The sequence below is a fragment of the Amia ocellicauda genome, chromosome 10 (genome assembly GCF_036373705.1).
Source record: "Amia ocellicauda isolate fAmiCal2 chromosome 10, fAmiCal2.hap1, whole genome shotgun sequence".
In the NCBI taxonomy this organism is placed as follows: Eukaryota; Metazoa; Chordata; class Actinopteri; order Amiiformes; family Amiidae; genus Amia; species Amia ocellicauda.
Window position 1 is genome coordinate 6552911 of NC_089859.1, and position 121896 is coordinate 6674806.

The window sequence follows — 121896 nt, forward strand, 5'->3', positions numbered from 1 at the left end:
GTGCAGATTACATGAAGTAGATACCTCCTTGTTAATTTCCAGGGTCATGCAGTGCACTTTTCTTTTGTACTACAAAAGAGACCCCACTGTGCTCACCATGAGCTCGAAAAGATTAGTGGGAGTGGAAACAGTACGTCGTGAAATGTATTATCCGACTTATCAACTTATTGCCATTCATTTAACAGCCCGACTGCTATTTTTATAGAAGAGGATTATTAGAGTCATCTTCATAGGGGTTGAATGTCTTTTTAATGAGAGGTAAATTATACTGTATGATAGAAGATACCAGTATCTCAAATTGGCACCGACGGGAGGCGGTGAAGTCAATGAGATATTTATTTTCCAAGTTAGTATTAACAAAAAAGAAAATCATAAAAGGCCACAGTATCCAGTCTAATGAATAACAGGTCATTTTGAGTGTCTGCTTTGTAATCCTGAGGTGAATTATAAGTTTGAGATACCAGAAACTGTCATTTTGTGGGAAGTAATTTTTTTGTGTTGGAGAGATTCTTTAATTCAAGGTTACTATGAGGTAATTTTCAATAATCACATTATCCAGGACATTGTCAGCGTGAGCCAGAGTTAATCATACTATCCCATTAAACCTTAGCAGCATATTTTTGGGAGGAAAACAGAGAAGTCATTGGTCCACCATGCCACCTGGTAATATACATGTATTGCAAATATCTATTATAATTTCTTAGTCTTTTATGATTCTTTCACCTTATATGTCTGGTTCAGAATTAATGCACTCCAGCACAGTGAACATTTGCTAAAATTGCACTTGCAACATCCCTTTATTACCCTGTCCCAGAGTTGTACTGACTGTAGCCATAGCTATAGAAAATATATTAGTCACTGGTGGTTGTCTCTTGACACTCGTTTAAAGTGTTAAAAACCAACAATCTGGAGTGTTACAATTAGCACCTAATTTCATACCTCCACTATCCGTGTATGGGTTTCTTTCAGAGCATGCCATGTGTTTGTGTACACACTAGATAATTCTAAAATGCGTCTGTGTGCGTGTACAGCAGACTGCAGATCTATTCATAACCTCGCTGAAGCCAAACTCAAAGCTGACGTAGCAGGAGACTGTAGGTGTTGGCTCAGTATATTTCCAAATAAATAAAAAGGTAATAATGGAAGCATGAGTAATGAACAATACACTTAAAGTATCAATAGCATATCTATCACAAAGAGTTAGATAATATATAAATAGTATGTTCAACAGACTTAGTGAAGGTAGGCAGCCTGTTTTGGGATGGGGATCAAAGAGTGGGAGTGAGACTTCACACCCATGTGTGACACAGAGGGAATTGAATTGACTACAGACAATCATCACAGTAAAATAAGTTCAGCCTGCTAACTTCTGAACAACAACTACAATTATTACGGTTAATAACGAAACAGTTAATGGTCCCACTGGAATCACTGGGACAGCTAGTTCTTTGGCACGTCCTGTTCTGCTAGCAGTTGGCAATAGGCAAAACTTAAAGGCTATTTTTTTTAGTTTTGCTTTGTTTTAGTTTTTTTCTATCATATAAAATGTGTTCCAACTCTTAAATGGTCAGTTTGAGACATTTGTGTGTTGAACCAAAACAAATGTGTAACAGTATCCCCTGACACTGGCATTTTAACAGCCCTGATTTGGCTGTATACCCTGACTTCATTAAAGGCAAAACTGAACTGCCAAGAAGTCAATGAAATCGTCAGAATGGCAGTTGACTTACAGCCACCTCCCATAATGCCATCGATTCCAGGTGAACATGTGGTGTGACTGGTTGGACAAGCACGGTGAAAAGAACGACAAACGGCAGCATTTTAGTCGTTTCTGTCAAAGCAGCAGCGGGGGCAGATATTTGACCTTGTGCTGAACATTGATGGAAGTTAATATTGTAGAACAACTTGGGGCATAAAAACCTACGGCTCATGAGCTGTCACGTTCTGCCCACCTGTGCACATTTACATGATCATGTCTGGCCTTTCTGTACCAGCAGAAAAGGTGTCATTTTCTTCAAAGGTGAGAAGTGTATATCTCTTTGAGGTGAAATTTAATAGAAGTATATCTCTTGTACCAAAAACTCTTAATATCTCTCTTTGACATGCTTTTTTCTGTTTGTTGCCTTTCCTGTTGGTGCTTTGGATAATAGTGATAATTGCTCTGTAAGTCTTGCATACATAAGCTTGGCAGGTCATCAGTGTATTAGAAATTAGAAAGGTCTCCAAGTTATTGCTATTTTAAGTCATTGGGATATTTTAAAAATAGTAATTTCCTGGAAACATTGGCTTGTGTGCTATGTGGAAGGTTGAGCAGAGTTTATGTACGGTTAACAGAAACTCGTGTAAGATTTCAGTATTGGCTGGAACTCTTAGTGTTTCAAAAAGACATTTGGATGCCTAAAGGGACAGAAGAAGGTGCCTCCTAATAAGAAATTACTGTAACCTGGATCTGATAACCACAGATGGTAGTATTTCTTAACATTTGTGAGCAACAAGGGGCAAGATACATAAAGGAATTGTCAGGCTTCGCGTCCTGTGAGCAGCTGCAGAAACGGGTACATATAATGCCAGTGGGTGGGCAGCTCTGGCATTACATTTCTCCATTTCGCAACGGGGCACTGGGGGGAATATTCCATTGTTTGCAGTTTTGTCTCTGTTCCTAGTGTTTTGTCATGCATTGGTGTTCTGTGTGTGTATGTGTAGATATTTATATATATATTTATATTTATATACATATGTTTTCAGGGAAAGAATTACCAAAAAAATCCAACATATTTTAATAGTTTTTAATTTCTTGAGATGGCAAACACTATAGCAGGTTTTCAGCTACATCCCCTGTTTTTAAACAATAAACATTTATTGAGACTAATTAATTGTATTGCCTATCCAGAAGGTCTGGGGGAGTGTTTCAGTAAGGCACAGTATGAGATCTAAAATACATAAAGTGGGTGTTTGTGTTGGTATTAAAGTGGGTTTTTGTAGTTTATATGGAACCTGCTGTATAACTTACACTACTGAATAAATATTTTTGGCGAGTCGAAAATGGCTGTATAACTTACACTACTGAATATATATTTTTGGTGTGTAAAAAATGTTCTTTCCATATTCATAATTATGGTTTGCTTTTGTTTGTCTTTCGCAATGTTTGGCTGGTTTACACAATAAAAGTAATTGTATTGTTTATAGAATATGGTGATGAGTTGTAGTTATTAAAACGAATTGTTATTGAAAATCAATACATAAGTTCAATATGTATTTTAGAACTGAACATGTATTAATTGATATCAAGTATACTTGTTTTCTTGTTTGTTTGATGAAAATAAATACAAATAAAATGCCTAAATCAGCAAAACATACATATATTTATGCATTTGTTGAGCCTCTCAAAAAATGCAGGATATAACAATATTGTTTAATTGTGTTTTTATTGTTTACTTGTTTTAGCTTAGCAATGCATTTTCAGTATTATGTTAAAAAAATGCACTATATACATACAAAAACAATCTAAATGCATTGAACATTTTGTTATTTTGTTTGAGCTGAAACAAACTTCATGACTCGATTTTTCAATATGTGCTAATGAGAGAATTGGCAGCGTGGTTTCAGCTTTGAAATAACTATGATTTGTCATATTTGTGTGTATTTATTCATATACATTTTTGCTAAAATGTGAGCAGTGAATTCTGAGAAACAATAATTCACCAAAAAGGTACTTTAAAGTATTAAACATCTATATATGTATGTATGTGTCAGAGTGTATAAATAAATATAAGAATCAACAACAGTGTTCTAGAGAATAAAGAAAATTTATTTCTAGATTTGCATGCCATAGAAAATACAAAAAAAGACCCAAATTCCTAAAGCAATTCAGCATTCAAAGTATAAATACCCTTGATTTATTTACTGGCTGTTTCAGAACATCACTTCATCAGACATTGTATTAAAGCCCAAGTCAAATTTGTCAAAGGACATGAGCCGCTACACAGCTTCTTAAAGTCATATTAAATTAATGACATCTATTGTCCTGCATTACTAAATCCAAACCAAAATGAATTCCAGTTAAACCAGTCTTGCAAAAAATATCAGCAGCTGTCCAATCCATATAAACAGGCTTTAATCTTGGCAGTAAAATGACAAAGTTGGCACATGTGATATGTAACACCCAGAATAAGAATATTACATTTTTTTAAGTGACAAGCAGTATCATTCAGTGAGATTAACAACGAAAATATGATACAGATATAAACAAATGTAAACCATGGTAGCATGCCTAATAAAAAAGAAAAAAAGTTATCAATATTATAGTACACCAGTTTCAAGCAATTTAGGAATGTGATTATATACATGACTGCTGTTGTTGTTGGCAGACTCTCAAATAACTTTACATTAATGTGAAATATCAATATGATATATTTATATATTCACTATTGTGTAAACCTTACTTAGCTATGAAATACAAGACTATTATTCTGACACTTATGTGTTAATGACTTTGGTGTGATTCAGCTCATAGCTGTGATACATTACTTTGAAAACAGCTTTAACCAAACATTGTGTTCTGTGTCGTCAGAAACAATCTATGTTAATTATGCTGTAAAAACAAGACCTGTTCATTTTTACAAAAGTTTCCAGTCAGGTTAAACATTTCCCATCCTTTGTGTAAAAAGAAGCTGTTTTCAGAAGCGATGTGTATACGAGCATTGCTCTCAGTATGGTTTTATTAAAGTGTATGAAGTGAAATCAAGAGTCATTTCTGTCAGACAAAAAATATTTCTCAGTATTTCTGCAGTAAGCACATCATTTAAAGTATTCACAGTGTTTCTTGAAAGCGCTTATGTTCAAGAATAAAAAACCATTCCACGCATTTACATTTTTTGAAAGCAGAAAATTCACAAGTGAAAGAAACGTTTGCAACCTTCATTGAATAATGTGTGGCAAAGAGAAATGGAATACCAAATAAACCTACCTTGACAAAATGTAAAAATGGTGAAGAATAATAAAGGTTCTCTTATCCTCACTCATCAGTAACTCTTTGGTACAACATTTTTACTTACTTCACCAAATGTACCTTCATTTCCCACTTTAGATTATCATGTTGTTACTAGCATCACTGCAGGTATTATATCCACATAATAACAACAACCTAAAACTTTAACATATATGAATCGCCTGGCCGCTTTTCCTGCAATTGTCAGTAGGGGGCAGGGGTTTTCTGTGCCTCTGCAAAGTTTCCTATGTTTTGGAAATGCTACACTAATTCAGTAGGTTGCTTGTTTCTAATGTATCGGCTGCAAGGCGTTTACATGTAATATGTTCATTGTGAACATTATGTTTCTAACAAAAACAAAGCCTAACAAAGAAACCATACAAACAAACAAAAACAGTAGACTGTAAAACTAAATGAATGAAATTAAAATTAAACAGGGTATGAAAACTGAAATGTTTTCTAAAAAGTGATTTGACTGGACAATAACCTGTTTCTGCACATTTGATATAATGCTGCATTGGCTATGTGTTTTTATTTAGTTAGTCAAGTTCCATTCTAATAATTCAATTGAGTTCTTCATTATAAAAATAAATATGTTTCTGTTATTTTACTTCTGGGCTGGGAATGAAATTTCTGCAAAAAGATAAATAAAAAGGGCATTTTCCCACAGAATCGTCCCATTTACAATCATTTATAAACATGCACATGTACATCTTGATCCTTATCATGAAACTGGCTCGAAATGCTGTCTACGAATTATCATGATTATTTATATATTTTAGAGGAGTAATAATTTCTTTTGGACAGGCATTTGTTTTTTCAGAGCCCTGTCCAGGCAGTTGTGTCTTGGTCTGGCATGCTCTGCGATTGTTCTCTTTTTAAATTGTTTTTGCAGATTGTCAGTGATGCCAATAGTTACACTGCTAACATTGTTGCAGGCATTCCTATAATGCAATTTAGTATTATATTCAAAAATAAGTATTTGTTTCTTTTACATTTCTAGGGCCTTAAACATTTCTAAATAGTTTTTATGTACATATTTATAGCATCAGGACATCTCCCCCAAAGTGATTAAATTAGTTTGGAATAACATTCTTCCTTTAACACCTGTTACCTACGGACAGTTATAATTTCCTGTCTATTTAGTTTTTCAGAATTAGACATACCAGGCTTGTGAATAATACCAGTCTGGTTTTGTGAAAATAAGCACAATTTAGATTTGTTTTATCAAATTCATTGAAAGATTACTTCAATATCAGAAATGCCGTACAGTGTAAACCTCTGTATTTGAACCATAACCTGTACAGTATTGTTTGACTGATTGTTTTTTTAATGTGATGCCCTCTTGGTGTCCTCAGGATTCACCAGGAGGGATTCTAATTAAGTTGGGTTCCTTATTTATTGATGAAGGTGCCCTAGCACAATACCCCTGTGCAAGAGATAGAAAAATATGACCCTTGCTGAGCGCATGTCGGCTGTCCTTGACCAGCCTCTGACAAAAGCATCGCACTTCCCAGGACTCTGAGACTCTGTGTCAAGGTGGCTGACCTTGATTATGCACTGTATGAACACTTTTTCTTATTTATTTTCCCCAGCACTCTGAATCCTCCTGCTGGGAGTCTGCACATTATTTTTCAAGTAAGCCTGCAGGAGACCTGGTGTTTGAAGTCACTGATAAATCAGTACAAAATGATAACACTAGTAAGAAAGAGTGTCATACTTTAATTGCCACAACTTAATATGCCTGTAAAATAACAACAAAAAACTAATTGAAAATTGACTTTTTGGTGACATGGTTTTGTACGGTCTGCATCTTGATCGCACAGATGGGGTGATCGGGCCGTTTGAAACTCGTGACCTTCATATCTGGTCACCATAAAAAGTACGAAACAAGTTCATAAAACACCTTTAAAAGACTAAAATAACCTTTATATAATTAATGCAGCATAATGCACAGTTCATATAAGCAATGTTAATGAATTGGTAACCATCATTTTACACAACCATTGTAAATTGTAGGAAACATAAGATGTACTGTCTACCAAACCTTACTGAACTTTTTCCTTCCTTTATTAGATCCAAAGTGGGATTCTTGGTGCTTCTCCTATGCCATAGTCACTGGTGGTCAGTACTTGGGGATCAGATATACTGATAAAGCTGTATTTTGTTTACTAGCGACACTTGCTCTCTAAGTTATGGCAATTAAGGAATGATATCTGTCATGATGCCTTATTAGTACTGCCAACTGGTGACTGGTTTAGCGGTGACTTGACCAGGTCTGGTCCGGGCTGGAGCTGCGTCAGAAACAGCAGGCAGAACGCCAGCTCGTGGTGAGGGTTCAATGCATGTGTCTATTTGCTTAAATTTTATCTCTGTATCTTTATACATCCGACTCTATCAGCCACTAATAGTGAAAACCAAAACGTAAAGATACATCAGACTGATGAAGGCAATGAATATGATATTTCTTTAGTATAAAATAATAGTATACATACTGAGTGTGTCTGTTTTGCTTTGTTTTGCTTTCACGTTATTGATTGATTTCATGTTTTAAAATGTCAGCTCCACTCAAAATAATTTTTACACGTACAAGTTCATTATTCAGGGGAAATACTAAGATATTAAAGTGAACTAAGCACAGATGAGATTTGGTCAGATTCACAGATCTGAGAGAAGCTGGGGTTTCTGTTATGGAATGTAATTCACAGGTTTCCCTTGACATTTGCTCAAATCTCAGCTTTGTCATGGCAAACGTGATGTGTTTTTGTTGTTGTTGTTGTTGTTGAATATATTCTCATTGCCTATCGAGTCTTCTGGTCCCAGACACTCCAGTCGTTCAAGGCAACTTGACAACAACAACACATGCACCTGCCCTTCCAATATTGAGAGGCACCTCCTGCAGTGACAAAGGCATTGAAAGGGTTAATACCTCACAGGCACATCAAGATTACCTAAGCACTGCTCAAGCCTGCCAATCAGACACCCCATATACACACCACCAGCCATATAAGACTGAGCTTCTCCTTAATTTAGTTGTAGCTTTGGTGTTGAGGATGCATTGGTGCTTTGTTTTAGTTTGTATCTGGCTGTTCTGTTTAATTTAAGACCTTTAGTTTTAACTGCCCAAAGTTATTTTATTTTATTTCAAAATTTTACTTTAATTTCAGGTTTTTGTACTTGATTAGAAGTACTAAATAGAGGTCCCTGGGATGTCTCAGACCCCCTGGGGCCATGATATGTTATATACACACACACAAAGATAGATTGACAGTACCTGTGTTTAAGTTATATAAGTTATTAAGTTGTATCAATAGGTTTTGAAAGATTACCTCAGTCCACTCGTTGTTCTGGGCATCATAGGATTCAACGCTGTTTAAATAGGTTTGCCCATCATAACCCCCAACTGCGTACAGTTTGTCTCCCAACAGGCACACTCCCACTGCGTCTCTGGGGACACTTAGGGGTGCAACAGTGGTCCATGTGTCTGTTTTGGGGTCATACCTGCAACAATGGTTGATAAAACCGTTATGAACATTGGGAGAATTCAGTTAAGAGACATGTTAGCATGAGAGATGTTTAATAAAATGCATTAATATAAAGATCAATTAAAGTGAACTGTCATCATAGATTTGAAACTAGTACAAATATGATGAAATACTAGGACTATGGATTTAAATTTTGTTTTCAATAAATGGTGGAGCAGCAATATACAGAGAGTGGACTAAATGTCAAAATGTCTCAAATCAAGATCTCACCTGACAAAATAAATATCTTTGCAGCTCATAGGAAAGGCAAACAATTATAGATTTTATACCATCATTAAAGTACAAAGAGCTGGAGGATTAATCATTTTTATATTCATCATCTGTATATATGAGGAATAATTATATTTTCATCTCATTAATACATTCTTCTTCTTTGCCACAAGATGGCATCTGAAACCACAAATGCCTTCTGCCCATTCTCTTATGTGAATCAGATTTCTCCCAGGAGAGGGCATGCTTGCAGAGCTTTATAGCTACAGATACACATGTAGCAGCAGAAGCTAATGATGATGCCATATGTACACCAGAGTAATCAAGACATAAAAGGTAATATTGGATTGCCAGTATGCTGTACTTGTATCTGGAAATACACTTTTATGCTTAAATATATATGGTTCAAATACAATCGATATTTATGTAGCTGTAATTCTGAGAAGGGAATGCAGTGGGCACCTTCTAAGGCTAGATAATCTATTTACAATTCCTAGATAAAGATTGTGAAAGTTGTATCACATTTAATTTGGATATGGACGTAGTGTGTGTAAAATACAGAAAGGGTGATAGTTGCCCTAATAAACCCCTGGAGTATTCGCTGAAAAACCTCAACACAGCAGGTTGGGGAATTGCATTTGCATCCTACTGATGTATTGGAATGATGCATCATTTACATTGACTTTTTTTCCTTCTTCTGTGGATCGGTGGAGTGTTTATTTTAGATTTCTCTTCAACGATCACTGGGTGGCAGAAACATTACAGATAAAACAGGTTGGAGACAGGTCAATACGCCAAGGAGAGAGTTATTACAACCAAGTTTGTTTTTGTTGTTGTGTTGGATGGTTGCTCAATTGACTGCACTTTGTTAGGAAGAGGATCTTTGGGGACTTTTTTGTTTCTTGTGATCATTGTTTTGTTTGTTAACAATAATCACGCCTAGTTGAAAGGCAATTAAATACTTACGTGTGGTTTTGGGATTGGGGTTGATACTTGATGTATTGTCCTTTTGTTTTCTGATGTGATCCTATTCGTTGAGCTAATAGGATGTGCTTTCTGAGTTTCCTACATTGTATGTGTGATGGGCCTGTTTATATTTGATTACACCTGGGATTCTAACTTTAAAGCTGGAATTAAAGCGCATATAGACTGAGTTATTGTTTGTGTTCAGTTCCCTACAACAGTTATTAAAAGAAGTGCAGAAATAGATGTCGCTTTAGGAAAAAAATGAAACACTGTCAGGGGAGTAATGGCGTCTTCCAAGAAAGAAAAGAAGGGCAGAAATGCAAATCAGTAATACAATTATGAGTATGCAGTCTGGGGGTTTGCAGTGTAAAACTCCACTGGTTGAATAAAGTGGCAGCCAGACTGGGAATTACCTTTCCACACAGTCAGAGAGTCGGGAGCAGTGGTTTGAAGCCGGAGCATCGTGGCCTCCGACCGCATACAGAAACCCGTTGTAGGTGGCCACCCCCACCCCTCCCCTTCGCTTTGTCATGGGTGCACACATGCTCCACTTGTTGGTGTGAGGGTCGAAGCACTCCATCGACCTCAGGCAGGAGCTGCCGTCGCGCCCCCCGACCGCAAACAACCTGGAAGAACGACAAGACGAAGAACGCAATGACTATTTGAAATTATAAAGACGTCCTGCCTGTTTTTCTATGATCATCCTTGGTTTGGTTGTGTTACAAAATAAGGGTGAGACATGGAAATTAATAGTACTGCATTTTCCCATACATCTGTGTTGAATTTCATCATGTCAGTACATTAAAATGTGTTATAATCTAAATTGGTTTAAAAATAGCATTCCCCTTGCACTGCACACTACTCCTATTTTCTTTAGGCTGTTCTTAGTCCGTGGCAATGGCTAGTGATCACCCTTTACTGTCCTCTCCAGAGTGTCCATTTGTGATCTTCTAGGTGAGTAGAATCGCCAAAATATCGCCCCTAGCCAGTAGCAGTGTCTTCAAATTCACACTTATTCATACAGCTGCTTGCATGTATAACCAGTGGGCAACTACTACTACTACTACTACATTTGTATTCAAACATAAAAAATACTTGCTACTGACCATAACCACATATATTTTGCAATCCATACATAATGTCTAACAATAGACAATAAAATAATAGTTATAATATGACTACTACTACACATAATAATAATATAACCATTTGACATCATTGATGTGTTCAGTTTATTATAATGAGCAGCACTTCTTAATGAATATGAATAACACAGTAATAACATGAATAGTCAGGTACAGTATAGGTTTGGGGTTATGGTTTATACATCAGAATATACTTAGTGGAAGTGCATGAGGCAGTCATATATTATTTCTGTGGGATATTCCCACATGAACTCATTTTAATTGGTGCCCATTATTGTAAAGTGTTACAGTGTGCTTATTATATTCCAAATATTGATGCTTCAATGAGATAAGCTTAATCAAGGAAGTATACATTTAAAAATACATTTAACCTTTACAATGGTCCTATCTCAGATACATTTCCCATGTACTTTGAAGTTAAATGTTTTAAATTATTTAAGCATATGGCTACATTTGAAGCCTTTAAATTAGCCAGAAACCCTATTCTCTATCATGTTATTTGTTATTGTTAAGTACAGCGCTTTTCATACGCCAACATCAATGGTGTCTTTTTAAAGCATCTTTTATCTCGGTGGTCTCATCCAGGCACGGTTTATTGCTGACCCGTGTGAAATGCATTCCCAGAGGACAGCAAGGGAAGTCTGAAAAGAGGAAACATCTTGCACGTGGACCTATCATGACCTGGAAGCAAAAAGCTTTAAGAGTTGTCAGTCGATGAAGATATCCTTTAAACCCCAGAGCCTCTTCTCAAACAAACGCAAACTCTTCTCAGTCGTGAGACAAAATAAACAGCACTCTTCCCATCTGTTTCTGGGACAACAATGGACACGGACCTTTCAAAGTCATTTTCAACCCAGACATCTGATGCCTGCTGTTCTCTTAGCCCATTTCCTTTTACGAAGAGGATTCTACTAGAAAAGCAATGGATGTGGCACTTAATTTGAAAGCTACAAGTGAGAGGCCACAATAGCACCGACAACAAGAATTGAGATTGTAAACCCAAGGCAGCTGATGCTATCAAGTTTGGGGCTTAGGTTAAAAGAGACTCGGGGCCCTGCCATGAAATTGAGACTACTTTTGTGGTCCTGCCAAGTAATATCTCTGGTTCAATTTGTGATATAAATAAATAATCTGAAGACACAGTGCACAAGGCCCTTGCAATCATGGCCCGGGTTTCTTACTCGTGTCGGTTCTCCACACTCTGATCCTCAGTTCTATTGATCTTGTTTCACTATACTTATTTTTCTCACTAACAGCTATGCTGGCAATTAAAGCCAAAACTCTTGAACTCAAGGTTTCACACTTTTTTTCTGAGCCTTAATTTTCAATAGTGAACACCAGCACTACAATCACATAATTTCAAGATGAAAGATTTAGCCACACTGGAATGCAAAAAAATAAATTAAAAAAAACACTTCCCAGTATCTTTTTCTAGAAACAGCATTGACAGCAATTGGTAGAAATGCGCTGCTCCTGCAAATTAATGTTGCATTTAAGTCTACCTAATATGCAAAAGCTAATACTGATTAATAATTGTAATTTCTTGTTAGACCCTGCACACATATATGCTATTTAACCTTAGATTCATTATTCTGAATGAATACAGTCTTTCCTAATAGGAATTCTCATTTAAATTTGGAGCAATATATATATAAATATATATCCACTCACTTTTTCATTAAAAAAACTGGTAATACAGCAGTACATTATATCAATACCCAGTTCACATTCACAAAACAACCCGACTGCCTGCAAACCACACAAGTACCGACAAATTATATTGCCAGCTTGAGTTAATATCTAGCTAACTCTTTGGGCCGGTGTTTATAATTTAGATGTGGTACATCTATCTTGGTAACATTTACACAAAACCCATTACAAACTGGTGGAAGGGCTCCGAATCCTTTTCTCCAGCCAGTCTGCTCACTTACTTGCCGTTCAGTGCCGTAACTCCCACAGTGCTTCTTGGCGTTGACATGCTAGCGACATAATTCCACTGTCGCGCCTGGGGATCCCACCTCTCCACAGTGTTCAGGTAACTCCATCCATCATGCCCTCCAACGGCATACATTGGTCCTTCAAGAACAGCAAGTCCTGAACAGAATATAACCCAGACAGTGTTGTTGTTGTGTCTTGTACAGGGGATTGCCTATTCCGGCACAAAGAAGTCGATCCACTGGCCCAGGAGCTCAAAATAGTTTTAATTACACAAACAAAACGAGGCGCCACACTAGCATATTTCACATGCATCTCTTTCATCATTACATCCTGCAAACAAAGATAAATATAGGGACTGTCTGATACTAGCATGGTCTGTTAAAATAGGAAGGCTGTTTTTTTCAAAACCAACCATAGCACAAAAGTACTTAATGGGTAATGTGTTTATCTAGTGTGACTGCTCTTTCGTAAACAGCACCGTATAAGATTTCACATTTGAACTGTCATTTGTGGGTGATTTGTACTTCTGTTTCCACAAAAATGCATTTGGGCTGCAAATGGATTACAGTGTTACAGTATTAATTAGCAGTTTGTATATATTATTGAATATATATTATTGAATATTATGGTATATGGTGAAATAAGTTCCACAAGCATGCATTATATATATATCTGTCTGAAATCCTACCAGATTTGAATGTATTCTAAAGAAGTCGGATACAATTAAACACCACCTGATATTCATTAAATAAATAGAGGACCAGACTGTACCGCAACTCATCCAAATATCAAAAGGATTCTGGAGGCTGAGGCGGTCCCCAGACCCCGAACTATTACAGCACGCCTCCTGAATTACAGGAAAATATATTAAAAATGCAAAGGGCCTCCCTGTAATGCCTGTTGCTGTACTGAAAACAGGTTCCTTCTGTTTTATGGATGTGCTGTCAAAATCTGTCACAGGATGGCAACACCAACATCAGAGGAATGGAAATAAGCTATAGAGAAGTGCTGGGCTTTCCTATATCTTGCTAGTAAGTGTGGCTCATTGTTGAGAAGCGTAATTTGGAAACGAAGTCACAATGCCATCATGCACCTCAAAATAACAGAAAGCAGCAGAAACTTAATAATTCATATTGATTGTGCATGCTTCCAGCGAGAATAAGAACATCTCCTTATGCAATAAATATAGCGATTTACAATCAAATTTACAAGCAATTGTTGCATGGATACAGTGCAGCATGTCTCATTTGACCAGCATTCAATCAACCCAGAGTTTCTTTAGCTGCTATTCTCTCTCCAGGCGTAAGTATACCTGAACATTAATTAAGACTCTTCTGCCACATTGCCACACTGAAAAGTGCCTTCTGTGCAAGCAAAATAGAGTTTTATATTCAAAGATCATATAGCTTCACCATCCTAGCAAACAGATTGAGATTTATTAAAGCGCTATATTTAGGCTGGGAATTTATAAAGGCACAGTTTAACACGTCTGCATCCTTCCTCTCAATGAAAAATCTAAATTCAGCATCTGGCACGGTTCTTATTAAAGAAGTCAGATACAGAGCAAATGAAAGCTAAGAGTCCAGAACGATACCAAAGTTTTCCAGTCATATGGATGGTAACACTGAGATAATTTCCACAGTAATTCTGAAGGGTAAAGATTTTGTTAATCTGCATTTAGAGCCGATTAATAAACGGTTATTACTTTGTGAACTACTAATGTAATTCCCTGCAAAAATTTGCAAATTAAGAGCATTATGCACCGGTAATCTTGATGTTCTTGTATTGTAAATGGATTAGATAAACTGGAAATAGGAATAATTCATCTTTGTTATTAAAACAAAAGTCATCCTGAGGCAAGCATCCTGTTTCCGTATTGATTGTATAATTTAAGTATAATTTCCTAGAGACATTACATTTTCTCCTTCAGTAAGAAACAAATTATATTCAAAGTCACAATAATCACAATAAGTAACTCATATGATACATGTTTTAATTAAACAGGATCATCTGCTCTATCATGCATCTTTGCTTGGAAACCGACATAATCACCTACAGTATGCCTGCTCCGACTCCAAAAAAACAGCAATGGCGGAAGTCATCAGAGTGGAAGACTATAAAACTCAACATGCAGAATACAAAGTATTTCCTTTTTTCATTGTATACATTGTAGCCACATAAAGAGCTATTCAACCAGGCCTGAACTCTCTGATAATGCTCTTCACTGTTATCTTTCAATGGAAAAACATACCTAACCCATGCCTGTGTGTTGACATCGGTGGCATTGTGGTCCAGACTTTGGTGACTGGATTGTAACATTCCACCATGTTTGATGTCTTCAGACCATCTCTGCCTCCAACCACATAAAGCTTGTTGTCAATCACAGATACCCCAAACTGTAGCCTTCTGCCATTCATGGTGCCAACTTGAATCCAAGTATTTGTACGGAGGTCATATTTTTCAATTGTTGTGGCACCTGTGGAACAAAGAAGAGAGAGGTTAAACCTCAATGCTAGTGTCTAGTGGCTAGTGTTTGTGCTGATGAGAAATGCCTCTGTATAGTTTGAAAACTCATCTACATTTTTAAGTTTTACATTTGACAAAATGCATGAACTCATTATTATTCACAATGTTGAACTAAACATTAACTACTGGCAGGTTCAATACGGTGAAGCAAAAAGCATGACTTGCAGATAAATGAAGAAGCTGAGCTCTAAAACAAACTGGTTTAAACAATGAGGCGGCCTCTTTAATAAAATAGGCCATGTCAATTTCAATTTCACATTCAATTTCCCAAATGATTTCACCTTATAAACATACTGTCTTTCATTCTTTTGTCCAACAGAGTTTAAGTAGCAAAATATATGAGTCTCTATCATCCTTGAAATGTCTCTTTTCATAAAAAGGCTTATACTTTAAAATATTATTTTGTAGACCAGGGAATAGCTCTTTCAAACATTATTGGAACGGGAATGTCACCACCAGCAAGTTTTCTCCTTTATAATTTCTTGGCAGATGGTAAATTTCTGCCTTTTCCAGAACTTTTTTTTCCTAGGTTTGTAATGCCTCATGTTTCATTTATGTCATGTACTGTAACTCAGTTCACCAAGTGTGATATACAGAATATCTTAAGTGAATGTGTGACTATGGAAGTGAAAATTGTTTTGGTTGAAAGTAATTAGCTCATTTGGATGACATTTAGAAGGAATAGGGCTGCAATGAATTGTTCCATTAAGTTTTCTTCCTATCAGAAAAATATACATGGGAAAGCAGAGACCACATTATTATACAGAATTATTTCCATATATATGGTAGGAGGCTAGACATATATTTGAAAAAAAGGTAGAAAAGTAATGAATATAAAACTACATACATATACTGTATATTAGTCTGCCCTGAGAGCGGGGGGGGTTCCCATTTGGGGGCCCCCCCTCAGCCCGGGGCCCCAGGCAATTGCCTAGGATGCCTACCCCCTTGCAACGCCCCTGATTGTATAAGAGATGTCATCGTGTGCTGCACAAACTGCACAAAATCCCATCTCGTGTCACAAGAAGAGACACCTTTCAAATGACTCATTAACGTCTTATCAATCACACATATTAGGATTAGACACACAAATATCTTTACAGTGATTAAAAAGATTAAAGCAACCCCCCCTCCCCATCCATAAATGGTTTGCTCCAGGATTTGCTGTAACTGACCTACAGTAGCTGAGCTATGTTGATTTTTTGTGCTATTTAAACATTACAAAACTATTTATTAACAACAAATATGCATCCTGGGAAACTCGCTAGCACTGAAGTGTCCTTAACTACTGATCGTTCTCTGAACAGGATGACATGTATACACAAGATTAGAGGTACAGGAATGTTTAGAAATGCTGCCCTGTGATTGGCTGGTTTGTCAAATCATATAAAGCTATAAATACTTTTTGCTGAGCTTACCTTTAGTGGCATCCATGCCTCCTACTGCATACAGTGCGCCTACAGTAGACTTCCTTGGCTTGGTTCTTGGACTTTGTAGCATTGGTCTTCGCTCTGGCAACAGATGGTATTTCATGGCCTCCATAAGAAGCTTCTGACATTCCAGATCATCAGCAAACATCTTATTGTTTTCCAGGTCAGCAAGAAGCTAAAATGTATAATAATAATAATAATAATAATAATAATAATAATATGTGTTATAATAACAAAATATGGGTTAGTTTTTATGTACTCTGTATTTAAATGTGAAAGCTCTGCACTTCAATTTCATTTGTTCAGGCTTATTTAAATCGAAGGAAACATAGCTGTTCCTTAAAGATATGTTACAGGCAGCGGAGGGAGAGGTGTTATGGCAATGCATATTCAATAGTGTGTGATTTACACCATATTTGTCCATGGGTGTCAAGTGGTATGGTGCAATGTGAGGCATTATCTATGCAGTACAAAGTCTTATGAGGAGATTTATTAGTTTAATCATTTTTACCTTTTTAGAAATTATAAGGTCAAAAATATTGAAACCACGTAACCCCAGATAGCTCTTGGATGAGAGAGTCCTTCGCCACCCCACCACATGCTCAAAACTTGAAGACTGAGAAAAAACACCTTTTCATGCAATGTTATAAGTGTGGAGGGAAAATCCCACATGCATGAAACACGCTATTACTGCATCTATCAAGACCTTCAGAAGATTGAATTTCATTATCACCCACATTCAAGTCTCGGAGGCTTCAGGCAGCACAATTGAACTAGCAGCCTTGTGAGGGATATTGTGATCCACCCACAACCTGAATAACATTTGAGTCAGGAGCATGTTGAACTCTGTTATTGCATCTATCTGTTAGGCAAAACATTGTCTGTTTTATTAGTGAAGCATGCTGGCGTGCAGAGTTAAGCTCCATATGATGCACATGCACCAGTCTTCAGCTCGTGTGATATGAATCAAAATCAGCTGAGGTTTGGCTTGGCTCTTATGACGCTACTCCCAATGGGAACACGTTGAAAGCTATTTGAAACCATCCACTTCTTTTCCACTCTGTCTCACAGAGATATGAAAGTGGATTGTATTGAGTTTGACAGTAATATTTTGCATTTCTTTCGGCAAAGAAATCTCTCTACTTCAACTTCATTATTGAAGATGGGGACAGCGCAAATGATCCAGACTACATCAAATCAGATATATTGTTCACGGAAGGTGGAATAATTCCATCGTTAAAGTGATTAAGGAAAATTAATAAAAATCCTGAGGCATTTGTTCTAGACTGCCAATAGAAGTGACTCGTCCATCTTGTTGACCATAGAAGTAATGACAGAACAAATGTAGCCAAAAAAAATATCAAATGGCTTAGCTTGCCTACTACTGAAAATTTAAATCTGTAAGAAGTGTGTTATTGTAACAGCAGAAATGAATACGCAAATTGGATTTTAGCAACATAAAATTAGTGAAATCATGTTTAAGTCAGCTTTATAGGACTCGAACCTGGTGGTGGGTGACTAGTAATTGTCGTTATGATATTAAAAGCAAGATAATACACGCTACAAACTAATTACAGGAGATGCAGTCTCAGCTTTTACAGGTTTATATTTATTATTAATTTTCTGCTTTCACCAGCAAAACAGAATATCTTTAAAATGAACAAGATAAGTATTAAAGTTTGCACCAGTTGGTTTCAGAATAATTTTCTCGTATGGAAGCAAGAAACTGAGACTTGTTTCTTCTATTAATATTCTCTGTGCAATCCTTATTAAGTGTGATGTGTTTTACAGAATGTTATTTTTTTCTGCTGAACTGTGCAGTGCACACTAATGCAGTGCGATGTCTACAAAATAATACTAAATTTAAACCATTAATCGTAAATTATAGTTTATGTCATCAAATTAATTAGCTAAAACTTGTAAAGTGTAAATGTAGCCTACAGCAGTATTAATCCACTACAAATAGAATCTGTTGTTGCTGAAATAGTTGAAGAAAGAAAAATTGGTTACACTTTATATTAGCTTGTATATTGATCATGATTTATCATTTATAATAAAGTTTTGAAACAAAATAGTGTTCTGGCAGGCTCCCAGAACACAATTTTCTTTTAATTTTTACTTTTTAGATACATTATAAATGATATATTATAAAGGTTTGTTGATCATTTAGAAATAGTTCCTAACTGTTTTATAAAGTATTTACTAATCATTTATTAATGACAATGTAATATAAAGTGTTGCTGAAAAACCTGACCAAAGTTAAAGGGGGTAATTAAGAATGTAGTTATTGAAATGTATAAAGCCTTTCCCTCATATTTTAAACAATATTAATATCCCAGCATCCTAAATAACAGAAACAGACAAAAGCATTTTGTTTAAAGGTGTTTTAAAACATTTAGCTGTCTGACAACAGGGAAAAACACAGCACTTAAATAGACATATCATTCAATTTGTGGATTTGTTGAAGGTATTGAAGATGTTCAAAAAAATAAAAAAATAAAAATACTGTAGATGTTCTTAATATATGATTATTATTATATTAGTGGTCTTTGATTGGTTGGCCTCAACATTTCCCCCCTAAATGAAGCAGACTCTGATGCAGGGCTCACCTGCGGAGGCAGAAGAGGCAGTCTGATGTACGAGAGCAGGAGCCCCAGGTCCTGCTGTCGACTCTGCACATCGTGTCTCACCCACATCATCAGAGCCTGGAATATAGTCTCCTCATCCGGCACATTAATGTCATCACTTGCCAATAGCTTCACAATCTCGGCACTAGGGAGGAGGAGGAACTCCTGGTTTTGAATAACCTCTAGGAAGTGTTCCTGCAACACAAGAGGGGAAAAAAAATGTTTTCATTAATTAAGACATTATTTTGACACATCAATCCAATCATGTATAAAACGAAGGGGGAGAAAAAACCTCTCCGAACACACTGGCCTGAATCCAAATGAGGCTAGACTTTCTCCCTCCTAGGGGACATAAGACTAATGTTTTGTATGAAAGGGAGATTCTAGCAGGGAAACTAAGCTGCCATTTGTTTATGGGTTTGGGTTTTAGTTCTGGTTCCCTGTACTGAGCTGTGGTCGGCAAAGGCACAATTCAGTACCTAAAGTGGACATGATGCTAATTCAATGTCAAATAATAATATAAAAAATGGGATCTATCTCTTGCAAATATATTTAGTTTTTCCTGAGATTCAAGAACATCATCACATTTGACTTTTACATTGTGCAAACAAGTGCAATGCAAATAATAAAAAACAACACAATACAAAACACTCTAAATATTCCAATAGACTCTCTATGTTCAATAAGGAACATCTGACTGTCCAACCCAGCATAAGAGAAACAGGTGACATTCATGCTTCTAACTAAATTATAAAACATTATTCAATGTGTTGAGTATTTTCTTATGGAAGTGTATTTGGTTCTCTTTTTGTATTCTGCTTCCACCAGGAATCAAACGGTTTTGAAACTGAGCTTTTGGTTTTAAAGATTTGCTTTGCTATATACGCAATAATAAATGGCACAGCCATTAGGTGGACTTTACCCTTGTTCCCTTCACTTGTGCAGTGATTTATTGCAGAGGATGGATCTTCGTGATGCATGTAATTCATTTAAGATCAAACGCTGGCGCATGCTAACTCACAACTAAGAAATACACGTGTATTATTGATCACTTCAATCTGTACCAAATTACAGTGTTGCTGCTGAATCTATCATGATCTCAGCCTTTCGGGGCTTTGCAAAGGAACATCTTAATGAATTACGTTCCATACATTGATCTAATGGGGTTTCACTTAAACAATGTCTAATCCAAACAACCACATAATTTTAAGACACCCTTACAAATTCATCGGTAAGACTTCATAATAAGTACCCCTTATCAGACATTAACTAATGTCAGTTAACATGAACAAACCAGTAACTAATGCATCAACAAGTCATGAAAAGTAATTTGGTAATGGTAACTACTGAATTATCGACTGCATGAATACATTACATGTATTGGTTTATCTTTCTTCATGTCTGAATATTTGGGAGCAGTAACTAACGTGAACAAATGACTTTGTTAACATGAATAAACACGACTCATTTCAAGGGTGGCATATTTAGATGTTTGTTAATCGTAAGAGTTGTCAGAATAGTCACCAGATTTTCCACGACGAATGTAGTGATCTTACGAAATAACATGAAATACCTTTGTTAACATAAAGGAAAAAAAATGATATTTTTACTAAACATAATCAGGGCTTATTCATGTTAAATAATTAATTATATTTAATGACTTGTTGATGCATTAGTTACTAGTTTGATCATGTTAACTAACATATTAGTTAATGTCTGATAAGGGGTACTTGTAAAGTGTTACCAATTCATCAATTAGCATAAAACGTGCAACACATAACAATTAATGGAAGTCCATCTGTTTTCCTGTTCTGTTTCTCACAATTTACATTAATAAAAAGTTATAAGATGTAAACTCAATCCCTTAAATCAGTATTCCCCATTTTCACCTTTTAAAAAATACTGATTATGGATAATTTGAACATATGCACAATGTAAAGAAAAGTTCTATTCCCAAGGATAAGGTTACAAACCAATCTAAATTAAAATGGATCGCACATGGCATGAAGCCCAGCCCAGAGTATTGCTTGTTTAACCAAAGGTGGATTCATTCTGCATTTAAACACAGAATCTCTTTAAAATGAAGATCCAGAAATTTAAATACAGAATGCATCCTGCGCCCATGTTCGACCATATCAAGGTGCTGCATCTAATGGATTCATGCATTTCTATATTGAAATGAAAGCTTTCATATAAAAAAGGAAAATGTATTTGCACAGTCAAGCTGCCATAACATCGGAAATAGGTGACAGTATAGAGATAAAGGATAGAAATGAGAAAGGCAGACCTCTTCAGCTCATTACCAAAAAAGGGAAATGAAATGGAAAATAGAATAAACAGAAGGAATCGAAATGGTTGAGACCAAAGGTTTGCATGCGAATTGCAGAGTCTGTTGCCCGCACTTGAATAGTCTGCAGGCCAATGCTCTCGCTACGTGCTAGGACTAGGCTGTGACCTCTGCTAATAAGTATCCTCTCATTCTCTCTTGAAAACAGGAAAAACACTTCCAGGGATACATCTAAAAATAAAATACAATAAAAACAAATGACATAGAAAGAAGTGTGATGCTTTCAAATGAACCAAGTTATATGACTCAATTTATATCACTGTATTATCATTTTAAGAGACCTTTTTTGTGTTGAAATCAATTTATACATTTATACAACATTTATAGGGTTGTTTTTTCCCAATTCGATTATATTATTTTCATACCATTTCCCTCATACCATTTCCTGCTAAGACGTTATGTACATATTACAAAAATTAAAAGGATCATGAATACAATTCCATTATTATTAGACCAACTGGAACATACTTGTGTCAGTGTAGTAGTAGTGCAGTGATTATTTTATTAAATGCATGGAGCGAACAGAACAGTTTGGGTTAGATAATCAGCCTGTCCATGCTTGGAAAATGAGGAACGGGCTGTTAGGATGGTTTTGATCCTAATTGTGGGGGGGGGTGGTAACATTTTTCAAAATAGCAAGTTTAATCTGAATACAGTAGATACTGGGACAGGAAATTGTTAAGCTTCTGCATTCGTGATTGAAGTCACTGAACAGGAAGTTTCCCTGTTTGTGTCCTCTGATTGGATTAACCTTTAAACTGTTGATGGCCACTGTTATCCAATGTAAACAGCCCGACCAGATGTCCTTTAAGAGATAGCAGCTGTGTCCTTTGTTTTTTCCTCACGTTTAGTTCTGTGTCATCTTTCAAATCAGTGCTTGCATGCAGCATGACAGCTCTGCTTGTTTCCTTGTTCTTTTGCATGGCACTGAGCTTTTGCAACCCCTTGTAAGTGTGTCTGGAAACTGATCATATAATCTCTCTATCTGAATACAAAAAAGGTCACCGTGCTTAACACCTTTTTCTAAAGGTCAATTAGAAAATTTAAAAAAATTGAATTCTGAAAAGCGTTGATTCAGCAAACAATCGTATTTATCACTTATCTGTCACTGGGCACAGCAGTTTCAGTTTGGAGGCTTATTTACAGTAACTGTCTTGAATATGTTTATTAATAAGCAGTCTATTATAATTTGATTCAAAAGCGGGTTGAGATCCAATCCCGATCTTGTGTTATTTTCAGCCTGTTTTATGGGTCAGGACACACAAACCAGGACAAATGTGTTTAAACTGAAGCCTGACCTCAATGAAGAGGGAATGAAGTAAGAGTACGGTGTGAGCAAAGAATGAGTGACTGACAGTCCATCGGCCCACATGAATATCAGCAAGAATACAAATTACTGTATTTATGATTCATATTTTAGAACTGTTTTAATTCATTCAAACTACATGCACATTACTTCCTTGTACATTTGCATAGCCTGATACTCTGATCTCTAGTTCATTATTAAGTCGAGGAATACTAATTGTCCTCGCAAGTACTTCTGTTAGAGAATATAACTAACGGTAATGGTAACGGTTAATGGTAATGGTCCACATTCATTACTTTGTTTGTTTTTGGCAAATATTGGGTTTAATCAGTTGAAGTTTAAAGACAAATTCTCTGACAAACACACTGGTGTGAAACTAAAATTAAGCCTCCTTCAATAACAAAGGATAATTTCATGTTCTATGTAAAATACCAATTAGGCAAAATGTCAGAAATTGAATATTGTTGAAGTTTGTTAGAGCAAGTAAGCTTGTTATATTTAGTCCTCAATTTGATAGTTCACAAAAGTACTTTTACGATTGTGTCACAAATTTGAAGATAATGATTTTCATGATAATAATAATCTGATTTAAAAATCTGCATTTGTTTAGACCTCAGTGAGGAGAGAATGGAAATTAAAGTAAGAATAGGGTCTGCGCATAATAAATCACTCCTCTATTGGCATGTATTGACTTTTACCATTGTGTAACTGTGAGCCACATTCAGTAGATCCATGCATCCCTGCGCATCCGCGAACGAGCGAATCCCCAAGCAGTTAGAGGGATGCAGTTGCTTCATGAGAAAGTTGCAGCACACGTCAATCACTTGGGAGAGCTGCAGGAGACAGGCCGCGGCCAGGAGGCTCTCGATGGTCTCTTCCTTCAGCTCCAGGACACCTAGATATTCAAGCCGAAAGAGAAATATTGGTGTGGCTTTTACAAAATACGTATTAAGACACACAGTTAGCTTTCACAATGACAGAGTTCACTGACCAAGCGAGAAGTGCGAATTTCATTTTAAAAATGCCATTTAAAACGCGCTGAGCAATGTTTTATCTGGAGGCCATATCTACTGTTTCACAAGAAAATATCTTTCTAAATGAGATTTTCTGTTTCCTGAGAAGACATGAGTTTAGTTGGATGCATACTCCTCGAGAACAGACATTCTACATGCATATGAGGTCCAAGGCACAACCATTTTTTAAAGACAAAAGACTTCACAAATATTTACTTGAGAAAAATATTATTTCTAAAGATCTAGGTTGGGAATGATGACTATCAATGAACTATATGAACAGAATATTCAGTCAAGTTCTTCAAATCAGATTTGGTATCTGGACAGGAGATACGGAGAGCATTTAAGACATTCTTAAAGGTCTGTACCACAACGTGCATAGTAGCACAAACGCATCATCAAGTCATGTTGTTTTTCAAAGCTGGATGTGGGGAGATTGAATGAAGTGCACAACTGACCATTAAGCCAATTTGTATTCTCCAAATGAGAGGATGAAAGGAAAGGAAAGGAAAAATGCTACTGGGATAAAGATTGTGGAAATTAATTTGTAGCTGTACACACTCTGAAAATTAATTAGTTGTGTGCGAGTTAGAGAAGGCCCAATAAAATTAGTACCAGATTTTTTTATTATATCGCTTTGTTTATACGAGCACGATTTACTGCGCACAGTCTGTGTATTTCATGCGTGTGTTTTAATACGGTCATAGTTAAATCAGGACTTCCTCTGCACTAGTTAAAAGAGGTGACACTTATTTTAGCTACTTATGCCAATTAGACTTATGCTTTCAAATATAAAATGTTACTTCCCCTTATTGCTCAGGTTTAATTGTTTCCAGGGGTGGATGAATGTTTTATTTGGTATTTTTTCATGAGCACTCACCAGTGTACGCGTAATGAACCAAAGACTTCAGAGCATCTGGATCCACGCCCTCCATTTTAATCTCCTCCTGTTTGGCTTCACGTACGTCATTGGTGAACATCGCAGCAAAGTAATCGGACACTGCGCTCAGCACCAGCCTGCGAAACACGTTTTTTGGGAAGAAAGTTTGTTAGTTTTTTTCTGGGGACATGTTTTCAGTGCAGTCGCCAGCTGTCTTCTGTTAAAATCAATATATACTACAAATAATAATACTAAAATTAATAATAAAATACAGCATTCTTCTGCACTAAATCAATAGAGGGAGTTATGTTTGCTGTCTTGAGAATTCCCACAGATTAATGAAGCGCAGGACAGCATTCGGTTTTGTTTAGATGTTCCATGGTTTTATTATTGCTAGGGTCTGTTTCATGATTGTTTTTACTTCACAGTATCAGAGACCGTAAGGACGATGCAAAACCAGTTTTTAAAAAACAAATTACAATTTGAATAAAATGACACTGTACTGTACTGTGGTAAACACTTCATAACACAAATGTTGAAGAGCTTCAGTCATTTCAAGGTTTTTAGTGGAAGGGAAAGCAGGTGCCCCTACCAGATAGACTTTCATCATCAATATGAATTGTGATTTTCAGTGTGACTTAGAAACTGATGAGCCTGCATCTGTGAATATGAGGCCTTAAAGTGTGCTTTCAGATGTTTCTTGGCTGGAACCATGTATAATTTGGCTCAGAAAGTAAGGCAGTACTATAAGGCAAAGCCTATAATAGAGTTTGAAGCCACTTTAAAATGCAAAGTATTTAAACATGAGTCGCTACCAACATTTTTTCAAAGGATTAAGAAGCAAGAGAAGAAGAGGCCTTGTACTATTAATAATAATAATAATAATAATAATAATAATAATAATAATAATATTTATTATTATACCCTGAGGTATATCTGTGGTTCTGCATGGAAGTTTCCTCACAGGATGGTGACCAAATTCTTGAAAAAGCTTTCCTGTAAACAACATCCTGTCCTAGCTAGATCAAAATATACTCATTTCAGAGGTGTTTATTTATTTATGTAGCGTCTAAAAAAAAAAACAATAATTTTAGCTACAGAAGAAAGGTTAGTTTATCTCCTTCGGGTAAAAATGTTTGATTCTACGCTATTACATCCAACAAGTATTCATCGCTGACCTGTTGTTTTCAGACAGTAAGTGTCAGGAAAGCGGTCTATCAGTTCTGAACAGACTGGTTTAGCTAGATAAATAATAAGATATTTACAGCAGGGTAAATCTTTCCTGAAGAAAGGTTTAAAATAATACTTGTTCTTTCCCCCCAACAATAAAGGATTATAATAAGTACAAGATAGCAGGCATACACAGGAAAATGACTGTACACTTTAATTTATGAAGACAACTGTTTTGTATATGTTACAAAAGTGACTTGCTTTGATCTTTCCGCACACGGTCTCAAAGGCAACGGGCTGTCTGTTGTTTGCTCGCGCTGGCTATTTAAAACTTGGAAACCGAGGGATGAAAGATAAACGTTCGAAGAGGAAGAGAAAAGGTCAGAAGTTTCTTTTGAGTGGGTAAGCCTATCCTCAAGAGGGACGGGAGCTGGAAAGCTGAGGAATTAGTGCAATTAATTCCTCGTCTCTTTGCTCATTTCTCCAGGGGGCCGAACCGAACTGCATTTCTTGTCTCTGAACCTTCTCTTTTAGGCGCACTTCTTGTTTTAGCCTCCACTGCGCTGTCAGGCCTCCACTGTCAATGAACTATATTATGCATGCTGAATTGGAGTTATTTTTACTGTTTGTACTTGAAATAGACCAGCCAAGACTTGTCATTTCAACTCCCTTCTCTTTATGACCATTTTTGTTTCCCCAACTCATCCTTCATTGGTCAATTAGGGAATAAAATACAGGTAGGCCTATAGGCAGTTCGTACAACGCAAGTCAACCTTTTAGGAGTAGGCTTCTGATGCCTCCTCTTGAAAATGTCTCCAGTTCAATACACTTGAGGCTGCTAGCCTGAGTCCCAGCTTTGCCACTAATTCAAAGGGACAGAGAGGTCCCGGGGGGGGGTGGTCTAATTAATTGAATGCTGTCAACGGCGAGTGTTCAGGAATCTCCTGGGCTCTCCTGAAGATGTCCCAGCACTGCCCGAGTCTCTGCTCAGTATGCAGTGAGTACTGTGCTCACCTTCTGATTGACACACAAGAGCTGCAGTTAGAAAATAGAAGGTGCATCACATCCAAAGAAACTTCCAGATCCATATCCATTCTATGATACTATTATTAGAGATGGTACTCCATTCGTATTATTAAGTGGGATGGAGGGTGGAGTTGTTTCTGAACTTCTGACCTTTAGAAAATGTAGTCACAAGAAGCCTGAGAGATCTGGGCTTGCACAAAGCCAAAAGTTCCTGTGACAGAATAAACTAGAAGGGTCTCTGTGGTATGTCTGATGGAGAATCCAGCGCATTGTTTAGTAATGGCGCTCTGTACCTGTGGGCTGGGATTTTGTGGTTCCCTGCAATCAGCAGCACATCGCACAACTGCTTGTGTTGGAGGTAGTTCTCCATCTTGCGGAAGGTCTGCTCAGCATGATTCATAGCCTGGAAAAACTCATCAGAGCCGTTGGAGTTCATTCTGGAGTAGCTGGTTAGCGCTAACCTGTGGAGAACGAAAATACATTGTTTAGGCAACCTTAGAATAAGTAATTTTTTGGTATTAATTTCACTATTCATTTGTTCATTTGAGATGTGTTTTTTTTTCTCCCCTTCTTTTATTCAAGAACAGGTTGTAGATGTAATAGGCCTGCAATCACACTTCCATTCAGTTGAAGTGTATTTACTCAGATGCTTTTCTTTTCTACCTTTCCAATGATATCATTGATACATTTATAAATAAATGACTCAAGTGTAAGGCACACATTTCCTTAGTGTTTTGTGGTTTAGATTCAATCACAAATTCAACCACATGAAGTTTATTAAGGTTTCCAATACATAATTATAAACCATACCTCATCATCAGTATTCTTTCAGGATTCTGGAGTAAGGTTCACAGAAATCAATTCAGAACGGAAATGCCCAATTGATGGATTTGCCAATAAAAAATAAATAAAACCGTTTCAGAGCATCTCATAAAGGTTTTGGGAGGAATGTGCCTTTTAAGATGACTCCGTCGTCTGTTCTACAAAAAGAAGAATATACATTTGTCCAGTAATTCCAGCAAGTGAAAATGATCCGTGTATACCAGAGTACAAAAGTTGTGATATGTATCTGTAGATATCACAGTTTCCATTTGTCTTTGTTCACTTTTTTTATTTCAAGACCAGCGTTTATTTTGTGGTTTATGCAGGATAATTCAAAGAAGTCCGTTGTAGAATGTAGCACCCTGTAGAACATCAAATGTAATTAACAACTTGGAACTAAATGCGGTACTTTCCTTTTCATTCCTTTGATTTATCCTATTTGTTTATTGTTCCCCACAGTACGGAATTCAGTTTAACTGTGGCTTCGTGAAGAGAGAGGACAAAACAAAACTACTGAATTCCATTCCTGCTGTATACAATCGCTGCAATTTTCTCTCTGGTTAAGATGCACTTATTTTTGATGGACATGCGTTTTCCATTGGGATCTGGCTCTTTCAACGCCTACAATCTTTGCAGAAGTGTTAATACTGAGCTTCTCTCCCCACAGATTAGTAGATTACATGGTGTTGCACAGAATCTAAATAATCCTTCAGACTGATGGCAAATAATGCAGAGTCTTTTCTTTTCGTGTCCTTCATGGAGCAAATCTGTTTTGGAGCTTTTCAATTATTTGTCAAATCATGTAAACCGTCTACAGCATAAGACAAAGTTGTGAAAGTTGTTGAGAGGAATAATAATTAGGCAATTATCATACAAAACCAATAGTTAAAACAAAGTATTATGAGTATTGGTAGTAGTGGTGTTTGCTAGATGTAATTAATAAAATACCAGATGCAAGAGGAAAGTATTTGTATTAATTAATATATTTTGGATAAGAGATAATTACTGCACAAGGGCTCTTATTAATGGTTGCTATTTTGTTATTATTATTATTAATAATAATTAAAATAATATTTTCTCTGCATTTTTTGAATATTGGAACTAAACAATCTGAACACAATTCGAACATTCTATAAATCCATTGTAAGAAACAATTTAGCAATACAATATGGCATTATTGATCTCTAAATATTTTTAACTAATTCTATTCAATTTATTCATTTTCTATTAGCACGTGGGTCCACGTTTTGTTTTAATGTGTCCCCTTGTTTAACTATGAAACAATAGAAGTGATATCTCTGCTGTAAATGATGTGTCCTAAATCCTGCAATGGAAGAACAGCACTCCCTGACTGTCAGCCCATAATTAATTCAGTGCATTTACATTTTTCTGTCACTTTTAATTTTATTTCTGCAGTATAAAAATGGTCTCAGTGTTGTCTAAGAAATTGCTATCTCGCAGTCTTTTTTAGTTTAAAAATTATGGACAGGGAATAAATTACCATAGTAGCCAGTACAGTTCTGTACTTGGAAACACGGCCCTCAAAGCAGATTTAAAAGGGGGCCATGTTAATTATCAGCCCTGGGCATAAAGTTGTAATCATTGTGTAAACACAACCTGTATATTTGAGAGCCAGAACTGAAAATCAATAACTACTGCAAGAGTGCTACCACAGACAGGACAGAAAGCACATAAAATACATTAGTCTTTTCCATAGCCTCCCTGGAGCGTCTGCATGAAGAACAATGCAATACTCAGAGGAAACAAAGGTCCAGGGAAGCACAATTAACCAACAGAAAGCTGAAAATTGCTTGTTGTTAATTTATGAGGTAAAAGAAGCCCAAAGTTGCCAAATAATGAACATGTATATCTTGTTTCTGGTACCTTATAAATGGTTATTGGGCACATTAGCTATGCAAAGCACAACTAGTATAGCAGAAGCTGTTCTTGTGGTGCATGAACACTGTGTCAGCTTCAGACTTTCATGCGCGTGAAGAAGTCATATTTTGTGGGGTAGGTTATGTGTGGCCACCCACACCAGAAGATGATCGATGCTTTCCTTTCAGCGATGCAAAACTGTGACCTCTGCCATGCTCTCCGCACCCACTCGAAATCCAACCTCAGCACAAGCTGAAGTCAACTGGCTCTACAGCAATGTGGACTTTACATTTCAGAAACACTGCATTAGAGATGACACTGCAGGTTGTGTACTGTCCGTTCCCCATCTCTGAGCTGTGTCGGAGGGGCACCGCGCATGCCTTCATCAGAGAAGCAACATTATTATATTACTATTTACTGTGTATTCTGAATTGTTTCATGTATTTTATTTGTGTACGCACGTGAAGTCTTAAAGACTAGAAAATTGTACAGCATGTGGCTCTTGTAACTTAATTTACAAAGTCGCTGGTGTGATTGATTTTGCCTTTTGATCGTATGAGTACGTTGTTTTTTATATGAACACATGATGTGATTTTTCTGACTTAAAACAGACTTTCCTGGAAGAGCCGTCAAATTATTACGCCCAACGAGAAAATTTGCATGCAAATGTTTGCCAGTGTATTAATGCTCTGGGGTTGTTTGCTACGTGTTGCCATAGAGGCTGCTCAGTTATAATCATTACCTGATTTGATCAAAGATTTATGCACTCTCTCCTCAGACACAAGGTGGATGGTGAAAATTAAAATGTCATGCTTATGTGAATATCAATCTTTATATTTCATTTTGCTGTAATTAAAATAGCTTGTCATGCCTTTCAAAGCAAAAGGAAGAGAAGAAGAGCTGCAGCTAAAGCACGGAGGTTGAGGGTTAGGCTTTTAAGATATATGTAAGTGCACACAAGTCGTATTCCTGCACATTGTTTTCACAGAAGACTGACGTGCACCATTAAGACTGCTTGAATGTGCGGCATGTGTCTTGTAAATCGTCTACAGCATACAAATAGTCCGTGGCTGATACAAAAGTGCAACCAAGTGTTAAATAACAGAATTCGGTTATAAACTAAAGAGATGCAATCTATTCAAGAAACAGACTTGTCATGTAAAAGGACAACATAATTAAAGCACCTGGAAGATTACTGGGTTGATTACTAGGACCTGCTGATTACTGGGTTTGATTTATTATGAAGAAACAACGTTGCCTATTGAATTTCAAAGGGGGGAGGTATGAGGAATACAATATGGGCTAGGTACACACACCAAGATTAACACCAGACCTGGACTAGGTAGTGTATTCCCAGACCAGAGCTAATCAGGGCTTGCTGAAACCAGTTCTATGTTAGGTTCTAGTGCTTCTAGTGAGCAATATGGTTCTTTTAAAACATGTAGCAATTTGTTATACTTTTACATATTTTCTACATAACTCCATTGAGTTTTTTGCTTGTGTAAAGTGCACCAATCATTAATTAAATGAAAACTAAAAAAAAAAAAAATTAAACAAACAACTATTGGACTTTGAAACTCAGAAAAGTCTTTGGTGTTCATACCACTTAATTAGGTACTAACTGCTTCTCTTTACTCGGACCATTACACAGTTAATGGCAGCTCAAAGTCTGCTGAAGGCTTTTATGAGAACACATTAAAAATAATTATCAAGGCCCTGAAATACTTGTCGAAGGCTAATGAACTGCCTGAATTGGGCTGTTAATAATAAAACAAAAACTGAATCAATAACTCCTGAACGTCCAAATATTGTAGCTTTGTATACCTTTTGGAGACACTGTTTTAATGAGTATGCATAATTAGTATAAATACCTTTGTTGTGTCAGTTAAAAGCAGAATAATCCAAGGATTTACTGTAAGCCAATGTCTGATAAGGGTTTTTCTCCCTGAGGTTTGCTGAATTTCAAAGCTTTGATTGATTTATATACTTCATGCAGGCTTTTGTATCATCCTGAAAAGTTAATTGTCTCCTTGACACAGATTTAATAGCTATGTGAATGCAGTTTGATCTTTAATAGCATTAGCAGAGGTTATCAGCACTTTTTTGTGTTAGTATAGATCAGTGTAAGCAACTAGAATTCAATTAGGTCTTTGGCACTACAGATTTGCTCTTGAGTGCTGCATATGGAGCGCCCCTCTATAAATAATGCAAATGAGTTCATGGTCAATGCTCACTTATATGGTGAGATGGGTTGTTTTGTTGTAAAACACAAAACAGATAACACTATCAGGGTATCTTTAATTTAATTTGTATTTATTGCAAATTGTAATCCCAAAGTTATGTTTTAGGCAGAAACAGCATTGTCATAGAAATAAAATAATACATTCCTGGATATTATATAAAATATGATTAATAATGTAAAGCATTTAATTACCTACGAGAAAATAAAACCTCACATTGTTTATTTACCTTAAATGTGTCATAGATATAGATTGAAATTAAGTAGTTCCATATGTTCTTAAACGCACTCATTTTAACTTAACCCATAGGTTACATCATTACACAGATATAATCCCAAACCGTTTTTAACCAGTGGCATAACAGTGTGTTTCACTTCTATTGAACAGAAAAATGGGTAACTACATCTCAGATTCATGTCCAAAGTTGAGGTGAATAAAACTATTGATAAAGGGATAAAGTTGAATATCATACTGTGAGACAACAGAGATGTAAGCTTGTTTATATTTACTGTCATCTTTTTCTTTTCTTGTGTATGCTCCTGAAAAATAATATCTAATTTCATAATGCTGAATATAAATTTGCTATAACTTACTATAACTTTGCTGACTACGACCTGCACTGAATCAAAGCATTGATCCACTCACTAAATCACCATTTCAATACTTTTGTTTATTTCACTACTATTACATGCAAATCTACAGAGCTTAAGAAGGGACATGAGAGAAATACATATCATGGGAACGATTATCTCATGCGCACTATTTAGTTATTCAAGGGAATGATTTAATATTTCTATGAATGCGTGCTATGCTGACATATAAAGAACGTAGATCTCGCATATTCCAAAGAGCCAATTAAATTGTGCGCACGAGATACTAAATCATTCCCATGAGATACAAAATTGTTCCCGTGAGAAACTCAATCAATCCCACAAAATATTAGTTTTTTCTCTTATGTCCCTTCACGGGACCCGTATAAGTCTACCATCAAGCATTGTATTTTGTATTATTGTTATTGGAAATTGATGGGTTGGTTGAGATTTTGATTTGGTCCAGGCCAAAAGCTGAATTCACAATATAAGTATAAATAAATAAAAAAAAACAATACATCTCTGGAAAAAATTAAGAGACCACTCCAAGTTCAGAAATCAATGTTAATCTTAATTTTTTCCAGAGCTGTTTGTTGAGTTTTTATTCTAACTGTCACCTGTTATTACCATAAACTATGTCTCCTATTATTGCCGAGGTCCATCAAATATTTTTTAAATGACGAGCAACGGATATGGCTCTTGCACATGATTTTTATGGTTTTGAGTGTTCTGAGTACCAGGGAAAGGAGTCAACATATCCCACAGAAGAGGAAAAAAGAAAAGAAAAATGCTCCAGGGGTGCAGCAATATCATGATTGAAATTCTTTGCATGGAGTAAGTAGGTTGTAAACAGTAATGGTAAGAGATAAATCAGAGTGTATCAGTTGTAATGTTATGTAACAACAGCACTTTCTACTCCAGCTTTTAAAATAGAAATCATTCAGTGAAACAAGCCAAGCACTGCTCATCAACTAAAACGCTTTGCTCTCAGATTAAAAACTTATATTATCTGGGAAATTATGTTAGTCGTCTGAGGCTAACTGAGGATTCAATTCCCTTTGCTAGGTCAAGTTCTATTTATAACCCCTGAGTGTTTAAAAAAATCTAAATAAATACATCACTGCTTAGCTAAATATTTCGTAGGATTTAGATAGAATTTAAAAAAACTCGGCAAGAGAGGAATAATGACTGGCATTCTCTCATGTCCCCAGATATTTAACAATGAGAAAGCTTGTAATTATTCATGTGAAGCACGGGCCTGGGTTATTTGCTAATCTCTGCTGGAAAGTCCCCATGGAAAAGAAGTCAAGGAATTAGGTTGTCGCTTGTGATTGGATTTATTTTATGAGTATTACCCAAAAATCAAGGGCAGCAGCAGACTATTGCAGCAAGTGGATTCCTTGCATGAGGCAGATAAACTGACTTTTGAGCTTTATCTGAAGTAACTGCTCATGCAGCTGTCGCCACACTTCAAAAGGCAAGGGCATTCTGGGATACGTTGTGTGTAGATCATCGTGGAAAATCGGCGTATTGTTCTTTTAATAATGCAAAGCTGAGCTGCATCCACTGTTGTGTGGGGATAGTTTGGAGACTTACAGAAGCTAATAAACAGATACAACAAACATACTGTTAAACTTTGGTACCATTACTAATACAATATTTATTAACAATATTTGACTTTTGTGCACTTTTGGGGAATCCCAGTCAGAATGTGTGTCTGCTCAATCATGAATGTATACAACTGTAACACTCTGGGTTTGGTATTAAACCTGAACAATTGTTGGAAACTAATGACATAACTGTGGAAAGCTTTATAAGTTTGCTGCATAAGTTTTCCAGCTATTGTTTTTTTCAGTGATTTCCATTATTGTTGGTTTCCTCATCAGTTTCAAGGGGAAAACAATGCTATTCATGTTTATTACCACCACTCCCTCTTCTGTCTTGTGAACTAATCTAGGCCCCAAGCCCATTTCAGACCCCCCAAGGGTCCGATTAGCTTGCCAGTTCAGGTTGTCAGCTCCAGTGATGCTGTTTGAATTACTATTCGAATCCATTTGATTAGGGCATAAATGTAACGGAGGTGTTAGGTGCACTGTGTCTTTGAAGTACAGCCACACACACTGCATTCAGGAATTCAATCTGTAGTGCTCTCACAGCAGCTGATATTGAATAAAACACAGCCCATGCATTGTCTTGCCACCAGGACTCGAGAGTTGTTATGTCGTTTTCATTTTATCAATATTTTGTTGAAATAACACAGTAGAACATTTAAAATTGGTCTTTGTTTGCTTGATACAGAAACCCTAAGAGTTTAAAATGTACTTCTATAGTTTGTTAACAGACACTCTAAAGAAAGGCCTGCATTTTTATAAAAAGGTATATCTCCTATATTAGTTATGCAAAATATTAATTAATGATATATATTTTTTAAAGCCATTGCTTTTACCTTCCTTCAAAAACCAAAAGTGAGGCCTATTGCACTTCAAACATGCATACATGTGTCTTTTCTTCTGATAAGAACAAAGGACAGGAAACCATAAATATTTTAAGTCCTCATGGTTTATGAGGAAGATTATTTTGTTACTTTACAATTCCATTTGGCAGGCTGACCTTGATAACATCTATCAGGGTAAGCGGGTCAATATGGGCCTGGCGTTTCTTTGAACATAGCCATCCTCATTTTAAAACTTGAGGTGGCGAGAGACTGATGAGATCTCCCTAGTTCAGGGGGTCCACTGCTTCCTTTGGGAGTAAATGTAGTAAATGTCACTGTTTTATGTACTATGAATCATAAAATATATTCCTGCAGGCTTATATCTGTCAGTTGCAGCTGGCTAAATTGCAGAGGGTTTTATTCGACTGACTGCAGGCCAGTCCTCAAGGGCCAGCTGTGAAATTTTAATTTAAGGTCCAGATTATCAGAAAAGCCTTCATCAAAATTTAAAGAAATGTATTTCTTGCGTAACTAAATAACAGAACAGAACCTCATTCATTTTTTAAGAGAAGGGCTTTATTCAACGATGAAATACCAAAACATTTGGATTTTAACCTTTAAAATCTCTTTTTGAGTACTGTGGAATCAAATTGGTTAGGTATCTTTATTTTTTGTTTTGACAAGCACTTTAATTGGGAGTCTTTTCTCGAGTTACCTTCACCCAGAACATTGTAAACTACAGAGATCAGAAAAGGCCATTTCCATAATATGTCATTTCTATATGTTTTTATACTCAAGTGTGTTTTGTTTCTCGTTGTAAATTGTACAGTATTAACACGTACAATTGTATCTGCAACATATGGTTAGTAACTGGAAAGATTTATATAATTTACTAAGTACGTGCCTTATCTCCTGCATATGAGACATTTATTCTGCTAAACGTGTGTTTGCTTTAATCATTTTATGACTCAGAACATATTATGACATTACCATTGTCATAGAATGAAAAAAAACATCACATTAAAGTTGGATATTATTATACGAAAAAGAAAATTAAAAGCAAACAAATGGAAAGCAACCTCTCTCTTTCTGGGGACCTCCATAACTTTTCAACTCTTTTCAACTTTTTCAAGTTGCTTTGTGTCTGTGGCTTTTTTCGTTTCTGAAAAATGTAAAAATCTTTAATTATATGTTTTATTGTATTGAAATTCCAGCTGTTTCAGTGAGCTGTTGTCATTTCATTTGAGTCATATTTTTCTTTCTGTGCGCTAGAACATATGGCACAGTTGTCCAGTACATCCACGCAGTAAATCAATTTTAAATTGCTTTGTTTAAAAGTCAGATCATTTAATCATTCCTTGGGGGTGTCATTACTAAAAGAATCACAAATAACAAAAGCATTAGTGAATAATTAGCTACCGTTAGTCATTTGCATGTTTTGTAAGTTAATTCGTTTGACTTCAGGGTTTATCCATTTAGAAGCACTACACTATACAAGCTGCCCACCAATTAAGCATAAAGCACATACCTTTTTGGGAAATGTAGCATTTATATATTTCAAAAGTCCTCATGCATGTGCTTTATCCAATCTGTTGAGCACAACAGTGGGAATGGCATGACTGAAAAGCATGTTGGTTTTAAACACAAAAGCACTGACATTGTCCATTGGAATCCTATTTTACCAGGAATGCTGCTTGATTATTTTGTTAAAACCATTCTAAAGCATACTTTTACAGAGGTATGCTTCACTATAGTTTTAAGGATATCATTTTTATATTATATTATTAGGACTATACACAATACATAATGAGAAGTGTTATTTGGGCACATTCAAATTATGTATCTCTATTTTCAGTGCTGGGTTATCCTACATTGTTTATTTGTTGCAGTATATGCCCAAGTTCATATTCTTCATTTCTGCCCTGTGCCGGTGAGACAATCAGATAGATTTAGACCCACAAACAGTAACCTATTTACCCACCTACATTTTTTACAAGAAGCAATCATGTTTTTGACCTATTGAGCTGTAACTTTAGGCCCTTTTCCACCACCTACCAATACAGCCTAGAATATTTTTTTCCTGGGAAGATAATGCTTCCAGACAATGCACTAGACAAATGTTCAGTCCTATTCCATTTTATTCACTTAAGGATTCTGCTAATTGTATACCCATGGTAGAGGATCCTACCTCCTTGAACTCTATTGTCTGTTAGATTTCCTGAATTGTCAAAAGCTAGCAATTCAACTATTCATTAACAGTGCAAAGCACTCTGTTCCATGTTACTGTACGCATGCATGGAACTGGGTTTTAAATTGCCATGTTGTTTTTCTTTCATTCCAAAGAAAACGAACAAACGAATGGAGACAATTTCAAGAGAGATCCCCGAAAAATAATTTTGCTCCTGTCACTATCAATCTGTCAATCACGTTTTTATTCCTCATCCCAATCTTCCGTGAGCTCACAGAACCCAGTCGAATAATTTAATTCATTTACGGTGGCTTTAACTATCTCTATACCAAAAAAGCGTCTTCTCTTTCCCACAGAAGCAATCTGATAAATGTCCATGAAGTTAACCAGATTCATGTTTCTTACATGGAAGAACATGGCAGCCTTATTCATTGTAAAAGGATGCATCGATATGCAGTGAAATGTCATTCATGCAGAGACTGACATGGTTTTTAGCTACTAAGTTAAGATATTGTGTGTAGTGGAAGTAGTGGAAGAATAATCAGTGAATTAAATATCATGGTCATTATAGTCATATATTTTTATGGTGTGGGGGGGGTTAATTAGCTATAATCATTTCACATAATTACATTTCAGTTTTGCATATAGGTACATATTGTGCAGAGAAAGGACTTAAGAGGGGCCTATGAGTGTATCTGTAATGTCTGTAAGTCATTATTGAGGCTATACTTGACATTCAAATTGAATACCGCTCTTTCATTTGAAATGCATGTCTCTTGATCACAAGACAATCTGCAACCGTTCTAGAATCCGCTGCTTTAAATATAGAACATTAACAGTTGGATGATGGATTGACTTAACTGTAATGACTTTACCCATGAATAGTTTTAATTAGTCCTGACATTTTTAATATTCAGGGAACACACACACTGTGGAGTCTATTGCCTAGTTACAGAGCTCTTTAAATAATTTACACCTACACATCCTGCAGCTCTCCTGCTCGGTAAACAGCTCCGGATTCTTCTCCAGACATTAAGCCTGCATTCATATGGATCACTGTCCAGAATCTGATCACTGAACTCGCCAACGATGGTAACGTCAGTAGAACGAAGAACAAAAACCGCTGTGTCACAGAAACTGCATATTTAGTCAAAGATCATGATGCTTATAAAAATACCCAGTTGGATTAAATTCCCTGTGAGACTCTCCTATGCTAATAAGTGTAATTACATGGAGGTGTGTCTTAAAAATGAATTGTGCTTCACACAATTACCTAAGAGCGAGCTTTTTTTTCTGGCAGTAAGCATCTAAATAGTTCTTTCCTTCTGAGTTGTATTTTTATTTTTAAATGGTCATGGAAATATATTTGTAATGATGAATATGAAAAATAGAAGGAATAAAAGTGAATAAGAGAGCTGTCCTAAGACTTGGAGACTTGTTTCTTTATAGGTTTACCCATCACCAATAAGCAGTCAATGCACTGGAAGAGCATCTGAGGGGGAAAGTTGAAAAGGAATAAGATCAAGATGGATTAGAGCTCCTGCAGGCCTCCAAGGTAGTTTGTTGGTCTAGTCTTCTTAGAAAGAAACCCAATTAGCAAGGGAAGATTAGTGAATCCAGCTCTTCTGTGAGATTCATCTTTGTCTGCCCATTAAAATCCAATGTATTGACAGCAGACTCATTCAATCGATTATTTTCATACTTGCACCGGGATTTGCACTTGGAGTGTTGTATGGAAACTCCATTGGGATCAAAGGGATGGTTTACTATGGATATATTTATTTTTGCTCCCATCAAAATACAGGAAACATGTCCCCAAAGATGTATTATGTACTGGTATTATTACTCAGTTCAATATTGTTCAATATTGTTCTAAATTAATGAATAATGGATGCTGTTAAAAGCTTTTCACAAAGGCACAACCCCCTCCATGTATGTTTTTATTGGTATTAAAACACGAGGGTATCCTGCACATCTTTTCAAGGACTCTATTGGCATGCATTGCAGATGGTGAAGTTCCTAAAATTCCAGTTTCACATTTACGGTATATTGAAGATCATTTTGGTTTAAGATTTTAGCCATGTTCTCCCAGGGACAATGTTTTCATATAATGGGATTGGTAGTTATCATAAAATTAGAATCAGACTATTTTTTGATTTAATGTCGCCAATATGGAGTTGCCAGAGTTGGCGGCATGCCGCAACAATGCCTGCCAGTGATCGCCCCATTGTCCTCGGCCCGTGACGCATCATGGTCACCAACTGATCCGCTGCCACCACTATCTCTGCGATAGGGGGTGGGGGCGGTGATGCGTTGGTAAGCTGAGCCACATACAGGCTCAGCGGGCTCTCTGTATTTCGGAGGCAAGCTGCCTAGACCCCTGCCTCGTAGGCTCATGGGAGCAGCACCTCCGTGACACGACACTGTGTGTTGGGGCAAGAAAGGTCGCGTGGCTCCACTGACAGCGGAGGCAAGGAGACGAGCGTTGCTATGGTGGAGTTGACCCGCGGGAAGTCCACCAAGCTGGTTTCTGCCACGCCCTGGGTCCTGGCAAAGCTTCCCCTGTCCTTGGTAGGGCGGGAGCTGTTACCGGGTGGTTCCAGGTCTTTGAGTGAAGAGCGCAGGGGCCAATGGCAGCTTTGATAGAGTGACGTTTTTGATCAACAGAAGTGTACAGAAACCCCTCCCCCTTGGGCAATGCTTTTGACTTGAAAGATAACAGCACGTTACAGCATTCATGACATTTTGCTTTCAGATAAGCCTAAAATCAGAACATTTAACCCACTCTCAGCTACACAGATTAAGCCCAAACCCATAATTTCACAGTTGTTCCAGGTGCTTCTTAGAACTTAATTGCTATTACCAAGTACACTGAAAACATCCACTACAGAATTTGATGTATATCTAGCACCTCCTTATTCTTTGTTGTACTAAATGCTCGCTATTCAGCATTAGTGTATTACAATCCTGCAGCACATTTTCTATACATGATGTCAATATAACTTAACTTATTGTTTTCTACATTTTTATTACAATTACACTTTCCCATTCTTTCAGTTATGTAATATCGTAATACACAGTTTATTATGTAATGTTGTTTTTTTAATGTGATTTGCCTATGTAAGCATTAGCCAGATAAATAATAATCATTAATATCATCATCATAAAAGACAAATTAGTTGACAACAGATTCACCACAAATCAGTAATTTCCCTTGATGGTTGCAAAACTAATTATCGAGTGAAGAATTTTTTGTGCATTCCACCATACCTCAGATTCCCCAGGCTAGACTCTGTGGACAATTTGGGGTCCCCAAATGCAGTGCTGGCCTGTGCAATATAAGTCTTTGTTATGTGATGGCGGGTGAAAATGAAAGACAGTTTTGTGGAGAGAGACTTGATTAGTTCTAATCTAATAATTGTAGCCATGATAATTCCTAAGAGCTTCTCCAAGTAAAATATCCTCTGTGTAGGACCCTGGTTCGTACTCTACAGGCTGCCTGATTTAGATTTAAAATCTGTGTTGTTTAGGAGCTTTGTCCGAGATTACAAGGCTGCAGCACACATCTAATGGGTGAAATTTCTCAAAGGCTGGATTTCAGACATGAATGCTGAGTGTGCAGCTCATAATAAGGTGCTGCCAGCATTATGTCAGATACAGTTAATAGATGTTTGAGCTCGAGGTAAACACTCACTTATATCTCCTTGATTTTCTTTTTTCTAATGGAGGAAGACTTACAGCCTTTTGGATCGTGCCCACGGGTCAGTAGTACAAACAGTAGTTAGTGGGGTTGTTTAGGGAATATTGCTGAGGTCAATAGTGGAATCACCGCTCAATTTCCAGCTAATCAAATCATACATATCAGAGAGGTGGCTTCTGTTTTTCGAGAGAGAGCAGATGAGAGTGACGCACACACGGGTACGTCAACATATTCGGTCCTCAGAGCCTATATTGGATTCACAAATACTTCAACTCACACAGGTAATATATCTTCCTATTACTTTTCAGTTTGCTTCTTTTGTGATGGACACAAAGACACTGCATTCAGCTGCACAAGTGATGACAGAAAAGGAAGCGACGGTAGTAGATGTCAACATTTGTCTTCAAAAGGACTAGGTATTATGAAAGTACTAATTGGTGTCAGGCAAATCTTTTGGAAACTTAAGGAACTTGTTTTGTTTTTTCATGCTTCGAAACAGACATGTTTGATGTGATAAGAGCAGTTTACTCTCCTGGCAACAAAACAAAAGTCTTAATTGGGAAAGGTTTTTGTTAAATTCTGGGAATCATAATAATTTATGCTATGCAAACATTAATCAAAGGTCGAGGAAATAATAACTGATGCTCTAGAGTATTATGGAAACAGTACATTGTTTTTGAGTCTCTCTTTTGTTAATGATCTCCAGCACCTACAATAGTTGCTTTGACTTTCCCATCACTTTGCTGTCTTTTGTTTTTCATTTGAAAACATTTCAACTCCAAAGGCAGCTTTGTTGTTGGTTAGTTTTTCACACTGGTCTGTTCTTCTGTTTTAAGTAAAGTAATATACAAATTAAAAAGTATTGCTTAGACTGCAGCAGACTCAGTTTTAAGCCTGGGACCAGGGACAATCATTGATATAAATTCCAATATTTCGATATATGGGAGCCAAATAAATGTTCTTTAATTATAAATTTTGTGTTAAAGATTAATCAATTGTTAAATATAAAGTGAAAGCAAATGGCCAAAAATGTAAAATGTGATATTTATAACCCTTACACAAATGGATAAATGCAGTTTCTTGCATGCCATTGTCCCCAGTCAGGACTTTCCAGTAGTGAGGTGTGCTTTAATATGACATTTACAGTGATATATTAACCGAATATGCAGTGCGCCTCCCTGTTTTACTCGTTATACAACAGCTCAAATGTATCCAAGGAGAATCGTCCAATGATTAGCTACCATGCTAATTGCAGCTGTCTCCTTAATCAGCACAGTATTCAACCAATATGCATTTCATTTCCAGATTATTCTTGTACGCTCACAAGTAATTGATGTCATGCATTACTAAATAAAGGAGGACTCTACAGGATATTAAACCCTTCCCTTTGAATTGCTCTAGTCTTCTCAGATCAGTGTGAAGGATGACAGTGGAGGACTCTCTTTAACATTCGACTGCACGTGTGTTTCGCACTCTAGCTAATTTACGGTTTTCTAATTAAAAATTATGGAGTCTGCCGAGAGAGCTGTAGTGCTCTACACGCCAAAAGAAAGAAAAAAAATGAATTTATTTATCCATGGTAGTAAACAGCACCGGAAATCAGAGATGACAAACACTTTTTTCACTTGCTGTGGATTCAGCGCAAACACACTGCAGACACTTACTTTCAACAGAAGTGATGGTTTTATTTCTCTAATTACACTCGGCCTGCTTTGACTGTGACTGCTTCAATAATTGTTTAATCTATCCATATTCCTTCAAAACTAATTATGATGATATTAATAAAATCATGTGCGTAAGACCATAACTCTCAGGCCACACCGACGCTGGCTTTCAGATGTCAGAAAAGAAGGAGCACTGGCTTTGAAATGTTAAAGTTAAGTCCATAAAGGTGGCAACCCTTATTTTATATTTTTAGATCACAGTGTCAATGGATTAAGGCCTTTTTTTTTTTAATACCTCCCTGGCATCCATAGTAAAATATGGTGCAATTAAAAACTTTATTTATGTGGTCAAATCAATTTCACACCCTTTTCACTGTGTAATTTATTGTTTTATTGATTTTGTTTTCATTTAAAGAATACTACTTTCTAGGGAAGGTAATATTAAAATGTCAGCTTTTCAACATCCGTTATAACCTTCAGTTAAATGTCATAAATATATGAGCCTTTTTATGGAAAACAATAGCAACAATTATACATTTTTAAATATGCGAGAGAAAATCTGGTAGACAAACATCACAGTGGGAGTGTGGAAGTGTGTATTTTTGTCTTGGCTATATGCTGAACTGGGAGTAAAATGTTAACAGGTTTAGGTGCTGAATCTACGAACAGAAAGCACGCGTCTCTTTGAGATTTTACTATTTCTCCACGAGCTTCTTTCCAACGGCTGTCACTTGAGAATTCCTACAATATTTAAAACGTAAATATGAAGCAAACAAACACGACCAGATCGTAAAGCTGCTGTCACAGTCAGTCATGAGTCCTTGGCAGGCACAGTCCCTAAAGATGTTATTTTGGCTGCCAAGCTGTAATCATTTCTGTTTTCAGTTTATTAAGGACCAAACTGTGGTGCTGTTAGCTCTCTATGTCATTGTAAGGTTCAATAATAAATATTGCAGTGTACAGAAGGCATGTGATCCTCTGGGGAATGGGAAACGGGCAAACGTGATTGGATCATTTCTTCATCTATTGTATCTGAAGATGGGGACAATGAAGATTCGTCCAGTAGCCTGGGGTCAGCATGATAGCTTTAAGGGGTTATTCACACATACGGCTTGATGCTGAAGGAAGTGTGGTTCGGTTCATTTGGAGCTGAAACCTCTGACAGTGACGTCATCGCACCAGGATGCTTCCCAATGCAAACCTGACAGCAGTGACAGCAAGTCTGAATTGCACCTGGAATTGTGTTGAGATCTGGTGTTCTTGTAGCCTAATATTTAACAATACACTACTTTCTCTTCACATCCACAATTTTATAATTTGAGATCGCATTTTCATGTGTGAGAAATCTGCATGGTTGATGCTCTTTTTAAAAATGTACACTTTTTTTTCCTTTGGAGCTGCTATGTAATTCTAATTCTTTGCAAGTCCTTATCAAGACCGAAGTTTCATCATCCAACCAAAAGTAACTGCTGTTCTTTGAACATTGCCTCATGTTTTATGTTTTATGTTTTATGTTTAATGTCCCACAGATTCTCTTTCAACGTCTGCATGTTTGTGAGCACAGTCCCATATTGGGAATATGCCATTTACATAGCCCAGAATTCCTTTAGTATTCTGAATATCAGAGGAATATCCCACCCTCGATATTCCCAATATTCAGGGCTGCAATATTACATTTCATATTCCGATGATGCTGTTTACATTCTGGGATATCAATGGCCATGTAAACGCAGTGTATAGACATGGAAGTGGATGATTAGAAAGAGGGGTGGTTTATAAACTCTGAGTGCTGGTGTTGTGTGGTGCTGGTGCTTGCTGGTGCTTGGAAAAGGATGTGAGCAGATTGTCAGAAAGTAACTACAGTACAGTGCACATTTACATTTCTCACGGCACGAACATACCCTCAGATGAAATGCTAGTAGACATCTCATGAAGTAGCCAGCAAGTGCTTTTTCTGCTGAGATCAGCTATGTGTGTGGGCGCTTTAAAACCCAGAGTATGGCATCTAATGGGATTAAAATATTAACTGTGTCCCAAAGCTGCATTTTAAAAACAACTCACCCAAATCACTTTGTGTACATTTTCAAAGGGGAAAAAAAACAGATGCTGTCACAGCTAAATCCTAAATAAAACACAAAAAGCATTCATTCAAAAGGGGGAAAAATAATTCTCTAGCAGAATGAACCAACATGACACCACACACCTCAGCTCGGAAAATAGGAAGTTTTACTTTATTTAAGGGAGGACAAAAATATCTGAAGCTCTGTGGCACTTTCTTGTAGTATGCAGTGATTTAAAATAGAACATTTCCACCAGTACTTTGTTTAAAAATTCATCAGAAAGAAACATTATTTAGGGAAATGATCTCTGCTCATTTTTTAAAGCTTTGCAAAGTTCAAGCGGAAATCTAATGAAAATAAAAGTTCTTCTTGTTACCAGCTTGACAGCCTTTTCCCTATTGATTTTACCTAACAGATTACTTCATTCCATCCCCAGTTATTGTTTTTTGTTATTGTTTTTAGTTTTTTTTTCTCCTTGAATATTTATCTTCAGCTGTTAGTAGCTTCTTGGCTAATACAAAAAGTCTAAGACGAAAAGTCATGGCTTTCCACTTGCACATCTAATTAACTTGAAAGATGAATCTGTTCTTAATTATGGATAAAGGGATGTTCTGTTTGTGATTAGGCTGGTTTATTGTCGATTATCTGACCAGTAGATTGTAATGCCCCATTTGTATTAAAACAGCATTGAATGTTCGCTGCTGTGTGCATTATGATCACTGCTGTCCTTTGTCATTCCTACTGCCAGTGATTTCATTCAAGTGATAAAAAACAGATAGCTGTTATTAAAAGTTTTCACTACCTGCTGGTAATGGATAAGTTTTGAGGAAAACTTAATTCCAATCAGTGTGATTGTTGTGTTGGTGTTAATTGTTTGAATTGAACAATACAATAGAAATGTACAAATGTACAATAAGCACTTGTTCATAAGTTGTTATAGCCATTAAATGTTAAACTATATTGAAATAAATGCATCATCCAAAAATGGTACATTAGAGACCAATTTAATATATGACCTCATGCCAGTAGAGTAAATCATGGGTATGCATATAGACAGGTTTATAAATTAGCAATTGAAAAAAGGAAATGCCACAAATGCAAAAACCTGACCAAATGTTTAGTTATTTTAACCTTTATTATTTATCTGCTTTATTTGGCCAAGTATAAAAGCCTGCATACTGTTTCTTTGTTTTCCAAAACTGTAGTTTCTATATATGAGGCTTTGCCTGACAAATTATGCCTTCATGATTTATTATGTGAAATTTAATGGGAACACCCAGCTGGCAAAAAAATGGTGTGAAAGTATTTTGTCAGAAGCACATCTGTTTAGCAGCATGAGGGATGGTTTCCAAGGATCAATCTAAGTCTATAATTTCCATACTACACAGGACCAGAGTCATTAACAATTAAACAATAGAATAACGTTATCCTACAGCTACATGATCCCTCACGACTAAGAAATCTAATTCTGGGGTCCTATGTTTTTCACGGCACGTCGATTCAATTTTGCTGGGTGAGAAAATAGACGTCTTCAAATTCCATTGCATATCTGAGTTACTGTAATGCAACTGCAGGACGATGCATGAACGTTCGTCTGGACCTCAATATCAGGGAGCAATACTGTGGGGTGTGTTATGTAAATGTCAGGGTTGGCGGACCCCTGTCGCTGTATCTGCACCTGTGCGCTGATGAGCTGCATTAGTCATCCATAGAGAGCTGCAGCTCGGTGGTGTGGCTGTGGACAGTGTGTGGAATATGAAGCAGATTGTTTCATAGAGCACATTTACACTGTCTCTATCGCCCAACTGTTTGAGCGGTGAATAAGCTGAATAACAATTTGTGAAGTCATGTTGGGGAGGATATTAGAACATATTTGAATCGAAATAAAACAAAGCATTACATAAAACAATAAAACATAGAGAATGGGTTGATCAGAGACATGTAGGCCTTATATGAACATATTGTATTAATTAACTAAAAAAAATAGAACAGAACTTCATGCTGAAAATTCATTAAAGATTATATTTGTATTATAATGTAGAAGTTTTTTAAGGAAACGCCTATATTTTGAAATACAACATCAAATATATCTGTACACTGTATTTAAATCGTATTAAAATATGTCAGGAACTAACTGTCAAAACCAGACACACCTTTTCAAAAAATCTCAAAGACAAAAAGGTATTCAGATGAGCAATATACAGTAATTTTGTCAGCTCTTTATGACATTAATAAACTGTTTGGCACGGCTTAACCAGTGGGCATCTAAATGTACTTAAGCTAAGCAGCAAGCAAAAAAAGTAACTAATTGACCTTTCTATTACAATTTCCACACTATTCATTCCACACAGTTGAGTATTTACATACCCCCTGCTGTGCGCACATAAAACTATGGTCCAAAGAAATTAGCTTTAATAGTGAGACAATTATTATTATTATTTGGGTGGGTATAATGTAGTAGGGATTAAGGAAAGTACCTATTAAAATCAACCAAATGTTCAAGTCAGGCTTTTTAAAAGATACCATGTCCACAAAAATCACAGGTTAAGTGACTAATTATGAGTGAATATGTTTAAATTTATAAGCCCTGAATACGATCTAATCTGCAACTGCAATTTTTGGATGTTTCTAAACAGATCAATACAAACACATTTTATTGAACCAGCAGCATGTACCATATGCACAATTTAAATGCATCTATTGTACATTAAGAAACAATCAACAGCAGGACATTAATAGTATATATATATATATATATATATATATATATATTGTTCTGGTCAAGACAAATAGGTGCCATTAATTCACTACCTTATATATAAAACCCCATAATCGCACTATTAAAATAAAAAAAGGATGTGTAAAATATCAAATACTTATATATTTACTTCTACAGTATGTGTTTGAAATCAGTTGTCTGTGTTCTTTTAAAGTTAAACTCAAAGGTGTGATATTGCAAAGCTCTGTGCTAGTAGGAGCTCCGAACACCCCAGAATAGATCTGCTGATCTCCTTCTCAAGGCAGTAATTTAAAAATGAAATGAGTTTCTCCAGCATTGATGAGGACAGCGCATCATTGCACAAAGCAGAGAAAAATAGATTATTAATTCCTGTAGAAATGAGGAGAAAAAGAAACAGGGACACCTCCAGTTTTATGGTCACTGTTCTTGTTGTTCAAACCCCGAGCATTCATGCAGATGAACAAACGGCATCAGACAACCAGAGAGACCCCGATAGTAGCAGGTGATGCAGCGTTGTGCAGGGGACTATGTTTTAAACCCCACAGAGATGACACCGGAGAGAGTGTGACACTTTCTAAACTTAGCATATGCTTTTTTCCTGTTACCATGGAGATCATGTTATTCGGCTAGATTAATTTACTTCCCCAAATATTTTATTCATTCCATAGGACAATCAGTTTAGGCTACATTACAGATCTTGAATGAAGCACTAATAATGGGAAATGGAGTACAATACCAAGTTGAAAGAGGTGATCAAAGCTTAAATATAAAGCTGTTTGCACTTTGACACCATTTTAAATGTAACAGAAACCAGTTGTTCCAGTAGAATTAGTAAAGCATGCTTTATTTTTTAAGTGATGTAATTGTTAGATTCATAATAATAATAATAATAATAATAATAATAATAATAATAATAATAATAATAAAATTGCATTTGACTGTTCTATATGAAAACAATACAATGCAAGATAATTTATTGTACTTGGATCTTTCTTTGGATGCACGGTATGTTAGCTCTTGTTCTGTATGTGCATTTGAAATAAATAAATAAAACATACTCTGTTAGTATGTGTTGTACATGTGACTGATTAGTCATTACCCATGTGATTATTCTTTCTATTGTCATTCTTATTGTTATTTTACAATAAAAGAACAGACATCAGTGCTCGCCATTTTGCTGAAAATGTTTTGGAGTGTGAAAATGTAGCTACACAGCAGCGCTTGACTTTCCTGTCTCTTCTAGTTATCTCACTACCCGTAATGACACACAAACCTTTAGGATACCCTGACTGTGCTTTCTGTGTGTGGGATTATTACTTACTACAGAGATCCAGGTAAACAGGTTAAAGTTCCTCAGTCAATTTTACAAAGTGAGTAACCTAGTGCCAAACATTTATTTTTGCATCACAGATTATGAATGAAGCAGAGTTGAGGACCTTCCTGTAACAAAAACATTTAATTGGCAGGGGGAGTGGAAGTATGGACCAAAATCTCCTAATTTATTTTCTTTCCTGCTTCTCCAGAGTTAACAAAAACTTGAATTCTCTTCATCTCAAGAGTTTGAATCTAGACAACAGAGAAGTCATAAAAAATCTGGCAAAAGGCTCAGTGTAGATAAAACAAACTCCCACGTTCACTCTCTTGTGGTTTTACCTTTGTAACACGTTTTTTTTCATCTGCTATTTGATTCACATTCAAGACTCAAAATATGTTACATGCCAGAATAGACAGGGAAAGCAGGGGATGAATCTGTACTGTGAAATGCTGTGAAAATAAATATTTTAAAATGGTTCATATCGGTAAACTCCAAGCAGCAACCTTGAAAGGAACAATATTGGGGCTTAGCGCTTATAGACTCTCTGAATAATAAAATAATTGTGAACACTGACTTCTAGTGCTATCAGATGACTTTGATCTGTAATGTGTGTGTGTGCGTGAATGCATGTGTTTTTACTTATTTGTCAAGGCGGAATAATTTTCTGCCTCTATCAATGTTATGCAAATATGTGAGCTTAGTGTGAAAAGGTGACAATGACTGTTGATTTGTTTGTTTTTTACATCACAAGATAACATATCTAAGGCGTTTAAGAGAACAAATTGTTTTTGATGAGACTTGGTTATAAAATTAGCTTTTGAGTCCATATTTGCAGATAACAACACAGTTTGCTGAATTAATCTTGCCTTTCATGCTTTGATTTCTTTTTCGTATTTTTACTCTCCACTCCTGGAGAAAAATGACATGGAGAAGCAATAAAAAAAAATATCGTCAGCTTATTTCTTTCATGCTCTAAATAGACCTTTTTCCCCTTGACATAAAACAGTGCTATTTATGACCTCGTGCAGACCACATATATAGCCAAGTACAAAGGTGTGCCTGCATCCCTACACCAGAGGAAAATACGACTTGTTTAACTAATGATGTTTCAGTGCGGTTTTAAATGAAGCGTAACAATTTGCGAAGAATCTATCAGAGTGAGATTCTGAAATAAACACAGGTGCATCTCCTGAAACTGCTAAAGCCAATCTGACACGTGGCTATCCTAAGATAACATGGCCATTGTTTTTCCTCTCGATGAATCACAATACAAGAGCTCACCATTGGAAACAAAATATCTACGACCAACAAGCTACAGAACTTTAGCTGTCCACCTGTGCTGATTATGTTTGATTGCTTATGTTAACATTAACCATATTCATGTTTTTTGTGCTTGTGTGATGGGTTAAAACAAGTGTGCATTTCAAGGTCTCTTGGGGGATCATTTTCATGAAAAGCAGGCAATTAAATGTGTGTCATCCTCCCTACTGAGCACCAGCAATGCTTAACATTTCCATCCCTTTACAGATGGTGTGTCCTATGTAGAGGCCAAGCACAGACGCACATCAGTCACGCAGATAGATCATTTTTCTTAGATAAGGGGGAAACAAAGACATTTTCCATTCTCTTCCATAATCTCCTTAATTGCTGACAAAATATATGTCTCAGCGCTATAACAAGTGTAATTAAGTTTTCATTAGGAGCGAAATGGAACGAAGAAAACAACTAATGGGAAATGTCAAGAAACTGTGATCCCATTTAAATTCTGAAAGAATAAAATAGCTTATACCCAGCATTGCAAAGAATTTTAGGGACACGTGTATTAATTAAATGGAGAATCAGTAAGATGTTTGAGTCCTGTCAAGTAGCCACCATCATTACGGAGGAGAAGGTGGGGAATGGGGCGACCCAAGCACTGAGAGTCCTTTATGTATGACAAAAATGAAATGGAGAAAAAATGATGAAGTAACTCTGTGTGAAGTGATGTTTTGGTCTGGTCTGATGAACTCGACTGAAGGTTCGGGTGAACGTGAAGGGATGAAGCACTGGATTTTTCTTAATGGTTAGCCAAATATCCAAGATAGTTTAATCTCTGGTACCCTAAAGTAAAGAAAGATCTGACGTGACTGAGGTTGTGTGCGTCCTGACATTTGTTTTGTTTTTGCGTTGTGCTCTTGTGGATGTATGGGACTGAGATAGCAGGGCTGCATTCTCTAAGGCAATTCTCGTTTCTTTTCCTTTTTAAAGAGTCTTCTGCACCATCAAATCATTGCATCCCCATAGAGATAACAATCAATAATGAAAAATAAGCAGCGGCGAGAGAGGGAAAGTCTGTAGAGTGTTTCAAAAAGACATTATTTCCAAAAGCCGAGAGCAGTAAAGGTAAAAATAAAAAGCAAAACGGCAAAAGGGCATGACAGAATTGGAAAGCTAGGTTTTGAGGTTAAGGAGTATGGCTGTTGAGAGCTGGGTAATTATTTGGGAGGTGACCTCTTTAGAGTTGTTGCTTTGGAACCACCTGGTTGTGTTAAATGCGTTATGATTTGTTGGTTGTTACACGTCGTCATTATGTGTAGGTCCTTGGTTACAGAGAAACATATTGATTATGAAGAAATGTAGGGGCTTTTAAACCTCTGTGCTCCTGAAGGACACACTCTGCGTCAAGAGCTGGTGACTTAACTACAACAGCCCCTGGAACACTTAAATTGTCCCTGTGAAGGAAGAGAGACCCATTACACATAAAAGGAAATGCAGGTCAAGATCTCAATGAATTATAGATATCCCGATCATTTTAAACTGCGACAGGTGACCTTAGCAGAGTTCTTACTAGTTAGTGGCTTGGTGAATGGCTCCTACTGCAGTGAGGAGATGCAGGAGGTCAGAGAGCAATTCCTGTTTTCTAAGTGAGCAGAAGAGCCACAATGAAAATTCATGAGAACATACTAAACCATGCTTCCCTGCACCTACATAGAGAACTTATCATCGCGTAACCTCCCTGTGGCTCATTTTGAGTCGTAATTAAACACTTTTCACAAGATTCAAAGGGCACTGGTTCACTTGGAAGATGCAACTCAAGTCTTCAAACCTTTAAGAAGAAATCTATTTGAGCAAGAAGACCTCTAGACTTCTGGAGTGTAACGAAAACAAATTAAAATCTACCAAGACCCCTTTAAATTCCAATTAAGCACATTTAAACACCCACCAAACTCCTACACATACGCAAGACCACATTTTCAGGGTGATTTAAAATAGTTTGTGGAGGTTTTTACAAATTCAACATATTGTTTACACATGAATCACTGTGAGCAGTCAGTAGTTCAGTTTATAATGTGAACAGAAATAGTGATCTATATCAGTCAGTCCAGATACAAGAAAATAATCATTAAATTATTCCTGCCATTCCTATATAAAGAAAGGAAACCTTCTACTTCTTTGAAGACAAACCTCTGTTTTTTAAAAATAAACTAGCAGTAGTCCAATAGTAAGCTTTTACAGTCAGCTTTCATGCAGAACACAAATTTAAAGCTAGAGGAAGCATGTGAATAAAGGACTTTGTGAAATGGATAAAAATGTGTCGGATTTCTAGCTTGACTGGCTATTCTTAAATTCCATGTCCACGTCTGTTTGAAAAGATGTATCCTTTGCTGATATCTAGTCTTTAGCTGGGTCAGTGAAACATACAGGCTTGTAAAATTAATCCTGACCACCTGCCAGCCTTTTCACTTATTGATTCAGAAAGCATTGTAGACAGGACTTGAGTCCCTCGGAATAACAATAAAAAAACATGCTGAAGAAATGGGTAATGCGAACACAAAAAGAGTTTCTAATAAAATCACACGTTATTTGACATCTGTTTATTGGGTAATCAATGTGTTTGGAAGTACGGGGTGGTAGTAAAGTTACCATCTGCCCTACACCTGTTATTTCATTACAAAACTTCAGCTGTTCCAATGGGATCACATTTAATGTCTCCTAATGGATTTTGGACATTAATTTAATCAATTATTTTAGATGTCCAATGTACATACATACATTATGGAAATGTTGAGTCTTTAGTCCAGGGTGTATTTCAACTTTGTATTTAGATAAACTGTAGCAATAAGAAAATGCAGAAAGGCAACTCTTTGTTGTTATATATAAAATAATTGTGAATAAGTATAAGATCTGCTGTTATATATATATACAATATCCCTTCCCCCTGATGGAAAGGAGCATTAAGTTACAGATGCACCCTTTACTACACTTCGATTTGATCTATCATACTACTTACATTTCTCTATCATAGTACAGTTGTATTGATCAGGAACTGATCCAGACACAAACTTATCTACAAGCAATATCATGAAGCAGACTGTTATTTATGGATTTTATAATGGAGTGTTTTTCTCTGGTGGATTTTAAGCTGTCATTTCTGTAATACATTATAATTCCATAAAGCTCAATGTGTTTTCATATTTATGCCTTATATTTATTCATAAATGTCTTGCAACAGGGGGAAACTGAGCCGTTTTTCCACTCGAATACATGGCTCCACATATCCTATTTGTTTACCATTGTCGTAGGATACATAGAAATGTATCCCAGCAATAGAATGATAAGAGATTACTGTGTCATCGAATTAGTCTGTAAAAGCCAGATTTTATTGCCAGGAAAGATGACACACATTTGTATTTAGTTTGTCAATAAACTCCCTTCATGTACTTGTGTATGTAAAGAAAACTAGTTACAGGTAATTGTCCAATTCTCCGTACATGCGTTACAATAGTTTGACACATGAGTTTAAATCCATATATTATCAGATAAGTTTCTACGTGGTCGACAGACACTTAAGTTTATTTTCATGCTCTGCATTCATGCTCTAAAATGCCAAACAACAAATACCAACTGAAGCACAAACCAAATGGAAAGTGCTGATGCTTAAACCTTTTGGATAATCAGCGCTGTAAAAGAAACTGGACAGTTGAAAAATGTAATCCAGGAACAAATGTGTGTGTGTGTGTGTGTGTGTATATATATATATATATATATATATATATATATATATATATAAATCGATTCAGATCTTAGATATAGATTTAAAAGCATTGCAAAATTGTTTCCATTATTACTGCAGAACTTGTATTTCCTGTTTATTTCCTGCTATAGCACAGGAAGGCACTGGAGAAAACAAAAGCCCATATTGTAAAACTGCATTTTCCTGTCTACAATTTGCCATTCAAATCCTTTAGGAGTAGCTATGCATAGGGAAACAAATCACAGGCACAATAAACCAACCACTACTTTTTAATTAGCCCCATCTAATGAGAAAAGGGGTTGAGTCTGGTTAATTGGAGCTGTTGCTGATGAACAAATTAACATTCCTTCCTTCACTTGAACTACGTTTATAAATGTCAGCCCCGTAATAAATAATGCATCTGCATGCCTTTTTATTCTTTTCCTGTGGTGCTGAAACCAAACTCTCCTCTGATGTGTAATTGTGATTTTAAGTCAGTGTATAACACTAGCAATATGATATATATATATATATATATATATATATATATATATATATATATATATATATATGCACTTGAATATTTTGCTTTGCTGGCAGCATGTACAAATGAGGTATAAAAAAACAAGGACATAAAATTTGTCCAAGGAAATAAATCAATGACTTATGGAATACCAATAGACAAAAATAGGCATTCATTTATTTATCAGTTAGTTTATTTATTTATGTGTAGATGCTGTATGCTGCTGATATATTATCTGTATATGCAGCTTTTAGCAACTCAGTGGAAGGTTTCAAAGGGTCTCTGGTCTTTTTCCTTTTTTTTAAAGGGCACATAATATGCTATGTATCTGACTCTAGACCTCAGTGCAGCACATATAAACTACCTTCAGGTCTGAAATTGTTGCAATAGAAACATGATCATTAGACTCAGTGGACTTAAAAATGCTCGCTTCAAAGTGATTTAGAATCTTGGGCATAATGGAATTCAGTCGTAGCATACATTATTTACCGCACGGACAAATAAGACCATTAATTGTATAATCTGCCATTACCATATGCTCTCTAATGATATTATTTATAATTCAATAAGCTAAAACAAAGCAGTGCCTTTCTGTATGACCGAAGATATATATACCATTACATTGTTAAGTCTCACCACAGATTTGTACCTAATTTCACATAATTTGACAGAATTATATTTGAGCTTTTTTGTATTTTTTTTTTAATCTTTTTATTTCTGCTGCTCACCGTCTACTCTGTAATACATTCAACAACAACAACCAAAAATCCATGCTCAATAGCACGTCAAATTTATGTGCGGTGTACTCACACACTTTGAGGAAATTCTTAGTAATTAAGCCCAATCAACATCACTAGAATTTCAGCGTGCCGGGAACGAGGCACCGCTGTCTGGAATCCCGTTACGATCCCTGTGCTTCAGCAAATTCCCTCTCTGCCCATACCTTTCTCTTGCCTCCTCCTCCGAAGGGTCCTCCGACGTGGTTTTTACATCCTCTTTCCCGTTTTTGGCATCGTCTTTCCTGGCGTTTTCCGGCGAGCCGATTTTAGGCAGCTCTTCGTTCACCTGCAGGTGTTCGATGATGTTCTGCGGGTGCCATGATTGATTAGCAGGTCTGGCGTAGACTGGTGTGGGTCCCGGAGTTGGTGCCAGAATGCTGTGCACTGGGCTGCCGCTCTTGCGGAGCCCACTCCTGTCCCGAGAATGACTCTTTAACCTGTTCTGAACTGGCGTGCCCCGATGCTCAAATCCCTCCTGCTGGATGTAGCTCCCGCTGCCTGCTGAACTCTGCGAGGAATGACTGAACCACCTCCAGCGCAGCCTCAAGATCTGCTTCACATCAAACTCTTTCTTCCCCGACACTGACATGTTGGGGATTTGTTGTTTGTTGGGTTGGTATTTTAAGGCAATCAAGAGCAAAAAGGAATCCAAAAAATGAAGGCAATGAGTCTCTCTCCTCTCTCTCTTTCTCTTTTCCCCTTCCTCTCTCTACCACTGTGTGCCTGCTGTAGGAGGATGTACAGTCTCTGCTCTTCGTGTGCCTAGGCTGCTTCCGACACAATTCCTCAGCCTCTCGCTCTGAGCTCCTCTCAGAGACCAGCTTGCGCACATGCACAGTACACAGAGAGAACCTAGAGGAACAAGCTGTACTCCCAGAGCTGTGCTCCCAGAGCCGTGCACCGTCTCCACGCGGCGATGATGCTGTGCTGCTCCTAACAGTGGAGATGGGCTACCATACTGACAGGATGATGAGGTCAGACCTTAAACAAGTAAATCAGCTTAGCAAAGGAAGGCGGCAACCAACAACACTCCCCTCAGCAGCTGGGTCTTCTGTACACTCTCTCTCTCACTCTCTCTCTCTCTCTCATTCGCTCTCCCTCTTTCCTTTTCTTCCACACTAGCAGTCACACATACAAACACATGCACGCGCCTGCATACATATATGTGTCTGCCTTCACGGACTTCCTACCACGGTCCCAAGTCTGACAGGCTCCCATGGGATGCAGGGGCTGTTTCTCACAATGCAGGAAACCATGCAGAAAAATGATATCCCCAGCCCCCGAGATCCCCCGGGAATCTCATGACAAGCAGAGAATTAATGAACTTCCAAGAAGACTAGGATGTGCTGTTTGGCTTATTTCTTTTTTTTAATTATACCACTTAACATCAGGGGCCTTGCAAGAGAAAAAAAGAAAAGAAAATATATTTTTTTGTGCCTACATAATGTTTACAAGCTTTATATTTTCTTTGTCCTGTTTGCTCAATAAAGGGGAAAATCTACCTCAGTAGGAGAATTAGTAAGAGTTAAATCTGTGAAGGAAATACTACATCACTCACATTCCTAAAGCGTTCAGCTTTCTTTCTTTGTTTCACCGCACGCAGTCAATCTTTTGTTATTCGAAAATGAGCATTGTTTTTTTCTCTGTTGTAACAGGGGAAAATGTTTTTCTCAATATGACACGTCATTTTAAAAATCAGCACAGCTAGCTGCTGCTTTTAACCCTTCAGTCTCATTGTGTATCACTTTATTGCATGAGTAAGATGGACCAAATGGCTTTGTCTTTCATCTGTAACATTTTTTATGTTCTTAACTTAAAATCTAACTTACCTAATCCTTTCAAATTGTATATTGTCATAATAGCAGTAGTTATTTTGTCTGAGTTGACTGAGTTAATCAAGTGATGCAGGTTAATGTATATATTTAAGGATGTGTTGGTCGTTTATGAAATAGGAAATTGAGGACAGATGAACGGCAATGTTTTGGCATTTATTACATACAGCAGGATCTCATTTAAAATTCCTTTTGTTGTGGTGTTCGACAGCAGTGTTCCAGGAACCTATCAAAGCACCTGGAAAGATTAAATAAATAATCAGGCTTCTGTTGATGTACAGTTGAATAAAGGAAGTCCACAGTCATTCTATCAAACTTTACAACGTATGTACGATTCCTGTAAAAGTGCATTTTTGTGTGTGCTGTGTTTACAGGGGCCCATTGTACAGGTGAACGGCTTGCTTTCTTTTTCATGTATGAATCTATTACCCACACGTTGACTTCAAATGGCTGTGTTGCAGGGTTGAAAGACAGCTTTCAACACAGGTGTTTTCCTGGAAACTTTCATGTGACTTCCCTCAGTGACAAAGGCGAGGACAGGCAAGGGACAAAAGACAATGTCAAAGTCAACGTCGTGAGCGCCATAGTTCACTCAACACAACTGAAGTGAGAGTGAACTCATTGAAATGTACTGATGGGCAGCTGTTCAAGCCCAGCACCATGGATGATCTCACCCAAAGTCCCTTTACAAGCAAGCCTGCGAATACATATATAAAGCTAGCCTTTCACTCTTCGTGACAGGTGTGTATTAATGCACTGTGTAAAGACAGGTTTAAGCGAGGTCTCCAGATATGGTATGCTAATACAGGGGGAAATGTATGATGTGATCCAAATCAGCAGCCTCATTGATATTCCTCCACGACTAAGCGCACAGAGACAGCAGCGGCCCAGTGGGATAGTGTCAGACTCAGTGATTATTCAGATAAGGCTGGGCCCTTATTTTTTATTTTTTTTGCAAAGAGCAATACCTGCAAGGAGATAAGGCACCAGGCGGGGGACTGTGCTCTGCTGGAATCAGAATTACTCGTGAAGAAAGAATTCAATACACCTGGGGGCCCGTTTCTTGTGGTTGTCAGCTATATGGAGTGCAAAGCCACTCAAATATATTTATCAAGGAACAGTCTACAACGGGAAAGTGAGCAAAGGCGCACACGAAGAGATATGGGACACCAGATCACGGCTCCTTTGAGTTAAAAGCCACGGCACACAAGCTAATATCGGGCCCTTTGCTAGGTAAGTTTTATACACATAAGAAAGGAGCTCTGTTGGATATAATTTGATTTCATGCATAGAGACTACAGTACCAAGTACAGGCCATTTTAGTTTCAAGCATCTGACTAAAGCATTAAGATCATGTAGCTATATTGCATTTAATCACTCAACATCCCTTTGTATTGATTTTGAAATATTACCAGTATTTTACAATGAATCACAGGCAGTTACCGTTTATGCACTTCAGTGGAGCTGCCTAAGGGTTTTTATGCCATGCAATATATCAGCCTGTAGTGTATTTCCTACTTTGTCAATCCAAATCAGGATAATAGATTTGCAAAAAAAAGAGAAAAAAAAGAGAGAGAGAGAGAAATGTTATAGATTTATATGATGCGTCAGAAAGATCAGAGATAGAGGACATAATCATGATTGGCACATCTGTAAAGAATATAATAATACTTGTAGCCCAGCGTAAAAATTGTTTTTCACAGATTAATTACAAAGCAAGTAATTTTTACGAATGTAATCATTGTCGCTTACATATGCACTATGTATATGATCCATGCAGCTGTGGTCCCTGTGCTTCTAGGTAACAACTGTTGATGATAAAATGTTTTTTCAATGAAGTCCTGGGGCCAGATTAAATCAAAACTTTGACCCACCCGCTAATAGCAAACTACAAACCTGTATATCATAGCGGTGACATATCTGATTAGAAGAAAGTGGCATCTTCCTGAAACTGCAGCCGCAACTGAGTACTGCTCTGTAGTTTTCTATTAGCGGGTGGGTCAAAGTTTTGATTTAATCCGGCCCCTAGTCCAAATTCACTTTGACCTGCGTGGAAATCACGAATCATGGTTTATTTTATTGTGAGAGAGCACTTTTATTGAAAAAAATGCTAGACTGTTTGTTTTAATGGGGATTTTATTTTACTGATCCTGTGAATGTGGGAAACAAATATTATATATATTATTTCAATGTAACCAACATTATGTTGTATATTAAATTGACCAGAAAAATATGGATTCCTTAAAGTCTGTTAATGTCTGTCATTTGTGAGGCTGAAGCATACCAAGCACAGAAACTGCATTTGCTTTCTAATACAAAGCTTCAGAGACAGGCCTTGATTTTTATATATATATAATGAAATTATTTTCTTATCAGTAGTTTCCTGCTATATTTAAGGCACTTGAAGTTCCTCTGCCACTGATAGGGTGAATGATTTATTAATGTGCTGTGCCTTGAGTCAAGATATCCTACTGTCAAGATTTTAAACTGTGAAAACATTTATATTTTCACATAATGCTTCCCCTTGTGAACCATTGCCAAGTTAGGGAATCGTTACTTTCTGTGTGAATTCTAGGTGGATGGGGGCGGGGAGAGCCGTGCACTCATGTTAAAATCCCTGTCTCTTTATAAGAACCAGTAGATGGCAGAAACAAACAGTGAATTTAAGAATATATATAGAGAGTGTATATATTTATACCTGAATACCTGCAGCTTCAATATCAAGAACTCTCAGATACAAGGAAACTGGTCTTAAAATGAACCTAAGTAAAAGAAAGTCATGTTTTACAGCTTTGCAGTAGATCAACGGATATTCAAAGAAGTTATGTCTACCTTGGACAACAAATCAGTGCAGATGGAGATATTATGGAAGAAATCAAAATAGTAAAAATGGGATGGAGTGGATTTGGAAGAAACCACACACTGTTGAAAGGAAATCTACCTGCTTGCCTGAAGAGAAAAGTATTTGATCTATGCATACGACCAGTGCTCACTTATGGCTGTGAAACTTGATCACTTAACTTAAAAATGTTACAGAAACTGCAGGCAACACAAGAAAGCATGGAGAGATGAATGCTTGGAATAACAAGAAGAGATGAATGGATCCGAGAACAAACCAAAATATGTGACATCATTGAAAGAGTGAAAATGTTAAAATGGCAATGGGCCGGACACACTGCAAGAAGAACAGATCAGAGATGGACAAAGGATACTAATGGATACTAAGAGATGAGAAAAGATCTAGAAGACGACCACTAAAATGGGAAGATGAAATCATAAACTCTGCAGGCGTGACATGGAAAAGAGAAGTGGTAGATCGTGGAAACATCTTGGGCAGTGGATTGATATGGGCTAATGGTATTGGTAATGGTGATATACCGTTAATAATAATGATACAACTTTAATTGTTTGTTTGTTTGTTTGTTGTTATTTTAATTTTATCTCAGCCATCATATGTAAATCTCAGTAGTTTAGAACTATAAAGCACTTTATTTATTTTTTTTAATTTTGGAAGCATTGTCATTTAATGTATATTTCTTTCATAGATATAGTGGCTCTCAGAGTATTCACCCCCCAGGACTTTGAAAATGTCCATCATGTCAAAATGAAAAATAAATGCAAATTGTTCTAAATTAATTACAAATACAAATCAGAAAATAACTGAATGCATAAGTAATCACCCCCTTCAGTCAATATTTGGTAGAGGCACCTTTGGTAGCAATTACAGCCCTGAGTCTATGTGGATACGTTTCTACCAGCTTTGCCCATCTGGACACAGCAATATTTGTCCATTCTTCCTTGCAAAATTGCTCAAGCTCCATCAAGTTGGATGGGGACCTTTGGTGAACAGCAATTTTCAACTCTTTCCACATATTCTCATGGGCTTTGACAGGGACACTCCAGAACATTGACCTTTCTGTTTTTAAGCCACTCCAGTGTGGGTTTTGCTGTATGTTTGGGGTCATTGTCCTGCTGGAAGATTAATCTTCTCCCAAGTCCCAGGTCTCTTGCAGACTCCAGCAGGTTTTCTTCCAGGATTTCTCTGTACTTTACTGCATCCATTTTGCCCGCTATCTTTACAAGGTTTCCTGGCCCTTACACAGAGAGGTATCCCCATAGCATGATGCTGCCACCACCATGCTTCACGGTAAGGATGGTGATTACTTTTGAGAGCCACTGTATACTCTGAGCTAAGAAAGAAATTGTCACATGAAGTAAATAAAGCTTTACAGTGTTTAATATCAGCTGAAAAATATGTCATTGGAGCTTTCTTAATAGATAACAAGAGACCATTGCAGACTGAAGGATTATTTGACAGAATTTCCCAGGAAAGTAGGAGTTGCCCTGCATAACTTTATGGGACTGACAGTCTAAGCCAGACTCTGTGAATGAAAACAGAATAACAATGCCATGGAAATTGAAAACAGCCTGTGTTTAGGGGAACAATCATTTTGAAAAAGAGCTGAAATCAAGTTTCTTTGTTTGGCAGCTGCCAAAATTAACAACAGTGACTGGAGGTTAACATCAATGTCAGAAAGATGTGATATTCCAGGATTGTGACACAGCTGCCTATTAGCTCAAGCTTAACAGACAAATGAAAATGTAAATGGGACACAACCACGTACAGAGCAGAAAACCTTAAAACCCCCTTTTTAATTTTTTTAAAATTTAAAACCCCAGAGTTTTCCAATCTCTGTCATGAAATATCTATTTATTTTTCATCAACAGTGTAGAGATCACAACGTGTGTTATTATTTATTTATTCATGCTGGGCCATATGTATAATGCATTATATAGCTGTATTTGAATATAACCTTATGTACTTATAGGAGATTCAAATTCTGTCACTGTTATTCTAAACATAATAAAATATAAATGATACACACACAAAAAATGCCATTTTTTATTTTATCATTGAAATTAGTTAGAATACACTTTACAAGCATTCTCTGATTCCTCAATCCAACTACCATTCATTTTCCCAACTTCCCAATAGTACAGTAAGTTAAAGATCCCTTGTTGAACTCCTGGCTGTTGGCAATTGATCTACCACCAGGCATTCATAACAATGGCAACTTCATAGGTATTCTTTATTTCTGTTGATTATTTCTCTCTAAAAGGGGTACAAAATGTTCCCAGAAAATAAACATCATATTCCTTTTATGTTTTACCTACAATCATTTCAGAGACCAAAATAAGTATTCAAAGCTCCATTTATTCCCCATCAGTTTTCTTGTTTCCATTTCTCCCTAGACAAATCAAACCTGAACTAAAGCAATTTCCTGTGCAATACAAAGTTGTACAGAAGATCAGTGTAAAGCACTTTACCAAGCTGGCTTCATGGAAAATGGAAGGGGAATAATTTTCATCTTGTGCTGAAAGAGGAGGTTTCAATGAGCAAAAAAAAAAAGCACTACCCCTTTGTAAGACATAGCTCTGCAGTTTTACTTCAACAGCTCCAAGCTACCATTCTTCCAACAGTCATAGTGCTTTAATTGCAGTTTGGTGAACAGCTTGGGTACAACAGCAAGTGTGAGAAAAAAACTCTTTGATTGGAAACGGTGAAGAGAACATTTTGTGTGAACGTACTGCCAGCCTAGATTTGTAGGCCAAACACCTTGCTGCGAAATACTGTATGTACGTTTTAAGTGTGTTCTTGTAAGGTATTCTGGTATCCTGAACAGAGATGCTTAGTAATCCATGCCTGAAGCCAACCTTTGGTATCACACCTCCCCTGCAGTGTGTAGGTGGATGTGCTGAGCTTTACACACTGCGAGAGTCTCGCTTTGCAGTCTGATCTTGGAAAGAAAAAGCTCAGGAAGGAGGCTTGCCAAAGCATTGTTTGTTTGTTTTGTGTTTTGTAGGTGGGGGGCCATAAGGTGGTTGCCATTACCAGATGGAATAAGTGAGTAACAGACTAACAGGGGCACTCATTCAAGACTATCACTAGTTATAAATCAGCTGTTTGAGATTCTTGGTAAGTATGAGACATGAAGTCATATCTGTATTCCTCCTGGGTTGTCTGCATTTTAAATCACTTACATGTTTGCTTTCAGTATAATTGCATGATTGCATATGTGTTTTGTGGACTTTTTCTTTTGCACTATGTAACAGTTCCCTAATTTATGATCCTGTCCTGTTTTTGAATGAGAGTCACCCTGGGTAAATTGAGTTTGTAGAGCAATAACCAACATTTTCAAAAAAATATTATTAGTTTTCTATATAAGGTCTTATGGAGATTGGGAAATTTACAAGAATGAAAAAATGTCATCTTGACAAATAACTTTGACGGAATTGGTTTTGGAAGTCTAGGAGCTGGATTACATCAACTATTATTATTAATAATAACGACAACAACTTTGGTCTACCAAATATATTTATTTAACAATTAAGCTGTCACTGAGTACAGGTTTATAGTTTTCTATTTGCATGTGAATCAAAGTTTTGTTTTGATCTGTAAGATTTCCTATATATAAGAAGTAGATCTATTATTATTGTGTAACCATTCATATATATATATATATATATATATATATATATATATAAATACAGTTCATGTTAATGTTAGGACATCAAATTGGTTACATTTGATCTGTTATAATACATTATTTGAAATAGATGCTTAGTCTGCCTGGCTCTCATCCTCCGTTTCAGGTAACAAAAAGTGTTTTGCAATATTACTTTTACTTTTACTAAGACATAATATGAGTGTTTAATCAGGGTGGTTAACATCATGTGAAAGGATAATATATACAGAACCACGGAATGTAATGAGCTACTGTACTGCAGAAAAAACTAATGAAATGACTTCAGCTTTCAGTCCCATTCACTGCTGTGAATTTTCATCTACAGTATGATGGTTGTGTGACATCAGTTATGATGCACAATGACTTCAGGACCTGGAAATTAGACTTGTGTGAAACTGAGACTCTACAACCCTGCCACAGCTTTCAAGTGCTTGCAAGATCAGAGACCATGCTGTCCCTCAAGTAATTCCAACCTTGCCACTTGTGAAAACACACATCGACCAGGGAGGCATCAATATATGTCAGGTGGCATTTGCAATGCGAAGCACTTGTCACCAGTGTGTGGCTAGGGGAACTGTCCCATTGTCCAGAATGAATAGTTCACAAAGGGCAACGGTGAGATGAAATGTAGAACAGACAAGAAATGGCAGTGAATTATGGATTTCCAGAGGACTGAATAATTTTCTCAATTGAGCCACATCACCAAGATAGATTACCAGCCAAGGACTCAGATTTAAATGATCCTGGATGGGAATGTGTTTGGAATTAATAGCAGCTAGACGATGCATTGGGTTGTGGTTGCTTTTATTTATTTTTTAGAGTGGCGTGTATAGGTTGAAGTGAATGACCTCAGAGGAAGGTCAATTTGATCATGGTGGGAAATTATTATAATGGTCTGCTGCCTTCTGCAGGATAATGTTGTTTTGCAGCCAAGCTTTTGGCAGCAGCGAGATTGATTTGGTGTTCTTATCAAGACAAGAGTAGTCTCTGTCACACAACACCCAGCTAATTAAGGAGCATTAAACAAAGAGACAGGGGGAAATGGGAAACAAATTGCATTTCTTCACCCCAAATGTTACTTTGCCATATCTTTTTCACCTCTCTGAGTGCAACAGTAATCAGGCATTAAGTGGCTTTGTGCGACAATAAGTGTCGTAAACAGTTCTGACAAACAAAAGCACGGAGAAGGATTGAACAAATTAATTTCTTATCACAGTCTGGTAGTTGGCAGTTCTATATAATTAATGAAAAATTAAAATTGAAAACACTGAAGTAAAGGCAGTGTAAGTAGAACACTTTTCACATTTTCTGCAAACTGTTGAACTTTAACACCAAAATGCCAACTGAAAAGTGTGTCTTCCTCAAATGATGGCACGTCTGTCAATGTTATTTGCAACTAATCAAGTATTTGAAACTGCATTGGTTAATGATTTATCTGTTATACTGTCATAACATTCCTATAAAGTATTAGTAATTGATTCCGCAATATATGAACTTACAGTATATTTGGGCAGAAGGCATCCCATAAACAAAAATACAATGATCCCATGTAATCTTCTGTGTGCACGACTTTAGTGATGGTGCTTTCTCTCTGAGGCACTGAATGAACAATAAACACTGATTCTGTGATGTGGGCTTTGTAATGTATACCATTTGTTAATGCACCCTCACATACACAGTTACGAATACATATCTCAAAGTCTTCATAATACCAAATTTGAGCTTATAAAATCCCAAGTGCACCGTTGACGTGGAAAAAAAAACCCAAAAGAATCTACATTGCAATGAAGCAAATAAAGCCGTGAAATGGTTGATGTGGCGGCACTGTTTTGTGGTCTCCTGTGTACAGAATTACATATAATGCCCTCAATCTTCCTCCTGTTCGGCAGGATACCCTACTAATAGACAGTTTACTGTTTCTGAAACACACTCAAGTGAAACGTTTTTTTTACATTGAGCCATCAAAGTTTCAAGGGAGCTCTAAACTGTTCAATTCCCGTGGCTGTCGAGCCTATCAAAGGAGAAGCAGAGTATAGAACGCAGCTAAGGTGAAGTATGTGATACGATGACAGCAGTCCTGACATAAATGACAAATTTGCCAAATCGTTGTGGAAATGCTCTGTGATTACAACTTTATCATTGTAATAAAAAAATAGTGTTCCCTTTTCCTTAATTTCAATATAAGTTCCTATTACTAACAAATAATAAGTCCTGAAAGCTATTGCGTATCATCGAGAGAATAGCTATATTGCACCCGTCGAGCCCCATTACAACATAATGCCAAATTCTGCATAAAATTCAGAAATTGGTTTGCCACCGAAATATTGTAGCAACTTGTAGTTCCACAGAACCCACAAAAAAGGCACTATATCTAAATATACACACAAACTAACACATAATGCAGGTAAACACATTACTTGGTTAAATATATCGAAGGACTGGGGATAAAATAAAAAAAATGCATACATTGTTTTCATTGAAATCCTTAAAATTTTGCAGCATATTTTTTGTGTTATATATGAAAAAAACGTGATTGCATTTCCTGCATACCTCTTGTGCCATATTTGTATTGTGTCCTATTGTAGCATGACTCATTGTAGAGTGCTTGGAGATGGTGCTCAGCATGAAAAGGCAATCCAAAAAATGAAAAGCTATTGACTGAGAAGGAGTAACTTATGAGGAGTAAAGCACAAGTCATGCGTACTAGAGCTGCAGAATTAGTTCCTTGTAATGGCAGTGTTTTCACAGCTATGAAGAACCTGCTTTTGACAGGGCTTTGGTTAAAGGGTTTATCTTATAGCTGGGGAATTTGGGCAACTTTAGATCTTTTTTTCCTACTGAAAGTTTTGATAAAAAGGGCAACTGCACACAGAAGATATTTTAATTTTGGTTCATTTTTCATTTATCTTCACAAGTTCCTAAAATCAAAAGCCCTCCAGTACCATATGCCTCCACTGAGCTCCACTGCATCCCTCCCAGCGGCATCCTTGCTCCGGTTCCCTCCCTCGAGTGCTGATTATGTTCAGCCATTGAATGACTTCTTCAATGGAGCTAGGAGTACTAAGCTGAGCTAAACTCATCCGGTCACCATTGGCTATCAGAGACAGGTTTTCCAACATATCTCTGTAAAAAGGAAAGAAGTAGCAAGAGACTAAAGTTTAATGTTCCAGGTTGGTTCCCAGTTACAAAAATAAACGTACTTACATAAAACTAGTTGAACTTTCTCTCAAACCAGGTGCTCTGAATATCATGGAGTGCCATTAAGGTAATACAATTGTGCACAGGCACTGTACTCCATTAAATGCCATTACTTCAGATACTGCAGGTGCTTTTACACTGCATGTTAAGTTCACTCACAGGTCCCACGTTTTTATGCTCTATCCAAATTACCTCTTGCAAAGTGATGCATGATACTTTTAATCCTGTTTGTGTGGCAGTTTAGACTGAGAAGGATTTCTGGACTTTATCATATATAAATATATATATATATATATATATATTATATTTCCTTTATTAAAATAACACCCTTTTTTATGCATAGTGTTCACTTATAGGTTTAATGCATTTTAGTACTTCACAGTATAGCTATGTGCATGACTGCAGAATACAGCTCATGCTTTGACAAAATGATTGCTTAATGCAATATATTTTTGATACTGTGCTCTGCCATATATTTCTCCTGGAAGTTATCCTCAGTTTTGTATACTGATTTAATCAGGGTGTCAGTGGAATATCACATTAAACAGGGATTTTAGTTCACACACATATCAAACTGTCTCTGATCAGAAATACCCTGAAATCTACAGGGGCCTAGTTAATAAAAATGTTTACAGTTTGTGAATGTCCCAGAAAAACAGTAAGTTGCTGTTTGGGACTGATTCAAAGATGGCCTGAGGTCATTCACACAGCCCTTTTTGAAATTTGGCCCTTATACATATTCATAATAAGCACATTAGTCTTCTACTGACAACAAAGCTTTTGAATTGAATTACACTTGTTTCTAGGTGACAAATTCAAGTGAAAAGTGCCTATGTTGTCCACAAGCACAGTTAACCCTGCAGTCTCACTGTCAATCTGTCTGCGGTTTCTAACTGAATTGTGGGGTGAAGAAAAGGCATTTCATATGTTGAAACACACACAATTCTCATTCAGTGCTTTTGAAGCAATTAACACATTTCAGGTTGCAGTTTGGTTGTATTTTGTTTCTGACAAAGACCATTTGAGAAAAAATTTGTAAAAAAAGTTTTTCCCCCGACCACATAGAGTCATTAATGTTCAGTGTTTGCTGTCTGCACATATCATGGGTTCCTCTCTGCAACCATACATATCAAGTCCACCTCTATTATTTTGAATGCATATACACAGTATTTTGTGTTAGATCATTTTTTAATTTAACTGAAACTGTTTATTCCTTGTATTTTCTTATTATGTATGGATATTTCTGCTCTTCAATATAGGTCAATTTATAACATTGTTTGGTAATGTTTTGACAATTCCCCCTGGAGTCTACAAATGTATGCTACCACACCATCACTTTGTTCTGTGTTGACTTTATTGCAGCATTGCCACAGGCTCACTTGGTTAGCTGGGTAGGTGTGCGGACAGTCTGTTTAATCGAGTTATGCTGACGACAGGCGAGTCTCACTTTACAAGAGTTCACAGCCTGTGTAGGGAAGCTACAGTTGTGCCCTACTTTATAGGATGCCATTGTTTAACAATTTACCAAATTCAGATGTGAGCCTGTGGTTTTAACAGCACTGTGCACAGATGTCTTATCTTATTCACGACGGGTTTGCCATGGTCATGGGCGCCAGACGACTAGAGTATCATCATGGGTCCCACTAATGAGTTATTGTTGTTTTCGTTGTTAAGTGTGTGGAATACTTATGAAAGGCCGTGTCTCAAAGTTAATGCGGTTAGAGTGACAGTTAGTGGTCTGTGAAATTTCTGATTATCCACAGCATAGTGGGAAACCAGTGCCTATCTCCATAAACAATGGCATATTGACAGATGTTCGGGACATCCAAGCTGTTCCACCAGGTGTCTGGATAATACAGATTGCTTGGTCTGCAGGACAAGCAGGTTATGGTTGGTAGAACGCGATGTGTGTGTAATGTCAGAATAGTTCGCCCTCTGTCAGGGGGAAGTAAGTTCACAGCCACTGAATTTTGGCAAGACACATTCAAATTCTTACCGTTCATAACATTACCTAAAACCTATAGGATTAAGGAGCCAGGGCACCAGAGCAGTTGTAATCTTTATGTAGACTTTTTATCACAGAATTCATGTCAAACTTTTTCTGTCCAACAACATCCTCCCACAATCACAATGCATTCTCCCATCGTCACAGTTTCGCACACAGGTTCTCACTGTAATAAAAGGCTCAGGAAACATTTATAGTCCTTTGCTATTAAGTTTACTGGAGTTTTTGTAGAGGAATTTATTGACTGTGAATGCTGTGGGTTTTACAATCGAGTTGGAACAACTGCACAGGCAGTAAATACAGCAGTCTGTTCTTTTTCTTTTCTTTTCCTTCCACCTCCTAAACAAATTGTTCCTTCCCACATACAAAAGAGAGCTGGAAATTTGCCTCCTCTGCATGATTTCTTACTGATAAAGAACGCCCTTGTGATATAATATTAGATTAAGATACTGTGCTGAGTCTTAAAACATTAGATTAAGAAACTGCATTGAGCATCAAGCAGGAACTGAACACTCCATACTAAAGTTAAATTAAGTTTAATAAATGAAATACTTGTTATTTCCATCTATATAATGTAACTGTGTGCAATAAAAGAGATATATAATAATACAAGATTTAATCTAGAGTTTCTAGCATGAAAGCGTGCAAGGTTTATATAATTGCAATACTCTGTTATTTTTCTTGGTGAATCAGGCTGTCTTTATTTTTTCTGATTTAGTGTCAGATATGGATTTAATTCCTTACCTAGAGTTACCCAACAAAAGCCATTTTTTCAAATGCATTTCTCAGCTATCTTATACATGGATCCCTTCTAGAAAACAGGCTAATGCTGATAAATCCATTGCTATTACAAGTAAAATGTTTCAACATCAGGCTACCTGATGCGAGTGTTATTTCCTGTTATCTTATACCTGCACAATTGTGCTTTAACAGAAACAATAAACCCATTAGGGTTTCTGTGGTGTCTAATCAGTTTGCCAGCAGTGCCCCACTTCAGTCCAACAGATGGCTGTTAAAAGCTTTTCAAAATGAGGCAAAACAAATACAAGGCCATAACAATATTATGATGATAATATCATTATTGCCTTTAAGCATGCATCCAGATTGACCTTTCCCTTTATCTAAATGTCTTCTTTCTATTTACTGCAGAGTTAGTGAACTCAATCATTGTGCCAGTTCCCGCATGATCAGCTTATTAATATTCTTAAGCTGCAGATCGGTCAGCACTTTGCAAGCTTATCCAAAAAGGTGGAGTTGCTTTTCTCATGTGATTTGTGACCATGTGACCATGTTTTAATAGCACCACTCCATTGTGCCTGCATTTGCTTGTTGTCATCTTCTATATAATTGTGTGTGTGTCTTATAATATGAATTCACATATTCATAACTATTATCATTATTACATTCCATGACTCTACTTGTAAAAGGCAGAAGTACAAAGCCATGTTGCTAGACTAAGTTTCTATCATTAAACAATTGCAGTCCGTAGCGACACAAAAATAACCTTGGAGAAAGCTAACTCTCACGCTGCAAGCTAATTTAGACTGTCTATAATTGCAGTTAAACCAGAAAAGAGTATAACTGAAATTTTAATTACTTCCGCAAACACATTCTAGAGAAATCAAAGGACCCCAATTAACCTTATAAAATAGCGGGAAGGTCAGCTCCTACCTTTAAATAGATTAACTGAAACTATGTTAAAATGTTCTAGGCAATTGAATAGCACATGTTTTCTTCTCTTTCACTCATAGCCAAAGTTACTATCAAAATGGTGAATACTACCTCTCAGTGGGAGCAGCAACATGTGTTTTAGACGTCCACAATTCAAAAGGATATTCCACTCATAAATGTCTCCACTGGGTAATTGGGTATTCCAATTAACTGGGTTTATTTATTTATGTATTTCAATCCTTTTGAGATAAGTAGGGTTTGCCTTTATGGTAGGCAAGTACATTAATCTGATAAAAAATATTTTGTAAATATGGTAGATTGCAAACAATTGCCCTGGACTAGAAAGCTAGACCTGAAAGGCTTGAGAAGTTCCAGTAACGGAAACTACATGTGAGAGTCTGATTAATTTCCTGTACCAGCTGGGATTTGATCTCACAACCTCCTGCTTGCAGGGAAAACAAACTATGCTTCAGCAAAAAGTCGGAATTATGTATAAGCAAGTTACACAGTTAGTGTTTTGCACATAGACACATCCTCTGTCATCTATGGAAAGACTTTGACCTAACCTACATAGGAAAATGATGAGAAAACCGCCCCACTATACCTGGGTATACGAGCAGATCACACACAAAACATTAGGAGTGGGATGAGTTGCCGCTTGCAAGGCCTGATTTTGGTCAAGCAGGGATTCGATTTCACAACCTCCATTTTAAAAGGAGAATAAACTATGCTTTGGCCAAAGGGAAAAACATTCCGCGAAAGGGATTTGTACGGAAGTGAACAGGTGCAAAGGTACTTTATTTCCGCACTTCTGGCAGTTTTGTAAACGATGTCACTGCTGTTTTCTCAGACATGTGTCTGCCCTTTTCTGGCCCTTTTCACTCCCCTGCTGGCAGCCCTTGTTTATCACCTGTCAGTTTCCTAGCTGTGTAGACAGTGACTTTATACATGGGTACATATGCCATTTACCTCTCTGGGCAGTAGGGGTATGCATGACATAATTATGCACAGTGCTGTAGGCATGTGTACATGCATGTATAGGATCATGTAATGGCAAAAATGTAATCTACATTGTTCAATGATACATTTCGTTTTTACTGTTATAAAGCTCACATTGAATGCACACAAACCCTCCGAATGCCTCTCAATACATATCCTTCTGAGCCTCAACTGAATCTAAATGTGTTCTTATCACAGCACTGCATATACTGTTTGTACACTGTTTAAAAGGACTGTTTGTTTTTTAGCATGGTACTAAGAAAATCCCGACTGAGTACAGCTGGGACTTCCTTACATTAATACCTGCGATTATATTAAATAAATGAACGAGCTATACAGTACTGTATCTAGGCATCCAAAACTGTGTTTAGGATGGTTTAGTCACATTTTCTTTGAGAGTTATTAATATCTTCCCATTCTGGCATTGATGGAAATGAGAATTTGCCACAATGTAGCCTTCATCTTAAATTTTGACAGCTGCCTGCTGAACCAAGCATTGCTCTTTTCATTGTAGACAACAACCTCTGTCTTAGCAGCTAAAAATGCTATGATCGTTTGCTTACAACTGAATAGAAACAAATATTAATTGTTGCAATTCAGAGCACACCACTTAATTATGTTAGTCAGCTGAGGTGATAATGCATTGTTCACACTAATGTAATAATACATTTTCCTTGGATTTATTTGTGAACCCCTCACAACTGTATATTTTTGGGGGTGGAACGAGTGTGTTTGGCTTAATGACAAATGACAGTGTCTTTACTTTTGCTATTGAAGTTAACGCGTTAACTTTCACTGATGCTATGAAGCTGGAGACACAATTTAAATGTTTCAGTTTGTATTAATGTCCTACATCATCCTGCAGGAGCAGTGCTGTAAGCTCCCCTCCGGCGCTGCGCCGCGTCAGAACAGAATTAGAAACAATCTTCCATCAGGCCGTTACCATGGCACCATAGAAAATCAAGTCGTCTTTCTTTAAAGTTGATTGTATCTTCCTCATATCACTGGTGACACTTAAATTTAGAAAATGGTTCTTTTTTAAGAAATAAAGACATCAATCTATTATGCCTTTACTGCAGAGAGAGCTGAAACCTATTAAAGCAATGGGCTGTTAGTCCGTTCCAACCCAAAACAGAGCAAATTGGGGGTTATTCACCATCTGATATTAGATATGTCAATATGCAATAAAACTAATTTAAATGCAAAGTTCATCCATTATTAATGTCAATTTCCATTGTTTTCAGTCAGCAGCTGTATCTGTTTAGACTTGTTTGTTGTTTGTTGCTAAAGTGCATGCAAAAGGACAAATATCAAGCAGAAAGAAACACTTATCCAGTTCTGAAATTGTAGAGTTTTTCCCGGTAATAACCTGCACCAAACTTAAGTGGGACACTTCACTAGCATCCAACCTTCACCTACACCCTTATGAAAAAGGTATACCATTAAGTACACTTTAACTACATGTAAGTATACTATAAATACACATTAAGTGTGCTTACCTACTTAATTACCTATACTGTGTTTTCATAAGAGCATGTTCATTTAAAAAAGACATCTTACATTTGAATATAATGGAGCTTTCTATGGGCAGGTTTTAAATATACATTATCAGAAGTGGGTTGGAGTACAAGCCTGAGAGTTAATGGTACCCCAGGAGAGCACCAGGTCTGAATCTTCTCTGGACAGTAAACAATCACTCGATCTGTAGCGATAGAAACTGCCGGGGATGTTTCGATATCTGGAGAACGGTCATGTGTTCTTATCCTGGGGGAGCTTTCTATTATAGAATATGGAGCTAAAAAGATACACTGGACAGAAAATTACTTTAATTTATGGGTGAATCTCTAATTGGTTCAATAAGCCGATACAGAACAGTGTTAGAATAAAGATTTCCCTGCTGGTTGTTAAAATATATGCTTATATTGTACATGCTGTTGCAATAATTAATAGATGTCTTCAGCACAGTGTGAGCAGTAGAAGATTTTTCAATCAAAGCTAGAGTGGACTGATAATACTTCTAATACTTATATATACACTCACCTAAAGGATTATTAGGAACACCATACTAATACTGTGTTTGACCCCAAATTCTGACTCTACCATCTGAATGTCTCAACAGAAATCGAGACTCATCAGACCAGGCAACATTTTTCCAGTCTTCAACTGTCCAATTTTGGTGAGCTTGTGCAAATTGTAGCCTCTTTTTCCTATTTGTAGTGGAGATGAGTGGTACCCGGTGGGGTATTCTGCTGTTGTAGCCCATCCGCCTCAAGGTTGTACGTGTTGTGGCTTCACAAATGCTTTGCGGCATACCTCGGTTGTAACGAGTGGTTATTTCAGTCAAAGTTGCTCTTCTATCAGCTTGAATCAGTCGGCCCATTCTCCTCTGACCTCTAGCATCAACAAGGCATTTTCGCCCACAGGACTGCCGCATACTGGATGTTTTTCCCTTTTCACACCATTCTTTGTAAACCCTAGAAATGGTTGTGCGTGAAAATCCCAGTAACTGAGCAGATTGTGAAATACTCAGACCGGCCCGTCTGGCACCAACAACCATGCCACGCTCAAAATTGCTTAAATCACCTTTCTTTCCCATTCAGACATTCAGTTTGGAGTTCAGGAGATTGTCTTGACCAGGACCACACCCCTAAATGCATTGAAGCAACTGCCATGTGATTGGTTGGTTAGATAATTGCATTAATGAGAAATTGAACAGGTGTTCCTAATAATCCTTTAGGTGAGTGTATATATATATATATATATATATATATATATATATATATATATATATATATCCTTTATGGAAACAATGTGTCACGATGTGCTACTAGACAATATATGTATGGGACTATAAGTTTAAAAGTTTTTTAAAAATTTATTTTTATCGGTATAACAGATCTTTCCTGAAGCTCACATAGAGCAGTGCACTTAATTTCTGAAATTTGTATAGCTTTGGTAATTAGTGATTTTTGTTTGGCCTACCAGTTGTTTTATATTATATGCATACATACATATTATATTATAAAAAGGTTTTCAATTACATTATGTAAAATAACCTACATCTGAGAACAGTGTTTGCCAATTGCTCTCACCAATCTTTTGCTTGAGATTCATATATCCTTTTAGCATTTTTCAGTTTAAATTAGGCTTATTACTTTATTTCCCCAATTCATAAAAATGACATCATCTAGCTAAACAGATGTGGCAAAATAATTAGTTTATATTAACTTTGTGAGCTAGTGTATTCGAGCATGACACCAATCATAGTTGCCTCACTTTCCTTAATGGACTTCTAATGTGCATTGTTTTGCTTCTTTCATGTCTAAATATGCACAGCAGTTGTCTACTTGACAGACGTTGAAAAAAAAAGAAAAGCCAAAGAAAAGCTATCTAGCTAATTTAATTTGTCATACTTCACAGCCAACATACCAAAGCAGCATCATAAATCACACGTTATTATAATGATGCAACTTGTGTTGAGTCCGCTCTTTGATTCTTTGCTAGGTTCTTAATTTTGTTCCCTGAGATCATTACCTTGTGTGTGTGTGTGTGAGAGAGAGAGAGATTTACATACATGAAAAATGTCCCTTTCTGTTAAGATATATGATAATCACTGATGCTAACGTGTAATTGGAATTTTTTCATTGAAATTTGCTGTGGTAATGCAAAGAGAATGGCTCCGCAGCATTAGAATTATATGTCATGTAATATTAATATTTCCGTGTCTGTGTCTCAGTTTCATGGAGCATGTTAAGACAAAAGGTCTGTATGTTTCATTATGTACACTAACAAACCAGGATGTTAAAATGAGTAGCCTTGACATAGATAACACAACAGACATGCAACATTTAGAAAAAGAGGAGCAACTTCCAACTTGTATAGCATTTCCCTGTACCTGTGGTAGATGCTTATTAAGATTGTAATATACCAGTTCTGTGGTAGATTTATACAGTTGTACTTATTTGGGTGGCTGCTTGAAGTGACATGGCTGGGTTATGAACACCTCTATCCCAATAGAACGTGTATCCGGATATATCGCAATAAAGCAAAAATGGTTTCCAAAGCTGAAACACAAAGACAAAGAGATTGTTCAGCATTTTTCAGTCTTGTCTGCATGTCTTTTAAAGTTATAATTTTCACAGCTTAAATCCGTTGAATACGTAACAATTTTTAGCTTCATTTAACCCTTTAGTAACCTGTTTTAATGTAAAAACTCCCTTCTCCAAAATGTTTTTAAACTATTTCATAGTTAACATTTCATATTAATTAGCTATCTACATATAGCATAGTTGGCTAAGTGACAAACTGTCCCATGCTTATATTTGCATTTTTTTACAACAATTTGTAAGGATGTGTAATTAAATACGTTTTCTGACACTTATGAAAATAAATGTCTCCCAGTTACAGTGTATTTACATTGTAGTTACTCAGTCACTATATTTGTAGTTACTCATAAGAACAGTGTAATTATGCCCAGTATAGCTACAAAGGTAGCCTCTCGGTGGGCATCCTTACCAGACAATGTGTACTTACATATACCGTTAATTGTTACGCATTAAGTACATTGTAATATTGTATAATTACACTGTTCTTACGACTACTATGTTAATGCACTATAGCTGGGAGACTTATTGTAAAGTGTTTCCTTTTAAACTTTATTGTTCCAGCAAACTTTTATAAAATGACCTTATTTGTCATATATACAGTGAGGGAAAAAAGTATTTGATCCCCTGATGATTGTGTACGTTTGCCCACTGACAAAGAAATGATCAGTCTATAATTTTAATGGTAGGTGTATTTTAACAGTGAGAGACAGAATAACAACAAAAAAATCCAGAAAAACGCATTTCAAAAAAGTTATAAATTGATTTGCATGTTAATGAGGGAAATAAGTATTTGACCCCTTCCACTTAGTACTTGGTGGCAAAACCCTTGTTGGCAATCACAGAGGTCAGACGTTTCTTGTTGTTGGCCACCAGGTTTGCACACATCTCAGGAGGGATTTTGTCCCACTCCTCTTTGCAGATCCTCTCCAAGTCATTAAGGTTTCGAGGCTGACGTTTGGCAACTCGAACCTTCAGCTCCCTCCACAGATTTTCTATGGGATTAAGGTCTGGAGACTGGCTAGGCCACTCCAGGACCTTAATGTGCTTCTTCTTGAGCCACTCCTTTGTTGCCTTGGCTGTGTGTTTTGGGTCATTGTCATGCTGGAATACCCATCCACGACCCATTTTCAATGCCCTGGCTGAGGGAAGGAGGTTCTCACCCAAGATTTGATGGTACATGGCCCCGTCCATCGTCCCTTTGATGCGGTGCAGTTGTCCTGTCCCCTTAGCAGAAAAACACCCACAAAGCATAATGTTTCCACCTCCATGTTTGACGGTGGGGATGGTGTTCTTGGGGTCATTCCTCCTCCTCCAAACACGGCGAGTTGAGTTGATGCCAAAGAGCTCGATTTTGGTCTCATTTGACCACAACACTTTCACCCAGTTCTCCTCTGAATCATTCAGATGTTGGCAAACTTCAGACGGGCCTGTACATGTGCTTTCTTGAGCAGGGGGACCTTGCGGGCGCTGCAGGATTTCAGTCCTTCACGGCGTAGAAGAAATTGTTTTCTTGGTGACTATGGTCCCAGCTGCCTTGGGATCATTAACAAGATCCTCCCGTGTAGTTCTGAACTGATTCCTCACCGTTCTCATGATCATTGAAACTCCACGAGGTGAGATCTTGCATGGAGCCCCAGACCAAGGGAGACACAGTTATTTTGTGTTTCTTCCATTTGCGAATAATCGCACCAACTGTTGTCACCTTCTCACCAAGCTGCTTGGCGATGGTCTTGTAGCCCATTCCAGCCTTGTGTAGGTCTACAATCTAGTCCCTGACATCCTTGGACAGCTCTTTGGTCTTGGCCATGGTGGAGAGTTTGGAATCTGATTGATTGATTGCTTCTGTGGACAGGTGACTTTTATACAGGTAACGAGCTGAGATTAGGAGCACTCCCTTTTTGGTCTGGGGCTCCAAGCAAGATCTCACCTCGTGGAGTTTCAGTGATCATGAGAACGGTGAGGAATCAGCCCAGAACTACACGGGAGGATCTTGTTAATGATCCCAAGGCAGCTGGGACCATAGTCACCAAGAAAACAATTTCTTCTACGCCGTGAAGGACTGAAATCCTGCAGCGCCCGCAAGGTCCCCCTGCTCAAGAAAGCACATGTACAGGCCCGTCTGAAGTTTGCCAATGAACATCTGAATGATTCAGAGGAGAACTGGGTGAAAGTGTTGTGGTCAGATGAGACCAAAATCAAGCTCTTTGGCATCAACTCAACTCGCCGTGTTTGGAGGAGGAGGAATGACCCCAAGAACACCGTCCCCACCGTCAAACATGGAGGTGGAAACATTATGCTTTGGGGGTGTTTTTCTGCTAAGGGGACAGGACAACTGCACCGCATCAAAGGGACGATGGACGGGGCCATGTACCATCAAATCTTGGGTGAGAACCGCCTTCCCTCAGCCAGGGCATTGAAAATGGCTTGTGGGTGGGTATTCCAGCATGACAATGACCCAAAACACACAGCCAAGACAACAAAGGAGTGGCTCAAGAAGAAGCACATTAAGGTCCTGGAGTGGCCAAGCCAGTGTCCAGACCTTAATCCCATAGAAAATCTGTGGAGGGAGCTGAAGGTTCGAGTTGCCAAATGTCAGCCTCGAAACCTTAATGTGACTTGGAGAGGATCTGCAAAGAGGAGTGGGACAAAATCCCTCCTGAGATGTGTGCAAACCTGGTGGCCAACTACAAGAAACGTCTGACCTCTGTGATTGCCAACAAGGGTTTTGCCACCAAGTACTAAGTCGAAGGGGTCAAATACTTATTTCCCTCATTAACATGCAAATCAATTGATAACTTTTTTGAAATGCGTTTTTCTGGATTTTTTTGTTGTTATTCTGTCTCTCACTATATATATATATATATACCTCTACTATTTGTCATATATATATAAATTTCATACATTCCTGTTGCCAATTCCTAGTGATTTCTCTCACCAGTATGTTTTACTAAATCTCTTAACATTATAAGTATTGCAATTATGAACATTAGACATTTTCTGCTCACTTTAAAAGAACCAACAAACCAAAAAATCAGATTTCTTTGCCAAGTGCTTGGCACAGCTGCCTTTATATAGCACGACTCTGACCCATGACTGAAAATAATGTTGCATTTCAAAACAGCATGTACACTTAAGTAATGAAACCAATTGTATTGTCAGCTGCAACATATCAAGGTGAAACTTGAAAGAATAAGGTATGACTAAATAAAAGACCAGATGGCGGGTACATCTATATGCTTTTGATATGTTTTCTTTTTTAATTGCAATCTAAAGAAAGCCAAAAGGAATAATACAATTCTCTTCATTAAAGGCATATTGATCATTTTACACTTTGAAGGTGGTGAGGACTAACATGGAAAAAGTTGACAAGAAAATAAGTGATACCAATCAGAAATTGAAAGAGAATTGATTTTTCAGTCATTCCTTCATGCATTCACATGATTAAAAAGAAAAAACAAAACAAGGAAATACTTGTTTTAAGCCCAAAGGAAGAGCAGCATGATGAAAAAACACCCGTATATCTGACTTAAATAGGATCAAAAGAAATATAATTGAAACTGCTTGTGTTACCATAAAAACAATTTAGCCATGCCCTTCTATTTGACAAACATGCACACACAAGCACAGATAGCTTGGTTTTCAAAACAATGTCTTATGTACTAGTTATGTACAATGTAATCTGTTCAATTGAATTGCAAATACATAACATCATTAAACTGAAATGCATAGAAACACTACCCACTGTTTCTAATTCTTAATGAACTACAGGTAATTTTCCAAAATGTGTTTTAGTCAACCTGCTTCTACGATTACTACTACTAATAATAATAGTATAAATAATAGTATGAATAATAATAACTACAATATTTTTCCTTTAGAATCATAAACATTTCTTTCAGTTTATAAAATATATTTGGCACAGAGCCTTACAAGACATTTAAGAGATTTTTTTCTGTCAAATTCCAGTTTCATTTTTTTGTGTTTCAAATGCAAATGTAAAACCATATCTACCAGAGTATGTTTGCAACCTTAATCCACGCTTTTAGATATTTATGGTTTTTAGAGTTGTAATAAAGATCATTTATTTGTGAGCCTTCAACGATTGTATAATATGTATCAAATCCAATTATCTAATCTAAGTCAAATTGTGTGAGATTAGTGCAAGTCCTGAACACATTTGTGTATTATTATTTCTTATTTAGGAGGGATCAAATCAAAAGATAAAGTCAATGAGTCTTAATTAATCTCCCAATGCATGGCCAAGTTAAAACATTTAACTAAGTATATTTTTAATTTTTCATTCATAGATGTTTTTGCATTTAAACAAGACATCAAAATGAAATATGTCATCTGGCATAATAATGTTTAAAATTAATTAACTCCCTGTGCTTAAAGGTACCATTTTGTAAAGGATGGAGTTTATTGACAGTATATTCACTGTGGTGTCAGATGGGAAATTTCACAGCAGGATAGCAACTGCAGTGAATGGAATAGTAAGAATACAAATGTAACTATTTAAGTTTTTGCATTATTATCCAGTTGCTCTCTGCAAAAACATAAAAACTATCTCAGCATATTCATTGTACACCGATCAGCCATAACATTATGACCACTGACAGGTGAAGCAAATAACATAGTGAATAACACTGATAATCTCATTATCATGGCACCTCAGTGGGTGGGATATATTAGGCAGCAAGTGAACATTTTGTCCTCAGAGTTGATGTGTTAGAAGCAGGAAAAATGGTCAAGCGTAAGGATCTGAGCGATTTTGACAAGGGCCAAATTGTGATGGCTAGACGACTGGGTCAGAGCATCTCCAAAACTGCAGCTCTTGTGGGGTGTTCCCGGTCTGCAGTGGACAGTACCTATCAAAAGTGTACAAGGAAGGAAAAGCAGTGAACCGGCGACAGGGTCATGGGCGGCCAAGGCTCATTGATGCACGTGGGGAGCGAAGGCTGGCCCGTGTGGTCCGATCCAACAGACGAGCTACTGTAGCTCAAATTGCTGAAAAAGTGAATGCTGGTTCTGATAGAAAGGTGTCAGAACACACAGTGCATTGCAATTTGTTGCGTATGGGGCTGCGTAGCCGCAGACCAGTCAGGGTGCCCATGCTGACCCCTGTCCACTGCCGAAAGCGCCTACAATGGGCACGTGAGCATCAGAACTGGACCACGGAGCAATGGAAGAAGGTGGCCTGGTCTGATGAATCACGAGTTCAAGGTGTTGACTTGGCCTCCAAATTCCCCAGATCTCAATCCAATCAAGCATCTGTGGGATGTGCTGGACAAACAAGTCCGATCCATGGAGGCCCCACCTCGCAACTTACAGGACTTAAAGGATCTGCTGCTAACGTCTTGGTGCCAGATACCACAGCACACCTTCAGAGGTCTAGTGGAGTCCATGCCTCGATGGGTCAGGGCTGTTTTGGCGGCAAAAGGGGGACCTACACAATATTAGGCAGGTGGTCATAATGTTATGGCTGATCAGTGTATACTTATATGGTTACTTAAGTATCAGACAAACCATGTCAGATTTGACAGTCCCTCCAATTAGACTACGACTATTTTACACAGATCTCAACATAACTCAAACCAATAATTGTTTTCCGGTGCTACTTTAAAATGTAACCTTGTAGTCAGTGAGCTTTGCCAATGCTATGGCCTAATACTATGTGCAATCCCTGCTGGGAAAACAAAAGCTGCAAGAACACAGTATTTGCATGACCAATACCTGGTGAGTGTCTCCAGATAATGCATATCACCCCCAATCATCGCAGTGATCGATGGTTGCAAAGCCAAGTAATATTGACTAAAATGTACTTTCCAGTCAAAATAAAGCAAACGGTGAAGGGATTAATGTGCAAATTAAATAAATGAGCCTCCCTGAATCCCCCTTGAATAAGAGAAACTGTGCAAAGTGACCTTTTGCTTCATTAGAAAAAGAGAGAGGCAACAGAAAAAGACCGCATCAATATCACATCAAGTCGACTTGATGATTATAAACCATGAGAGGAAACGAGAACTGGGGCCAAACAGCCCAAAGCAGATGGATGACAAATGAGGGGTAGGGTTGTTACATGTGTGCCACTGGGTCCCTGATAGGGTAATTTTTAGACGTCCCACTCTACTGCCTTCTAAACCATTCGTTTTCATTTTAGTTTTGACAGGGTCCAAATTGTCTTTTGATTTGAATCGGAATACAGAGTTGTGGGAGATTTGCTGCCAAATTGGCAAGTTATGCAAAAATCATTCCCAACTACCCATCGAGTAATACATTGTCTCTTTTAACCTCTCATTAGCAATGTATTTTTTGAACATGGAAAGTAAAGAAACCCTTGCCATCAATTACAAGAGTGGACGGGTTCAGGGCTGGTTGAAATTGTTGCGTAAGTCATGAAAGGATCGGCGCAGCATCAAAAGCTCCTACTAGCAGAATACATTAAGAAACTGAGAAGAAACCCTAGAGGAATGTCAATATAATTAACATCCTGACACTTTTTTTTTCTTTTACTCAGCCGAAGGATTTTGTTAACTTTGCCACATAAAGAAAATTCAAATCGACCTGTTTTGTTGCTATTCTCCGAGCTGCCCTTCAATTTAGACACCTTGAATGTGGCTAGAGACTCATTACTGAGCAGAAGCAACACTGAGAAATGTACATGCCACTGAGGGAGGCAAATTGGAAAATCTTGCCCACAGCATACTTTATGTACCTGTGAAAGAAAACACAATTTGATGTTTCAGACTGTAGGCTGTCCATAATAACTAATATTTCTGGGACTTTCTCATCCATTTCCACAGTGAAGAGCTATGGTGGTTTTCTTGGAAACACATCATATTAAAGTGTGAAATTCAACTTTCTAATTAAATGTCCCCAAGTGAATTATTTGTGTCATAAGAATAATGTTCTCCTTTGTCTCATAACAAAAAAATTAAACATTTTGTGTAAAAAACATGTCTCAGCAGATCTGTCTGGTCGATAAATACTCTGAAACACTTTTTAAAATTATTTTAATTAACTTGTGTTGAATATTTTGTTACATGGATCCTTTGAGCTTGATTGGAGTGAGACAGACAGATGAAATAGGCAGAGGACTCCAAGTCAAATAAGAGGAATTTGTATTCACTAATTTAACTGAGAAACAACTACTACTACACAAGGCAACATCTCTTCTTATATAGCTAGCCTGAGGAACCTCCCTTCAATAAAGTCCCTCACATATGTCCATATTAAGAGAATACCAGCTTTCTATATACAAGAAAAGGGAAAATTTTGCATGCAGTGGTAATGGGCTGGGGTTGATTCTGGGTGGCTGTTTTCGCTGGAACCACTGCATGGGATGTAGTTCTACAGCTGACCTCCTTCTGTAACTTGATTGTTGAACCACAGGAATCTTCATGCTTTCATGAAGTACTCCCTGAGCCATAAATCATATAGGAGGTTTGTTATTTGTTAATCACTCTCTCTGTGTTTTTCGGTGAGAATCCGCCACATCCTAATTGACAATGGCAGGAATGTGGTATTAGAGGTGTGATTTTGTTGCTCCTGGGGCTGAAAGATGACACTGTCCTTAGCATTGCTTGAAACCCCCCAGATGGCACTGGGTTTTCAAGCTGATGTTGACTCTGCCCTGTTTTTGTCTTGCCTAAATTTAGATTCAGCTCTGTCCCAGAACATGTGACCATTTCGCTGAATGGACCAGGAGTTTTAGCCAGGTTTACGGCAAACTAACTAAGAATCGAAAAAAGTGGATTCAATACATAACATCTTAGAAGAAACTGCAATAAAACTCACAAGAAAAGTGATAGTTGTTATAAAGACATGCTGGCAATCATATTCTAACAGTTATACTTTGATTAAATAGTTGATATCCTTGGACAGAGTCACCTTGCACTAAAATCAAACCTTTTTATCTTCACATATGCGAATTTAGTTTTTTGCTTTATAGCACTACAGCACTGTATAGAGTCTGGAAAATAAGTTAAACCACTTGTAAAATAATTGACTGCATATACATTTTGTTTTTCTTGTGCTATAAAAGGGAAGGCCTCTTTTATTTTTTCTCTAGGTAAGTTTTAATCATCCTCCACGTCATCCATTTTTGACTTTCAGTGTCACCATACAGTGATAAACAAGGAGCTTAATGGTGTGAAGATATCATTTTCTACTACGGCACATCATTAAGCCATGAAAGAAACTGAAGGATCAGTCAAAATCGTATACCAGTATGTATTCCATATCACTTACTGCTACATCAAAAGTTACTGTATTTTTATTCTTGTTATTGGGGTTAAAACTTCAGCAATCAAACTTCAACAAACACTTATCTTAGGAAATATGAGTCATTACTATCTTGCGTTTCTAAAAGCTGCACTTGATATTTAGCTGAATGAATTATCTAGAATTCATATATTATATTCTATGTGTATTTCTGCCTGTAGGTCTACTTTTGGTTGCTTTCTGTATTTTAGGATTAATAAAATAAATAATATAAATTAAAGGAACTAGTGATTTGTTAACACTGTTAATTACATTCATATCGTGTATGTGTGTGTGTGTGTGTGTATATATATATATATATATATATATATATATATATATATATATACACACTTCAATGGACAAGGCTATACTTGACATTCGAATTATAAGTATATTACAAGAATACTGTTTATTTTTTTTAAAGGGCATGCCAACCCACTTATATAATTTCTCTAGACAATGGAGAAATGTTGGATTCATTATAGCATGTGTAGATCTGTGCATTAATTTATTTTGGACTTTTGAAAGAGTGCCAATTATAACTTGGAGTGAAACAAATTGTCTTCCGCCAATGAAACGACTCGCAGAAGAAGTGAAAAGAGATTCTCATCTCCTGAGACTAGACAAAAGTAAGCATACATTCTATTCCCTTCACACATCGCCATCTGTGACCACTTAGTGGGCTAACAAATACCCTACACCACGGAGACGTAGAGGTGCAATCCCAGAGACTGATTTCAGCGACACAGCGTGGCAGCACTGCTGGTTTCCCCAAGGCAGAGGGCAGCACCACAAAGTGTTCAAACGGCTCATCACTTGGACAGAGCTACGCATCACTTCACCACAAATACGAGTTCTCTTAAAACTTGCACGTCTGCTATATTGCTAGCATCTGCACCAATTACGGCACTCATTCGATCACGCACCCCTGAAGTTTCTCATTGAAAGGAAAAGACGCCACTAAAAGTTACCCTCGGCTTCATTATGAATAAAAATTGGTTTATCTTAAATGGGACACTAGATATGTGGGGAGTGCGAGTGGCCGAGCTGACAGGAAGCCGGCGAGAGGGATAATGTAATTTACTGTTATGAATTGTAACAACCTATTGCATTCAATAACCTCTCCTATTCTTGCAGGAGTCAAGGACGCCATCTGCCTTAACTCCCCATGAAACATGAGATGTCAGGCCAGACTTGTGCTAACTGCATTATCATCCAACATCTGCCTCTTCGGGGGAAGTGCACGCTTGCCGAGCCACCTGCCTCTTTACCTTGCAGGGAGAAAAAACATGACTTAGTGAATGACAGCGGGCTCAGAAAGGTGATACTTCTTATGTTGACCATGAACACAAAAGTACTTTAAGAAAATTGAATCAGATTACCCAAATATTGAATTATGTTTGGCTTTCAGAATAAGTCACAATATGATTACAGCATCCTATATAATACTAAACATTGCATCGTATATATGCATTGTACTCTTAGAGATAGATGTATTGACCTCAAATGCCCCTCTTTTAAATACTTAAATGAGACTCACACAGAACACAATTACATCAACACAATTATTTACCCAGCTTAAACACCTTTGCCTGTTACATCACCTCATCTGGGATTTTGCTCCTCTGTCCAAGTTCTGATGCCTGTCCTCTGTTCTCTGTTGTTTAAATAAAGGTGGACATCTTTCAGATTTCTGCTGCCATTATCTATTCCTACAACGAATATTTTGTCTTTCTTGTCTCAAGATTTCTAAGTACCTAGTTTATCTGTAGTGACCTGTGCTGTTGCAATTGCACTTTTTGTCATCGTGGACTATTCTCGAGTTGGAAAATTACTACACTGTTGAAAAGAAAAAAGTATACTCCTGAGAGCAGCAGCCATTTAAATTATTATTCTTTTTCAAACCTTGTTATAGGAGGAAGATAAGCATTCACTATTTCCCTAGACATAACACTCTCCTAACTGCAACCTTGCGGTTTTCACTGTTGTTCATATGTTTGAAGTATCAGAAAATAGCAAAGGATCCAGTGTTCAATTTGAAGTATTGCACCAAAGTACCGCTGAATGCCAGCATTTTGTGTCAGACACACAAGGAAGATCAATATTAGACATTGCAAAAATCCCAGATGCAGGGATATAAAATCAACCTTTGTGATGTAATTTCCTTGCCAGACTCAATTAATGCATTAGGCCATCATATTGAAAAGTCTTGGAGTGTAATTAAGTCATAAAAAGCAATGGCTGGAGGAGTATTGAAGGCCTCTTTGAAGTCTCACGTCACTGAACACTCGTACCGTAAAAGGAGGTCAGCGTCGTGACGGGAAGTCTGAGTATAATTAGAAAATTAGAATAATGTACTTGGTATAATTGCAAAGGGTGTAGCTCCCAATTAATAAGATTAGAAGGCCCTGCAAGCCAAAAGCATTGTACATGATACCTGTAGGTGGTGAATAAACATGCATATCTAAAGTAAATTCACTTTACAATCACACAGAAATAAAATAAACTGTTATAAAAGAAGGACATTACATTTTTTTTCTCCATATGAATCACCCAAACAGTGTTTCCCTGGCTCTTTTTCCAATTCTGCCAATAACTGTTTTTCAGCTCCTATTCTGTCTGCACGACCCAGAACCTTTTAAATGACACCTCAGTCATTATATTGTAGTTTCTTTGCACTCTAGTCGCTCATAACAGAATGAGTCATGAAGTCTGACTCTACAGCCTTGTGGTCAGAAGCCGATGCCATTCATTAAGTATTGACTCCTAAAACAGCAGATACAAATGGTTTGCACTTAGTTAAGGCACAATTGCATTCGATAAGTATTTGGAAATTCATATATTCCAAAGAGAAACTGGGAGAAACGGGTTTTAAAGTGTTTCAGCACTTAAATGGTGCTTAGAGGAACCCGGGGTTTGTTGGTAACTCAAAAGGTGTGACATTGATGATACATTAATCTAGTATAAGATGTATCATGATCATTTATTGATGCATTGAAGGGTTGTCGTTACCTGGACACAAGACATATGAATGTATCCCTTTTCTATAAGTTACTCTTATACTCTTGGGCCTAGAGAAACATACTGAACCTTAGGACAAAATACCAGAGACCACAGAGTTGCACAGGAGTATTTATAGTCTTTGTTTTGTACTCTCAATTAGCCGAGTCAAAATATTGTAGATTGCTCTTGCTGTACATGAGTAGACTATTATGGATGGCGACAGACCTTAGATCAAGCATCAGAAGTTTGGCAGCAGACACAGAAAGCCAAAGGAAGTTTTACAGCACCACGCTGACAGGGTTCATTAGCGTGAAAAACTCAAAGCCAGCAATGTTTGCTCATTTCTTTTCTTTTCTGCACATATTGTGATCGGCATTCTAGAACATTGTGTCTATTTCAGTACACTGAAAATGGACTTTTAACTGCATAATTCTGTATCCTTCAGTATCAGACCATTCAAATCATTTGAATCTAATCCTATATTTCAGATCAGATTAGAAATTGGATTTTAAAATATAAATCCGAAATTAAGTGTATTTGTATTTACTTTAAAACTTTTTTAAATTAAAATGTATGAAGATTCATTGTGACAAGGGAACTAAAAATAGTAAATATGCATTTATGAAGCATTTCTGTCCACTTAATGAACATCTGAACAAACCTGAACAAAGTACATGCTTTAATTTCTGGAATTCCTTTTTGGCGTGTCTTTTTGACTTCTTAAATTACATTGTTTTGGGGGGATTCATGTTTAATATTTTCCACAAACCTGAAAAGTCAATTATATCTAGACCGCTGACATTTATAGAGATAAGGGTGAAAAAATGTTAGTTTCCATTTATTTCTAAGGGTGATTTAATAATGAATGTTCGAGGGCTCTGTGGCCTTGATTCAAAAACCTGTCAGGAAGATATGTGGTCTTTTAGTGGCAGGCTCTTTACTATATACTACCAGACGGTAAAACACATCCTGTTGAGGTCAGTCAACCTATATCGTCATGGGAAAATTACTTCTAATGTGTGTAATCCAGCAGTACTTTATATTGAGGTGTTTTATTGGGGTCAATATGTTGCTGGCAGGCTGTTTCTCATGTTTAAAAGGTGGCATATTAAATGGACTCAGACAGGCAGGAGGTAGTTTAGGTATACATAGATATATAAGTTAATTCAAATTCTGACATCATCTCCCCCCATCTTTCACCACGTTTATACACTGCAATTGTTTTTTTTTAAAAGGTGAGATATTCCAAGATATTCCAAAGTTTTATTTGTCTGATGAATGTTTGAAAGGGGGTGGACTTTAGTACAGAAAATAATAATATAATTATCTATTGAAGTGGAGATGGTCTGTTCTAAGAAAATTAAACATGTAATACAATGTGTCATTTTATTTTCTTTCCAAGTCTCCACATCTGTGTGTCAATCGGATGTGCTGGTTTATTCTCACTCTAGGGACCTGACTCACTCACAATTATGCAGTTCTCAATGCTTGCTCTGGTTTTGGTGCCAGATTGAGTACAGTATGTCTGTAGCCCGGAGCCCCCCAGGTCACTTTAGACAAAGAATGTTTTCTTTAAAAAATAAAACACAGGAATACAGCCCCTGTATTTTCCACACTCCAAGGACAGTGTGACATTATCAATAGGTCACTTTTGAGCTTAGTGTGGCACGTTGATTACCATTCACTGATGACCGAGCTACTGACTCCTGGCCTTTAGCGAGCTGTGAGCATTCACTGCGGTTTCTGCTGCAGATGTGTATTAATCATCAGCACAAGCCCATGACCCACATTCCTCCCTATTTGTGAGTCTCTGTTTTACATGAAATACTTTCAGGGGAATGTCATGGGATGGACACACTTTATGTTAGAAAAAGGTGTCAAATATGTTTTTATTGAGCATTACATTTTGGCTGCTGTTGGATGATTCACCAGATATAAGCTTTGAATGCTGGTGTCCTTTGAGGTTATATAAATAAAAAAACAATACAAGAAAGAGAGACCAATCCTAGCAGACCAACATCCCTCATAGCTCTGCTTTCTTCAACAATGTTTTTTTTAATGTTTTCATTGGCTAAACAAAGAGACTGACACTTGATTATTTATAAAACTGTGCCTGTCTCATCATGCGGAGGATGATGCACGTTCTTTAAGTTTTAAGGGAGCTGTTGTATCCAAGTATTTTCTTCATGCAGGTAATGGGGAGCTTGGACACTAAAAATTATATATATATTTAAATAAACTTAAACATATTCATTATATAACATTTGAAATTAAAATCTAGCTAAGTAACGCTTCAATAAAATAATCACCATTGCAAAAGTGTTCTTAGCACAGCTCCTACAGTTTCAGACAAATTTCCCTTGAACATTTCCTGTAATATCAGCATGCCTAGGTGCACCATCTTACTTTTTGAAAGAAGGCGGTAATTGAATGATTTTATGGCATGCTGCTTCCAGTTGTGTTTCATTAATAACCCTGCCCTACTCAACCTACAATTTCCTCAGAAGCAGACGTAGACTAGCCAAAGCCTAGGGAACAAAAAGAAAAGGTGAAACAATAAAAACTCGGTGTTAAGAAGATGTAAAAAAGGTAATTTCTCAAGTCGTAGATGTTTTATATTGTTCTGTCACAGGAAATTGATTTATAAAACACAACAAAAAAGATTTCAATCCTTTTTGATAGTTATGTTTTATTATTATTATTATTTTCATGAAATGGGAATAGCTGCCCACTTTGTGGCCAATGCTTTGTGCTTAGTTGGTACTGAAGACTCATTATATATACCTTCCTGCAGAATCAGCTCGTTTGCAGCCTAATGTGCTATTGCTCCTGTCTCGGTAGACAGATCTAACCCCAGTTGTACTGATCAAGTCAATTAGACTGTGGGGAGAGAGGAGTACAAATGAGCCATATTAGTACTGCTTCTGCCTTATCAAATGTTTGTAATCCTGCCTTGTTAGAATATTTATTTGGGACTTTCTATCCCTTTGTTTTCACGTCCTCCAGAGAAGTGTTATGCAACCATCTGACTGTAGGACGCAGTATTGGTGCTGGCTGGCCCGGAGGACTGGTATTGTTGAATACATGTCTGAGCTGTTCAATGTTAATTATAGTGGTACAGCATGTAATAAAATGAAACGTGCCCAGGTAAGATGAATGATTAATATCTGTGAGTGATCTCAGAGGAGGTCTGAATGATTATACTCTCAAGCCCCTGTATCCATTCCACAGTATATGCTACCCTGGGGGCCAGGATACAGCCTGATGGTTTTCAATTTTGAACTTAACCAGTGGGGACTGGCAGGTGGAAATGGATCCTAATGTATCACAAAACAAGGAAAAGAGGAATTCATTGTCTTGCCATCATGGGTTGCGCTATGTCCAAGGAATGTAAATGTTGTGGAAATAGTCCTACTTGCCTTGGCAATGAACGTCCTGTGTTTGGTTACATTACTGTATTCAGGAAAGAGCTGAGGAGAGTTGGATGTCCTGTTCAATATGGATTCCAATGAGAGATCCTATTTGTGCACTAATCTCTATGGTACATGACAGGCAGGAATGTAATATTGCAAATGCCAAAAAGAAGAAAAAAACCTGTCACAATGAAATCTGGCTTTAGAAGATATCTGAAGGGGAAATATGGTCAAGTATGTGGGATTGCATTGTGTGCTTAGACATGACCAGTGACATCTTTTGAAATGTTAAGGGCTTTCTGTAGCCAATAGGAATCAATGTCATTATGCATGTGCACAGAGCTATCAGCACCGAAAGTAGGCAAAACTTAGTTCAGACATCAGTGTTCGTAAATGTTGCAAGAAGTCAAGGACAAGATGAAACCCCGGGATACCATAATCATTCTCCAAGTGTGCTCTGCTTATTAAACCTTGTCCAGAGAGATTAGCATTGTTCCAGTCATTCATCTGCAAACTATGGATTGAAAAATAGAGGAAGGGCTATATTTCAAACCAAGAAAACGACCATTTTCTGCAATGGAGGATGATAAGCTATAGGATATCCTTGGTGTCGCGGGGTTGCAAAATGTATAAAACAACCTACTGTTCCTTAAGGAAATAACTCACTGTGACATGGATAACTTCTGTCTGCTTGAATTCTCCTGGGATTTGACCCTTACCCTCATACCCACAACTTTCTGACATGTAATGTACCAAATCATAATTGCAAGCTTTGAGAAATCCATACATCAGCAGACCGTTCTGGCTCCTGACAGCGCTCCACAAAGCGAGCTTCGCAAAGTGATGACCACCTCACTTCACAGCTGAGAGGACATTTGTCATTTCAATGCAGTTTCCATGTGAGAGGAGGGTAATGGGATGCTGGAAAATATAAATTTCTGTTCATTACATACCTTTTATTTTTAATACAGTACACTCATATAGCAATGACATGACTCCAAAGATTTGAACGTTACTAACTAGTTTCCAAAAGCTTACATTTCTTGCTTAGCTTGATTTTTGCTCTAAAAACTCCAAGCCTCTCCTTGGCAGAGCCCCCTATGTACCATCTCTTTAAAACTATATCTTGCAAGCAGCATGTGGAAAGCCCTAAAATTTACCAACATATTCTCTCCCTGATTTACTAATCTCTCCTGCTCTTTCAACATGTTTGTATGTATGTCTTGTGTATATGCTTTGCATGTAACCAAAAAAGTTTTCTCACGTCTACCAGAATTCTTCACATTAGAAAGCAAAACTGAGCAATCCTATTTATAATTGACGTGCTTTGAGAACATGCACTCACGTGGAAGAGTTGCAAAGGATATGAAGGCTGCACACAGACGTTTGCTCTTGTTGTGAAACTGGCGTTAGACCTCCTGCTCCCTGAGACGAGAGTAAGTGGATGTATGTACAGAGAAGACAGAACTGTGCTGCTCGTTTCTAAACCACACTCTTTGACAAAACAGGTTAATCTGAATTGAAATTCTGAAATAATCACACATATCTTACCTCAACCTTTCAACTGTTAACTGGTTGTATTTTTACTTGAACATCTTTGCCATCAAAAAAACAATTATGTAACATTCAAGCACAACATCCTGTATCACACCTGCAGAGATCCTGCAGAATTGTAGATCACCCCTTTGCAGGATGTTTCTGTGATGGTATCTGCAGTATCTGAAGGGAATATCCCAGTTGCTGTGTTGGCTGGTAATACCATTTTCTATCAGGTCACAAAGTCCATCGGTAGTTACATAAATAGGACCAAAGAAATATTTCTGCTCTCAAACAGTCAAAGCTAGGCCAGCAGTGCATATGATTAATATTTCACTATCGCTCTCTTGAAATGAAAGAAATACTTTAAATAATGTATGCATACATTTATTTGTATCTCTTTTTAAATGTTATCATATTGTACCATGTACCATAGAAAACTCACAGCTGAGTGTAGGAAGGCAAAGTGAAATCATGGTAAAGTCAAAAGAGATATGGCAAACAATAAAATAAAACATTGCAAAGTAACCTACATGCATTGTATAACTGGGAAAACTGCCAATTTACTGTGGTATACTTTCCTGATGTATGTGAAAGTTAAATCTTGGTCATGGTTTAGAAAAAAAATATAAGAAAGGTTATAGAAGTAGCTTATAGCTTTACAAACTGTAGTGTGTATCTGCAACTGTCATTAACAAATGGTGCCACTCTTTGTACCTAAAAGCACCTCAGTACGTCGAGGTGAGAGGTACAATTACCAGGATGTAGATTTTGAGTTGGGGCATTGTTTTTCAAAATAATGCTTCATTCAGAAATCATCAAAAGCAAACAAAAGACATTTTTTAAGATTGTGTATGAGCAATAATGCAAGAATTCATTTTATTTTTTGCTCACCAGGGGCACACACAGTTAAGCTGGGTTCTTCTAGAAAACCACTTTAATATCCGTCGTTTTGCCTTAACATCAAATAACTCATTCCTGAAAAAGGGATATTTATTTCTGTATATATTTATTTATAAAAAAAAATAATCAGAAACCTTACAAAGTTAAAAAAAAAAAGAAAATTGAAAAGTCCTTTCAGAAAAGAAAAGCCTCTAAATGTTTAATTGAACTTCTGCTTATGGGAGCACTTCCCTCTCCACAACACGCTTTTGTGACAGGATAGGCGCAATTGGTATGCAAGCCGTCACATACTGTACCGGCAAAAACTCTTCTGCTGATTCAGCTTCCAGAGACGTGTCACCTGTAACAATATGTCACCATAGCCAAGTGTGGGGGGCGCTTTTTTGTGCAAAGGTTTTTCTTTCTTCAAAAAAACAACAACAACAAAAACAAAGGATATTTCCGACTCAGCTGAAGTAATAGCTCTTGAATCTGTTGAGCCAGGGGGAAGTCTCCTGTTTTACATTCATGGCACACTGCATTTTCAAGTGAGAATCTCACCCTTGCTTGCAACTTTTTTCGACATCTCTTAGAGGCAATCTTTAATTACACCGTTGAAAGAATGGGCATGAATCAAGTCGGGGAAAGTCAATACTGTAAATATATTAAAAACATTGTTTTGTGGTGTACTGAAGAGGTTTGTATTAATTATTTTCCCACTAATACTGAAAACATCCACTAAACCAAAGTAGAAACTGTAACTCTTATTGTCTCAATTACTTTAGTTAAAAATGCAAAGTATACAAATGATATGCATCAAATAAGGCTGCCTTGAACATTAATACCAATAGTCCCAATACTTCCTCTTCTTTTTTATTATTAAGTATGGCAGTACTGTTGTCAAGAACAACTTTATAGTGCTTGATAACATGTATCAAGAATGTATAGTTCTTTTCTTTTTAAATTACAGTGAGGCTATTTTAACATTGCATTTTAAGTATAGGTATATTTTAACATACACTAGTGAGCAATTTTCTAGTCACTTTCTCCAAAAGTGGTTTTAACTGCCGGTGCATGATGTTCCAGACAGGCATAGTAGTAAAGGGCTGATGAAAACACATTATTTATCCACTGACTTTTGCAACACTGGCTGTTGTGCTGCTATTTCTGTATTCAGACTATAATGTCAATCTCCAGATTTTCCGACAGCCCACTTCTGCACGTCTGTACATCATGTCATCTGCAGGATGGAGGAACATTTAATTCTGCTACTTAACGTTAAGCTGCACCGGAAATACCGATTAAATCAATCACATATACTATTCCACATATTTTCCCCGATACTGTTTAACACTGCACTTGAAACAGTCCGAACAGACCTGGCATGTCTGAGCAGATTACATCTGCTTGACAGTACCATCTATGCAACCTTTGTTGACTGTGTTATTTATTATTGGCTTCAACAACTTTCAACTAATCAATATTTCCTTCACATGACATGACACCTGCTTTTGTAATGCTTTGAAATGTTTCTCGTGTAAACTGTAAGTCACCCAGGATAAGGGCATCTGCTAAGAAAGAAAGGAATTAAATAACTAAAAGTGACAGGATAGGGATCAGATATGAAAGGTAGTACTGAATTCCATAGGTTACAATTTGTAGCTCAGTAAACATTGTATTGTGACATTTCTGTAAGTCCTCAAAATAACTCCTTTTAAGACTCCTACTGCCCTAGTAAAAAAGAGTCCCTGTGGGGTTTTGCAGTATTTTTGTAAATGTTCCTCTTTGCTTTTGCAGAGATGTTTGTACTTGGAGAAGCCTATTTCCCAGTCAGCTTCGTGAAAGCATTGCTGACTCTATGTGGAATGGGATTACCCAAATATCCTATTTAGGTATGCTGTGTATGTTTTCCCATCAGAAAAACTTTACACTCGCTGCCCTATGTGGGATTTAAAGCGAATGCTGACAAGATACCTGCTTGAAGTACATTATCACCTTTGAAAGACTTAACATGTACCCATTCAAGTTTAAAACGCTCTTCCTTTTCATATCATGAGAGATTCTGACCACCATTTGAAACGTGTCCTTCGGATGACATTGCGGCCCGTTCGTGGGTATTCACACTGAGTGGGTTATCTTTACTGCCCAAGGAAGAGGGGTTTCTGCGCACTGCCATAGGAACCCAATTGAAAACGTTACTCTATGAAAGCTGCCATTGGCCCCTGCACACATCACTCAGAACAGGTCCCTTCCCACTTCCTTTTCTATAAATGTGACGTCAGCGCAGGTTCTTCCTCTTTTGCCATTGCGCTGGATCCGAGAGCGTGAGCTCTCTGTGTCTTGTCTGTGCACTAGAACTTATTATTATTATTATTATTATTATTACCACTGTTTCGGTTGGTTGGCTTCACAGCTGTGTTGTTCGCCACCGTTATTAGTGTGTGTGTGTGTGTGTGTGTGTGTGTCTCTATTTATTGCATTAGTTATTATTGATAGCTAATCCCATTCTGTTCTGTCCATGTACCGGGGCTCTGGCTGCGCTTTCGGTTTCAGTTTCATTTTTATATAGAGCGATACGGCTGGTGGTCTACTACCCTTGGCCCCCTCGGACCCTAGACCCCGCGTCACCTGGAGTCCCCAGAAACCCCAGCACACGGTGTGGTAAAGCCTCCAGTGCTACACGGCACTTGTATCTGGCACCTGGTGCTTGGAATACACAGTGTTCTGTCCAGCAACAACAAGGTTGTGTCTGGTTGGTGTTGCAGTGCCCCCATGTACATAAACGTTGCCAGGTGGAGACGCACTTACAGTGGCAAGCCCGCTAGGCTCTTCACTTGTCACGGCAGCTTTCAGTAGTTGTGTGCCCCCTGGTATAAACACAGACCAGCGCCCCCACTGCACGTTTCCCTGGTCACGCGCGTGTGCGCTCAGCGATGAGGTCCTCTTACCCTCACCACTGTGCCGCTTACGGCTGACACACCTTGCCTGCCTGGAGTGGGTAGGTCCTATGCACCATCTGTCTGGGTACTGAGAGTGGGCGCAAATTGGCCACAACTTCCAGTCTCCTACGGTAGGGGTTCGGTGGCACTGGATCTCCACCTCTCCCTGAGCCCCTCCATCTCCTCCTCCAGACACGCAGCTTCGGAGACAGCCATGTCTCCCACGCCTGCTTCTCCGCCTGCGTCTGCTGCTGCACCGGCTGAGCGTTTGATTGCCTGGGGTCTGTCAGACGCGGTTCTAGCCACTATTCAGTCGGCGAGAGCTCCCTCTACAAGGTCGCAGTATTCCTACCGCTGGCTGCCGTTTAGCACCTGGTGCCAAGACGGCAGTCAAGACCCAATTAATTGCCCCATTGGGGTTATATTACAATTATTACAAAAGCTGTTGGACCAGGGCAAGCCCCCATCCACACTCAAAGTGTATCTGGTGACCATCTCTGCATGACATGTCCGAGATGGCTCCACGGTCACACTATGGCCTAATCCTGCATTCCTCCCAAATGTTCTGTCTCTGTTCTGGCTTTTCATCCTCCTCCCTTCGCTTCAGAGCAAGAGAGTTGGCTCTGCTCTGCCCTGTGCGGGCCCTCAGGTGCTATTTGGAGCGCACATTAGGCGTTAAGGACATTAGGCGCTTGGACCAATTGTTTGTGTCTTATGGAGCAGGTTCAGGCGCTTTCAAAGCAGAACTTCTTGCATTGGATTGTGGACTCCATTACCATGGCCTACAAGTCCACTGGGACCCTGGTGCCTGAACACCTGGTGACCCACTCGACTCGAGGCGTTGCCACATCATGGGCCCTTTTTCAAGGTGCCCCCTTGGCAGACATTTGGGCAGCTGCAGCTTGGGCTTTGCTGCTTACATTTGCCCAGTTCTACAGGTAGGATGTGACGGGACTGGTCCCTTCCATTGGGAACCCAGTGTTGGCTGCAGTCAAGCTCCGGTAGCCTACGGGCTCTGGCTCCTGATTTCCTCTACCAGTCTGGTCTGCCCCTGTTAAGCGCCTCCTAATGGAGCTATTTGAACCGTGTCTTCCTTTCCACCAGACTATGCCTTCCAGTCGAGCACCCACGCGAGCTGGTCCTGGACTTGCTGACAGCCTGTCAATGTGTTCCCAGGGTCTGTCATGCGGCCTACAGTTATGTTGCCTTATGAGGCCGCCCTGTATATAGTTTGTTCATTATTGCACTGTGTTGCGGTGGTGCAGGCGTCTGGCCCATACCCCTTTATGTATATATAACATGTGTATACAACAGGAATGTGGTCTCGTCCTAGCTATTGTTCTCGCTGTGTGTATAATTCCTTGGTCAGCAGGTCTGTGGCCGCTCTGGCTGTGTGCCATAGAGCAAAAGGCCACTGCTGCTGTCCTCAGCGGTAAGCACTTGAGCAGGCTCTTGTGTTCCGCTGTGTACATAGTTGATTTGTAAGCACAGTAGAATGGGCACAGTAGTAATGTTGCCCTGCATTAGCTGGTCTAAACAGCAGGCGTCAACTGCTCCTGTGTCCCGTAGGTGGCGCATGAGTTGTTTCCTGTACCCCGTGTGTATATAGTTTGTTTGTACGACATTTTAAGTTGTCAGCACAGTGGAGCTCTCCACTCTGTACTGTTCAGTAGGATGCTCCTGTATTGCGTGGAGGCAGCATGAATGTTCCTGCTGCCACGCGATATATATTGTTGTTTCAGCTCTGTTGACTAGCCAGCTGTGTATTATGTTGTGTTTCAGTGGGTCTGTGGCCCCGCTCCTGTTGGATCAGGGGTCCACTGCCATGATAATCCGTAGAACAGGAAGTGGGAAGGGACCTGTTCTGAGTGACGTGTCAGGGGCCAATGGCAGCTTTGATAGAGTGATGTTTCAATCGGGTTCCTACGGCAGTGCGCAGAAACCCCTCCCCAGTGCTTCCTTTTTCAGATAATCGTTTTAATGAAAGTAGCACCGGCATAAATCAATAGTTGCATATCTGCTTGGGGTAACATTTTGTTAAATGGATAAATGAAAATTCATCTCTCTTCCAAAACAAGCTCATTATTTCCGCATGTGAATGCCATCCTCACAGCAAGCTTTTCTAAAACAGAAAGATTATACACAGCAAAATCAGTTAAAAGCCGTAGATAAGTCAGTCCGTGTCTGAAGGGAGTGCACAGCAATTAAAAACTGTAACGGCTGCTCCTCTATCAGTTGACTCCCCCTCCTCTGTCAGTGAGAAAACAAAAAGATGACATGCCAGAGTAAATGAAGGGCACCTTTTCTAAGGAGCCTTCTGTGGCAATGACAAAACCATGTGTTCATGTTCATAAAATGTAATGCCATGCATGGATGACCCCCTTGTTATTAATGGCATGCAGTTGGTATTGATTTGGCACAGTATATGAATATTAACTCATCTGAGTCTGATATTCACCTTCCTGGACACAATTATTGTTTGTATGATTACATTTTTCTTCATTGATCAACCTCATTGATCTTCGCATTGTGCTGCCAAAGGACAGCGTGGGGAAGAAACTCACAAAGCGGTTTTATTAAAGCACTTACTGGCTCTATATTTCACTCAGTTAATGCCCTGAGAATATTTGGGGATTTATTATTCAATACGTTTATGCTGTACCATGAATGCCAGCTAAATAAATACAAGATCAGTCTGTGCTTCCAAATTCCACATTTGTTAGAGTCTGTCTTGTTCTTGTGCTCCACAAACACGCATAAAGAAAATACTGCTTATCACTGAATTTAAAGACTAGACACAAAAAAAGCATTTCAATAAAAGGTTGACATTAAGGATTACATGTGTTATGCTAAATTGGGAATGTCTTGAATCATTAAGGCAGCCTATAAATGTAATGTATTATTTTCTTTCTGTCTTAATGCAGCTTGTTCAGGTGCACCAGTTACATTACATTGCATTTCCTCTGCCATTTTTCTAAGAGCCTGTATTACTGTTATGCAGTATTTTCTAACCTTTCAGATTATGCCTGGAGCTGGCAAATCATCAGATAGGGTTATCTTTTAAGCGTTTCCTTTTTCTTCTTTTCTTCCAGAACCCTGACAATGAGATTTATGATCTGAGAGGAAAGTGAAGGAAAACGGTTCAAGAGAAGACAAATTGATGTCCTAGCAGGCCAGCCTTCTGCACACTGACCACTGATAACCCAGATGCTAATTAAAAGCGATTCACATTGATGGATACTTTCCTGTGCAGTTTAAAAAAGAGACAAGCCAATCCTTAATGCCATGACTCTGCTCAAGAAACAGAAAAGAAACAGAAAATAAGCCGACCATTTGCTGTTGTTGTTTTGTTGTTGTTGTCTTGTTGTTTGTTTGCTGGTTCGATTTTATGTTGTTTCACGTTTTATTTAGCAGCACTTTCAGTGACAAGCACAGCAAACTGATGTTGAGTGCATTTGAACTCATACTGTGATAGTAGACTTAACAGAAAACATGAACTCTTATTTAACACAACCATAGATTTAGTAACAAAGCTATAGATTGTGTGTAGATTTGTATAGGTCTAAATCAAATGTATTCATTGTCAAATGTATGTTGAGTACATTTTCAAATTATAGTTTTCTGGAGATATAAAAAATTATTTATTCAAGTCACAAAACAATGTGAATTAATTAAATTAATACATTAAATTTATTAAGCAATTTGTTTTAATTCCCTAGTCTTATTGATGGAGCTTCCCAGAAGTGGAGTACAGTGTTTATTACTTTAGCTTTGACATGTGGTGTCCATAAATAAGAGGGGAGATGGGAGCTCTATGACACTATATAAGATATGTTCCTTTTTATTTCACTACAGACTTCAAACCCAAGCCCGAGGCAAGCAGGAGGCTTGAGAAACAGACTGCCTGAAGTGGAAGATGACAATCAGCTCACAATGTGGTGTATAAAAGTTACCGAAATACCTTTCAAAACATGTGCTATTCTTTATTTCCCAAAAAATACAAAATGTGTTCAATAGTTTCTCCTACTGCTGGGGCCCCCATAGCTGTGGAATTCCAGAAGCTTTGAATTCTTCTAATCTTTCTCAAAACAGAATATGACTGCAATTATATTTATTCAAAGTTCTGAATTGTAAAAGGTTCTGGGCTATACGTTTTCAGGGCATTAAAAGCTAGTTACAAAGATACTTTCAAAAGTGTGTAAAATTCCTGTCAGTGAACTAACATTAGCCTCACAAGAATGAGAAACATCTATAATGATATGAATGAAGTTCCTTAAAAGTGTGTCCCATTTTGTGAGATTTGCCTCTAATTGTTTTGAGCCAAATAAGGAATAAGAAAAAAAGATTGTAAAACCAACAGGTTTTCTATAAAACTTTGCTTTGATCTCTGTATATTGATGTCGATGCACAAACGAGTTTTGAAGCCACTCAATGAATTTTGCCTGTTGTTGCCTTTTTTTTAAGCTCAGCAGGTTGACTCTCAGATCCCATAATATGCTAGGGATAGAAAGCTTTCAGTGACATTTTAAACCATATGTTTGTTCTGGAGGGATTATCTCTGCAAAACATTTAAAATTTACAAAAGTCTGAAGGGATTAGTTATGGTAACTTCAAAAAGAGGCCTTTGAGCTTTAAAGATGAGTTACCATATAAAGGTTCAACACAAACCAAATCCAATTAACTTTCCGCTCTTCCGTTCTGAAATGGTAAAAGTATTTCTTAATTATAAATAGAACAAAGGCTATAATTGGTATTCCATTGTTCCTCGTTCTGCAATTTTATTCCATAATTCCAAAGAATCGTTAAACTTAAAAACATTTTCTTATTTAATTCAAATGTTTTCAGTATAAATATGCACTATTCTTTTCCAAATTTCTCTTGAATGTAAAGAGATCCATAAAGCTATCTGGACTCCACAACCAGAACTGCAGACCCCTGCATTATATCTCTTCAAAAAGCTGAGCCAACTATTAATACTTTTGGCAGAAAGATAATCTTATTTAATTCTGATATTTACAAGCATGCATTAAGTTATTAACATATGGATACCAAAACAAAAATCTGGTCACAATATATAGTCATCCAGCCTTCAAATGATTATACTGTTATTATAATGAGGTTCAGTTTATGTATTTATTTATGCCTTAGAGCAAACACAGAACAGACCTGGCATAGCTTTAGTTAGTCATCTGTCACAGAGTCAGAGCCCAGCGAAGTATAATTGCTGAAAGTTTTCCACACTTAGTTTATACAGTCAGAGACTCACATAGAGCCAATAGCTTAGGCATTATTAAGAAGCCCTGCCTAGTAAATGCTACAATTTTCATAAATCTTGCCACTTGAGTATTTCAAATGTAACCTTTACTTTTTAATTGGTCCCTTGGCTTTAAAGGAAGATGTTCAGGCATGTACCTATAAAGGTTAATTCACAATTAAGGGCAAAAGCCCCAAAAGCTTCAAATGCCAAATATTCAGAGGGATTTGTGAACCAGTCCACTTAGTTTGGTTTTGAGGATTCCTCTCTGAAGATTTTGACTTTGTACAATGTAATACATGTTGCTCACCAAGAGAATTTCTCATAGCAATACATTCTCAAAATATGACTTAAACAAAAACATGCATAGTAAGGAACGGATTCTGTAGAGATTAGTTGTACATATATTGGCCATCTGACACTGATGTAAATTACGTCCTTTTGGTTTTAAAAATAAACTGATGCAAAGCATTCATGCCATAAAATATGTGCACATTAATATTAATTTTCTCCTCTCTATACAATCCTTAAAAATGTTGATTGTAGTTAACCATTTTAAAACCCCAGTAAAGACTATAAAAGCAATGACACATCATGGCAAAGAAAGGTAAGAGCATGTGAAAACTGCAAAAAATCATACAAATATAAAGGTCGAACTTATTCCATTGAAACGTATTGAAATGCAAAGTGACTAGAAATACTTCAACAGAAATGAGACCGTAAATAAACCAAAGGACCCTTAAGTCTCTGGAGTCTTGATTCAAGCACCTGTTTGCTTGAGTTGTGTGTGTTGACCTGCCAGTCCAAGCTGGCCGGGCTGTTGTGTTGTTCTCTGAAAGCTAAACACAGAACTGCTTTCCAACACTTGAGTCGCACTCAGATGATAACACAAGATGTTACATTGTTTCTGTTACCAGAACATTCCCAAGGTCATCTTAATGCACAAAGCACACCTTTGCCCAAAGAGAGTGTGTGCGTCAGTTCTGCACACTCAGATCTGCACTTAAAAAGGACCAGACCTCATAATTGCCAATTAAGCCATGTAAGTTTTAGTTACAGTTATTTTTTTAGCTTATTGAAAATTAGGAATACATTATTTATATAGATATACATACAAGAAAATACATTTTTGAGTCTTCCAGAAGGGGGGGCAGTACTTTGTTTGTTCACTATCAAAGACCCTTTCCAATTTGTTGGAGTTCAATTGAGGATCTTCGCTTACAAGGCATATTTGACAATCTCTCCAGGTTCCTCTGGCTATCTCCCAAACTATCACAGTGCACATTTCTGGTAGTGGGACAGATGGTAAAGTGAGGCCAATTGGAGATGAACCAGTGCCAGCCTGTATGCAAGCAATGAAAAAAGTGCTCCAGGTGCCAGGGATTTCATAATTTGTTTACAAAACTCAAACTTTAAAAAAATCAGTGGATTAAGAGTGCTTTTAGATTAAAAAAAAAAAAAAAAGCTTGACAACACTGGGCATACACTTTAGGACATTAGGAAAAGGAAAGAACATCTCTTTGTTTTTCTTGCTTTGTTTTTTTAAAATAACTGCTGTGGTTAGAAATTGATGATGAAATTGAAGTCACATTACATTCCTCTACCCCTGGCAGTCAATACTGCAGTAATTATCTTTCTAGAACTGTCAATAAATAGTATTAGCATTAATAGTGTGGTCAAAATGAGTAATTAACAGGGTTTTGGGATGTGTTGGTCTTTCCCTGAGGCTGATATGAAACGGCATTTGTAATCTTAGTTGGATGCAGAGTTCCTTTATGGGGGTACAGAGCCAGACAAATGCCTATCCCCGCTTATTATTATTAATGATATGCTGTCGTTGTTATTAATATTATGCATGTAATACATTGCAAAAGAAAGATTTCCGAGAGGCAGAGCACAGAGCAAATTGGTAGTTCATACTAGTTCCATGAACTTCTGAGGGAGCATTTGTGACGGATCAAAGTCAATCTTGATGTTCTGAATTTAACTGTTGTAATCTTGAAGAGCTTGGCTAGCCAGGAACATATCCTATATTTATATCTTCCACGGTGTCATGTTAATCCTATGAATAGACATTTCATTCAATCAATAGATAATTCAGCTGTGAAAGGAAGAGATTGCCTCCATTTCCTTACCAAGGTTGATTTGCATTTGTGAGGGGAGTGCTTTATCCAATATTTGTAATGTACACTTCAAAGGTCAATTACAGTGCCTTACCAAATGTAATTGCATTATAACACTCTGGGCACTTTACATGGTGATGTAATTGATAAGCCAAGCGCTCTCCCACTTTTGTTCCTCAAGGTAGGGTTTCCAGACGATTCCTGCTGCTTCGGCGGTACAGACGTATAGCTCACTGTCCACCCAAAGGCTCAATGGCTGACATGGTTTTACCCTTCCCTGTCACTGCCAAGTGCTATTAGCAATCAGCCCATCTCGAAGTTGCCTCACTTCACCCTCCCTATCAATCAAAGCAATACATTGGCCCAGGTGTTTGGTCTCTGTTGTCAGTAATGGCGTTTCTTTCTAAAGGACGGCAGCACTATCATTAAATGTCCCCTGCAGCGCTTTCTATTCCTTTGTCAAGCTGATGAAGACTGGAGAGTGATGGAGGACTTACAGTTGGGAAACAATTGCTTTTTATGATGCCGCTGATTAGTGCAGCAACCCAGCAGAACCAACCAGACTGTGGGAAACAATCCTTTTGACCCATGTTATTTTCATTACCACTACCAAAACCAACCTGCCCACTTTTTATTTTTCATTTTGTAGTGTTTGGTTTATTTGTTGTATGGTTTGGTTTCTGTATTCCCAAAGAATAAATCATGACCTATATCATATGTCAAGTGAAAAAGTAATGCATGTATTATTTGTTTTGAACACTTAATTGTATTTGCCGTTATAACAAATTCCATCCTGTTTGGTCCTCCATTTCAGACTTAAAGATATAACTGGTGTGGTGGCTAACCAAGATTTATGTAAGACTATATAAAATATTTTATATTGTGTTTCACCATCTTGTGGATTTCTTGCCGTGGGCATAATTAAATGTAATTTCTTAGCTGCCCGTTATTTTTTTTACAGTTTATAACTAAAACATAACCATGAGGCCATTACCATTTATTATGTATAATATGTCTTTATTTTGCTTAAAAACAAGCTAGGAGGGAGATTTTTAAGATTTTACAAACTGTAGAAAGGCAGCTACAGCATAATAGTTTCTGTGGACCTGATTAGCCGAGACAATCCTTGAGGCTTATAATTAAAAAGTATTATGATTCAGATGTTTCATCCTGAATCGTCTGATATTGCCTGTCTGGTGAAGTTAAATGTCCCGAGAAAAAGGCATTTAACATTGAATGAAGGGTATAATATTATAATAAAGTCAGATTCATAGGTTGCCAATGTCTGAAACATAATGATTGTACATTTCGGTTTGTCTCTTAGAAATTGTTCTCCTGAAAAAGATAATCCAGAAATGGATTTTATTTGTAGTTTTATGACACCTAAGTACATTTGTTCTTGCTTGCATGGCTTCTTCACATGTACGCTGTTGTGGCAGTACACAGTATTGTCGAATTTTCTGTATAGATGTAAATTAGGATACACTTTTTCAGGTATGAGACAATAACTAAGGCCTCATTACATTTAGAAAAAGACATTGAAACACATGTAAATTAACTGTTTTTTTTGTTTTTGTTTTCTCAATTCAAATTCCAGTCAGGGGGCTGAAGTTAACATTTAATGACTCCTGTAGCTCAACTAGATATGTTATTTAGATGTACAGCTATTATCTTTCAGCAAGTATGTGTGTGTGTGTATATATATATATATATATATATATATATAGAGAGAGAGAGAGAGAGAGATATCATCATCATCATCATCATCATCATCATCATGAGCTTAGATCGATCCACTGCTGGATGAAGATATACATATACAGCAGATGGATCTTTTCAAATTTAAACATTTATCCTACAATGGATTTGTCTCCCCATATTCTCTTTAATGTGCTTTCCTTGTCATTTAAGCTGTAATAAATCTGTACTGGGTCATTTTGCAAACATGGTGCTATGCAACGTGTTATCACCTTTAATGTCCTCCCAGGACAATTTCCCGACTCCCGTCAAAAGTAAACAGCTTTCGGATGCCAGATAGCCAAGTTGGGAGACTCATTCAATCCTTGACCTATATAAGGAAGCCGGAGTTTGAGGTAATGGCTTTTTTCTATGCAGTGATGCCAAAGTGTAACTATGAATAGATGTGATATTTAAAATGCATAAATAGGGCTAAGGTTTTGGAGCGAATCTTGAATCCTGGAGGAAGGAGCAATAAATAAAGTATATTAGACGTCACTAGAATGCAGGTTTATTCCCGGCATCCAGTGAAACCAGCTCTGACTGAACAAATGTCTATATAGCACTGAGCTGAGCCCACACACCTATCTTATTCACCTCAGAATGACAGCACATGACAGAGTAAAGGAATAGCTTTTGCCTAACTTTATATTTATTTATTTAATGTGGGGGGTCAATATATGGCAACAAATCCTCCAAAATTCTGACTCAGTCCACAAGGCAACTGCATACACCTCTCACTAAAGACAGGCAGATGTACATTGCACAGGAATGTATAGAAAACCTGCATCACTCATGAAATAATTCAGCACCGTCATCATACATCAGTTGAACACATTGAGAAGGGAACTATGCTACCTCCAGTCCAATTACTGACTAATTCACAATTTGTAGATTCATTTTCTGTGTAGTCACACCGAAGGAAAATAGCTTTTTGATGTTATTTCAGGTTTTTCCTTTTTTTTCACATTACCTGAATGACTGACTGTCACGAAAATAATAATTAGCTTTTTGTTATGTAGGAGATCTATCACAGTCTCTTTGTGTGCTCTGAGTCTATGATTTTGTGATCCAAGATTCATTTAATGCTTTGTCACACTCTGATTTGACAACAGCTGTTGTGACAGTCACTGATATATATATATATATATATATATATATATATATATATATATATATATATATATATATATATATTCATTTATGAGCAATAAAAAATGAATAAGATGCAAAGAAGTTTTTTTTTTCCAAGCTAACCATTAAAAGGAACTCAAGGGTAAATTCAGGACATGTAACATCTGCTTCATTCAGTATTCGTCTCACACGCTTAAAAGAGTTACTTTTCCAACAAGCAGTAACTATTTATTTAGTTCCCCAGGCTGCAAGTTTTAAGTACATCTTAAAACGGACTCACTCATAAGAAACTGCTTTAATTTGGTGAGATTATGCTACAGAAATGTGCCACTCACTGACAACTTAAAAGGAAAGGCAGGGTAGACACTGTCTCTCTCAATATTTCCATTTCATAATAGTTGCTGGTGTTGTCTGTTTTTCTGTTTTGCTTTTGTTTTTGCTTTTGCTTGCTTCAAAACCGCATCTGTAAAGGTTTCAAGCACTGTAGTTTTTAAAAATAACCAGCCACTGTTTTCACAGATGAAAATCCTTGTGTGATTTATCCAGATCAATAGGATATAAGTCTCTAAATCAGTCAGTCAACCAGTTTTTGGAACAGAGTGACACAGCTTTCTTAACCATAAGGAAATATAATATCCTTCTCTGATTATCTATATTAGAATTTAATATTTTTCCCCTCCTAAGGTTTCACATCTAAGATGGGCTCTGTAAATACTTCCAAACGTAAAGATGCTACAAATTACTTTTGTCTAAGAGGCCTTATTTCATTTTTATCCACTAGATTGCAATAATTCTACCTGTTTCTGTAATTTAAAAACACATATATTTCATTAAAACAGAGTCCAAATTGATTATTGTGCACCTATTATTCTGAGTTTGTATTTTCCTTGAGCATTTTAATCCTATTTGGTACTTAAATAAATTACCTTCAAGCTAAAATGCAATTTAAAGTGCCACCCTAGGAACCATCAGTTCTTCGTAAATCTTCACAATTTATTATGTGACCCTGAGATACCCAGTGTGCAGGCAGCACTCCCTTGGGCCGGTAATAGATTTTGCAACATTAAGAACGTGTTCCATAAAACTGATGACGAATTTTATTAAAAATGAACAAATGAAAGAAACTGCAGCCTCTCAATACATACCCAAAATATGTATGTATATATAGAGTATGTATACACGTATGTTTTCCATGGCCTTCCTGAAGATCAGCTGTCCATCTTACTTTAACATCTGACCAATTTCATCTTTAACAAGAAAACTATTAAGAGATTTTTAACAGGGTAACTCCACACAGCACAAATCTCATATCTCATCTTTCTTTTTACGCTGAAGAAATTAATCACAGCAATGACATGCTTCATTACTTGGCCTGATCAATGTCTGGGGTACAAAAATAAGTCAATAAATGGCTTTTTTTTCCCTGCTAGACAGAAATTTTTAAATCGGCAAAATTAACTTGTTCGGTGCAGCAGTGGATTTAAATTCCATGAAAATGAAATTAGCAGTTTCGCTCTTTTTCGTCTGTCTGAGAAAAATAGTCGGTTTCTCAAGAACTGCAGATTTGCAGTGGCATGAGTAACATGATTTTGGTTGAAAAAGCCTTCAGTCTTCCACATGGTTTAAGCTGTAAATCTTAGTAGCACACAAACGGGAGGAACACCGTCAGTATAGGTAAAAGAGAATATAGAGATAATAGAGAGAAGGAATTGTACTGATACTCGTGTCCACTGAGGCAGCTGCAATCAACTGGAAATGCTGAAAAAACATCTGTAAACTATAATAGAGTAAGTCCCCAAAAAGAAGAAGTGGAGCTCCCTAAGTTTAAACTATGACAGGATGGGGGGAAAGTGTACAAAATATAACCACGCATGTGCGGTATGAAACAGGAAGATCAGGACTCAAAGAACTGCTAACAGGAAACCAGGTGTTTCCAACGATTAAGACGACCGCAACGTCACTTTGAACCATCAGGTGTCGATGTGAAGTGTGGAAGAGTAAGACTCAGGGCCCTGTTTTTGTCTTAACACCACAAAAAATATAATCATAATATTTTCTTCATGGTGAGCACCATCTCAAAATCATGTTAAAATAGGCCACTGTACAAGTGCAGGCAGACAAATTTACAATCACACAATACATTTTCCCCAAACTAAATCATACAGTGTGAACAGCTACGAAATACAGCACTTGGTTTAAAGCCGTTTGAAATTCAGATGGTTTTTTTTTTATGAGCGAATCACGAAATTCCAAACACAACTAGAGATAAATGCTTGCTCAGAAGCTGGAGTAAAGTTAGGACTCCATGCACAGAGACACATTTGTCAGCCCAATCTGAATGGAAGATATGTTGCACAGAGAACTTCAGCATCAAGTCTTGTTCATGTTTCATGTCAGAAATCATTCAAATGAAGCATTTCAACAACACTAGCAACATTTAATGTTCTTGGATTGTTATGCGAAATGTTTTAAATGCTCAACTTGGTTTGTTAGTGTTTAAGTCATAGAAATCAAGTTGATCGCTTTATTTTTCACTGCCTATACTTTGCAGAGAAATGGAGGAGAGAAAAATAACAACTTTTGAACCATTGTGCAAATGTTTACACCAGGAAATCTGATATCTCTAGTTTTAAAAATCTTCACAAACTCCTGTAAACTCAACTGAGAAGTTCCTTTTAATTGTATTATTTTATTATTATATGTATTCATGATATTTTATTAAATACATTAATTACATTTGGAAAATAGGCAAACCTGTTCAAACCAGATATTTCATAACACACAAATAAATGACACACATCTGAACATTTAATACAGGGTGATTTTATAGTGATTACAACAGATACATCAGATTTTATGATATTCTTCAAAAACGTTGGCTCTGTCATCTATCCTGGTGTCTGACCTCACGGTTGTGTTGGACTCATTGGTTGTTCAGCCGTCTCCCGTGTCTGCGATCACATTGTGCTACAATTACACTTCAAGGGCAGACAGGGCACTCGAGGGATGGCTAAGCAATCCATAGAAGAAACAGATAAGGTTGTGTCTCGTCTCCTTTATGATTGGAAATTCCCATTGATTGGATTTACAGAAAAATAGGGATGAAGGTTACGCCATTGAACTTTTAATGGCTTGGGTAGCACTCATGACATGCCAAATCTGAATCCAAATAACCTACACCAAAAGAGGACATACTGCAAAGTTAAAACTGTAAAAATAAACCTCAGTGTACATATAGATCAGTAAATGTATCTGTCCTCCTTTGTGGCAACTGAGCAAGTTAGTGACTGTCTATTCATATATATATATCCTAATGACAGTTTTACTCAGCATACCACTACTCTTTGACTGTGACCTGCAAAATATATTTTCTCCCTCAGTGTTCATTCATTATTTTCACCCTGGGGGTCGGTAAATGTCCTCCCCTCACACTGTCGAGAAACAGTCACTGTTGACTCTTAATTTTCAGAGGATATTTTCTCTTTGCGAATAAAAAGTGATTGTTAGTCTACCCATTTGTTCGGCAGTCACATAAAGGACTTTACATTCAACCCTGTTGTAAAATTATAGAAGCAGTAGCTTGTTAATTGCTTGATTAATTGACCATTAATTTGCCTACAGTACATGATAGGAGTGTGGTTGTGCCAAAGACCTGATCTGATGGATGACGTGTTCATGTTCTCTAGAAAATTAATGACATAAAAGTCACTGCGCTGGCCAGATTGCATGGTGAATATATAGACGTGGACAGAGATCAAACTTATATTATAAGCAATGTGCATTCAGAAACTCATTCAGCCAGCCCCATACATACATTTTGTGAATCATTTAAATACTTCCTTGGTGTTAGCATCTCTGAGAACCTTGCAGACAGCTTTATAGCGTGTGATTTAAATCAAATGGGGAAAGCAGAGCTTCTTAGAAGAGGAAAGTGAAAAATAATGACCGCAACCTCCTCACACCGCAGAGAAAGCTATTGAAAAGACACCAGGGAAGAGGAAGTGGAGACCGAGCCAGCTGAGAAACCTCTCACATGGGCTCAAGAGCTACGTGTCCCCTGTCGACTTGGTTAATCGGGTAGAAAACCAATTCAGATTGGACAGTGATCTTGTTGGACACTCGTTACAGTTCCTCACTCCATGGTTTGTAGTGGCACTTAGGTCAACTTGCAATTATGCACTACTGCAATGAACATAAGCAATGAATATATAAATGTAATCTTCTCAATCATAAAATATTATTAAACCATAATTCCAAACAATAAACCAATTTTAAAAACTCTATATTACTTACAATAGAATACAAAGAAAAGTATATATTTATAAATGACATCACTCTATATATGATAGTGATGTAAATTAAAGTTTAAAAGACATAAACACATTATACAATTTCAGTATCATCAACTACAAATGAGTTTTGCCAATTTTGTTTTCTATCCATGCAACAATAAACCACTAATAATATCAAACTGATCACCCTAAGATCAAGTTTACTGTGTCAACTGCTTAATTCTTAATTCCTGATGATGGAATGACTAAAATGATCTGCTAGTTTTTGACATCTGTGAAGAGAGATTTCAAAGGATCAGTGCCAATTCCATGGCAAATCCGTAGAGTGTGCAGAAACCAGGATAATAACAAGAAGCACTGCAGCAAGCACACGCGTGTTGTTCCCTTCTCACACATCCTTCAGCATTTTCATTAATTCACCAGTGGGACTGGAAATAGGCTGCCAAACACCACGTTTATTTCAATTACTTCAATCTGCTGGGTGATTTAAAGGGAAGCAGTCTAAGTAAGCAGAGGCGTTCTATTGACAGAGGTCAGTCACAGAGGATTTTCCATTCAGGATGCGCACTGAGGTCAGAAGCTCAGGAATTGGGATAGATTTGGGTTTTAAATGTATTAGAAATATATCAAGAGTGAGCAAAGCAATGGAGGTGGGATTTGATGATGATCACATGAAATCCTGCTATAACATGGTAATAAACACACTCACTCCGAAGATCTTTTCTGTTTCTGTTTTTGTAAATGGTGTATTGTTAATTACAGTTTTAAATGTATTGTTATGCCTATTCTATAACAACAACAACAACAACAACAACAACAACAACAACAACAGTGACTTAAAATGTTTACTGTGACATGATAAATTCAATACATTTATTTTCTTTATTATTATTATTAGGACTTATTACATTAGTATTATTACATATGAGGATTGTCTTGTCGTAAAATTGTACAGTGAATTTGCATGGCCCTGGTGGTTAGAGAACTTCACACATCTATCACAGTTATAATTATAAACCATCTGGTTAGTCATTTACCGCCCCTTCCCTCTGTGTACCAAGGTCAAAGATGACAACACTTTAAACACAAGCCCATAATCCATTTTCCTCTGCAGAAGGTTTAAACTACACCATATGTTCTAATCTATACCAAAGTATCATCTCTTTAAAAAACGGATGGCTTTATGATCTCAACCAGCTGTGAAATAACACTGTCATACCATCTAATATGAATCCTGACATTTAAATGAGAATAAGTAAATAGTTTAGGCACAGAAACTACATACCAGCAGCTCAGTGCTATAACTATACACTGCATTACCAAAAGTTTTGGGACATCACAGAAATATTGTGTGCTTTATAATTACATTGTGATAGACTACTGATTTATCTTGAAGTCTGAAACACTTTTTAACATTAACATTTAAGTCCAGGGCCATTACCATAACTACAAAGCCATGGTGTCTTTTTGCTGAGAAGATGAAGGTGCATAAAATCATACAGGGAACATAGCATGTATTGGATAAGGGGTCAAGCATTAAAGTATATTTGAAGCACTCCTGGTTTCCAAGTTAGCTAGAGCACCGTTCATCCAAAAAATCTTCAATACCAGCATGGCCACAGCTGAAGTTTATCTAGTTATACTTCGGCACGAGTCAAATAAAATACTTTCAACAACTGGGGCATAAAATTGCTAGTGGTTCCATAATCAAAAGTACTTAAGGCGAAATCTGTCAAAGATTTACTGCATCCTCTGACATCCAGAACAGTTTTTAAATTTAATATTCCTGCAGGATCAGTCTTTGTATGATGTTTACTGACCCAGTCACACTTACAATTGTCTTCCCGCAGTGTTGCTCCAAGAGTAGACTATTCCTCATTGTTGCCCTATTCTTAATTCCCAGTATTACCAAAACAATGCTGTTAAAGCTACATTCTACTATTATATGTAAAGATGCAGCAGGCACTGTATATTGAAGCCCATGAAAAAGCTACGTATTAATTTTCCTTGTTTAGCAAAGTATTGTGAACATATTTATTAAGACTACACAGGTGAAACAACAAACAAAAAAAACATACATTTTTGCTTAATAGCACAATTGTAATTTCTTTCTCTCGTATTAAAACACATTTTATAATTCAGTCCTTTTTTATCAAACTGTTTCTGCAGATTGTTGGACTTGAATCTTCTATAAATGTCCCTATAAGGTTATTTACATTAAATGAAAATGAAAGCTTTTCTTCAGTTTACAAATTATTTAAAAAGTTGATTAACCTTCTCTCATTGCAATTCAAAGGGGGAATGTCCTAAGTTTGTAAGTTTAAAAATATATAGGGAGTACTCAACAACTTTATAACATGACAGCCTTGCCAAATATCGAAAGATGTTCGCATTGTTTGAGACCGAGACAAGGTTTTTATGCACCATCAAGATCAAGGTCTCTCTAAGGATTGTTAGCTCAGGGCAACCTTGCTTTGGGAAACATCTAGAGTTTGTAACAATCCAAAAGCTTGTCACTTTTTTCTAAGTTTTATAGCTGTCATTTTTTCAGTTGAAAAGATTTGTTAAAAATGTCCTAGTTATCTCTGCATTGGAGAGACAGTGAAAAAAAGACGTTATCAAGAAATTTGCAGTAACCTTTCCTTGTTTCACTTTAACAAGGGGTCAACCTTGATGCAAAATGTAAACTGATACTTTCTGTGACACCTCATTAAACAGTTTTTCAATTGACCTAGCAGCAGCATGCTCCTGACCTGCCTCAGTCTCAACGTGATAAAAATGTAAAGGACGATGATTCAGCTTCAGCACACCACACACGGTGACAGGAGTTTCTGTGATCCGCTGTGGGGATGCACAACATCACGCGCTCTGTGACAAATTAGCCAAGCGCTAAATTATTGTGAGAGGATTTTGTGGATCATTAAGATTGTAGGCAAGGATAACATGTGTCAGGTGTTTTTAATGGCCAGGTATTCCCGAGCCCTTTTCACATTCTAAAAAATGATGGACACTCAGCTAATACTACAGTCAAAAATTATCCTGGTTCTCTTTCACATTTTGTATCAGTATATAATGGCAGATTTAAAGGACTGTGTTGTCGTTCAGATTGTTGTAGCTGTACTGAAATGAATAAACTTGTGGATTAGTATTTTGGTAGATTCAGGTCATGCAGTTACATCCATTGTTTGGGAATCGTTTACCTCACACTGGAGCTACTTTTAAAGCTAATCAACATTAAAAAGGAATATGCTCGGATTTTCTTTCAATTGCAGTTTCATCCACTCTGTGTTTATCTTATCTGAAGTGAAAAACTATTTGATGTTGGAGCTCTGTCCTTTGCAGAAAAAGAACTCGTCTGCATTTCTGCCTTTGCATGTTATTAAACTTTCTAGCGTACTTTCAAAGCTTGGTTGTTTCCTTTTGAATAAAGCATGTCATGTTATTAAAACTCTTCAACATATTATTTATATGAAATAACACTGAATATGAGTTTTATTTGTAATTTTGTGTTGATGTATTTTGTTTTCTTTTCTGATATGCCAAGCCAGAAAAAGACATTAGTACAACAAGCTCAACTGTAAATATAGAGCTGAAATCAAGATAGTATACACATTTAATTTGTGACCACAATTTCCCAGAAATATTTGATGCCATTCAGTACAAAAAGGAAGATAAAATCCCATTTCCCGTTTTCACATCAAGATCCATTTACCACTGATAAGAAAGGTTCAAGACTCGATATTCTAAATGTTGCATTTCAAATATTTATTTTAGGATCTGCACTGTGTACCTGCCAATGCAGACCTTTACTGTAGCCTGCAGTTACCTCTACAGATGGTGACAAAGATACTGAAATTAACCAGCTTTTTGAGACTCTGTATTGCTATTCTCATTTAGAAACCACAGAGGCAAACCTTTCTCTAGAAAACTGAAAGAGTTTCTCCAGCCATCTGTCAAAAGACCTGACAGATATAATCATGCCAATGGTGAGCCCATTGTAAACAACTTTATTGTGTGATTGTATTTTTCCTATTGTCTCATTACTTTAGGTGGCAGGATAATTATAAATTAATAAAATTTGAGGGGGGTCGGGTTGGAGGTGGATAATTTCAGGCACGAATCAATGGGTTGTGCCTGAAGGTCCCTGAACATAAAGCAGACACATTTTAAATCATCAGGGAGTGCATGGAAAACCAAACATGGTTATCAAGAGCAGACCTGAACTATTGTAGGCACAGTAATCGAGACCGAATGGCTTTCTACACATTCAGCATTATGTCCCCAATGTGTAATTGCCTCCTTGGAACTCCCTTGCAATTTGAGTTGAATTAATTGATTATATAAGCTCTGTACATATACTGTATTTAATTAATGGAATCTACCCATATTTATTAAATATGATTAACTAACGCTACTTGCATCCAATGCATCCTTGGTGTAATAATGATGAATGCACTCATTTGAAGGAAACAGCTGTGTTTGCAGGAGTGTTTTGGTAGATTCAGCCTATAAGGTTATACCCATTGTGGGAGAGATGGTAAATACGATGCAGTATAATAATGTGGGAAAGGAAACAGGAACCATAATTCAGTTATTAAAGTGTTCACATGCCGGCAATAGCTGGAAATAAAAGGTAAAAGCAAAATAGACTTGGTAAACATTAGAAGAGGTCTTGTCAAATGTGCTCTATATGTCAGTTTCAGTATTGGTTCATTAGGAATGTGTGTGTGTGTGTGTGTTTTGTGTGTTTGTTTGTCCTTGTTGGAGTTATAAAATCCAACAACAGTCCTTAAAAGTAAACAGCTCGGCATATCTCAGCATTCATTGTTAGAATACATAGCAAAGTAAAACAAAAATCTAAATAATCTAAATAGTATTAACTCTATGCTAAGCTGTAGCATAGTACATAAGATAGTTTCTGGTCTTAAGCGGGAAGTGGAGGCAGCAGATACAGTAAGCTATAATTTATTCTGCCCTTGGCCTTTTGTCTCATAAACAACTGTTACATAAAATTGCTGTGAAGTGTCTTTCCCTTCGAACACCAAATTCTACCTTCTCATAGGAAATTCTCCCGTTTCCCTGCTCTTTGATATTCTTATTTTCAGTTTTTTCCTTTTTTCTTTTGTAAATTGTCAGAGACCTTTATTGTTCGTTTCTAGAAGGTTCTGTTTTTTCAGGAGCTTGTGATGTTCCAGGAAATAAAGCTGTATCCACTGTCTGGACACCGATCGGTAAAACACTGCAGGCAAGAATTCACAGTAATCAGTTTAAATGAAAAAAAAATGTGTTGAAATCTCCTTTTTTCTTTCTTGCCATCTCCATAACAACTCCAGCCAAGAATGAAGTAAGTAAAGTATGATTGACTGTTACTGGCTATTTTAGCAATATTACATGGATAGATATATATGCATGCAGTCACATTCCTGTGCCTTGTTTTGACATTTCCATAAACCTGCGACGGTCACTATGAGGGGCCGTTCAATTCAAAATTAACAGAAAAAATAAATCATATACCAAAATGGATATATCATATACCAAGGTGGATATATCATATAGCAGAAGAAAAAAAAATCATATACCAAAGTGGATATATCATATACCAGAAAAAAGTATTCATATACCAAAATGGATATATCATATAGTAGAAAACAAAATCATATACCAAAGTGGATATATCATATAGCAGAAAAAAATATTCATATACCAAAGTGGATATATCATATAGCAGAAAAAAATATTCATATACCAAAGTGGATATATCATATAGCAGAAAAACTAAAAATCATATATCAAAATGAATATATCATATACCAAAGTGGATATATCATATAGTAGAAAACAAAATCATATACCAAAGTGGATATATCATATAGCAGAAAAAAATATTCATACACCAAAGTGGATATATCATATAGCAGAAAAACTAAAAATCATATATCAAAATGAATATATCATATACCAAAGTGGATATATCATATAGTAGAAAACAAAATCATTCCCCAAGTGGATATATCATATAGCAGAAAAACTAAAAATCATATATCAAAGTGGATATATCATATAGCAGAAAAACTAAAAATCATATATCAAAGTGGATATATCATATAGTAGAAAAAATAATTCATATACCAAAGTGGATATATCATATAGCAGAAAAAATATTTCACATAGCAGATAAAAAATATATACCAAAGTCCCGTGGTGTAGATGCTGGGTTGGACATGCGCAGTGCAGAGGATCATCCCACACTGGAGCCTGGATGGAAAAATAACACTAACACACTGTATATGCACAAATGGTGTGGAGACACTGAACCGACAGTCTGATCAAGCACGTCTGTAAGGGCAGCTCTGAGCCGCCATGAGTCTAGATCGGTTTCACTTCTTAATTAGCCCATATGTTCTGTCAAAGTTTGTTATAAACTTGAGCAGCATCACATTGGTCACCACCAAATTGCATTAAAAAAACAAATAGAGCTATTAATACATTATAAATAACAAATACAGTACCAATAATGTAAAAACTGTTATAACTGTAACATAATATATGTATATGTAGACGCCGTGATAATGATGCTCTCCTGCTCGTAACCGATCGATGTGTCCGTCACACGGCTCTCATGCCTGTGACCTGCGAAGGATCCGCTCTCGTCTCTCACCAACTGCGCGCACTGCGCATGTCCAACCCAGCATCTACACCACGTGACTTTGGTATATATATTTTTTATCTGCTATGTGAAATATTTTTTCTGCTATATGATATATCCACTTTGGTATATGATTTTTTTTTTCTGCTACATGATATTTCCATTTTGGTATATGATTTTTTTTTTTTGTTAATTTTGTATTGAACGGCCCCTCATAGGTCTCTTGTTTAACAGAGCATTGTATACAACCTGTTTGCATACCAACAAGACACAGGTCCTACAGCTCAGGTCCAGAACAGTCACTGATCTATCAACAGGTTACAATTTCTGAAAGATTTAGAACGAAAGACCATTTTTGTTTCAAACCAAACAGCAACAACATCAACAGAAGCTATTAATTCCATGATAGTATGATAACCGTGATATTTTGTGGTGCGTAAAAATGTCATCCTGTCCCACTCCTGGGGCATTTGTTATCATATTTGCAATCAGTTTAATTCAACCTATAGCTACAGGCTCCCATTAGTTAACAACTAGTCAGATTATCATTTTTTGTAATGCATTTGTAGTCTGATCTGAGTCTTGCTGTTGTGAGATGGTTAATTCTTTGCAAATCCTACACCTAATGGGAGTCGTACTATTTCCTGTTTCAATGATTAAGTGTCTGAAAATGTAAAATAAAATAGTAACAAGTTAATTAATTATTAAAGAGTGAACTATATCAAATAATCTAAACCTCAGGGTAGCAGCAACCCAGCAGACATTGGTGGAATTTATATGCAGTGTTGTTGACGTGCTGGTGCATATGTACATTTAGGTCAGAAGCTCAGGTTTACAGCCAAAATAAAAAAAAGTGTAAAAAAACAGCCACAGAGAAGGACAGAAAAACAAATGCACAAGAAACCCACACAATTCCTTGTGTATACCTACATTTCAACAACAAATGTGAATTATCTCATCCTATCTATCTTTAAAAGATACCAGGGGATTTACTGACAGTAAGACGCCAGTGAAAAAAAATGTCACGTGACCACCACAGATATCATGAGGTAATATCTCCCGTGTCTCTGTGCCTGGAAAGCAGACATTCAGACATTCTCCAGTGACAGCAGCAGGACTGTCCTCGTGGCTAATTTGTATATGAACTCTATCCTCTCTCTTTTGTTTGCATGGTGTCAAGATAGCAGCTGCTCTTGCCGAGTAAATACAATGTAGCCCATGAAAACCTCAATAGGGATGGGTCATTTCATCTTTGGCTATAGCACAATGTGGCGAGGATGATTAGAAGACACCTGTAAACTCTCTTTGTTTTCATCACAGTGTGTTGTGCAGTTTTTCACATTATTAATTTATCTTAATTTTGTGCAAGATTCTCTTCAGCAAGCTGGCAGTTTCTCTCTTTATTCTGAATACCGATGTTATTGTTTTTGATTTTCCCTGTGACCAGTGTTTTACCCAAACTTTGAACCACTGGATTATCAATGCTTCAAAATTTAGTTGCAATTTGTTAAATATTTAAATCCCACTGTCAATGGATCAGTGTTATCTTGACCCAATGAATGTTTACTTCTTGTCCATTTTTTTCACAAAGCAAAAGCTCTGTATTGATGTAGAAAAAATAGATATTTTCTTCTGATGAAATATAAATTCTGTAATATGTGTTGTTTTCGTCGGTTGAACCAGTTTTCTTCTTTCTTTTAGTATTACCTCCCCATGACATGCAGTGTTACACGTTTCTGCTTTCATTGTGTTCCGGGTAATTAATTCAGCTCATAACATGAACTTGATAACATAAACCCTCATGCAGTGCCGCACAGCCTGAGAAAGATTACAACAGAGACTGGGCAAGAGCATTAGTAACAGCTGAATGGTATTAGCTGTAAAATGTATTCGCACACCACATGATCTGCAAGTTCAACAATACCGAAATCTAATTTGGAGGATACAATCTCGGCTCTCTTCTTCCTATTCATTGCTATACAAAAAAATCATTCTTACATGGAGGATGTTTAAGAATTTTTTTTCTAAAGTTGTAAGAAAAGAAATGCCACTGTGTGTCACCAGCAACTTGATCTAAAACATAAAAGCAACAACAAAGAAACAATCCAAAGTGCACAATATTCTACACAAACCAACATTGTCACAATTTTGAACAACTGAAACAAAATGCAATGAAAAGTCTTAGAGTCTATCTATGGTATCCTTTTGAGCTGAGACAATTTTCAAAAGTGTCACCTTTAAGCATATTGTTCTCTTCATAACAATACTTTGTTAGTTTAAGATACTAAATAAAACATAAGGTGAAATTACACGTCTGAGTTAATTTGCTTATGTGGTTATATCTTGACTTATAAATATATCTCACTTTTTGGAATAAAAGAAAAACAATACAGAAATGATTCAGTGGCTTGTGAATTTCTCAACTTCTGTCCCACTGACTTCAAAGCTCATCTGAAGCCTGTCAAGATACTTTAAGAGTTTCTAAACCCCTATGCAACTTCACCTTTCTGTGACATTGCTACCTTTTCTTTTATTAAGCATCTGCAGTTTACCATATCTTAATATATTCTGGAATCCCATAAAAGTCGTTCAAATCCTACATGGACAGTCCAGTCAAACATAATAATCATCTGGCATCCCTTTCAAAAGATGAACCTAAAGATATTTTATGAATAAAATATGAAGACTCAACTATGGACATCATTGAAAAGTTTTCGCTACTCCTTTTCCTAGCTTTATTACTTTAAAAAACACTAGAATTTCCCATGTACAAATTCCTGTCTTGTCAGTATCTGTCACAAAGACATCACTCTACAAGGGTATAACGTTATATTTGATGTAGATGGAGTCATTGTAGACTAAAACAATAAACTGAATAAATATTTTCTACAGGTTGGAAGGGATGTAGATATGGGAATAGACCACTATAAAGAGCAAATAAACTGAGCAAGACATTGGTTACTACAGAGAAGTCAAACTATTCATTGGAGAGCACATAAACACAGTAAGATCTGCACAAGGTAGCTAGTAAGCTGATGTACAGACACAAGGGCAGTGACACCTTGTAAAACAGTGATAAAACACTGCAATTAATGTTTTTATTCCCTCAAATTAGGTTTGGCAAGAGAAAACAGTGTTGGCATTTTAATGGTCTGGAGATAACTTGCAGCCAACCTCAGACACAGAATTTCTTCTATGCTTTAGTTTGAAGCACAGGGTGGAATATGCACTGCTGAGGGAATCTTCAATAAAATAATTTGTACATTTGATTACATAGCTTATAATGCCAGGCCAGGCATACTTTTCACATCGTGTTATTCTCAGCATATATTAAACGGTGAACCTCAGGTCTGTCTTGATCTAATAAAAGGAGATTGTAAAACCACAATCGTCCACAGCAGTCAAAGTATCTCCTAAGCTGTTTGCGTTTCAGGAGTGTTACGTGTGTTATTGATTGAAGGGAATGTCACTGTGATTTACATCGCAACGATAATTGTATTAGAGATGGAAGTGTACATTCATTTCTCTCTGTAGCAAGAGAATCAGAGTGCCTTTTTGTAAAATATTATATTTTAATGGCAATCAGTTCCTTGCAGATTCAATACATTATACACATCATTGAAGAGAAATAGGAGAGTCTGAAAATTAGTCTCAGTGGGCAGTCCACTGACTTTAAAATATACCCAGTTCTGAAATTAGTTCAGATTTGCATCATTTTCATCTCTGTTCATGTCCCTGTCTTTTTTTTTTCTTCAAAATATTAATTACCTAATGTTAGATGATACAATGTCCACATAAAGAAATAAGCACTGTGTTTGACATTCTTCAAAATATGCAATTGAGGTGCCTTTGAATACTGTACATCTGACGAGCCATTAGTGTTTACATTACTTGGTTTATTTTGAGTTGAGCATATTAAGAAGTGAGGTTAAGACATTTTTTAAATGTAACATGTTCTGTGCAGCAAGTTCATTAGGAATGGATTTGCAGAGCAACATTTACGAATTAATGAGGGGAGAAACAGAACTGCAAGAATTTCAAGACCGCACCACACAGATAAGACAGATAGGGAGAGAGAAACATCTCACTGAAGACTCTTGAGACATTTCCCACGAGAGCTGAAGAGGAACGATTCAGCACAACAAGCGCCGTGATCGAGCTCTGAAATTAAACTACAGCGTCGACTGAGCTGAAATTGCACTGTACAGTATGCTGATGACTCTTAAGTGCTCTCAGTAGAGGTGTAGTACAGAAGAACCGTGTCAAACTAATTTTTAATTTACAGAAGTGATGTGCATACAGTCCATACATGCATATATCTAACACATCAGGAAAGCTGGGCTTCACTGTATGTAGAAGGCAAAACTCCATACTTCTGTATCCTCAGTCTATGCAAAATATGTTTTTCAAGGCTGAGTCTGTTCCCCCTCCAAGTCTTTTCAGGTTGCCCCAGTTTCTTCTTAGCAGACTGAATTTGAAAACAGTAGAGGGATACTTGGATGATCAATTTATGTAACTATTCTAATGTGTACCTCCCTAGTTATAACTTCAAGCCGGTAACATCGATTGACTGGGTTTTGCTGTCACAATCAAATATCCCAATTTGTATAATAAGGGCTACAAAAATGGATGGCTTAAATACAAAACAAATCAAAGGAACAACAGTAAAATGGTTAAATATATTTTAGATCAATGCACATATAAATTGAAATGCAGGCACACCGAATATAGAAAAGCAAGTCTCAATGAGCGGCAAGCACATCCTGGATCCTAGAGGAACCACGCTTTTTTTTCTTAAACAGATGTGAATGAACTCTAAAGTCACCCTGTAACCTGTGACTTCAGCCATGCCAGGCATTCAACCAACACTGCCCTCGAACAGAAATAGAATCTGAGTCTTACCTGCCTACGGGTCCTAGTAGATAAAACAGCAAGTCAAACACTGTCAAACACTGCTTTGCATCCCTGACAGTGAATGTTTTGTGTGACAAGAACTGTGCTGACAAACATGTGTTTTTTGCTATGTTAATTACAGATTATTTCACAGCACTCTGACCTATTTCCTTTTTTTCTCCCCTTGCCCTTCTTCTGCTGATAAATACTTGCATGCTCCCATAACAAAAAAACAAAAAAAACGACTTTCCTCTCCAAAAGGAAATTCCTGATAAGTGCTTTCTGCTGGACTTCCTTCAGCATTTACATGAAATATCCAGGACACTAGATCACTTCCTGAGTTTCTAGCTTTTCACATTTTTAAAAAACAATTAATGAAAACAGAAAGCTTGTTTGGCT

The 121896-nt window shown here is 37.1% G+C and overlaps 1 protein-coding gene across 2 annotated transcripts; it reads right to left on the minus strand.

Moving 5' to 3' along the window:
- Positions 1 to 3787: 3787 nt before the first annotated feature.
- klhl4 (kelch-like family member 4) lies at positions 3788 to 121617 on the minus strand. 2 transcript variants are annotated; one of them, XM_066714787.1, is made up of 11 exons: positions 121507 to 121617; positions 27410 to 27577; positions 24921 to 25057; positions 23726 to 23922; positions 19357 to 19569; positions 16736 to 16922; positions 15043 to 15267; positions 12785 to 12947; positions 10122 to 10334; positions 8317 to 8488; positions 3788 to 7883 (listed from the first exon to the last, which is right to left on the minus strand). In XM_066714787.1, exons 2-11 carry the CDS (start codon positions 27550 to 27552, stop codon positions 7824 to 7826), a joined length of 1710 nt encoding a protein of 569 aa, XP_066570884.1. In that variant the 5' UTR covers positions 27553 to 27577; positions 121507 to 121617; the 3' UTR covers positions 3788 to 7823. The 2 variants fall into 2 exon arrangements, with proteins under 2 accessions (XP_066570884.1, XP_066570883.1); XM_066714786.1 differs by lacking the exon at positions 121507 to 121617 and adding an exon at positions 55207 to 56177.
- Between the last annotated feature and the right edge of the window lie 279 nt (positions 121618 to 121896).

What these genes read in the sequence shown, in the direction of transcription:
- klhl4 (XM_066714786.1), bottom strand. Translation starts at nt 55,631, where the DNA reads ATGTCAGTGTCGGGGAAGAAAGAGTTTGATGTGAAGCAGATCTTGAGG. An exon ending in TGGCTCACAGTTACACAATG is followed by an intron (nt 19,570 to 23,725) that starts GTAAAAGTCAAT and finishes CTTGTGTTGCAG; the next exon opens with GAACACTTCCTAGAGGTTAT. An exon ending in AGGCATGGATGCCACTAAAG is followed by an intron (nt 15,268 to 16,735) that starts GTAAGCTCAGCA and finishes TTTGTTCCACAG; the next exon opens with GTGCCACAACAATTGAAAAA.